Source organism: Clarias gariepinus, chromosome 7 (assembly GCF_024256425.1).
Source record: "Clarias gariepinus isolate MV-2021 ecotype Netherlands chromosome 7, CGAR_prim_01v2, whole genome shotgun sequence".
NCBI classification, from domain to species: domain Eukaryota; kingdom Metazoa; phylum Chordata; class Actinopteri; order Siluriformes; family Clariidae; genus Clarias; species Clarias gariepinus.
In genome coordinates this window covers 21274694-21387500 of record NC_071106.1, presented here as the reverse complement: position 1 = coordinate 21387500, position 112807 = coordinate 21274694, and the positions used below count along the sequence as shown (strand labels likewise).

General features: G+C 38.2%; 2 protein-coding genes across 7 annotated transcripts in view; both read right to left on the bottom strand.

The window, feature by feature from the left end:
* Positions 1–15646, bottom strand: part of cbfb (core-binding factor subunit beta) — a 41872-nt gene extending 26226 nt beyond the window's left edge. For 3 of the 4 annotated variants that reach the window (XM_053500436.1, XM_053500437.1, XM_053500435.1), the window contains exons 1-3: positions 15193–15646; positions 14581–14667; positions 12983–13099 (exon numbers count right to left, since the gene is read on the bottom strand). In XM_053500436.1, the coding sequence (XP_053356411.1) occupies positions 12983–13099; positions 14581–14667; positions 15193–15270 (282 nt within the window). In that variant the 5' untranslated portion in view covers positions 15271–15646. The remainder of the gene's footprint in view (positions 1–12982; positions 13100–14580; positions 14668–15192) is intronic. The other variant, XM_053500434.1, reaches the window with a different exon arrangement.
* Positions 15647–31148: 15502 nt separating this feature from the next.
* gnao1a (guanine nucleotide binding protein (G protein), alpha activating activity polypeptide O, a) lies at positions 31149–112602 on the bottom strand. Of its 3 annotated transcripts, none has more exons than XM_053499709.1 (8): positions 111150–112602; positions 110918–110960; positions 94895–95036; positions 59893–60053; positions 49160–49288; positions 44563–44692; positions 41357–41510; positions 31149–33547 (listed from the first exon to the last, which is right to left on the bottom strand). In XM_053499709.1, exons 1-8 carry the CDS (start codon positions 111265–111267, stop codon positions 33360–33362), a joined length of 1065 nt encoding a protein of 354 aa, XP_053355684.1. In that variant the 5' UTR covers positions 111268–112602; the 3' UTR covers positions 31149–33359. The 3 variants fall into 3 exon arrangements, with proteins under 3 accessions (XP_053355684.1, XP_053355683.1, XP_053355682.1); XM_053499708.1 differs by lacking the exon at positions 41357–41510 and adding an exon at positions 37135–37288 and having other exon boundaries at positions 111150–112590; XM_053499707.1 differs by lacking the exon at positions 31149–33547 and adding an exon at positions 37549–40750 and having other exon boundaries at positions 111150–112590.
* Positions 112603–112807: the final 205 nt, after the last annotated feature.

The window sequence follows — 112807 nt, the reverse complement described above, 5'->3', positions numbered from 1 at the left end:
TTAACCGTGGACTCACATTAGCACATGACTAACTCTATTGATTATCTGTATGGACATATAAGTCGAGTACGGTGAAATGAGCTGTGAGACTGGATCATCTGCGGCAGAACTGCTATTCAGTCTGCTGGGGTTTGTCACGTCATCTCACACTAATTCATTTGCAGGAAGTCGAGTGAATCTCAATTTGTGTGAATATCATGAGGCGCTGCTGCTGCTTGCTCATGTGAGCGTAACATTAGTGTGACTCCAGTGTGTGACACACACATCTCCTGCTGACGCACACTCAAAGACCAGAACAAGGAGCTCACACTACACTGACGCTAAAACCACTGAAGCATTGTTAGACTAGCCCAAGCACACCAACTACGATTTATATTAATATTAAAGTATTATATTCAGTACACACACACACACACACACACACACACACACAAATATATATATATGTGTGTGTGTACTGAATATAATACTTTATATATGTGTGTGTGCGTGTGTGTCTTTTTTTATTTGATATGCCTCACTTTTGCTTTAGTTCTGTAAAGTTTGCACACAAGGACCCACTGTGACCCCTGAGTGGGAATCATTTTTAATAGCTGATTACACTTAATTGTACAGGTTTTTTTTTTTTTTAACAAGGTGTGGCAACAATGGTTAAATGCATCAAAATACAGAATAATGGTTCCAAACTATTGGAATCACAAGTAAACAACCTTCCAGCCTAGTGTTTGATTACTGAGTTGTGAATGAATGTCACCAACACCACTCATGACCAGGAGCAAAAAGCCTGTTAGAGGGATGGCATACTGCGTTCCCTGACTTTTACAGACACACTAGCTGATCTAGCTGACCAACTATGAGCTCGAATAAACAGACAAGTACAGATAGTGCTGTGTGTGCTACAAGTGTATACGTTGTCTTTATGTTTTGTTGTCTTACATCCTCTCTGGTGGGTGGGAAGTGTCAGGCAAACAAATTGGTGAGAAAGGAAAGAATAATGAAGCACAAACTGTCATGTAGCTCACAATGTAATTTAACATTAACACTTGCTAAAGAAAATGAGTGAATAATTAAATCTGTGACAAGGGAGTAACTCCAGGCACCTATAGGCCTTATCCTCTCTTAAAAACGGCTCTGAGGGAGCGTGTCATATTTCTACCTTATACAAAATCACAGCATGGCTAACATTTCAGCTATGAGCATTGTGTGTCCTCCTCAAATCCACGTAAAAGACGTTTCTCCATTCAAGCTTATTGACATGTAGTATTTGACTGTGAGATGACTGAGATGATTGTTGTATGGACAAAAAAACCTCTGCAACTTCCTGAACTAAGCAATCGACCAGGCAACTATGAATAAAAACCACATAGCACAGACATGTAATCTGCCTGCTCGGGCCGTTGGAGGTGCGGTATCTGATTTGTCCACCTCTGTAAAAAGTGACCTATATTCGTTCCCTTGCTACAGCACGGAAGAGCATGTCATCAGATCCTACGGCAATTTAGCAGAAAATAAAACAAGCGCACAAAGAGGCAGAAACATGGCTGACCAGTAGCTAATCCAGGTGACTGCAGTGGTCTGTTTCCTGGAAGCAGGAATGTAAGCCACACTGAGATGCCGTATTTCTCACCTGCAATCTGACACTAAGAGAATAATCCCCAAAATAAACCCAAAGCCCAAACATGCAGCACTATCACCAAGACTTTCGCATCGATTCATAGTTTAAACTGTTTTTTAGACTTCACATGATGACTCTTTTAATTTACTTAAACAGAAAGTTGTAAGAATTTCCGTCCTCAAACATTTCCACAGTCAGTTTGGATTGCGTTTAAATGAAACATTTTCAAAATGTTTTCATTACAAAAGATGAAACTAGTGTAGGAAATTGATTGGGGTGGGGTTACTGCTACTGAGTATCAGCGCTTTTACTACAACATGTGTCTTTAGTTACAGCTCTCTCTGTACTCTGCACAGCCCTCATACAACCATTACACACTGGTTTCTGGTCAATTGGAGGAAAATCTGGCTTTCCAGTTAGCCTCTGTATCAATGTAATCTCCTTTAAAAGCTATAAATATAGATTCTACCACAGGCCAACAGCAACAACACAAACAACAACAACAAAAACAGCAACACAAACAACAAAAACAAAAACAACAACACAAACAACAACAAGAACAACACTTCACACTTTCATTGGGCCCCAAAAGTCTGAAGTCTGTTATTTCTTTATAAATAAACATATATTTTTGGGAATTTAAAAAAAATTGGAAATATTTAAAATAAAGAAAGTTAGTGTTCAATATCTTCCATATCTTAATATTCAGCTCTTTTTCTAGGGCTCTATTTAAATCTAAGCAAATGTGTGATATTGAGCATGTAAATTCCTTTGAACAAAAGCTCAGATTTTCCTCGTGTCTAATCTCTTTTACTGAAGCATGTGTTCGGACAACACTTCAGATTTTATCTGAAGATGGATCATGAGCTTTTGCACAAAGGTGTGGAGTCTGTACCAGTTCGAGTACACACTGTCATTAAAGTCAAACAGGGACGTACCAAATACTGAGAAACTCGTGTAAATATTTTAAAGGTTCCATTTGTCTCTCAAGTTGTTGTCAAAAGTATAATTAGTAACAAATATTGTTTTAATCAATTAGAAAAAATTTTTGTCTAAGGTTACAGACTTTTCGTCATGACCATCACAAAATAGACCTAAATGTGCAATTATTTAATCACAAAAGGCTGCAACTGTCGCAAAAGGATTTTTATTTTTTTTTATTATTAGGGTGATAAATACATTTTGGCAAACATCCTCTTTTAATGAAATAATGTGTGTCATTATTTGCTATTAAATAAGTTTGTTTGAATACAATATGTTACATTTAATAGTTACATATAGCAGTTTCACAATCAAAATAGGTGTCAAAATAACCATAATGTCATTAATGATCAAATCGTACAGGTGTACTATAACTTTAACTTGTCCTTTCTACCCATTTATTTTTTGCAGCAATACAGAGCCAATAAATTGGGTTTCCCTTTGTTGCTCCAAGCTCAGGGCACAATTACATTTGTACCGCAGCAAGCCAGGCGCAGTCAGAGAAAAGGAAAGCTTTTAAATGGCAAGAGACACACAGTAAAGCAAAACACATCAGTCTGCAGCATCATCAAGAAAAGAGCACACTTGGCGATTTAGCCAAAAAGAGAGAAAACTCTCTCTCCATTTTTCTGGTCCAAGCATAACAGCAGCGCTGTGCTCCTGAATAGAACTCCAAGTTCTGCAGCGAGAGAAGATGAAGAGTGCTCTAACAATAACAGAGCAGAAGCTTCATAGTGCGCTGCTCCCTACCACATTCCAATAACAATAATGTGTCTGTATGACTATGTATGAGGGCCGCAAGAAAACTGAGGCATAGAGAAATAACACTTATATAATAAGTAAACTTTGCAAACACAAAAGCACACAAAAAGCTTTGGTTCAAAAATGGAATTGTACTTATTTCCTATAAAAAATAATACTTTAAACATAATTTTCACTTCTTAGAAACCTGTCGGCAGAAGTCAAAGCATCATAGCCACCGTTATAATAACAATTACGAGGCAGGGTATACTAACCTATATGACAAAATAGCACAGAACAATATTTAATGACTTTAATACCACACATGAAACATAGCACAATATAAAATATAAAGATGATAAATGATAAGAAATTTCTTTTATCAACATTATTTGATTATAATTAGATTACTTTTTAACCTATTTAAAATGTTAAAAAAAAAATCCTTATAGCTCAGAAAAGTGTATTGTGATATATCCATGGGTAAAAGTAGGCCGGTACGGTGCTGCGTAACACTGAAAGATTCAGTAGTGTTCCACAGTACTGAAAAGAAGGGAGAGCAGCTGCCTGCCAAACCCACATTCACAACCAGTTATGGAAGCACTTTCTGCAGAAAAACACATCTGATCTTAAACCATTACTTAACTTAGTAACTGCTTTCTAGTTTTTCCGAATTGCCTCTGAACCCTCCGGGTTGACGTGTTTTTGTGGTTCATGTGAACAATTAATTATTAGCTGATTAGGGGCACTACTTGTTGTTTATCCTTTTAACAACAGTAAGAATTTAAACCTTTAATCACCACATGTTTAACTGTATTGTGTTACAAAAATATTATTACCAAAATAAACAACAAAAGCAAAGAAAAGAGCAGCTCTGTAATTAAGTTATTCCTAAAAAGTGACCATTTGGAATAAATAAATAAGGAGCTGAGAATGGGTCGGAGTGATGTGGTTTATTTCTGCATTTCAGTTGGTGCATGGGAGAGGTCATTGATCGGAGTGGTGTGACTGGAAGGCTGACAGACAGGATGGGGAAACTTGAGCAGCACACTATAATTGAAACCCAATGGGAAAAGGCACGAAAACAACAGACCCAATGTCGTCCTCTCTCTCTCTCTCTCTCTCTCGCTTTATCTTTGTCTTTATTTCCACATCTCAGAGTTGTCTAAACAATGCAGAAGCAAATCTAATTGTGAACACAAACATACTACACAAAGAAATAATTTCCCCAGAACATCCCAAAAAAGCATGATGGTGGTGTGGGGGAGTGGAGTGCTGTAGTTCAGTGCAACATCACTGAGATGGAAGCAGCAGGAATCAATTAGCTGGCTCGCTTTGATGATGTCACTGACAAGTTGTCTAAGGGGAGTGTGGCTTCCGTTTGCGTGAGCCGGAAATGCGCCACCACGCAGTGTTTCTATGGAAACTGTCATCCATCACTTTGTTGAGCCTCACGAGCAAATCTACTCCGCACGGTCGAATCTTAAAACGCCTGTTTCACCACAACTGTCTAACCTGTTGTTACAGTTTACAGTGTTAAAATGATGCTGTTTTAACTAAATACATGCATAACAGAATTGTTGTGGTTTTACAAAGGTTCAAAGACTGTAAATAAATGAATCCATTAAATAGAAACTTTACTGATCAAATTAATAAGCTATATGGGAGTATTTATACTTATATTTATATACTTAAATTAATATTATTAGTACATTCCAAAGACTTCCCCCAAAACTTATCAATATTGTCAGAATATAAATTATGTCTATAGTATTCTATATAGTATACTATTCCACCTAATTACCTCATCTACCTCTTTTTTGTAATAATATCATTCTTAAAAATGTTCAATAGTGAAATTCTTAGCCAGGTTTGACAATTTTTGGTATTTATGTTTATAACCTCATAAATAACATAAAATATTAAAACAGACCAGGTATTATCAAACCAGCCTTCTTACTACAACAGACAATAATAGAAAATGTCTACTAGGAGACCTGTTGAGCTTGAGGAGTACAGATAAGATAAGAAGACTTTAGCTTCTTATTTGATTTCCTATTTGATTTTTCACTAAATGGCCTCCTACTCCCTTCCATGTGCTCTGTTCTTAACTGTCAAACTGGCGCCACAAGGCTCCTCAATATGTTCTGTGGCAGTCATGAATATGGAGATATGCTTAGTAAGTGGAGGGGGGAAAGTGGCAGGGATGCATGCAAAAGTACGATAAGGTATGGAAAGCAGACACAAGCACGCACAGTCAAATGCGCCAACACAAACCCATGCACAAAACAAATGCTGACAGACGCAGACACGCACGGCTTGGGAATGAGCTTTAACACAAAACTATTAAAACTCCAATTCCTGTGGTGAGCCTCAGACTACAGCCCCTTTCATAATGGAGTCATTTAGGCGGACTCGTCCCGGCACTATCTGCCCCCGAGCGAACATTCTTACGCACACAGCCATGGCAAAGATTTATAGAGTATAAGAGAGAAAAATGCCACGCCCCAATGTGGCTCCAAAATATGGCCCGCACAATCTCTCTCTCTCTCTCTCTCTCTCTCACACACACACACACACAATACATTTGAATTTTAAACACCATTTACTGTCTCAGTGTTTTACGCGCTCACAAGCGCCATCAAGTCCTCCATGTAAAAGTCTTGCTTAAACTGATCTCACTAAGTACTCAAAGGAAATGCAATTTATACCAGTATCAAATATCACTCAAAAGAAATTGTAAGAGCAGTCTGAATAGCTTACACTACCTTAAACCTACCAGTTTCCAACACCTCGTTTAAATAGGCTTGTGAACACAAAATTGCAGTCATGATGAAAGATGACTAGATACAGTGTGAAAGGTCTCTAGATGCAGCTATAAACGTTAACAGTCAGAGCATATGATTTTATGGCCTAAATGCTCCTTTTCCGCCTACAAAACCCCAGCCTGTTGGCATGGCCTGAGCAGACAGACCCAATTTCTGCTTTGCATAAGAGAAAAAAAAAAAAAAAAACACAAACCACACACCAATGCAAAGAGAAAGATGAGGAGATGAGAAGAGGGGGCCAAGCATCAGAACGCTCAAAGCCTCCCAGCTGAAGCAAAGATCCGGCATCTCCAAGGAGATCACATTTCAATGAGATTGGGTTTAAGTGCCTATATGAAAGAGTCGCTCACAAATCTAGCTCTTACTGTGTCATCTTCTTTATCTCTGTGTTTTGAGCATGTCTGTAGCAGGAAAAGGCGAGCTGCAATATTGGCTAAGTGAAGAGCAAAAACTGGTGAGCAACGGATGCTGAAATCGTTATCAGACAGGTGATCCATCCCATAACATCTCTATTTACATCTTTTTATTTATTACAAACAAACACCTATTTTTTTATTTTATTTTAAAACTGGATTTTAATTGATTTAAATGTCTTACATACTATTTGTTATATGTATTTGTTATTAAAATGTACGTGCATGCAAAATGACTATAAATGTATTTTCCTTTCATGCATACAATTTAGAATTATTATTTAAGCTTATTTGTATTCAATGACTTTTACAGTTTGTTTGTAATTCTGAAAACAGGACCAAATTAAACACAGATGTGAGTCTTCCATAGAAGACATGTGTTGCCTGCCCACTGAACGTGCTACATTTTTTAATGCTGTGCAGAAAAAAGGTAGTGCATATTTATGTTTCTTAATAAAGGTTCTGTGTTGGTTTGATCAAATTTCCATGAATTGTTTTACAGGAACTGCGGATAGATGAAAAGTGTGACGACAACGATGATGACGGACAATGAGCCCTATGGGTCTTATATTTTATGGGCAAGCAAAAACTACAAAGATTTCAGGGAGAAATGTGATTTTTCACATGTACAGAACAGGAACACTAAAGTACCACACCAAAATTTTCCCCATCTGTAATAAATACTGAATTTACTGTATTTTTAAAGAAAAAGACAGTACATTAATAAAAGAGATTAATATCCAATATTAAGCCTAAGGGCATTTGTATTGTCCATTAGGTCAGCTTACAAATTACACAAATTTATAAAGTACAGAAAAACGTCTGTCTGTCACTTCTGCCTGCATTATACTAGAAAGTATTAATTAGTGTTAATCACAGTTAAGATTTGCGATTACTAATCCACTACATTTTTTCCCATTTAAAAGTTCGCAATGTTCCCCTGCCTCGCTTCCCATCCCTCATTAAGCACTGTGTGCGGGAATAAGGAGCTAACTGTTGGGTAGTACAGAGCTTTGAGTGCAAAGGCTTTTGGCTGGGACAGGGTTAACATCTCCTCCCAAGGTTGTGCTAGCTACCGCTAAAATTAACCTCCCCCACAGCTGGTTCCCATTAGCGTGCAGTGACACTGGGAGCCTGTACTTAAGCTGTGCTGCGGGGGCTCTCGGGTAATACTACTGTCCCCCCGCCACAAGCCAAGTTTAAACTGGCCCCGGTCTGCTTCTGCTGGCAACGCCTGTGTTGCAGAAGACGGAGGAGAGGAACAGCGGTAAGGAGAGAGGGGCTTACAGATGAAGGCCATTATAGCTTACCCAGCTTACTACCTCCTGAAAAGCTCAACAGTTATGAGGAAAAGATAGGACGTCTGTAAATCTATGTGAACTCAGATATTAAACGCATTGTGCTGATCTTAATATATACCCTACTATTCCAAAGTAAACTGCTTTGTGTAATTATATGTGTCACTAACTCATCTGGCAAAAGCAACACACCCTGTCAGGTTCATTGAAAACAACAAAGCACACAGAGACAGCAAATAATGTTAAGTGTGAGGAAAAAATTTACCTGAACACTTAAGTGAACAAAAAAGACAACACAATTTTAAGGTTTTTGACACACCTCTCTGAGCAAAAAAGTATACATTAGTTTGTTTGCTATTTGGCTTAGTTTCACACTGCACATAATTAAATGAACCAAAACGATGGTGAGAGACCTGGAGAGCTGACTATGTATTTTCATAAAACCTTTCACTCACTGGTCATAAATATAGTGACAGAAAAAAGTAAACAGAACTTTGCCGAGTGTGTGTAGAAATCACAAACATCACCCAAGAATGAAAAACACAGAGTCAGTGCTAAATAAATTGCTATATAATTATAGCATCAGCTAGCTTAAAACATTTGTGTGTTGAGTCCATCTTTTCTTTTCTTTTTTTTTGTTGTTGGCCCAAATACCCTACCACATTGCGTTTCTGCAGAGCTACAACTATTTCCTTTGGTTTAGTTTGTTCCTCGTGGGTCAGATTAGCAGCTTGCATCTACAAAAACTGCTACTGAACCCATAACGCTCGGCCTGTTTGGCTGACTTTCATTCAGTTATGTTGAATTCAGGGTTGACTTGCTTTACCACTGCAATCAGACACTTGAAAACACACCTGAGGAGTGACCGCTGTGTTCCTTACCTGCCTAAACATCATTCAAACAGATTAAAAGGTAAATGTGTAAAAGATCACTAGGAATTGTTTTCAATAAGTGGCGAACAGGGCATCCACCAAAAGCAACAAATACAACATGATGCTGAATGGTTTATGATTTAAAGCAGTATACACTGTAGACTTGCTGGTATTATAATCTCAATGTTTACTTTGTGTCAGAGACTTTAATGTGTTTTGATTGCCTGTAAGTTTCTGTACTTTCCAGCGAAGGTGCTGTTTATTTGGGGCTTTTTTTTACTGTAGTCTATTAAAACTTTAGTGCAGAGGGAGGGATGTGTTTGCACAAAAGGTTAACAATCAGTTTAATTAGGAGCAGAGGTTGGAAAGTACGCATGAACTGCCCTGGTCTGACAGCAGGGCTCTACTGGGAATTTAGTGTGTCAAATACACTGTGTGAGCGTATGTATGTATGGTAAGAGAAAGCAGATGAGCAGAAAGTGTGAGAACGAGAGAAACAGAACAAAACTAGGGGGGGGAAAGGAGAAGGCTTATCAGCACAGGGTCTCTTGTTGAGTTTTCTTTTAAACAAAGGGGAAAGGAAATACAGGCTCTAAAACTTGATTCTGGGTAATAAACCTGTCAATCCCCATAATAATGGACATTATCTTCAAGGCTTCTGCTTTAACCTACATCTTTATAATAGGCAACACAACACTGCATTATCTTTGTTTCTTGGTTCCAATGTGCAGATAAATAACTTGGCTTTTCCAAGGCTCATTTTGAATATCTCATTTTTTTTCTGAAAATTACAAATATTTATTACATCCTTTCAATAAAACGGTAAAAAAAAATTCCTCGCAACAAACTTTAAAAAAAGAGATAGAAAAACATGCTTTGTTGTGTTCACATGACACAACAACTTTTTTAGCATGTGTTTAATCCGAGACTTAACAGTTTAATGCTAATTTAATTGTGAGCTCCATGTGGGAGTTGTAGAAACAGCCGGCATGAGCTTCATTAAAGTCATCCTAGCTTTGTGTGCTGCTGGAGGTGACGGGCAAAGGGATTGGGTTACCATCAGGCTTGACCTCGCAGGCGCACTCGAGTGCACTTACACCCACACATCCTCAGCTACTCGCCAGTACAGGACTACATACACATATGTGCAACCTGTCATGCCTTTTTAAATAATTAACAACCAAAGATTAGTCCGTCAGCCTTAGGGCCGAGAGGTCCATCGATTTCTCAGAGATGCATTTTTAATGAGCACATCTCGGCAAGCCACTGTCCGTGAAGAGAGGTTTCAACAAAGCCAACCCCGCCACAAACTGGCCGTGCGTGAAGTAGAGAAACACAAACAAAAGCCAATAAGTGTGCTGCTAGCATGTCTTGGACAAGCACAATTGCATTCCAGAGCCAGAGGAGAAAGCATAAAAAGGTTAACAGTAACAATGGTTCTCTCTATGTATTAAATGCACCGATTACTTCAAACCGATCTCTGTAAAAAAACACTGCTTTCTGCATGAAATTCTGCTCTAGAAACATATGTAACAGGCAGTGTGAAAAGGGCATTTATTAATATTGCTGATCTTGCACCAAAAACAAGCTCAGTGAGTTTGCGTGAGTTTTTACACAAGAAAAGCTTTAAACATATTCATATCAGAGAAAAAGCAGAGCTCATATGACACTGATATGACTCACTAATCTCACAATGACTCAAGCCTTTGTACTGATGGGAACAATGTGGAGGAGATCACTGTCTACTTTAACACATTCACAGGACATTCAGTATGCAGGAAATATCTCAACTTGCTCATCTTTTCATCAGCTAATTCAACATATGGTAATGTGCTGTATGACTATACATGCAATTCTACTGTAGTTCAATTACAGCAGGATTTCAAAGTGTGACAAAGTGCCAAAAAAAAAAAATTAGCAATATTCCACAATAACAATTATGTAATGATGATTTGGAAAAAAAAAAAGAAAGCAACTGCTTCATTAATTAAGAAAACAAATAATTTTCTTTTCATGCTAAAACCATTTTGTGGCTTCGTTTGCAATGTACTTGTAACTCTCTATTAAAATTAAAATAAAGTGGACACGTATTAAAGGCAGGTCAAACATCTACGCTATAACAGTTCATTCTTTCAAAATTATATTTGGTTAAAAACAAGGTAGAGGTGGTGGGGTGCGGCTCTGCTTTTATAAATGAACCAGAGATTATAGATGTGTTCATATAATGACATAACACATGAACGACATGTCTGTCGTTACCAAACAAACTGTTAACGAACAGTCAGCTAGCTGTGACAGGCAGGATATGAGCTACCTTTGTGCATTACTTATTTAATACCAACAACCCGTTCCAAATATGTGTGTAAGGGTGTGTGTCTGTGTGTGTTTGTGTTAAATATTGAAAGTTGGAGAGTGCCCAAACATGGCAATGTAGGTTTGGCGAAGCTTCCCTTAAGCTCATGAACAGTTATTTGTTTAATTCTGCTCGGTCTAATTAGACTTTGTATAAGTGGATGAATGGAAGTGGATGAATGGATGAATAGATGTATGAATGGATTAATGGATAATAACAACAACGGATGTAGTAAATATTTTTGTAAATACACAGGTGTGCAAGAACTAAAAATAGGCACCAATAGGTTTATAATACCAAAATAAATAAAAAAAAAATGTTGCCATTCTTATTACTTTGATTTGCGTCCCTTTTTCCAGAATAAAATAAGCCCATTTTAATTCCTGCCTAGAGTGTAAATTAAAAAGAAGTTACTTGTTTTTAAAGATTCCGGCTTGTTGGTCACTTTGAGGGTGGGCTGTCCCAGGGACAAATACCAAGGAATCTTGAAGTAGCCCTCTCTACTCTTAGCACAATTCATAAAATTTATAAGAAAAGTTAAAACATTAACAGAATTAGGAGCTGTTCCACCTGAGTCCATCTGAAAGATATCTTCATGCTGTTCACGCAAGATCTTTTGAGAACAGCCCCTTTCATTGTTTTTCATGAGTTGCTGTTCTAAAAGCCACTAAAAAATGTATTTTAACAAAGTAGTTATAATGCATTTATAGATAATCCTTACTTGGTGCTTACATTTCTTCCTATAAAACTATGGCTGTTCAGTTACTTTTTGCATGCCTGTGTAAGTAAATAAATAGGTATCTATGTAGACAGGTAGATTCTGTAAGCAGAAAAAAAAAAATCACCAGTCTTCGCAGGTCACCATGCACACACGTTCACATGCTTTTTTACTCTTGTAACTCAGTTTACAAAATGAAGTAACATTCACTTCATTTTAATATAAGTGAGGCCTAATATTAAAAGCAACGGCTTGATGTGGCAGTTTCATGTCTCATAATAAATGGTTTTAATAAAAGTAATTCAGTGGACAAGAGCATTATAGTATGTGTTTATTTTACATTCTTATGGGTTTTGGGGAGTTTGCACTAGACTACACACCCTCTGAATATATAAACGAAATGGGGATGGTGGGAGCAGTTTAGAAATTTCTATCTACTAGCCACAGTGTAAAATGGAAACTGTTAAAATGCTTCAATCAGCTGTATTTTTCCAGGGACGTAAAAGACAATACTGTGAGTTTTCATCCTAAAAATGTATAAAAAGAATCATTATAGACCATTACAGACAGACAGCGTTCCAGCATTTAAACTCAGAGCTCTAATACAACCAGAATAAACAAACTCTGCAGTCATTTAATATGGGTTGTGTAAGTGTTGTACAATGAATTGCAGAGCTTTTATAAAATGTCACATAAGCGTATGAGACTAAGTAAACTATACAAAGATCAAAGCATTACAGGATGTGAAAATGGGAGAAAAAGGGAAGCAAAAAACAGAAATGGTTTTATGTAACAAAAGTATCAGCATTATCAGAACAAGAGATTTGTTGAAATATAGTTTACTGGCATAATCAACCAGAGATAAAGAACCAGAGAAGGACAAATTGTACAATGCCACAGCTTGATAGAAGTGGATCATAAACAAAGATTAAAGGACCAGTCACTGATGAGTCTGTGAAGCCCTTGTGTGTGTTCTATTCTGTTTATGCACAGTGTATGTATAGTTGAATATATTTAGATAAATGTCAAAACATAATATAAATATATCAATATATGGCCTGTTAAAAATGCTTTGGGTTTACTGTATCATGGTATAGTATTGCCAATAACGACAGTCAGAACAAAAGTGAATTGAGAGACAGAATGATAAAGAGAGGGATTACCTTTCCCGTCTCTCTCTCGAAGTCCACATACTCTCGGCTGGGCATCTGCCTTTGCTCACCATGCAGGTTGGCGGGGAAGAACTGCAGCGAGAGATTGGTGCCGGTTGCCACAAAAGCCTTTTAGAGGGAAATCAATACAAACAGGATCAGAAAAGCTCAGCCTAGGCATTAATTATGCAGCCCGCCATTTCTTTTGCACATCAGAAAAAAAGGGAGGAGGAGGAGGAGGAGGAGAAGAACAGCCTGGAGCCAGGGCCCGGGGAAGAAGGGAAACGAGAGAGGGCAAAAGAAAAAGAGAAAAACACAAGTCATCATTTTCCCTATTTGAAGTATTGAGTTACGCACATCTGATTCTATTTTACCAACTCTCGCTGCTGGCGAGCTGGGCTGCGGCTCGCTGGGTTTCAAGACAGACTATGAGACAGAAAGGCAGAAGGAATAAAAGAGCAAATGTCTGTTGTACATTGAGAGACAGCAGATGAACAAAGACAGAGAGCGGTTTAGAAAAATCAATAAATTGTTTTATATGCAGCCCTTCGCTTACATTAATAGGAGCAGGACTAATACACTGGTTTAAAATTATGGCACAGTAATTTAATAATCTTGTGAGTGTACGGACAACTCAAAGAGAACAGCCTGTACTTAATGTCGCAGGATGCCGGTTTCTCTACATCTTGAATTGTCCTGCAAACGTTCGCAAAATATAGAATTAAAATATAATGGGCTAATTGTTTAAATTTACTTTGCTTCAATCAGTTAAAAAATCACTCTTAGATGTATACATAAATATTATACACAATCTACCTTGTGTATAATATTTATATATTTATTATTTATTTTAAGGATACACATGCATGTACCATAAGTGTAGTCTATGTGCTGTATAGGAATTATGAATGTGAATGCCATGCTTGATACACATGAGTACATGTATGAATACAGTAAATGAATGCAGGTTTAAAATGTTGCTATATTTAGTGATTGGGTTTATGCACTAACACATCACAAGAACTTTTCTGAAAAGAAAAGTAACCTATGTACATGTACTTCGTAGTAATCTTTGTTTTAACTAAATTATTCATATGAACTGCTGAAACTACAGCTATAATATATATCTTTCAGGTTTATTAAAAACCAGCATTCCCAGCTCACAGGCAGAGACTGGAGGTGTTTATAAGCGCCTTCCCGAGACAGGCTTTTGATAATGAGTCAAATATAAAGTGCAGACAGATTCTAGTGGCTGTCGGGCAAATCCTTTCCATAACCTATTCACAACATCTGTTTACACCCGAAACCACTAAACTTACCTTTTAATGTGTAACTAAATTGCTTTTCTTTCTCTCTTTTTTCCCTTTTTCTTTTCTTTTCCCCCCAGACGCTGTAAAGAGCTGATGTGTAATTGCTTTTTACTCTTCTGACAGAAAATGAGGAAGTGTTTGGAGTTCCGGGTGTTTATTAGCCTCGTGTTTATGAGTTTATGAAAGATGCTAAGAGTACACCAAAACACATCGATTTGACTCAGCCGCTGGTAAAAAAAAAAAATCTTACATGGCTGTTTGTCAAAGCAAATAAACGGGAGAGGGAAGAGATATACTCACTATCTCCGAGCGGCCGTCCCGGCAGGCGTTCTGAAAGCGGGCTTGTCTCTCCTCGTGGGGTCGGTCTCGGAAACCCGTGTATTTAATCTGCCATTAGACAAGCAAAAACAACAGTGTCTTCACAAAGCTCTCATTCTTCGCCAGTCTCAAAAACCTGCACTGCTTTGAGATTCCCGACCTCCCCAATAATAAAACACTTTGTGCAGGTTCAGCTTCATGAACTATTTAAACTTGTTTTAACTTTCGGCTTTTAAAATGAGACAGCGTTGCCTAAACATGCAGAGAGTCGGCAGTGTTTGATTAAAAGGTGATGCGCTTTAGCGAGGTGACAGGAGCTGAGGTGAGCTAGCCGAGTGTTCATGCTCACGCGAAAAAAGCAGGACCGTTTAGAACCAAATACAGACCATTCACACTAGGTCAGGTAACAATAAAGTGACAGAAATGATGAACACGGTGTAAAGTACATCCAGGTTTAAAGAAAGATTTGTTTTCAAGATAATACATAAGATAAATGCGACACGGTTCGCTTTCATGCACTTCTTTTTGGGCGAGAAGTGTGTGAACTTTGTTTCCGCCACTCTGAGCAAAATCTTTAAGCCGAATGAAGTTTACCTCGCACTCGCGGCTCAGCTTCCTGAAGAACTCCTCGTTCTCAAACTTGCTCCTCTGATCCGGGACCACCCGAGGCATCTTGAACGTTATGTGCTCTATTTTGCCGATTTTTTGGTCGTATACAGTGCAAGAGAAACAGTCGCTTCGAAACTCCCCGCTAAAATCCCGCTCTTGTTTCCTTCCGTCTTTCTCTTCTTCAGAGGATGAAGCGTGCGGCGATGCGCGGCTTTAATATTCGCGTTATTTTGCGACAGGAATTTCTATCGTTCCCGAGCTCCTGTGCGGTCAGTGTCCGTCACTACGATACATTTGGCACGACTTCGTACTCGGCTAGTATTCTCCCTCCCCGTGTGTGTGTGCGCGCGCGCGCGCGTGTGTGAGATCACTGGCTGCTGACGACGAGGCGCGCGCTCGCTTTTACTTTATCCGTGGCGCGGCATGGCTCACAGTTACTTCCTGGCTCCTCCGAGTCCGACTTATGACTGTACACCCGAAATACTCCCCCCACCCCATTCACAAGTCTCTCCACTACCGAGCTTTTGCGCGCATGCGTTAAATCCGAGGGGAAAAAACTTTATGAAGCCAGTTAGGCCACGAGCCTGTGCAATTACATTGCCTCATGTGCCGCCTTCACACTAGAGGCAAAAGTGGCCCAATGTTTTATTTATCTTTTTTTTTTTTTGCTTGTGCATATATGTGACTCAGATCAGATTTATTTATCTCAAAACAGTGTGAACAGGACAAATCACATGAAATCCGATGTTCTCAATCCTGATTTGGGCCACTTCCATATTCGGTTCTAAAGGAGATACAAGGCCATTTTTAAAATTGAATGAATTTGACTTTTGATCAGTCGAACATAACATTCATCATAATTTCATGCAAAAAAAAAATGGGGCACTTTTGCCTGCAGGGTGAACACAGCTAGTCGAATGTGTACTGCAAAACATCTCTGCAAACATCTATCAATAATGAAGACTGTAGTACTCTCATAGCAAGAGGAATCACAGGCCCATACTCCAGGCATCATGCTTAGATCAGAGAGATCACTTGAATTTAAATAGGAACCTTTGTGTTGTTTAAATTGCAATTTGGCAATTGCTATAATTTAGTTCACACTGTTCGTAAAATCACATACATTTCACAAATATCTACATAAATTAAAAAAAGGCTTTGTCTGTCCCTGGTCAAAACATGCTCTTTTAATGATATCTTTACGTTTCATACATTGGAGCACCCGAAAGCAGTGTCAGAATTTTTTTTGTCTGTCTTTCTGTCCAGCCACATTTTGTCACAGTATGGAATCGCCATAAATTAAATATGTTGTATATATATGATTGTAGAGGTGAAGATATGTGCCAGATTAAAAACCACAAGTTTTGACAGCATACTGCACCTGCTTCTAACTGTGAGCGGGTCTCCGACCACTGGACAGAATTTATTGAAACTTTTCGAGTACTTTATATCTACCTGAAGTTTAACCTGTACAAAAAGTAAAATCAAAATGTTGAGTAAAAGCAACAGTTATGAATAGTTATTTGCCTAATAATTTACTTTAAAACAAACTATTAATAAGCTACGTGCTCAATGCAAACAACAATGTAAACTGAAATAAGAGCACTGATGTGGTATAAGTAAATTTTAACATGCTGGAGTTTGTTTTAAGACAAAACTTAATCTTTATCCAATCCACAGTTTCGATTTCCCATGTGTGATTCACTCTCCGATTACTGAACAGGGAGTGTATTTGGCTGATGCCAAAAGAAGTACAACTTAAGCCCTATTCGCACAGGATTAGTGTTACTTGGGGACCTCTAGTCATTTGTAATAATTGCAAAGGTTATTTGTGATCTTAATCCCACGCGAATCAGCCATGTCTGTAATTTGTAAAGTAAAAATTCCCTCTTAACTGACGTACCATATTTCGCGGAACTCATACTTCCTATAATTAGAGTTGTGCAAATCAGCATGTCTGTGATTTTGCCAGGATTCGGCAGGGTCATTTTATATAATTTTTTCAAGGTTTCGTTTCCTCTGCGCCTTTTTATCCATCTTCCAGAGGCTTCTTCCGTAAGAATGGAGGCTGTGTTGGAGTGCTTTGAAAGCATTTTGGGTGCTGGGTCATATGCCTACACACCATACAATAATACAATGATGAAATGTGGGATGAAAAAGCTGAAAATTCACTGGAGATGGATGACATGTACCATACAGTATAAGATGCATGTAGTAAGAAGCACTCTTCTGTTTACTTCATACAGCCAGCCCTATTATGACAAGACATTTTTAAACCTTGACATCATATCCAGGAATAAAATAAGTCAATAAATTTGAGTAAAATCGCAGGCGTCGCTTATCCCGTGCGAGTGCGCCACACAAAGTTTAGGTCTAAAAATAATACTAATCCCATGCGAATAGGGCTGTAGTGTAAACAAGGTGTAAGATACTCAACCTTACAAAACTTTGTATTAATAAGTTGGGCAGGAAGTTTTGCCGTACAGAAAGACAGGCTGACATGTATGTGGGCTTCAACCTCAAATAATAATATCACTCCTTACATTAATTTTATCTTTAAGCTTTTACCTATTTTCCTATTATTTACTATTTAAACTCTCTTCCTATCAAAGATGGGTACTTATGCTAGTGAACATATATTAAACCACACTTTAAATACTGTAGAAACAAGCCTAAAACAAGTAAAGATCACCTCATGTGAACATGTTCACACATAAAAATAAATGAATAATATGAGATGATAACAGCTACATGTGAAAAATAACATTATATGACCTACATGTAAAAAAATCTTAGAATTAAGTTGCGTGGGAAAAAATACATGTGAAAACAAAACCACATGCACATGTGGCACATGTGTGAAACAGAACAAGTCAAGTGTCTACAAAGTCATGTGACTTTTCTCTGCAGGTATTGACAGCAGTTCACATTGATATGGACTTGAAGTTCGACTTGAGAGTTCTACATGACTATATTGTCCTTTAGCAAAGACAGGGTGCCTGTTAGGTATCAAAATCTGTTTTTTTTTTTCTCCTTTTTTGTGTGTCCGTTTTGTAGTTTTGTCTTCCCCACAAATGGGGGGGTTGGTGTCCGTGGTTGAGATAGACTGAAAAACAGAAGAAGAAAAAAACATACCAGAAACAGCTGAAGGCCTCAAGGTCTTGCCAAATCAACAGCTTGCATCACTTTCTTGTGGCTAGCCTTATTTATAACAGTTCTACCTTTTACACAGTTTTTCAGCACTATGATAAATTTATGCTGCGAGCTGGGTAAAAGGTTTAGTTACAGTGTTAGGTTAACTTACTGGTCGCATTTTAGACTAAATGAAAAGCTTACTTGACAGCATATACCTAACGAGAGATTTAGCCTTGTAATAAAAATAAATGACACAGCTTGATTTGTAACAGTGCTCTGCCTTTAATAATTAAAGATTAATGATATTATTATACGTACCTACAGTTTGCAATGCTTATAAGTGTTACATACATGTAACTCATTTATTCACTATACTGAGGCCTGAAACCTATCCCTCGGGACCTGGGACACAAGGCGAAGGCAATCTATCACAGGACACACACACACACACATACACACACACACACACACACACACACACTAGGGAATTTGGTAACGCATGGCAATTTGTGGGATGAAAGCGGAGTACCCTGAGGGAACCCACCAAGCACCAAGCCTACAGGCCTGAGGTGAGAATCAAACTATCAACCCTGGAGGTGCGAGGTAACAGTTCTACCACCCCTACATGCAACCTAATTTATTTTACTGTTACAAATGTACAAAAAATCTTTTCTTTTTTTTATGGTAGAAATGTTTGATTTTCACAAACAGTGCTCAAAGACCAATATGTTCTTACTGAAGATTTGACCCCATCCTGCATGCACTTAAATTTTAGTGTGTTCTTCTTCCCTCCCCATCTCCCTCCATCACTTCTCAGCCTGAGATCTGGAGTGAGTAAATGTGTTAAAAGGGTGAGCTTACTGCCAGATGGGGCGTGCAAGTGCTTTAATAGCACCACAAAACGCTCATTAATTAATGAAATATTCTGCGGTTACTGTCAGAGACCCGTTCTGACAGAGCGCTCGCAGTCAACAGCCTAGACGTCTGCTTGAATATACTTCAGCTGAGAGTACCTCGCCTTTGAGCACTTGCAAAAATATTATTGCTGTTTTGTATACTCCAGCAGTTTTAGAATAGTTGGAATTGTCAAACATGTCTGAGCTGGTGTGTATGTCTCAAAGATCAGAAAGTTTCACATATTTTGATCTTTTCTGAGCTAGATTTGTCATTTGTCTGTGTGACAATTTTGGAACAAAGCATATTTTTTCAGATTTATTAAATATTAAATCATGCCATGCAAGTAAGCTGGCAGCATCTTGTTGCTCTGCTGACTAAACATGTTTTTGCTTTCCTGGTTTGTGCCTGAGCCAATTCAGTGAAGAGTCTAAACATAGCTCTGCAAGTCAAAGCACAGGTTCTCTGCTCAGTCAAAATATGCAGACAATTAATGGAAACATGTCACCTACGACATAAACCATGCAAAATTTCAAAATCTTGATCCCCTCTAGCCTACATCATATCACTTTAGAAACAGCCTAAGATTTCACTGCAGTCTGGAATGCATGATATGAAGCTCTTTTGAAAGAGCTGCTGATTAAGGTTTCTTATCAAACAGGATGTGAACCTGAAGACAAAAGAAACGTAACCGATTTACTATCTAATGGATAAAGAGGGTGAGGAGGTAGTGTCTGCTCCTAACATACACTAGTTATTAAGTTAAGCTCACAAAGCGAGGTCACTGGCTGAGAATATTGTTTGGAATGATTAATGCTGTATTTGAGACTTTTTGCAAAATCTGCTGCATTTGTAAGAGGTAACTCGGTAGAGCTAGGAAATCTCACAATAATATTAACAGTTTTGCAATTATTATACATAAATGACCCTTTATAGTAGTTTTGTTAAACAACACAGATTTATTTATTTATTGCTAGTCTCAGATTATGACCACCTACAACATCTACTGTGCAGGGCCGTGTGAATGAGGCATCTGTTACTAGAGAAAGACAATGCAGTACTGATAGGGACAATCTAATCATTTTGATTTATACACATTTTTCACATTTCAAACACATTTTCATAATTTTCTTTTGATTGTGTAAACCAGCTTTAAGACAAAGACCATTGTTCAAAGTGCTATACAAAAAAAATGAATTGAATATAATACTAGAATGATCTCTTACAGTAAACTAATCATCATCTGATCAATTTAGATTCTGCTTGTCAGCAGACAAGGCAACTTCTTGGGGCCCCTGGCCAGTTGGGGTGCTGTGAGGGCTACAAATCTAAAGATTTTAAGATAACGGTGATAAATGGTGGTTGGAGAGGCCCCTGCAGGTTTTGTCTAGGGGCCCAATAGACTGTAGAATTTGCTGTGGTATAAATATATATTCCATCCATTTAGGAAGTCCAACTAAAGACTGTGGAGGCCAATGGTTTACCATTGTACTTATTCCCTTTTTACAATCGTGGTGGGACCTTCAGTCAACATTTACACACTACGGGTAATTTAGGAATGCCAATTAGCCTAAACCACCAAGCGTGGGGAGAACATGCAAACGCAAAGCACACAGAATCGAATCGAACCCCGACCCCGGAGGTGCAAGGCGACAGTGCTAACCACCAAGCTACCATGCCGCCATAAATATATATTAGTGGTATATAATAATATGTTTTTTGTAAGACTTCCAGGGCACATGACCTGATCTCCCCCTGCTAGCTTTCTCAACAGGGGCATGTCCGCTGTAGTGGTTTTAGACGTCTGGATCCATGTGCATTACACAGGAATACAACTTATTGAACTAATTTTATTTTATTTTTTTCATATAATTTTTTGATTGCAGTGGATTTAATTTAAGAGTGCTGCACCTACTCTTCGCGCGCGCTGCTATGCTACTGCAGCTGGACAGTGGCACGCGCTCAGCCGAGGAGAGTATCACTTTTTAGATATTATGTCACGTCTGGTCTTCCACGCAAGCGCCCTGCACTCTCTCTCTCTCTCACACACACACACACAGAAGACTGAATGAGATCAGATGGCGAGACTTGACCCGTTTTTGGCCTCGGTGTCCGTCAGTCTGCCTTGGACGAAGCGAAATAACAGCACGGCCAGACTCTCGCGTTTCAGGCGGGAAATCTCTGCGCGCGCCACGCCAAGGTCACGAGGCCACGGCGTGACGGCTTATTTATTTCGGGATGGAAATAAAATGATATTTATACTTCCTCATGCTCAGCGGCCAGTAGGCATAATGGTTATGTCACCAGCCTTGGAAAGAAAGGGGGGCTCCAGTCGTCTATGTCGTCTTCCCTTTATAGGCTGCTTTAATTGGGAGCAATTTGTGAGGGAACATATTAGATACCCGCTATTTGATATTTAGACACATTTTCGTGCTTTTAGTTGTGGGTCACGCGGTTAAAGAACAAGCGACTGTAATATGTGGGATACAGACCTTGCAGTCATAACATTAAAATATATTAAACGAAAATAAAGTAATATATATTGCCTCCATGTCATGCCATATTGATGCAGTAATTCATGCTATTTCAGCTCAAAGTACTGAGTGCCCATGTACAGAAACCATGAATAACCTAACTTATCTCATTACTGCAGCAAAAAAGTATATTACATAATAATAAGAATAAATCACAGATAATATTTTGTTTAACCACCTTCAGTTTAATTGCACAATTAGATGACTTCATTCCTCATGCTCTCTCTCACAATTTGCATCAGATCAGTAAAGAAAGAATTTAGTGACGGTCATTCAAGTCATCAGTTGACTTCATTTTATTGCCTCATAATGTTACTGAGCCTAGACCAGACTAGCTAGAGCAACCCCAGGTCATAACACTGGCTCCAGAGGCTTGTACAGTGAGCACTATGCATGATGGGTTCATCGCTTCATGTGCTCCCCTTCTCACCCTCACACACCCATCATGCTGGAATAAGGTCAGTCTGGAACCAGTTCAATCTTTTTGTTCCCTAGCAAATTAAAGCTTTTTTTTTTTTTTTTGATTATCCTCACTAACAAGTGCCCATGCAGCTGTTTAGTCACAATTCTTTGAGTTCTCCCCACACAGTGTGTGGAAATGCTGTTATGTTCACTAGTAAACATAGCTGTGTTCACCTGTCAATTTTTTATGATGCAACTTCATGAATCGTTTGAGTGATCATTTATGCTTTTTTCCCCACACTTTTTTGGTGAAGTTCACGGTATGCTTTCTGATTCTAGCAATGTGACAATTCTCACCCAAAATCACACTAATTTCCCATTAATTTCATTTTTATTTTATTATGTAGTATACAACTTCAACCCCTCCAAAACTGGGCTTTTTTTGGCCAGGTTGTGCAAAATAGGCAACGAATAAATATTCAGTTCTTGAAGTTGCAAGACTGAAAAATGGGAAAGTGTAAGATCTGAGCAACTTTGTCTAAGGGCTAAATTTATGATGAGGCAAAGTATTTCCAAAATTGCAGGTGTTGTGTGGTTTTCCTGCTATGCAGTGATTATTACCTACTGAAAGTCTTAAAAAACATGACAACTGATAACCTGGCAAGAGGGTCATGAGCACCCAAAGTGCATATGGAATGCATATGCAAAGGAAAAGGGTACCCCATCTTTTTTAACACAATAGAAGAACTACTGCAGCACATATTGCTAAAAAATCTATGCTAGCTATGATAGAAGGGTGTCAGAACATATAGTGCTTTACCTTGCTGAGTATGGAGCTGCATTGCCATAGATTGGTCGGAGTACCCATGGTGTCCCCTGTCCACCACCATCAGAGTTCTTTAGCATCAAAACTAAAGGACCATATGGCAATAGAAGAAGATGTCCTGGTCTGAAGAATCATGTTTCCATGTTTGTCATGGAATAACTGTATGTGTGTTGCTTACCTGGGTAGAGATGGCAGCGGGATGCCATTTGAGAAGAAGGCAAGCTGGCAGATGCAGTGTGATGCTCTGTGCAATGTTCTGCTGAGAAACCTTGCGTCCTGGCATTCATGTGAATGCTACTTTGTCACTTCCCACCTACTTAATCCTAATTGCAGTCCAAGTACACCCCTTCATAGCAACAGTGTTTTATGATGACTTTAAGCGGGATAACGCACCCTAATACACCGCAAACTGCTTAGGAATGGTATGAAGAACATGGCAAAAGGTTTATGATGTTGACTTGTGATCCAAGTTCCCTAGATCTTAATCTGTGAAACAAATAATTTTAGTCAGAGTTGTTTTGGTTGGACAAGGGTCAAGGGACATATACTACAACAGCCAACATATATATATATATATATACATATATATACAGAGTCAGTCAAGAAAAATAGAGGGAGCAAATCAGTGATGTTGGCTGTTGTAGTTGTGAATTATTCCACCAGAGGGCGATCATGATCGTATTTTCTTCCTGTACATCGACGCGAATCCTTTAATTCTCCTTTCAGTGAATCGAACCATTTGGTTCAGCAACCTAAAACACAAACCGGACTTCTAATTTTCTTCTAATTTTATTTTTATAAAATCTTACTTTATCTTCTAGTAAAAATATTTTACAGCCAAAAATTCATAAAACGTGCACTGCCGAACAACGCACAGTTTAATTGTTATTGCGCTGTGCTTTATTAAAAACATTGCGTTTATCTCGATTACTTACTGTATCGCTCTTAAACCACAACAGCCGAGTCGACTCTCAACTCTCACGTAAAAGATCTGACTCAAAGAGTCGATTCACTTGCAAACGACACCTTAGAATAAAAGAGATTGAAAAGATTTGATTTGCTATTTGTACACACCAACAGTATGGGCTGTGGACTGAAGCTCTCTGAGTCAGTGATTTAAAAAAATACTTTGCTAATTGAATGGTAAAAAGAAAAGTATAAATTTGTTACAATGTTAAAATTATAGATATATACTATAATATACTTCGAAACACTGTTTTCAGTTTTTGTTTTGTTTTTTGGGAATGGAAAAACACAAATTAAACAAATGATGCCCCATACCAGAAGTAATCCTTACTCAGTCTTGAAAATATTCACAGTACGTGTCATTAGTAACTCTTGAAAATAACCAATTATTGTTTATTATTATTATTATTATTATTATTATCATCATATATTATTATTAATCATGAACAATTAGGTGGTAAGTGAAAATGGGATGGTTATATTCAGTTTATACTTCACCCAGTCCCATGACTAATACATTTATAACAATGGCAGTCCCTATGCTCTGATTATATTCTAGTGTGACTATTAAACATATCCAAAATCATTATACAACACCGTTATGAATTCTGAAAGCAAACACACACAAAAAAAAATCTATGTCTTTCAACATTGTTTATAGTCACGCACAAAATGTTGCAATATTGGTGCCTTTTTTATTTTACACCTATCCCCATGGTTTGTCTTGTAGCACTCCAAGTGACACTTTGCATTTCGCACATGCATACAGTATGTTGTGCGTTTGTCACAGTGGTGGAACTGGTACACTGTGATGATTGGCCAGTGAAATGCTTTGTCATTTCTTGCCAGATCTTCACCTGCAGCCACCACTAGAGGTCTCCTTCCATGGCTCAGTAGATTTATGCCAAGTCTGTGCCACTATCAGCAGGACAGTGGTGCCTAACATAACATCTCTGCAAATGAAAAGCTTAGTTAACAGTGTTTTAACTGTTAAACAGTTTAACTGTTGAGAGACCATACAAAAATGTGTCATCACCAGGTCCTAGACCTGGTCACGACATCATGACACCTGTAGGTTTTTAAGGTCAGCACCTGTCATGTGATCACTAAGTCAGTTAAAGCATTTTGGTTGTGGGACTTGTTTAAAGCACATCATTCATTCTTCCATTTTTTGATGGAGAATTGCATTTCTCTTTCTTGTTTGTTGGCACTGTGCAATATTACTCTTACCAACACACTTCAGCATGTGCCCTATTGTCTCAATGCTTCTGTATTCTCCTTTTGTTATTTCATCAAAAAGTTTTGAAAGAGCTTGCAACTTTGAAGCACCTGATAGCTCTGCAAAACCAAACATGACGCTGGAATCATTACTGGAATCATTGTTCCTGTCATGATCTATTTGTTCATCATATGCATTCAACAGCCTGGGTGGCATCTGCAACAATGCATGCCTAACTGAGGTATCACATTTATTTAACATATACAGAACTTGTCTGAAAATTTACAAAAACTGACTGAAACTAAAGGAAAGAACACAGTTAGGTAAAGCAAAAGTGATGTGCATAAGCATGCATACGCTTTGTGTTATCGTGCTTTACTCATTCTATGACTACACTGACCAAAGTTGCATAAATGCAAATGCATATATTAATACCAGACAATTCTACTGTAGATATGATGTGTCCAAAAACCTTTATGTTCACATACTTTACTGACCTTTTATTTGTGACACAACCAGCCTTTTCCCATCGTGCAACCAGGAAATAAACAGCTCTGGTCATGTTTCACTTGAGCTAAAAATTTTGATACTGCACATATTTCAGATCCTTACTTTATTATTGGCTGACAATATAGTAATATATCAAGGAATAATCATATACTATTTATATACACAGCTGAGCAAGAGGACAAGGACACCAGAGTCTCTAGGTTGAGAAACAGACACCTCACAAGTACTCAGCTGACAGCTTCATTAAATGCTACCTGCAAAGCACCAGCTTTACTGTCAACAGTCACGAGGTGACTCCAGGATGCTGGCCTTCTAGGCTGAATTGCAATCTGAAACTGGCCAATAAAAGTGATTAAGATGAATTAAAGAACATGGCCATTGGCCAAAAGAAGATTAAATCGAATTCAATTTTTATTTGTCACATACACAGTCATACACAGTACGATATGCAGTGAAATGCTTAGACAACTGCTCGTGACCTAAAAATAAAAGAATATGAATGGGAAAAGGAAATAAATATGAAAATTAAAATAAAGGGTATATTTATCTATGAAAGAATAAAATAAAATATACAAATTAAAGTTAAAAATAAAATAACTGTACAGATAACACAGTACAGGATTAGATAGCAATGGTTATGTTGAGGCAAAGGTTTGAGGTGACTAAACTGTTAAACAGTCAGATTGCGTTCTATCTGTAATATACTGCTTCAGATCTAGATCTTGAGAAGTTGTAAAACTGATCATATGGGTCATAAAAAGTGCCTATGGAGGGAAGGAGCCCCAAGAAGCATGAAATTTCACCCCAACAAACTTGACAGCTAGAATAACAAAAGTATAAGTATGAAATTCTGTAATTATTGCAAAAGCTAATTTAAAAGGACAAAATTCTTATTTCAAACAAACATAATTTTGTACCGTGTCAATGTCTTGACTAAATTTTATGATCATTTACACTTGTTTAATCATCCATCTATTCATCCTATACATTCAGAGGAGGCATTTTAAGGATAAGCTAGATCATTTTTGTTGCTTGAAATAGCTTTAATATTCTACTACTACTACTACTACTACTACTAATAATAATAATAATAATAACAACAATGCCAATGTAGTCACATTTTTTTATATGCTCTCATAATCAGTATTAATTTAAGAATAAGTTTTAGAATAAGGCATACAACCTGCAAAAATAAAAAATATTCTGAAAGGATAGAAAAGCAGGCAAAAACAAGTGTTCATCTTCTGGTTGTCCTAAAAGTGAAATGGCGGAGAAAAGACATAAATATGACACTAAGGGTACTTTGGAGAAACTGCAATTGGAATTACACTGAACACAAATGTAGATCACTAAGAAGACATTTCAGTGACTTTAGGTAGACTATAAACATGAAAATAATAAATATTCTACACCACGCAGAGCTTCTGAATGTCCATAAAAAATAGAAGGATATGCAAATTGATAATATCTTCTAAATCACACTTGAGTGGTGGCCATAATTGAACAGTATGAGTCTAAAGTGATAAAAGGAAGGAAAGCATGTGTGGTGCATCATCCCATCACTGCAGAGTAAAGGAGCAATTGAAACGTTATACCCTCAGCTGACTCAGAAGATGACCTCTGGGATAAAATGACTAATATACAGACATCATATTCTACTTACTAGATTTCTTACTTGAGTACTATATATATATATATATATATATATATATATAGACATGATGTTTTTTTGATATAGCACTGTATCTGATTACAAATTGAAAGGCGTTAAATTATATAATACTAGGCAAAACAATTTGTGAAAAAAATCACAGTTAACTTTGCTAATTGCAAATACAACATATGAATCTCATACTTGATCGCTTATACAGGTACATGCATACACTGGATGGTGGCTTGGTTTCAGATCTTAAATCCACCCTTTCATGAAGGTGACAAATTCATGAAACTGTGTGTGTGATGTAAGTGATGGGGATTGCTTGGCCAAGAAATCTGCACCCGTCTGTCTCCTAGCAACAAGCAGATGGTGGTGCTGCACTATAAATAACTGTGTGTGTGTATGTGTATAAAACAAAGTAGCTTACAGGGGGACAAGGGCCGTCCATAAACATTACATAAGCAAATGTATTGAGTTTTGGTGGTAATGTGTAGATTTGTTTTATAATTAAGAATCTGTAGGTCATACCACCCATTGGACAGTGAAATTGTATAAACTGTATAGATAAGCTGAAGGCTACAGATGCACAGATCTACATGGATGCGGTCATACGCAAAAAAGAAATCTCATGACGAAATGATATGTTGAGAAGAAATATTATGGATAAAGAAATTGTGCACTGGAACAACACACCTTCGTTTTGGCATCTTGCCTTATTTCCATCATTGCAACACAGAAAAGAGTTGTTAGACTTTATGACCAGAAGAGGGAGAACGAAGATCTTATACACCCTCTCTTCTGGAACTTTAGATTTTCTCACCCGCCCTTCCTTGCTGTACTGTTAAGCATCTCTTCACACTCTCCATGTTGCAGTGTGAAATATGGCTCTTTAATGCTGAAGCATGTTTCTCTCTTTTAAAGCCTGTTCAAAGGTGGAAATGGTAGAAAGTAAAAATTCCTTAGGGAGAGATACAGAAAATGCCTGCACATTGTTTCCATGATTACAGAGCAATTTATTTCAACCCAGTTTGACAATCATTAGGTTGACTAGATTAGCCACGAAGGAGAAAAAGCTATTCCAAATCCACCCAGATGCAGCATTTTAACAGTTAGTCATAAATGTGCAGTTTGTGAAATGTACATAGCACTGCTGCCCTTTCTGTGATCTTATCAATTATATTGTGACTACATATTAAAGTTTTAATAAAAAGCATCTTTTGTCTTTATAATTTGTTTACTACATAACAAGACAAGTACAATTTAAAACTGCTGCTGAAGTAAATAAAGTTATTTTAGGAACAGTCAGGTTCAACAGTTTTCCATAATTGCTGGGATTTTCCCCCTGCACAAATCACCACATCATATTTATGCTAAAAGTTACTTTCCGGAATAAATTACCGGCATATACCATATAGCAAATAACTTGAGAAAATCCCCTTAACCAGCAGGCAAAGTTTACAGTCTTCCAGGGTTTCTTATGTACTGACATGACACTGACGTTTACTTCATCGAGCTCTTCACTGACCTCTGATCAGCCACTTGTCTTCTGCAACATGATCCGAGGAAGCCTTTTGTGATCTGATCCAGCTTCAGCACTGTTTTGTCCACTTCTGCTACTGAAGGCTTATTACTTAATAAGTTTATAAATAGTCAAAACTATGAGTTTCCCATCAATGATTAAACAAATAGATTGCATGTGGGCCCAGACAGTCAGACAATACTGTGTATAGATATTAAACAGTATTCAAACTTTAATTTCTTACACCCTTCATCTAAAGTGGAGTCTATTTTTTCATAGCAATCTGCAAGCAATATCCCATAATAAATAAGTATAATAAAGAAGTTTGCATTTAAAAATGTATTTTAAAAACAGCCATACAGTATATATGATGATGTAGCCATAAATCCACCATTTTAAAACCTTTGTTAATTACTACAGTATCTGCAAAACGTCTCAACTTCAGTCAGGTAAGATGAAGAGCATTTCTGTACTGTTAATATCCATTCTTTTTTTTAAATGTTCCATTGGGATGAGTCTCCATATGGGTTAGGCAATTAACATTTATGGTCCCAATTGGCAGTTCTTCTGCATAAGGAGAAGCTCGTCTTAACTGAGTTATTATGACTGAATTATGACCATTCAGAGACCCCGAAACCTGCTCAATTTCCTCTTGAGCAGGTTTCTAAAAATTTTCTCACAGAAAAGATGCAATAAAAACCTTAATGGAAAACTGCCGCAAACAAACAAACAAAAAAATCACAGCTTGATGCTGCCACCAGTATGTTTCAGTGTTGGTGATTAGCAGGTGATCTCCACTTCTATACCTTGGCATTCATGTCAGTGAGCCCAACCATATATGCTTGCTTTCCATGGTGTGCTGTTTGAATGCCATGATGTGATATAAGGAGTGACATTCATTCAGGCATACCCTAAAGGCCTAATGGTAAAGGGCTGGATGTCTTTCTCGTGCAATTTGCCCATTTCTAAAAAAACATCCTGGTAATTTTGGTTCTTTGTCACCATTTGGACCAAAGATATTCTCCATTTTTTCTAAATTTCTATGGATAGCCAAACAAGAGGGTGTTTCAATTTAGGAAGTGTCTGTGTTTTTTGGGACCTTGAAAGCTGTAGATTTTGGGAATCTTCCCCAAATCTGTGCCTTGACTCCAGTTTGCCACAGAGGTTTTTGGACCATTCCTATTAAGCTCTGGCATGTAACATCCACAAGCAGCTGTGCGCTTTTCCAGATCATGTCCAGGCAACTTTTTTCTACACAAACTTTATTTAAAAATATCTCAAGAATGACGAATTTAAACAAACTTATGCTTTTTCCATTAAGCAGTATTTTTTTGCAGATTGATAAGGCAAAAAAAAAAAAAGTCTATTCATGAATAATGCTATAAAATAAGTAAATGAGAAAAAGCAGTGGATCTGAATACTGAATGCTTTGAATCTTGGCGCAGCTTCACCATCAGATCACTACAGGGATACAGCAAGTCTTTCATAAATCAGGCGACCATTTTGTATTCTGGTCAGTTTGGTATATGTAACCCATGATACAGGATGTTTTAATAAGGACTGCTTCACTGTTGCATTTGTGCTCTCTGGCTACATTCACATTACCAGCCTGAGGTGACTCAAACCCTAATATGACACATATCAGATTTTGATCTGACATGTATCAGATCTGTCTGAATGCACAAATTAGATTTTTTTTTCATATTTAATCAAAGTCACCATAATATGTGGTCAGAGACTGAATACAGTATATAGGATAGGCGGTCAGGCTACTCAAATGAAAATGGTAAGATCAGAATGCATAGTGCATGATGTCATCATTTAGCACCGACAGCGTGGGGATTTCATAGCAGTTCTTCTTCTGGACCTCAACAAATATAGTCAACTAACTGCTTGCCACCCTGCATAATTAAAGCGCAAGTATAACTTGTTGGTAAAATTGCATCTGTTGTTTGAAATGAATAAGTGATTGCACAAACATTACGATTTTTAACCCAGATGGCACAACAAAGATGTCTCAACATGTTTATGCATGCTGTTTAGGGGACTGGTGCGTCAAATAAAAAGTCACTGTGAACCGTCATGAAAAAATCTGAATTGAGCGATGTGGCTTGTAATGTGAACGCAACCTCTGTCACATAAAAAATGTGAACGAACATTGTAATGCTAAGTTGAACACGGACTTCTTCCACATTGTTAAGTGTAATGCACATGGTACAAGCAACCATTCATGAGCAATAAGGAGAGATAGACAATAATCAAAACCTGACAGCTAGAGGTTTGTAGTCATGAAAACTGTGGCTTTTAATGTAAACACTACATTCGATTGGTTTTCCAGCACGAACATCCCACATGAAAGAACAACCATTCACTAAAGTAGAGGGAGAAATAAGCAGCACAGAAAGCATTCACTGGAAGAGGGTAAAAAGAAAGATGAAAGGAAAACTGGGAGAAGGGGCAGGTGGAGAAAAGAATATCCCAAAGCATAACTGGTATATGTTATTATACACAGGGTTTGAGTGTTGTTTTTTTCATCATCTTTTTCCATTAGTCAAACTAAGGCGGCAGGTAGAGAGAGGTGATATACATCATTCCAAATCTACGTGTGTCAAGTGAGAGCTGTGCTTTTCTATGCAGACCTGGAAAGAGTTTTTTTCTCTTTTTTTTTTTTTTTAAATCCCCCCAAAAAGAAATAATGCATAAGGAAGAGAAAGCGCATGAAGTCTGTACAGCCTAGTGCATCCACCCCTTTGGGCCTGCACACCACAAAGTGGTTCTTCAAAAAAATATATATATAAAAAAAAAAGTAATAAATAAAAAGATACATATACTGTTTTCTTTTTCTGGCTAAGTACTGCAATGCAGGACAAACAGGCAGAAGGGAATTGGTACAGTTCAACATCAACGTTGGTCAGTAAGGGTGCTTCAAGAGTGAATTGCAAGAACTCTTGAAAATCGTTTTCTCTTTTAAAAAAAAGGGGGGGGGGTGAAAAAGAGGAAAAATGTCTTGTAGCTACAAAGCACAAGTAATATATTTTTGATATTACAGAATTGTCATATTTTATTTCATCTTCATTTTCACTGTTTATTACTGTCAATTATTATTTTGGACTTAGTCTACATGAAAAGAATCTAGAATGACAGGATCCACTGCCTTCTATAAAGACACGCAGCCCAACGTCCATCATCCATTCGGCACCATATTGTCGGTTATGAGGGTATTTGTCCCAAACCCCCCCTCCCCCCCTAATCCCAGCTTACACAATGCTCTCACGTTGTTGCTGTTGTTTCATTTTTTTCTTCTTTTTTTCATTTTTATCAACTTTTTGCTATTTTTTGTCTTTTATAGATTTTTGTTATCATTTATTTCTTTGATTTTATCTAAGTGAAGCAGGTAGCTGTTTCTTTATACAAAGGTCAAAGGGTCATGCTATTTGTGTCGGGACCTGTCAGAGGGGACTGACTCCGTTACCCAGCCTGGAGACAAACTAAAACTGGAATTCTAGGAAAAGAGAGTAAGGAGGGAAGGCGGATAATCAATAAATAAATTAATAAATTAATAAAACAATAAAAAAGTAGAAGTTCCTTATATGAAAGTGTTAATATGTTTGTCATTATAATTTACTAGTGTTGCTAGTTTCCCAGACCTATCGTTCTCACAAGGTTGGCACTGATATGACATTTTTAAAAACCAGGAACTAGACAAGAGGCTCAAAGCCACACTTGCCATGGCCCCACACATCAACAAAAAAATTCAGCTGGCACATGCCAGTAACATAACACAGAGTGAACAATATTCAACAAAATGAGAAAGGAAGCATGTAGGGTGCAGTCCTGGGGTTCACCTTTTCTGTAATATTGACCAGCTAACAGAACAAATTTTGCCATTAAAACCCGATCTAATTAAAACCCAACGTACAGGATCACGCTACAACTGCAGTTTGGCTTTGACTGACTTTTATACCTGGTGCTCATGACTTACTGTCCAAGCCACTGATACAGATTTTTTTTAATGTTTTCCCCGTTACATCATCATTAGCATACATAATAATTACATCATTAGCATAACATTGTATACTCAGGCAAAATGCGTATCATTCAGCCCTCTGATTGATACACACATAATAAATATACAGACAATAAACAAAAAATAAAAATATAGTAAAAGAAAAATATTTTTGAGAACAAAAGGGTTTAGTTCAAACCAAAAAAAGACACAGTGGAAAATAAGGGGAAAAAACAAAACATTAAACAGCAAAGAAGAAAACAAAAAAGAAGGTCCCAACTTTGTTCTAAAACCATAAAGGCTGGGTTTCTATAAGAAATCAGTTCTGTTGGCAGCTCTTTGACAAACTAAAAATTTTTATGTATAGTATTTATATATATATATATATGCCTATTTTAAAATTATCATCATTATTATTTACCAACTTGCATTTTTTGATAATAATCGTTTCCAAAGGAATTGGCTCGAGAAAGTGAGAGTGGCCTCAGTACAAGCCGCAGCCTCGCAGGTTGTTGGCGATGATGATATCAGTGACTGCATCGAACACCACCTGGATGTTCCCTGTGTCCGTGGCACAGGTCATGTGACAGTAGATCTCTTTATTAGGCGAGCGGTTCTTGCTCTCAAACTGTGCTTGGATGTAAGCAGCTGCGTCATCGTAAGTGTTAGGGCCTGCGGAGGAACCAGTGAGGAATGTGGGAGAAAAAAGACAGTGAAGTAGTCAGAGAACAAGAAAAAGAAAAGAAGGGCGAGAGAAACAGGAACAGAATTTTATTTTACCTAAATTAAAATAATATTGTGGCCTGCACATGTCATTAAAGTGCCTGTTGAGTAAAAGAAGAATATGAGTAAACTCATATGGTAAACACTGAAGTTCTTCCAGAAATTGACTTAGGCTAGTCCCTGGATGCCTTCAGGATCTTCAAAAGCTTTCTTCATAGAGAACTTTCGGTGCTTTCACTTTAACTTACCAGTGACAAGTACATTTATAAACTCTACCTCTCCTTTAAATGCAATTATTTCTTGCCTTAAAACATTTTCATATCTGAACACTATTCTGCAATAAGAGAAGAACTCTGCATAATTAAGCAATATCATGCTCAAGGTAATGCCGTTGTGATGAATATCAGCACAGCTTTTCGATTTCAATTTTATTTCAATTCTATTTTATTACTTGTACATAACTTTACAGCTAAAAGTTTTCTATGTATTCTATATTTGTATAATTTTTACCATATTATTATTTTATATTTTATATTCTTTATTTTAATCTTAAAATAAAATATTAAATAAATTTTATTTTTAGTATTATATTCATAATTTATATTCCTTATTTAAATACTCTAAGTAATTTATCTCAAGTATTTAAATACATGCATTTTACTGCATATTATACTATGTATGTGACAAACTAAATTTAAATTTGGCTGTGATGTAGTCGTAGGTACAAGGCCACAGCCCCTGTACAAATGATGTCACAACTGTACTGAAATTCAGTACAATAATTTGACTGCAAATGTGATGTTGCTTTTATACAACAGTTACACAAACACCATTTATTAACAACAGATGATTTGTGATTTGTGAGTTCTTTTGCTATAACAACACATATGCTTCCATGACTGGCAGAACTAACTAACAACGTTTGGCTGAGCTATCACCTGAAGGTTAGTGTAATTAATACGGGTGAAAGTTGTAAATTCTTACCAGTACTATGTAGTCAAAAGGAGAAAAATAAACTTTGGAGGTCGTAGACATTCCTGAGAAGTGCACATTATTATTTTATGTTTCCACTTAAGAATATTAGCTAACTTCCAGGAAAACTAGTGAACAAAGTGTAAAATGCACACACCAAGTACTGCCCTTGATCAGGGTTTGAGTGGGATTTGGTATTTAGACTTGTGTTAGAAGCTAGCCATATCACATTAGCCATAAACAGAACCAAATGGTGGTTAAGAGGCAATTCAAACAACTTCAAAGCTGCTAAGCAGACAAAGGTTTAAAATGACAACATTATCATATGTGTTTTCCAGTGCTTCCATGACTAGTTCTAAATGTGGGTTTTGGCTGGCAGCTGCTCTCCCCTTTCCTGCACTGTGGACTGTACACTTTCACCCATGCTGGTGACTGGCAGTTAGCGTTATTAATGATTGTTCCAACACATTCGATATGGCGTGAAACATGTCTTGTATTCTCCAATGATGGACACACAAAATTTTTTTGCTCCACATTCACGGAAGACCAAAATGAAACTAATGAGCTTATCTGGCATTGGAGCCCATCCTTCAGCAGAAATGAGGAGCACACATAAAACATGACACACCTTGCGCTATGTTATGTTTGAAGAACTTTCTCCCCTCCTCAATGAAAGAAGGAAAGAGGACCAGTTCGGGGGTCAGGAGAAATAAGTAAAGAGTTGGCTGGAAATGACATGCTGCGAGAGCCATGGTGTGTGCCCTTTCAAACCATAACGTTGAGAACTGTTCTTTGCTGCTAAGCAGCTTGCAGAGAGCGATCTGCTAACGGACTGTGTTCGCTGCACTGGTGCTTCAACCTTCAGTTAGGACCAGTTTCTGAGATTCAGCCACGGTAAAGATATCGGCTGCCACCTCAACTTCAAGGCCTTCACAGTTCTGGTCGGCCGTCACAGCTGCAGAAATCGGACTGCTACATCTGCTTCTACACTACAGGATCCGAGACGTGATGCGTCCGAAGATGACTGGCTGCAACTACCGGACTGTGACAGCTATGTTTGCTCATTCGCTTCCAACTCTGGCCTGTTGCTGCTACCAAATCAACTATGACTGGCATTCTGGGCTGCTGCTGATGAGCTTGTGAGTGTCACCTCCATTACATGCCCATCTCGCTTACTTGCCAGGGCTTTGCTCTCAATGACTTCAGCTCTGGCCAGCCGGTGCAGACGCAGAATTCTGATAGTCATGTCCGCTTCCTCCCTACGGATTCCAGACATGCTGCAGATGATGGGCTATTTTACCTTAAATACTGGCCTCCCGCCCTGCTATCGGACTGTGATGGCTACGTTGGCTCTTTAGCTTTGAACTCTAAACTGCCAACGCTACCATAGAACTGTGCCCAAATTTCTGCCTTTCAACATGGACATAATGCTGGTAAGCTTGCAGCCTCCATTTTATGCCCACTTCGCCAGCTTGCGCGGCCACAGGATTGCAATAGCCACATCAGCTTCTTTGCTTTAGATTCCGAAAATGCCACTGCCAAGGATTATTCCTTATCAGGCTGCGTCTCACTTCCAACTTTGGCCTGCAAACAAAAGGTGATCGGCCCCTCAAGCAATCAATTTAGACACACTGCTGACAAGCTAACAATTGCCTCCACCGCTACATGCCCTCCTTCCCAACCTGCCATTGCCACAGCCGAACAGCTTCATGCAATCTTACCTGCTCGACACTGCTTCTGACTAATACTTGCACACTTTGACGTTCACTCCAGCATTTCTTACTTACCCATTCCCTTGCAAAATTTTCCTTTATCTAATATATATATATATATATATTTTTTTTTTTTTAAGGTAAATGTCCCAGTGCTCTGTATCACCACTCATTAAATGCCACTCTTGCATCCCATACTTACAGTACTTAGTATCTGTTAGTCTTGTAACTCATATAAAAGCCTTTTTCTTTTGCATGAGAGATAAGACTGGTGCTGGAGTTGCAAATCTAAATCCCTGAAATCTAAAAAAATGTTCCAGCCTGATATTTCCTATCCATCACAGCTACACTAGCCAATCATGGACATCTGTGTCTTCAGGTTTGTGGATAAAGGTGGATTGGGCTTTTGTCTGAAAGTGTTTAGCTGCCCTGAATCACTGCCTAAGAAATTAGTTCAAAAAGATGTACTTGGTTGGTTCCATATCTTTTAGAGGAAGGATGAGTTAGCCATTAACCTCTCCAGCTGATGCAGGTAGTGATTTAATATTGGATTTTTAGGCACTAATTGTCCAACTGGTCCTTTCAAGGTTAAAGTTTCGGAAGCATCACCACCTTTATAACCTGCAGATTAATATGGCTATATAGAAACAAACCAAGGAGAAAAGCAAGCCAAGCTAAATTCTAATCTCTAATGAAGACATATTTAATATTATCCATTATCTAATCCCAGACAACTTCATTAAAAGACTACTTAGCTAAGTTTTCCAGTCAGCTTTGGTGGATGTTACACCAACTGATCAGCAAATACCCTAACAAAACAATAATAATCTGTGCATCTGTGAGCTTTCTTACCCGTGTATTCTGGGAAACAGATACTCAAGGGCGATTTCTTGATTTTTTCAGCAAACAGGTCTTTCTTGTTGAGGAAGAGAATGATGGAAGTGTCAATGAAGAATTTGTTGTTGCAGATGGAGTCAAACAGCATAAGAGACTCGTGCATGCGATTCTGCAGGGAAAGAACGAAATAAAGAGAGAAAGAATGCAGAAAAGGTTAGCGAGAGGAAAATAGGAAAAGGAAAGGTGATTAAGGCCAAGGTAGGTGAGCTTTGGCCCACAATGGTAGCAAGTAGAACAAGAAAAGCTGAGGTCATATTTTCCAGTCATATTCTTCAAATATTGTTTTAATTGGGAGTATTTGAGTGTGAAAGTATAAGGGTGTGACCTGGATGTGGATGTGTGGTTGTAATATAAGCCAAACAGACACAATGCAAAGAATGGCACACAGTTTAATTCAAGTAGCACTTTATTCATTTCATATAAATACATACACACAAATACACATCCATTGTTGAATAAATAATCCGGAGCAGTGAATGATACAACTACAGCAGATAGACATGAAACTGACAGACACAGTGATCCTGTGAACAGATATCAAGGAATACAGAGAGTCTGCATTTAGGTCTTTGCAATAAACCTGTGAACAGATGGCACTATAATACAACACATGGCACTTGGCACTTGTACCTATAATAAAATCACTTCTCCATACCAGATTCTTCCCATCATGGACGGCATTATTTAAAATCGCCATCCCACTGCAATGCAAGTGTCCTGTTTTGGACCTATTTATGAAATAGTGCAAGTGTCCTATTTTGGAACTATTGATATGTTGGCTTAAATCCAATAATGGTAGTGTTAATGTAACTTGGAGTAAATTAATCAAGAAAAATGACTGTTTTATGAAAGATATTTAAACATCCTATGCAAGCATTAAGACAGGACACGTACTTTCTTTTGCAGTTCCCTTTCAATATTCTGCACCAGCATTTTTCATTGGCTATAAAACTTATTCCAGCAGGTAACATGATGTCAAATGGATTATTTCTAACCAAGCATACATCAGAGCCCATGCTGACAGCAGTCCGGCCACAGTACCAGCTGTTGTAGCCCATATAAAACCACAGGAACAATCAGCCGTTAGTCACTCAATGTGTACTGATTGAATTACCCACAAATCTCTTTACATGCCCAAAAAACTTCCTTTCCCATAAGTCTCTGCACCAGTAGAACAATTTCTTTTTCACTATGGCTGCACAAGCCGATCATTTACCTGATCAGCAGCACAAAGCTTATGGACCATTACTCTGGTGGAAAGGCTAGGTTTAAGGCCATACTCATAAAGCATTTTTGGAAGAGCAACAGAAAAAAAAGAAAACAGATAGCTGAGAAGGTCTGTGTCAATTTGAAAAAGTGTTCACATTTGGATGGATAAGAGGGTGTGTTGCAGTATTTCTGTTGGCAACAAAATACATAGTAACCTTCCAGCTGAGATGCTAAGAGCTTAGATTCAGATTTCAGTGCTGATCTGTCACTAAGCCAGTGTTTATACACACACACTTAAACAGCAGGAGAAGCTTGCATCATGCCAGTAGAATGTCATACCATGAAACTTCATCTAAAGACTCTTCCCTTCATCAGTGGAAAAAGTGCTGTCTCTAGGTCATAGCATTGTCAGGTAATTATAATAATAATAATAATAATAATAATAATACTTGCACCAAATGTAATTTATGAGTATCACTGCAGTGCAACTACCCTGATGTGCTGCCGTTTTGGTTTCAGAATTTTCAGCATATGGAACAAATGGCTACTAAAGATTTACTAAATGCTACAGTTAAGTTCCATAAGGTGACCCAGTGATGATACTCCCAGTGGTGCTGTACAATAAAGGAGTAAAGGGAAAATTAGGACACGAAACATTTATGGCAAATATAGCTCTTGGGCCATCCATTAGTGAAACAGCTACCTAGCTTGACATACATTCATGCAGATAATAGGTACAGAAGTCTCTGTATGTGCTGAGTGTCTTTTGATCCAGTATTCCACTTTCTTAAACAGTCCTAATTAAGTGAATGTCAAAAAGAGTAGTGCAATCTGTCTGTAGCTACAACAGCACTTCTCTTTCTAATTATATTGTGATTCTCAGTGACACCCTCCTTTAACTACAAATGACCATGTGCTGTTCCTGGTAGCCAGTCTGAGCAATGTTAAAAATACTTGCTGATTCTCAGTGAAGCTGTATTTCTCTTGGACATGTGGGAAAGGATATCAGATTTGTGGGAAGGAAGAGAGAAAAAAAAAGAGTTTGATTGGAGGTTATCAGGAAGCTAAATTACAGAGCGGGGCCAAAAAAAACAGCTAACAACTTGAGGCGTACTAGCTGAGCCATTCCGACACTATGATTAAACTGTACACAGACGGCCAATGCACATTGACTGCTCTGGATGCGTAAGCTGAAAGCACAACAATGAAAAGCCAGACAGTTCATTCAAAAAAGATGACAGAAGTGGTTTGATCATTCCTAATTAATTAATCTTAAGTGTCTGAAATATCTCTGATCTGCTGAATAAATCAAATTAACATTACAGTTTGACTATATACTACATGAACAATTTAAGGTAATGTAAAACTGTTTTTTTTTTAAATACAGTACATACCCATTGTACCTTCATTACCACAATCGAAATAAGACCTTGTACTTTTAGCGTTTCTTGTTTCATAAGAATAATACATACAAACCAGCAACGAGGTTAAAGACTGGTACAGTGTACAATCTGACTGCATACTCTGAGATTGTAACTCTAAAAGCAGATAGGGTGCTATTTCTGCAGTGAAGCTGCTTAAGGCCTCATTTCTTGTGAGGAACTTTTAATGGCATTTAGTTAATGAGTTTTCTTAAATTTCAAGTCTTGATAATATATAAAATTCTTATCTATGGCACTGTAAATATGAGATGGTCTCATAAGAATGGAATATACACATGGTACAGCAATAATGCCCATTTAAGGCACCCAATGCTATAACATGCTTTGTGTTTTTAAGGGTTGAAGAAAAATACTTCAAGACAGCAAATGATTTTACCACAATTGACTTCATTAATTTGGCCTTTAAATAATAATGAATATAATTTAAAGATTGGAATTCTTATGGGGACAGAGTGGGTTACATTTACTGAATAACGGTAGCTGGATATTTAAATTAATTCAACTGCTATATCTTCCCTGTACCAGCTCGTTTAAACAATTAATAAACACAATTTAATGTGAGAATGTGATGTGATAATTCACTTCCACCTGTGTTTACAGCAATAGCTGGGATTTTAAATCCTCTTGTTCATGCCTGAAGAGGAAGCTCTTTGGTCAGCTTTCATTCTGTAGTCCACCAATGGAGAGCTAGACAAAGAGAGCAATACAAGGGTGTATATAACAGATCTTGGCTCAATAAAGACCACAGAAACGCAAATTGTTTGCGATGATGACATCAGTGACAGCATCAAAGACGAACTGGATGTTGTTGGTGTCGGTGGCGCAGGTGGTGTGGGCGTACACCTCCTTATTGAAGGACTTATTCTTGCTTTCGTACAGTGACTGGATGTAAGCCACTGCCTCCAGGAACGTGTCTGGTCCTGAAGAGCAACATAAAGCAGAAAGGAAGAGTGGAACAGCACAGAATGAAGTGATGGAGAAGAGTGGAAGTGGTAGAAGGATCGTAGGAGGTTTCCAAATACAATAGTGGACAGCAGAGGAGGAGAAGTTTGGACAAATTAAATACGAAATTGGAGCATAAAAGCAGTGCAGGGGAAACAAAAGAATGTAATAAAATTACAGTCTGTTAAATTCAGTTCCCACAGTGTTCATGTAATAGACTGAAGGCCTGACATTGTTGGCTGTCTGATGAAATATAGTAGTACACTAATGCTGTGGCGAGATAAGTGAGTAGGAGCTTGTGTACGGTGTAAATGGATAAGCAGAACGGGCACTGGACTCGGCTGCATAAACTGAGCTGAAAAAATGAAGATTACAGCTAAAAGTTAACTGCATCCAGCGGAACAAAAAAATGCTAAAATTTTAGTCATAGTTATTTGCCACCACTGTCTCTCTCTCTGTTTTTTTTATTTCATTTTTTAAATTCTACTTCTCTTATACCAATTGACTCCTATGTTCTTTTCCTTCTCTAGAAATCTTGTTTGCACTTGACTGAAAACAGCACGTTGTCAGGGTGGCAATTTTACCTGTGTACTCAGGGAAGCAGATAGTTAAGGGTGATTTCTTTATTTTCTCCTCAAATATGTCCTTCTTGTTAAGGAAAAGAATGATGGAGGTGTTTGTAAACCATTTGTTGTTGCAGATGCTGTCAAACAGCTTCAAAGACTCGTGCATGCGATTCTGTGGAATAAAAAAACAAGGCGTCAGACTGTCTGCTCAGAGTCATGCATTCATACACACACACTCACGAAAAAAATCACATGAGATTATTATTAATAGAAACCATCAAAAATGGTATTATTTGTACACTCTTCGCAAGCAGTATAAGCAGAGAAAGAAAAGGAAGGAAATCAGAGAAATTAGGACCTGTTACAGTTTGCATGTGAATTAATTAAGGAGAAAGCCCCATCCCCAGGAAAAGTGATGCGTTATAATGTTAGCATAATGAAGACAGAGTGGGAGCATTTACAGTAATTATTTCTCCAGCATGTGTGTCTATGTTAAGTATATGTTCCTAAATTGTACAATTATTAGATACTGTAAATGATTGCTAGAAAATGGCCAAAATTTCAGCAGCATGGGGAAATTAGTGAGGACATAACTTATATCCAGCTAACATTTGATTTAAAGCAGCAGCAGTAATCAATCATCTATGGATAAAACATTAATCATTTCCTTTTTCCATTTTAACAGAATTCCCCAACACAAACAGGATATGCACACAAGGCAAAAAAAAAAAAAAGTGCTGCTTTCAGTCTTTACATTGCTCTTTGCCAGTGGCAGTTGGGGGTGGGGAGAATGGGGGTGGGGTTCATACCTGCACTTATGTTCTTGTGGATGGGCCATCTGAAGAGCCAGTTTTGCTTTTTAGCGTTTGACGATTGGTTAGATAGCAGAGCCGCGGTGAGAGACGGCAGAAGAGGAGCTGGGATGGTCGGAGGAAGACACGCACACGCAGAGGAGGTGGCACGAGGACACTTAGGAAGATCAGCGCAACCAGACAGGCGTCATTTCACAACAGCCCTGACCCACCCATTCACACCTACGCATACACACTCACAGCTATACACACACTCCGCATGGCTGGGTTGAAAAACAGCGTAAGCAGATCCAATCACCAAAGTGTGAGGAACAGCACAGTTCCGGAGAGAGACAGCGCAAAAGTCACACAGTCTCGTGCACTTCGTATACAGAATGGAATACAGCGTTAGTACAAGGAGCTGTGTATCTGAGTGCATACGTTTGTGTTCTAAAGCAAGAGGAAATACTGAAAAAGAACAAGATTGTGAAGGCAGCCAGGGGACACATAGATACAGAAAGTAAAATAAAACATAATAGCAAAATGTGAGCAGGTAAGTATGTGTGATGTTTGTCCACACCCTTTTTCATCTCTGCATAAATAACCATGATTTATAATGAATGCTTCCATCTCATGCAACGTCTTTGCTTCTATCCACTGCATTAATGCAGCCTGCATTAGGACTAATGGACAGATCTATGCTATGATCCATCAGGCCATAAATTCAGGTGTGTCCCCCCCCTTAAGCAGCAGAAGTCATTAAATTATTATGATGTTCTGTCAGTAAAATGTGTGCCTGAATGAGTTTAAGACTTGTGCAGCTTTGACACAATCAATCTGTTTTCTTTCTGAAATAGATGGCAATAAATATAAATTGAGTTTCCAGACTACAGAAAAACTGACTGAATTTTAAACTCCATGTATACTTAATGCCTTCACTGGAGAGAAAAAGCTCAGTGATAATGACAGATTTTTTTAAATTTTCATTTTATTATTCAATTATTAAAACCTGGGTGTTGTTCCCCCGCCCCCCCCCCCCCCGCCTTTTTGCCTATTTTAAAATCTTAAGATGATTCTGTACAGATTCAGTCAAGGCAGTATATAATTAAGTGTTTCCATATATACAGAATTTGATTAGTTAAATTTTAAACCTTAGTGCGTGACTAATATAACATTTCTAAGATCACTTGAGAGAGGTCCTGTGTACTGAAATCTTGTGTGCTACAAGCACATTGAGCACATGGTTACACTCTGATTTGACCCAACTGCAGGAAGTGACCTGAACACTGGTGTGTATTTTGATTTGTGAGACACAAACCAGGTCAAAGGACGTGCTGAAATGCTGAACAAACACGGTTTGTTTTAGATATGTGGACTAAAGAACAAAAGAATACAATAAATGCTGGATATCTCATATTTACAAAGTAAGGTTTAACCTGGTTATGTATATTCATATTTATCATTTATGTACCACTGTAGCACTGCAGTGCTATCCTCACCTACACACCACTTGTGTAATTATGTTTGCTTTTTGGTTTGTCCATTTCTCTATATGCAGTGTGAAACTAACAGAAAAAGTTTTAGTTGTGTTTGTGATTTAGAATAATATAGCAAATGTGCTTATTTCTTTAAGTGTGCTTAATTAACTTTTAATTATTCAAATATCTGCGAATGTTTGCATATTGTCAGATTCTTATCAGGCGCTATAAATAATAATTTGCAATTTGCATGTGCAAACAAATATCATAAAGGCCATATTGCTCGAGTTTTCAAAAACAAAAAATAATTTCACATAAAATCTGGGGAGAAATATTTATGTAAATGAGATTTTGCAGCACTATCAGGATATCAGAATTCACAAAGTGTGTTGTATTGTGGCTTACCAGGGCACATCTGGGTGACCTGTAAGGATCTGCACCTGGTTGGGATGGACTATGAATTTTCTGAACATACTCAAGAGATTGAGGTGGAGTGACAGAGTTTTTGTATGTGTGTTGTAAGTTTACTGCATGTTTCCATATGGTCATTTCTGACTTCTGTATTCAATTGAATGCATTGGAATGGCACCATGGCATGTAATAGCAAGGAATTTTAAACTTTAGAATGTTCACATCACAAGGTAAGTAGTATTTTTTTTATATACATCTGTGATATCCTATTCATGTTGAAACTAGTAGGATCTGTAAGTATCATCCATCATATTCCTGTACTTGTGTATATTCTTAATCTGTTAGCTGAATGTAATTGTAGCTGATTCATGCTTTTCTTTGTGTTTTGTATGTATTTTATTGCAAATTTTATGGTGTGTGTGTGTGTGTGTGTTTGTTTATTGTGTAGTCTTTTTTGTAAAACAGGTACAGTAAGTAGGAAGAGCAGAATTTGTATCTGTAGCCATGTGTCTAGTGGAGTCTGTGGACAAGGAATATCTCTCACCGTGGTCTCATCTTCATGCAGCACCTGGTCATAACCACTTAAAGCCACGCAGAAGATGATGGCAGTCACATCCTCAAAGCAGTGGATCCACTTCTTCCTTTCTGATCTTTGACCTCCCACATCAAACAGCCTGTGAGGATAGGACACAACATAATTTCACATCCACTTACAACAACTACTGTACATACTGCATCTGTAAATATATCATCTTATAATAAACAATTGCAGGGATATCGCATCTGCCACATAAATGTGACTCATTTATCAAGAGTTTCATAATTATATGATGTTCATTAATCTAATTCTGTATCTAATTGGGTATCTAACTCAAGTTTCAACCAGCAGAATAAGAATGCAATTCTGAAATGTGTTTTACACTTCTAATAAGACACTGTTTAACAGACATTTATTAGAGATGTCAAATTGAGTTTTGTGTAATTAGATCGTAACAGATTTTGTTTCCAATAACAGCTTTTTATAACATTATCAATATCATACTAATAAATGTTACAAACTTATGAACTCCTGTATCTGAGTGGAGCCCATACTGTACAATAAGCAGAGCTCTGCACCAAATGCAGGGTTAAATTTCAACATTTTAGAGATGCATTGAGCCTTTTGTGACATGCAACAGCCTTTGCATAAATTTACAGATTTATTTCAGCCTAGTCCATTTTTAAAGGTTCATTAACTAGATGAGAGAGGGAAAAAGTGAGTGAGAGAGAGAGAGAGAGAGAGAGAGAGAGAGCTAAAAACAGTGTGTGTGTGTGTGTGTGTGTGTGTGTGAAGAAACAGACAAGAGCATGGAGAGCAAAGCAGATGAAGGTACACTCTAGCAAAGGTTAAGAATGTCATCTGTTGCAAATATCTTAATGCAAGTATCTATATGGATGATAATCTCAGCGACTGCACCACAAATCAAAATTAAAAAAGAATTATCATCTAATTCCATGTACTTAAGCATGGCATTAAAAAGCTTTGTGAGTGTGTTTGTGTGGACGCGCCAAATATGGGTAGTCATAAGGCAAATTTTATGTGCTCTGCAAGCTGCCACACTTCATCAGTAACTATTGGATGATTTAAATTGATTTTAGTTTTAGTGAACTTCTGCTGAACCGAGCAGTGTTGCCTCTGTTTTGGGATTACTTATAAACTATTTATAATTCACTATCCTTTACTTTATACATGTGCTGCAGCCTGAAGGAACCATATAAAGCTCTCATGAATTCCTAAAGCAAAATGTGTTGCTCTTTGGTAAAGGTATAGCATTTAAAGATTTTATTCCAACTGCACTGAAAGATGCCCAAACAGTATTAATCAAACATTATTACTCCTGAACATTAAGGAATTATCCACATCAGTCTCTTCTCTCATCAGCACTCACAACATCCTCTCATCACTCAACTGACTTGTTTTGTTTCGGTTTACTACATTTCACTAGAAATGTCTCTTTATTATTAGATCGTATACATGTTTTGAAATTTGTCTGGTGAAATCTCTACAGTGTTTACCCCGCACGCTCATATGTTTGATGATGTGATGGTGTAAAAGATTCGTAAGCATTTTGACAGTCAGTATCTGATTACAAACTAATATTGTGAATACCGTGGCTTACTGTATGCTCAGTTTGCTTTGGTACATTTTTTCAGCTGGTGGATCTAAATAAAATAATTTCCACACCATTTTAGTAAAATATTACTTAATATCTATCTAATACAAATGTTATATTAATATTTAGTAATTCTCAAATTCTACAGTTCATACAATCTACAGTTCATAGAGATGATCGCACGTGTAAAATCAGGCAGTCAAAGTTAAATACAAATCAATAAAATATATTAAGACTGCATTACTGTAATAAAAAGTACTGTAACATCTTACATGGTACAAAATAACATGATGTGGTACATTTACTTATTTTGCTGATGTAGGATACAAATGAGAATTTGAACACACAACCTACCAAACTGCAACTGAAACTTAACCACAAATTCACAACAAATAAAGCAAACTAGCTTGCATTGATTCAATACAATTGTTTAGTGGAGTTAATTTGGTGGTTTAAGTAGTTCAATCATTGTGGGTTAGTAGCGCTAGGTGTGGTGGCACAGTGGTTAAGACTTTGAGTTACAGAACAGGCATGTGTTCAACTCCAAACACCACCAAAATATCATGGTTGGGACCAACCTATAGTCTCAATTATATTTAATATGATGGCATGTTCTTATAGTATAAAATAATATAACCAAACATAATGTTCAATAGTTGCAAAAAGTATAACAAACTGACAGAGAATATTTTTGTGCATGCTTTCTTTAAAACACAAGAGTGCCTATATATTATCAAATGTCCAAACTGTTTTGGTTGGATTTTCCAAAATGTAATAACTTTATAATCCATAATCCTCCATAATTTCCTCATGGTAAAAACTGATAATTTAACCTGCAGTTGTGTATGTGGTGATATAAATGTACAATTAAGTATCAACAATATACTAGTTTCAAAAGTGGTTGCAAACTCATGCTTTGATTCAAATTAAAACTTGTTCTTTCCTTTATAAAAAAAAGTCTAGAACACCTATTAGAACAAACCACTCTAAAACTTAACCAGGCAAAAATGCTGTCAACAAAATGTTAATGTGGTCACCACTGTGGAATGGAATTCACATCTTGGAATGGGTGGCCTTCAAGGTTACAAAAAGTAACCTCCATATCCTTTTTCTGTTCATATGCAGACCAGATGGAATAACTGACCAGGCCCAAGTTTGACAGGTCTTTGTGTGGTGTTCCTGGTATGCAATGGTTAGTACCTACCAAAAGTGTTTTAATCAAGGTCAACAAGTCAATTTGTAACAGAGGCATGGACACCCAATGTGTATGAGGAGTGAAAAGTAGCACAAACTAAAAAAGGTGCTGAAAACGTTACTGCTGGCTATGATAAAAAGGTGTCAGAACACACATTGCTGTGCATGGTGCTGACATCAAAACTGGACCACTGAGCAATGGTAGAAGGTCCATTGTGAAAGTCTGGTGTGAAAAATCAATTGTTTTTACACTATGCTGATGGACAGTTGTGTGCACATCGCTTACCCGAGAAAGAGATGGCGCACTAAAGATTTCACTACATGAAGAAAGCAAACGGACTTAGGGAATGTGATGCTTTGGACAATGTTTTGCTGGAAAACCTTGGATCTTGGCATTAAAGTAGATATTACTTTGAACACCTACCTAAACACTGGTGCAGACCAAGTACATCCATTTATGACAATGGACAATGGGCCTCTTTCAAAAACACTTAAAAAATTGTTCAGGAATAGTTTGAGAAATTTTTGAAGACGTTTAGTTGCTGATTTGGCCTCCAAATTTCCCAGATCTAATTCTGATCAAGCATCTTTTGATGTGCAGGACAATTCATTCAAATCCATGCAGGTGCCACTTTGCAACTTTAATCTTTGGCAGCACAGGCAAACCTACTCTATAATGGGCAGTTGATTTTAATCTTAAGACTGATTCGTATATATAGATATGTAATTCTATATTAAACGCATACAAACCTCCAAAACAGTTATATGTGTACAATAATATATCTATTTGAGTGCTCAGGTTAATGGCCTGTTTTAAGTAAAGGGGAACAAGAGGTAATAAAGTTTAACAACACTGCTATAAGACTGAGGTCTAAATGTCAATTAACATTAGAGTGATCTGTTATACATACACACACACACACACACATATATATATATATATATATATATATATATATATATATATATATATATATATATATATATAAACTGAATAAGCACTTGCATGTCTTACAGAGAACCAACACACTCTATTTCTCTGAAAAGTAATACATATATGTAACCTGTTTTCATACATTGCTATGGACAGTGTAAGTTGAAATGATTCCTGTGTTACTATGAATGACGACTTCCTATACACTTAAACAACTGTGGAAAGCATGCTTACATACAACAGTGTTGTAATGATTTCCCTCAAAGCCAAGGCAAAACTATAGGAAACCCTTAAAGACTAAAAAAGTGTCAATCTTAATTAATAATATTTTTCTGCCATGTAGTGTTAAACATTTAAATTAACTTAATTATAATTTACATAAAAATACTCATGAGCACTCTTAACAGTGTTTTGGGGCCTTTATGCCACCGCTTTAGAAGCTTATGAATTTATCCAATTACCATACCAAAATATTTTGGACCAAATATAATTTTGTCTCAGGCCCAAGATTAAGACTTAGACATAGACAGCTGGCTTTGTAGTGATGTACCTTACTTATAGTGCTGTGTTGAGAGATTATATAATGAACTATATAAGGAAACCCAGGATTGAATCAGTTCAAGTGTAACAAGATCCTCTAAACACAAGTGTGTAGTTTCCAGATTGTTACTCTCACATGCTTTCATTATTGGTTTTCCCTCAGGAAAAACAGAAAAATGGCATTATACAAATTAGCCTGCTCACCAGAGGTTTAGGAGTGTGTAAATAGGACATTGTCAGCATTTAATAGTTTAACCGCTAAATTTTATGGTATTTTTAACAGATCTAGACTATTCAAACAGACAGACAGAGAAACACACCTGAAGTGCAGGTTCTTGAAGGTGAAGTGGGTCTCGACGATACCAGTTGTCTTCACTCGGGTTCTTAGAATGTCCTGTTCCGTGGGCTGGTAGTCTGCCGCACCAATCCTATCTAAACTATCTAGGTAACTGTGAACAGACAGACAAAGAGGAAGGTCTAAAAAAAACTGAATAAATAAATAAATAAATAAATAAATAAATAAAAATTCTCACTTCAATGCTTATAACACTCTTTTTGACTTACCCTAAAAGGCTAGACATATAGTCTTATACAAATTGCAAACTCTTATTTATAGCCAATGCATCCTTGTTGCACACAAAACACAAAAACATGAATGAGAAAACAATAAAAAAAATATTATTTTACAAATTAAGAAAGAGGCACTGCTTTTGGAAGTAATTGCAAAAAAAAAAAGTAATTGACAAATTTTACTGTATAAAAAGCATGCTAATATCAATTTACATAGTTCAAGAATGATTGTCAAGAAAGTGTTGTACCTGTGAAGCACCAGGTTTGTATATAATAATATTATTATCCCTACATGATATTACCCTGACATGAATACAAGTGACATTCATGCCAATTATATTATATTACCAGACCTGCCAACCTCGGAGTACACGAATACAGGTTATCACTCAAAAACACACCAAAGAGCTTCTTCTCCTTGATAAAACAGGATATGAGTCACACACATAACCCTGGAATGATTTGTGCAGGTGTTTTAAACTCTCTGATATTAGCCAACACTTGCTGGAAGCTTGCACCCCTTCCCACATTCACATTTGCTTTTGACTCAAATGAATTTTCAACTTTATACTTAACAGATGTAAAATAAATTTTTTTGGAGATGCCACCAAATAGTGTGTGCTGAGAAGGGATCTTTTGAGTTTTGTTCAAAACCAGAAAAAAGGCTGAAAATTTTGACCCTAGAATATTAAATAGGCTTAAAAAGTGTCAAATCTATTACAAAGTGATACAAAGAGAATATTTACAAAGTGATAAAATGAACATGTTTTTAAACATTCATGAAAATTTAAACAATTTTACACAACTTATTATTGGTTTAAATTTTTTGTTTATTTAATAAAATTAACAGCAACCTTATTTCCCCTCTGATCTGTTCCAACCACTCAGCATTCAGCATTACCAGTAACCTAATCACCCGACTAATCATCTGTCTTAATCTGCACCAGTTTCTCACTGGATCATGCCTTCAGTTAGGTGTGTTTATGGATGAATGATTAGTTACTGTGAGGCTTAAACCAAACAAACCAAACAAAATGGACGGTATTAAACACCAAGTAATGTACACCAAGCACTACAGACACATTAATTCTTTTCCTTTACCGTGTTGGTGTCGTTCTCTGTCTAAAAGCCATGCACACTTGAGGAGATGAAGAATTTGGCAGGCCTGTGCTAACATTCCACCAGCACGGTTGACTTAAAATGACACTTTATCCACCTGCACCCCACCCTAAAAATGCCCTGCAAATGTGTAGCACATCTTAACATCAACTAATGCTGCTTCTAGGACTGTTTGTTTGTATCACTCATTAATAAATGAGTGATCACTGTTTAATAACACCGTTATGGAAATATGACATGGGACTGTGCCCAAGCTGCCACAGTTGCAGCTGCACTGTGCAACCGTAACCCCACTGCAGCTCATTAGTTTCAGCCCCTGAAGACTTGGCCTGCCTACATAGAAAAAAGTGGACAAGTAGATTGATGGAAATGTGGGAGGGAATAAGCAGCAGGAAAAGAGTGAAATGGCTGACAGAGCTTTTTTCATGCCCTAGGCCTTGAGTAGAAAAAAATGTTCTGGTAAATGGAATTTCCCAAACAAGTGCCTTCCATTAAGCAACAGACATAAGCGCTGCTATGCATTTCAACAACCACAGAGGTCACTGTACATGAGACTGGGCGAAACTAAAATCATTAATGTTTAATCTGAAAGCTTGTGTCCTATAGAGCTGCATAAGGGCACAGGCTCTTTCATGTATACCTGAGAACTGCTGCATGAAGTTTGCTCATATGACAGAAGCTGGATGCCCACAACACATGGCATTTCACACTATGAAGATCACCTGTCAGATCACATATAGTACAGTGCAAAAGTCTTATACATATGTAGGAAGATTCCATAATGCAATTAAGTTCAATTTTCTTTTTTTTTCTTTTTACATAAAAAGGTTGCTATAAAGAGCAGAAAACACAGTATGGCTGCAAAAAAATTCCTCCTATCCGTTATTACCCAAATGAGGATGCGTTCCCTGCTGGGTTTGGTTCCTCTCAAAGTTTCTTCCTCTGCCCTTGGCTTGCAGATCAAGGACTATCTAAGCATTTAGATTCATACATATTTTTCCCATTTCATACAAATTTCCATAATTTTCTTTTAATTGTAAAAAGCTGCTTTGCGACAATGAAAATTGGTAAAAGATCTGTACAAATAAAATTGAATTAATAAACCAAACATTTTGGACAGCATTTAGGGCAACTCTGTAATTTCTTCTGAAGGCTGTGATTTGCTTCTATGTTTGCACGTAATCCATCTATAACTTTATGCTACATGTCAACATTTTTCTGCATTAGTTTATTAACAGTTCTGCTCATTTCTTTAAAATGTAGTTCAAAAACTTGATAATTTAGAAGTCAAAAAAATTGCAGGGTTAACACTTTTGCACTGTATGTTTTACTTAGTTATCCTGTTTCTACTTTCTTTGTTCTTTTCACTGTTCCATTTTCCTTATCACTGTGATTACTGATCCTTTTCACTTTGCATTCTTGTTACTTTATTAATAACAAGGCTTCTTGAAGTTGATGTTATTTAGCAATGTTGGTTTTAACAAATAAGGCATCCAAAGGAAAATTCACCCTACCGTTCAAAAGTTTGAGGTCACTTTCTAACTCCATGATCGTTCTTGATTTTTATTTCTTTCTACATTGTAAAGGAATGCTGAAGGTGCCCAAAAAATGCATTAATCTCCTTTGAACAGTTAATAGTCAGATGTGTCTGCTACTTATGCTCTGTATAGACTTCATAACGCCTTTAATCTGGGGTGCTGTTAATTGGTAATTTTTCAGGCTGATAACTCTAAATGAACTTCTCTCATCTGCGGTAGAGGTAGGTTTTGGTCTCGCCCTCCTGGGATGGTCTTCATGAGAGCCAGTTTCATTATGGTGCTTGACAGATTTTGCAAATGCTTGACAATACTGTTCTTGCAAGAACTATTACAGAAAGGCTGACCTCTGTGTCTTAAAATAACAACTAACTGTTGTTTTTCTTGTTGTTACGTAATTACCTAATCCCATATGTGTTATTTCATGAAATCCCCAGTATTGTTTTAGAATGTAGAAAATAAATCAGTAAACTAAACCAAAGAAATTTGCAAGTGACCCCAAGCTTTTAAACAGTAGTGTACACACTATAGAAAATCCTTTGTTCTGATTCTGCTATTTTTGATCTTATTTGGTCATGGATATTACCCCTTTAACTAGTACAGAATTTTCATGAATAGAGTTATTTTCAGAGTGCCACTGATTCTGTGAAAAAAGGGGTTTATATATACATTCAGTGGCCACTTTAACTAAAACATGTTTACAGTACCTGGTTGTGTGCAGCTATCCAATGAGCAGTGGTGATGGAACCACACAAAACCTTTACTTAAGTGAAAGTAGAGCTACCCTGTGTAAAATATTTCTCCAGTAGAAATAAAATCATAAATTTAAATTCTATATTTTTTCTTTTTGCTCTAGTGCCTGTCTTCAAATAAAGTTAAGCATGAACAACAATGAGCTTGTATTAGCTTACTATATCCTAAAGTCATTGTAAAGTCTGTATATCTCTCTCTCTCTCTCTCTCTCTCTCTCTCGGTGTGCTTCTGGAACATTCAGGTCGCATAAGCATATAGAGGAGGAATAAATTTCTGAATCCGGTGATTTTTTTTGCCATTCCTGAATCAGGAGATTCAAATAAGGCCATGGTGTGATGTCTGAGACATTAACCATGGCTTGCTTATTAGTATGAGATGGGCTGGGTGGTTTATTTCAGATATTGCTGATCTTCGGGTGTGGTAAAAAATGTAAGCCGAGAGTCTGCAGGAAGAAACACCTTACGGATGAGAGAGAACAGACAAAAATGTCCACACTAGACTTGGCTAACAAAAAGTCTATCACTCTTTACAACCATGGTGAACAGAAAAGAATCTCCAAAAATCAACCCATCAAACCTTGAAGTGGATGGACTACAAAAGCAGAAGACCACATCCAGTTTCACTCATGTCAGTCATGAACAAAACTCTGAGGCCATGAAAAAAGGGCCAGGTGATTGCTTTCTGCTTCAACTGTCCAGTTTCTACAAATCTTTATTTCAGTTACTATAACCTTTCTGACCTTGAACATTTAGCAATTTTCCTCTGACCTCTTTTGGACATTTAAACAAAAGCATTGTTTTTGTTTTTCCTCACCATCCTCTGTGAACATTAGATAGAAGGTGTGTGCATGAAAAATCCAAGAGCTCAGCAGTTTATGAAAATCAGCCCTGGCACCAACAACCATGCCCCAGTTAAAGCCATAGCAATCACATTTCCCTCACTCTGTCGGTTGATGGGAACATTATAACTATAGCTCTTGACCTGTATCCGCATGATTTCATACATTGTGTTGCTGCCACATGACACATAAATGTGTTCCAATTAAAGTGGACAGCCATTGTTTATAAGACATGGTCATATTCAGCTTACTTTTCACTATAGACGTTAAGCTGTTTTTTATGTAAAATGTTTTATAGGCTTTAGTGCAAATTCTCACTTTTTTTGTGAGACTTTGCTGACCAGGAAGGGAGTTAAATACAGTGAGGGTCAGATGTACATATTTTCACACAGCATTTGACAAGCATATATAAAACCCATGTGTGTTTAACTGAGGTGTAGGTGAGGCATAAAAAATTTAATCAGACATTATTATTAAATACTGTCATCATATCTTTATAATAATCTTAATCATAATCTGGCAGGCAAAAACCATCATTGTCAGATATGTGCACATGTATGTATTTTGTGATGAACTTTTTGTTCTTTTGTGATGTTTTTCAACTATTTTCAGTGAAACACACAGTTGGTGGTGTTCAGGTCAAGTGATTTAGAATTTTATTTGGTCTCGAAAAACTTAACAGTATGTTTCAGGTCAGTGACCAGAAGCAAGGTGAAATGATGAAGCTCATAGTAATTTAGATGCTTCTGTAAATACTGTACTGTTGCTAGTGTTTCTATCTGGATAACAAGTTAAAACTAATGGACCAGTTACAATGACACCCACACATGCATCAAAGACCTGTTTCTAGCACCATGTCTTTCAGTGTTGACGGTTTTGTATACATCTATGTCATTTGTGTATTTTTTTGTGGACCTGCTTTACAACTGTTCTCTTAAAAAAAAAAAAAAAAAAAGTAAAAGGAACGATTATTACTGTGGTTTAACTAATGATGCAGCAATAGAGAAAGGCTGGCTTGGGGTCGTAGATGCTTATATTTTTTACCCATGTCAAGTCAACAACAGGCAGTTAATCTCTTACTGTGTTTACACACACACACACACACACACACACACACACACACACACACACACACACACATATATATTACACGACCCTGAAATGATTATTATTATTATTACTTCTATTATAATTACTTCCCAAGAACCTTTAACAGTTTAAAGAAAAAAACATTCAAGAAGCTTTACCCGTTGACAGACCCAGTTGAGAGACAGACTTTTTTGTTGATTCAAGACAGGAATGTACTTTATACTGACATACACTACAGTTAATCATTATAACCAATAATATATTTGTATTTAACTTTCCAACATGTCATCTTTTTGGGGGGCTCTCAAGACATCACTTACCAATAGCCTTCTATGCATGACCTCTTCCAAACTAATAGGTTCTTCAGCAATAAACACCCATTAAAGATTACTGTATCATGATTTTAGTCTTCTTTATCTGGCTGTGAGAAACCCTGGGTAGAGTATAAAGCTGCTGGACGAATCTGAGGTGTAAACAGTAGGATTTGAAAGGATGTAGAAGGGATGTGGATTAGAGAAGGGGCTGGGTGCAGTGCTTATTATGTGACCCCTCTCTTTTTAATATGGGAAGCTTGTATGGCTCTCTAGTCAGGCTGCCTGCCAGCTCTCCCCCTCCCCCTCGTACAAACCGCACATACACACTTCTCTTCCTCTCAGTCTCTCTCTGTTCTACCTCCTCCCTCCCTCTATTGCCTCTTGAGTGCTCTGCCTGGCAACACCTCTCAGCAGCCAGCCTGCTGTCTGCTGCATCCCATCAGCACAGAGAGAGAGAGAGAGAGCAAGATAGAGAGGAAGAGAAAAAAGAAGAGAGAGAAAGAGAGAGAGAGCACTCCCTGAGATTGGAGAAATAACAGATTATTGAATCAGAGAGTAAGAGATTAGGAACAGATGAGAGTTGGATAGATGCTGAAATAAAACAGGGCAAAACAAAAACATTGACAAATTAATTATAAAATAAATATTACCAGAAAGTGTTAGAATTGAAAGGGTTAATATTTAAGCAAATTGGCTGCACAAATTAGCAAGCAAGATGTGGCACTGTTTTAGTCTATTTCAGGTTCCATGTTTAATACATAATCATCCTAGGACTTAACAGTACTGTAAGGAAAAAAATCTGAAAATTGATTGGGGAAAAAAGGAAATTTTTGTACTGACTCAATAATGCAGAAGTCAAAAAATAAACATGTAGAACAAATTGTATATAAATTATAGGGTGCATAAGACTTCTGCACAGTGCTGAATGTACACGTTAAACATCAGATATTGTCATTAGTCCAGATTTACCGTATCAATGTTTCCCTGTGATGAACAGATAATGGATCACAGCCATGAAAGGAAAAAAAAATTAGAAAAGCATGGGACAAAAAGAGAAAGCAGAGCCACAAGGTGCAAATGGAAAGTGAAGTACTGAGCTGGAGATGAGCTCCTGCCGATAACAATGGAAAGTTACTGTGGAGGATAAACGATAATAGGGCATCAAGCCAGAGACATCTTGTTATAACTCTCTAGTACATCCTGTGGGAAGCGGGAAAACCAGCTGCATGCCCAGGTCATCTACTGATTATATTAAACTGCATTTCAAAATTCCTGATGTCAGAGCAGAGGCGTAGGGCCTCACCATTGAGCGAGGAGGCACACCTTTATACAGAGACCCACAGACTGGGGTCAGACAAAGGTCATTGATGTACAATGGTTGTCACAATCACACTGGCCATCCCGTGGATGTAATAAAGATTCAGCCGACCGTGTCCTAAAAACCACCCCACACATGCAAACATGCACGAAAGTGAAACCTTACCACTGTGACGAAATGGACCATCAGGAGGAATATGTTATGCTCTCTTCACTTAAGAAAAATTTTTGTGTACACATTTCTCTATAATGTACACATTATCCATTCGTTAATCTTCCGTTTGTAGCTTTTTTTTTTTAGCACCTATAGATGTGCTGCTTAACACAAAGGCTCAGTAATAATTTTTCAGCGAGTGAAATGTAAATGTAATTAATTTCAGTGAAATTCCCCCTAATCAGCAAGTTTGCACTGCAAATTTATCTGTGCATGAATACGTTTTATGAGCCAAAATCTAGCTGTAGATTGTGTTTATGATATAGCTGCTGTCTCTTCTATTGCCACACTTAAAAGTCAAATGGATGAAGCATTAATTTTAATATTGTGCAAGCATAAGCATTTTATATAATACTTCATGACCTGACTAGGTATTATTTTATTAAAAAGGACAGAATGAGGCTTTTATGCTTTTATTTCTTTTATTTTATTTTTATGTTCGGTGTCTTAGCTACAAATACATGCAGCGGATGAGCATAAAACTCTGAATATGCAAAACTTTGCATAACCTTGTTCTAGTGCCTATAAATCAGTTGAATGAATATGGGTTTCCTCTGGGTTTCCTGCCCACTCCAAAAAAACAGATAGATGGATTGGCTATGATAAACAGTTTTAGGAATGAATACAATGTGTGAATGCTGCCCAGTGATAGGGTGCATTTCTACCACTCAGTGTTCCCAGGACAGGCTTTTTTCCCCTACACAGTGTTCCCAGCACAGGCTTTTTTTTCTACGCAGTGTTCCCAGGACAGACTATGAGTTCACCCTTGCCATGACTTGGGTTAAGCATCTACTTAAAAGTGATGAATTAAATAATTAGTTTTAGAAAGCTGGCAACACCAGTCACAGGTTATATACAAACCCACAACAGAATTGTTAATATTGAACTAAACAGGTATGCCTTTTTTTCAGGCTTACACTTATTATGACTGTTCATTATGGATCAAATGATCAAATTTAAAAGCACAAACAATGTGTTTATGATATAGCTGTTGGCAATGATAAAGATCTGAGATTGTGCCATAACAGCTGTTTCCGACCCACTATTTCCTACACTTAACATTTCAGGAGCACTTAGCAATACATGATCATGGGAACCAGATTTGGTGAGTGATTTAAACAATTTTGGACAGATCACCTCAGGTTTGCTCAGGAGTCTGTAACAGTAATGATGTTTCTCATAATTACACATAAGAACAATCACTAGAATAGTCACTAAAGTAACTATAGGCGGAGTGTGAGCTACCATAAAAATCAAAAAACAGTTTGGCATTTGTCAAGCCTGTCTTACGTCCAAATTGAGGTGCATATAAGAACATTACAGAGGTCTGGGTCATTGTAAGTTTTCCTGCTGTGTACACCAACCGTGAAATTTATCACCCAAAACGAGTACAATGGAAGCATTCGAGGTCAAATTTTCCAACCGTCATTCCATAAAAAAATGCATTTCAATAGTCTTTTCTTTCCCCATATGGCTAGATTCAGTTAGACATACAGCTATTTCTGTGGAAAAAAACAAGTTAAATTTGTACTACATACATCATGGAATTCAACCCCTGTCAACTTACATATGATTCTCATTTTAGGTGACGCCTACACGGTCAGTGTGAAGAGCAGCAAGATTTATAGTAACCAAGACCTAGGGTACCTTATATGCACCTCAAATTTGTTGGAGAATCACTCCTTTAAAATGAGTTGCCATATTTGCTCTACTTTATCCATCAGTTAAGGCTTATGTGAAAATTATGAGTGGCTATCTATTGTGGTGCACCATAGGATTAAAAAAAAAAAAAAAAAAACAACACAATTCTCTACTACAGTATGTTTTTAAACACTACAAAATAGTAGACCATACAATCTTGTGCTCTATACTGAATAGAGCATACCTTCTAATGCATTTTAACCTGAACTCAGAAATCATCAGAGAGTGATAATGATTTAATGATTAGTGATTAAAAAGCAACTAGAAACTAACTTTTTTAAAGATCCTGCAGATCCTAAAAGAACTGAGCATGCTTAGGGTGTGTCTTGACAGTGATATGATCCTTAAAACCTTATTATTTAAATATGTCCTCTCTCTGTTACGACAGCATTAATGCTCTGCTACCTCTAAGAAGCAAGTCCCTGTTCAATGACTAGAATGAAAAGAATTCCAACTGTAATGGAAGCAATCGATGGGATAGCTGTTACCTCTAAAATGGGCTGCATTAAAAAAAATGTACTGCCCTATTATGTTCTTGTCATTGATTTCACAGAGCTCTATTTTCCACCTAATCAAAAAAGCAAACGGGAAGTAGGTAAGTGTCAGGTCACTTGTCCAAATCAAAAACCTGGTTGCAATCTGCAAGTTCAGTGAATATATATTGCCAGACTGTGAAATTCCACCTTTATAAAGTAATGAAGATCTTTCTAATTTACAACCTTGCCTAAAGTGAATAAAAACTTGACTTTGGAATAAAAATCATTGGATAAATTAACCGTAACCAGATAAATTAACCGTAACCTTCTGACACATTTCCTTGTGCAAATGTGTAAGAAATTTGCTGAATTGGGAGATATTAGTGTTCCTAATTTAGACAGGAACATTTTCAGATTTTTTTGCTGCTAATTCCCACTGCACCACTACAGATCTGTCAAGGGCACACAAGCTGCTGTTTTGTACATAATTATAGTGTAATACCATATAGTTTATGATCAACTAAAAGTGCACACTGATCATCAATTAAACAACATTTCCAGCTATTTCCAGCTTATCGGCACATTTTCATCTTTTAAAGAAGTAATTTGTCAACTTCTAAATATTGCATTCCATAAGCACTAGTTTCCCATGCCATTAAAGCAAACCATAGCGCTTAATCAAAAATGACTGCTGACTCACATATTTCGGTATTATTCCATTCAATTGCTTTGCCCCAAACAAGTCCACATGCACACCAAGTCATGTTTCTTCAGCACAGCCTGTAATTGTATCTGTTGTTTTGACATTAAAATGCAAAAAATCTCTCTCTGTGGAGCTGTTTAATGCCAGGCGATGGCAAAGATCACAATTAGCCCATGTGAAATTCTCCATTCACTGTGCATGGATCCAATAACCAATAGTGACTCAGGAACTGACTGTGGGAGCATCCTGAATAGAGTTTTAATACAGAAACGGACTTGTAATGTGATATGCATGTATGACATGCTCTGAGAAATCTGAACTCCATAAAACATTCAAAGCATTTTATATTGCTCATTTTCATCGGAGATGATGTATTATTAGCATATTAATCTTTAATTAGAAGATCGTAAGGGGAAATACTCACTATTGGGCTGAGTCGTTGAGCTGGTACTCACGGGCACGGCTGAAGCACTCCTGAATGCCCGAATCAGCCCACAGGCGCATCATGGCGGTCAGGAGCTCAGGAGAATAGGGCTCGGTGTCCTCCATGCGACTCACAACATCACAAACCATCTTCGCATCAGCCTGCAAAGAACACATAAGCACACACATTTAACATTTAATCTTGTGATCACTGTAATGGACCAACCTAGTTAAAATCGGATTAATAACCCCATTATACAGTATCTAGGAAAAGGAAATGATTAATGTCTTACACGCACACACACAAAGAAATTGATTGGATTAAACAAACAAGACATTACATGGCCTATTTTGCACATCAAGCACACGAGCCAAAACAGTGATTACTTCAAACAAAGACCCCTATCACTGGAAGAAGTAGTACAACATTTCCATTCCTGTTTGGATGTCACACTGATCTTATCAGGCAGCACTGACTGAGTTACAATGAACAGCAGTCTCAGCACTGGGCACCACGTCACACATCTTGTTCTATTTCAGACAGTAAAGAGGGCAAGGTTTTAACACTGTACAGCACATAGTGATCCACTGACGCTGGATCTGGTGTGGCCTTTTGCTCATCAAGATTACTGCAGTAGAAGAACAGGGACAGCTGAGCTTAGAACAGATTTTTAGCAAACATCATTACACATTTGCCCTTTTAGCACGGCTGCTGGGAACGGTAATGCTCTGTGTCGAGTCCCACTAGAAGGAAGAGGTAGCACCAGGAATTAAGGCAATTAAAGCCAAGAACGTGCTGTGCATGTGTAGAGAGAGAGAGAGAGAGAGAGAGAGAGAGAGAGAGATCCCTGGCACTACTTTTCTAGTGCACTAATTTCACATGCTTCCTGTCAGCCCATACTGTGCTATAAACCCAACACATAAATGAACATACATTTACAAAAAGGTCTTAAACTATTTCTGGTCTGATATGTATTATAAAGTCCACAGAAAGGAAACAAACAGGAATTCGGTTCCTTTTTTTTTTTTTTTTTTGCTAAATTATGTTATTTATTTTATTTACACGCTTTGCTAGATTTAATGCTGGATATCTCTGCCAACCAAATCCCAGGTTCCAAGTTACTGCAGTACACAGCTCGAAGGGCTTGGACAGGAGAAGAATAAAATCCACACATGTTCTTAGCTCATATAGTCAATGCTAACTGTGTGTGTATACACCATTTAAGGAAAATAATAATAATATATTTTTCCTAATCACCTCTTAAACCTTTGCCTAACTTCCTTCTTCCAGTAACTACCACTCACATTTCCGGGGTCTCAGTCAATAACACTTTCAGCTTTATAGCAACGCTTTCTTTTGTTTCTGCTGTTCCACTTTAGTACAGCCCTAAACCTTCTTTCTATGAAGGAAGCATTTAGCTTTTAGCTTCTCTGTGATGCAAAGATGAGAACAGCCCTCAAGGGGTTGCTATCAAGGGGTTGAGCCTCCCTACACAAATCCAACTATGAATTCAGAGACCAATGCAAGGAGTGTGAGAAACACACCAAAGAAAAGAGAGAGTGGAAAAGGGATTGGGTTGAGTGCCTCACAATACAAGGCAAGAAAAGAGAGAGGATGGGGAGTCGGGAGACTCTGCTTCATCCATTGTTCCGTGTGAGAAAAACTGGACCATCAAAACACTAAAAGAAAGGACTGGATGACAGGAAGGGCGTGGAATCATACAATTCTTACTGAATAAATGATCATTAATCTTGACGTGATCGATACATCGTTCTAATATGACAATTCCATTGCTCTAATCTCTTTTATAGGGACCAAAATGGAGTCCATCGTTTGACTCGTCAGCAGCTTCTGATAAAGCAGCCATCTCCACAGCAAGGCCACAGGCGGTGAGCATGGTCAGCAGGAGCCCGCGTGATTGGCTGAGGTGAGGCTCCCTTTCCTCCTCCCCTGGTGAGAGTGACCTTTGGGAGGAGGTCCTCTGAACTCAGCAGGACTAAACCTTCTAGAACTCCTATCTCTCTCTCTCTCTCTCTCTCTCTCTCTCTTACACACACACACACACACACACACACACATTACTAGCATGTTCTATGAACTACAGTAACGGTAACAGCTGCAACTGTAAAGGTGTAATTACTGTAATACACTCACAGGGTCAGCAAACATAATTTAACAAAAACACGAAGGTGCGATAAAGGTGCTTTTAACATCTATAAATAGTAACCGTGTAGGCTGTAACTGAGTGATTAAAACTTAACAGTGTTGTTACTGTGAAATTCTGGCCAACAACATGGAATAATTTAGGTTATTTGTCCTCCTAACCAGTGTAGAACAAATAACTACTTTTCCATTTCACTAAGGAGTGATCTTAACAGATTTGTTTTTTGTTTGTCTATGAAACCTTGTGACTACTATGCCTTTTTTCAAGGAAATGGAATGTCCTGGTTTGCAGGAAGGTTGTCACGACACTTGCTGCACCTCTTTCTTCAGCATGCCATTGAAGGAACAGAAGAATCAGGCATGTGATTGTCTGCTGAATTTGTGATCAGGCCCTAATGAAACATGTAGCAGCTCTTTAAGAGCCAAGCGTAGGCCAAACAGAATGGGGCCTGTCCTACATCAGCATTCATTTATTCAAGGCGTGAGAGGTTTCAGGCCTCAGGCGTGAGAGCTTTTACAACAACCTATCCCATGATCTTTGATATACTCCCTATTTAGATTCTGTTATGTGCTGAAAAACTCAATATTGTCACAAAATCAGTTGCTACTTTTACTGCTGCACTATGGAACTGATATTACTCTCAGTTTCCTGGAAGCACATGTCTCCAATGAAAACCAATCTGAGGCTGACTGCACTTACAGGCCAGCAGAGATTTCAGTTCAGTCTTCATGGCTATCATTTTCCTTCTGTATTCATATGTATCGGTTCTAAGCTAGGACAGAAATTTAGTTCCACAGAGACATCAGTAAAGTCTGTAACACCAGATCAGCATCAGAGGTCATACTGGTCATTACAGAATTGTGCATTCATAATAAAATGAAATCCAGGTTCTCATACTGGATCTCAATGCGTGGATGCAGTGTCACTTCACTAAAGTAAGTCTAACAACTACATATCAGAATGTTCATAGTTCGCATGACAATCGAGCATGATGATGTCCTCAACTAATTGATAATTTAATTCGTTGACAGTTTTTGATGCTCTGAGAGGCTGAGAGAGCAGTTTTGATTATTGATTTTTGTCACCAATGTATATTATCTGCTGAGCCCTAGTTCATAGTGATTTGTTTCTAACAAAACCTTAAAATCCTCCACTTAAAAAGATGCTTAAGTCCATGAACAATGTAATCACTGCACCAAAACTCTTCAGTCAATGATTACAGAATCTATTCAGTGTTACACCACTAATCCTCATCAACAAGTCTGCTCTGTCACAGTTGATGCTGCCCTCTCAATAAAGCTACAGAGGATCCTAAGATCTAGTCCCACATGAGGGACAAGCTAATTAAGGGTGCTGATACAGGTCAAGCACTTAGAAAATGAATAAGGCAGTATAGTATGCCCATTCTCTACAGAAACATGTTCTGATGTAGTTTTAAAGGAACTGGAAATCAAAAAGAAAATGGCTGGCTTGGGAGGGTAGAGAACAAAAGCACTAGAGGTGACTTTACTCATATGTTAGCCAGAATGAATTTGCAGTGATTATAGTTAGAGAGCTTGATGAGAGAGAGAGACTTTTGAAAGTCGCTCTGGATAAGAGCATCTGCCAAATGCCTAAATGTAAATGATGGCCCCTAACTGACCGCCTCACCACAAATCATATAATTAGCTACTGGACCATAAACATGTGTGAGAGTATCACAAATGTCAGTATTGTACACGGTGGACCTGCTCAGGCTTAGTTCTGACATCTACCTTGGGCAAGCACAAATAGTCAATCAAGACACATTCATGTATCTAAAGCATTACCACAGACCACATTTCGTCAGCACCATGGTTGCCAGGTCTGGCCATAACAGCTCGAGTCATTTCAAATCCAACCTTATTGACAAGAGCAAGTTTCATACCATCATCTGTGTATGTGGCATTCTCTGCAGCATTTACCCATCTATGTACAATTCATATACTTTCAATTAATACAATACACAAATGAAAAAAACTATTATAGTGAGTGACTGCATGTACAGGGCTATAAACTTAAATATACTGTCAATTACACAACACATTGCTGCTTAATTATTCAAAACTGATCGGACAGAAGAGGAAACAATGAGGCTAGTGAGGGAATGTGTGTTAATAACTGTACATGATAACAGTAATCAACTTTTTTAGCAAACCTTTCACAAAATAAACAATAGTGCAAAATAATAAAATATAGGACATTTTCTTAAACTTCAGCTCTGCAGAGGCCCAAATTATACCACCTTGTTGCTGATGCCTTTTCTATAACTGCATACCCCATCATCCTTTTTTAGAAAGATAACAGTACCTACAGTATATTGTTAGCTGTACAATTTGTATTTCCATAGCATGTCTAATTGACAGAAGTTCCTTAAGTGTGGAGATTTATTTGCGTGCTTTCTGACTGTAAACATGGCAAATACTATCCAACCATGTTTTTCTTAAACACGGTTATCTGACTAAATTTATTTTGCCAAATTTAAAATCCAAACTTAAAAAATAGCAAACCATAGTACATGTCACATACCGAATGGCAAATATGATGATACATTTTGAAATAGACTAATTTTACAGTCAGAATATTTTTAAACAACCTTGAGTACCAGCAGAATGTTATTGACCAAGATCCTTCTGAAAGATGATCATTTAGAATTTTCAACAATACCAATGTCAGCATGAATAGAAACCAACTAGTTACAGTTTTAGACATATACTACATTGTTGGACATCTTTTAAATCCAGTTATGTGAAGAACATATTCTACAGATTTTACCATCTACATATTTTGGTGCAATGATTTTTATTACTCTACTAGGACATTCTTTTAGGCATGGGTTTTATTGGGAGGTGGGAGCCTTAGCTCTTTTTTAGGATCAATAATTTGGAAAAAAATACAGATCAATTCCAACAAATTTTGGACACATCCGTATCTGTTCTACAACATCAAATTAGCTTAAACGTCCAGTGTTTCCAGGCATTTAAATAACACTGGTCTCTATATTCAAAGCACCTGTAAACCTGCTCATTTGTGCAATTATTAAATCAGACAATCAGCTTCAGTTAAAGATTACATCAAATATTAGAATGGAAAAAGGTTAGCTGCAGAAGACAGGAGGACTGGCGGCAGAGTTGGACGTTGAGGTTCTCTTTGGGAGTGACATGTTCAGAGGAGAGATTGGGAATATATCAGTAGAAGGATGCTGAGGTTTGAACTTCCAGGCAGGAGGTCTAGAGGAAGACCAAATAGGGGATTTATGGATGCAGTAAGAGAGGACATGAAGTTAGTATGTGTGAGAGAAGAGGATGCAGAGGATAGGGTTAGATGGAGGCAGATGATTCGCTGTGGTGACCCCTGAAAGGGAACAGCCAAAAGACAAAGAAGATTAGAATGGAAAAAGAATTTTACAGCAGTAATTTTAACTGTGAAATGGTTGTTTGTGTTAAATAGGTTTCTTGAATATTTCGAAAACTGAGATATTCAGCAAAAGTCTATAGTTCAAATTTAAAAAGCAAAAAAATATCTATTTAGCAGCAGTTCTTAATTATGTAATTATAGAGATTAAAGAATGGAAAAAAATGGTTCTAACTGACAGGAGGTCTACAGTAACAAATAAGCAAATTTGGCAAGTTGGACAGCATCACTGAATAAAGAACAAGGTGAGCCTTGAGGTAGAATATGTTCTAAAAGCAGATGATGTCGGGTTTTCCTTACTTTCAACATACATGACACCGTAGACCCAACCTTGTTTTAACAGTTTAGTCAAGTATGGGTAGTGATGGTTAAATGGCACATGAAATACTCTCTTGGCACACATTGGGCCTCCTTAATCCAGTATTGATTAAATGCCACAGCCTGACTGAGTATTGTTGCTGACCACGTGCATCACTTTACAGCCACAATTTACCCATCCTATAATGGCAACTTCCAGCAAGTTAATGAACACGACAATGGGATCAAATTACTTAATCAGCAGATCTAAATTTAGTACCTTGGGGAAAAATGCAAGAGATTAAAGGCATGGAATAGAATTTCAGAGGAATGCTTCCATTACTTAAGTAGAGTGCATACTGTACTATAAAAAACCAAAGCTGTTTTAGAAAGCAAAGGCGGTCCTATGTAGTACTACAAAGGTGTTCCTAATAAAGTGTCTAGTGAGTGCATTTCAGATTAAACAGTTTCTATTGCCTTTGTAAACACTCAGCAATATGATTTGATTCAAGGAATACATATTACAATTCTAAAATGAAAGAGATTCATCTTCATTATGCCATGGGGTATGATTTACATTTCCATTAAATTAAGTACTGGAGCTTATCTCTGCCTGCTGCTTATATAAACTAAATGTGGCATCATTCTTTTGTGCTTTCCCCAAGTTTACCACTGCTTCCATGTTAAACATGACCTCAGATTACATCAAAAGTATATAAATTTTAACTCAGGGTTACATCAATGGTAGATAACTATTTATTTCTATTATTATGGTTGATAATTGTTATAGGTTGTGCATTTTTGCTGCTTTTTAAATCCTTTATTTCCAATTCCCTATTTCTATCTTTTCCAAAAAAAAAAGAACCTGCATCAGAAAAATTCACAAATAAAAAGAAAAAAAACTTATAGCAAAATTTGAATGGAACAAACCCAGTGTTGCTTTTTATATAAAAGGATGCAAAGTAATATGATGCAGTACATCATATTCCAAAGGGATGGCAGAAGATCGATTCAGTGATCTAAATACAATAGAATAGATTGTTGTACACTATAGACATTATTAATATTTCTTGAAACAAGAGATGGTTTTGTGTTGGCTAGTGTACACAGTCAATACTGCACATGTTCAGAGGAAAAGGCCAGACCTCTGTTTCCACAAAATCTCATTACAGCAGATCTCCTACTCATGTTTAACCAGGTCCTCGTTTCCCCCCATGTCACACACTGGACACGTTTTTTTCATGTCACACACTGGAATCAGATGTGACAATTGATAGAAAGGCTTCACATATCCTTTCAAGGGAAACCGGATTAAAGAAACCAAAGTCTTGTCTTTGCCTATCTGGATGATCATCCCTCTTTTGCTCTCTTTCGCTTTGTCACTCGCTCTCGCACAACTAGCCTCCCTCCCCCGCTAGCTCACCACTCCTCCGCATCATGTGACAGTCAGCTCCAGTTCCTATGGTTACCGTGACTTTCCTGGGAAATGCGATTGCGGGTTTGATGCTCTCCCTTCTCAATATCTTTCATTTCATTCCTTCCTCATTTTGTCTTATCTTTTACCTCTCTGTCACATTCTCTTTTCATCTTCCAGCCTTCTTTTTTACATTATCTCATTCTCTCATCTTACACTTCTTTCACTTTACCCCAGTTTCCTCAACTCTCTTTTGTCGTTCCATCTCTGTACATCTCTCTCTCTTTCACTCTAACCATCATCTTCTCCACTCGTTTGCTCTTTGCCTCCCATGGCAGCTGCTGAATTATTGATTTGATGAAATATTTAGCTGTTATTCTGCTAGACCGCTGAGCACTCCGGTTGTGGTCTAATGGCAGGCCCTGAAACCCAGAGGGTACACCAGGCGTCTGTGCTACCTCAATCACCCCCTCCAAAGTGCCGATCATCAGGGGACCACGCCCACCATGAGCAACCAACATAATATTCCTGTGACACATGGTGCAGTGCTGATATTAAGACCTCTGCTTATACTAACGTATTTATTGCAGTGTGCGGCACAATGCTTTTAACTTTCACTTCCCTCCATGCTTCTGGAGGCATAGCATAGCCTTTCCCTGCATTGTATACACGTTAATAGGACGACATTAAAAATGGACTTGGCCTAATCAAGATGCAGATTTTAAGGTCACCAATGTCTGTAAGGCTATTAAAAAACCTACTCGAAAGCTCACAGAGACAAAACGGTTGTTGTAATGTTTAATAGAGAACAAATGTTATATCCTGACAAGACATTTCTTAAGAAAGAAGAAAACCAAAAAGGGCTTCACTTCATGGTTGCTGTTTTTTCATGTTAAACATAATCAGGGAACAGAAAAAGGTGCTTTTTTTTCTTGCTTTCTTTTCCCCCTGCATGATGAATTAAATAGACAATTTATAAGCTGAGAGAGCAGATGCGTCTGTCCATATCAGCAACACTCCACTGTGGTATGCGAGTTCTGTTGCGTATGCTGAGGCCTGCCATTTATTTTCATGTGCAGTGCTGTGCTTGCTTTTCTGGTGAGATTAAGGCCATCCTGCATCTCTCCAACTAGGAGTATATGTTTATGTGCTGCCTGTATAAGTATTGGCAATATTTCCATAAAACAATATCAGATTTTTAGTTCAACATTTACTACATTAATTAGACCATGGTTAAACTTGATGTACCTGACATATGGAAGCTGAAGTTCATTACCAAAGCAAACTGTCTTATTTATATAACAATGGACCAGATGTTGTATATTTAACTATTCATCATCCTGCTCATAAAAACCAAACCAAACCCCCTCAGCCAAACTGAATAAAATTTTTTTGTGCCTGTCAGTACTATTGTTCTATCGTGTCTACGCTCCCTCACACATTTTTTTCCTCATACAGTATACTTCCAACTACCAAAAAGTACTGGTGTTAAATGTTGCAATAAATGTAATATATCTAACAGTGCTGTTAGTCATTTATTCATCTTTAGATAAACACTAGATAAATGCTTTATCCTGGTATGGGTCACAGGGGCTCCTACCAGCCATGCACCCGAATTTAACATCACCAGCTAAGCTTCAGCCAATGTTATGCTTTAGCCACTGGAGGGTAGGATAAAACCAGGGAACCCTGAGAAAACCTAGAGCTATTATTCAGAGAAACTGAATGTGTCACTTCCGTGTCATATGGGAAAGAACCATGAAAGCAAATGCTTTAAGCTGGCGGTACACTACAAAAGAAGATATTTCACAGAAAGTGTCTATTTATTTGCTCTCGCAATAATTAAAAAAAAAACTATAATGTAACCACTAAAGAAAAAACTTAAATGTGGCAAGAAAACATTGTTGTAAAAATATTTTACAGTTAATTGAGCTAGAACTCCCATGATTCACTTCATTGGGGAAACCTTTAATAAAACTGCATTCTTCTCTATGTGAAGATTCCATTCCAAACCTATAGCATGTATAATAGAAACTATACATTTAGTATACATTTGAAGGACAAGGGAAGGAATGAAGGGATAGAAGCAGAGATGCAGGAAAGAGAAAGAGAGAAGTAAGTGAGCAAGCAGAAGCAAGAAAAAAAAGAAAGAGTTTCTCAAGTATGTAATAAGCTCAATTTAACTCAAGCACAGTAATTGGTAGTATGAAGTCATCTCTATCTCCTGAAGAACAATGTGCACTTGTGGGGAAAAGTGCAGGAGATGAGTGTGTAAGGACACTGGAGGTGAAGGGGGACAGGGTGATGCAGCTTAATGCAGACCTTAATATCGCAAAAGTTATTTTATGTGGAAGCCAGCACAACCTCATCAACTGCTCGATTTCTGATGTATTTCAACATAGGACGAAGTTAATAAACATAAAAACACTAAACTTATTTAGAGAAGGTGTCTCTATAAAGGCCAGGAAGACACTCTATAGACTTTCGCAGTAAGATCACACTCATCCCATCAAGTGCCAGTTCACTTCATGTCACCTAGACTACAAGATCTGCATTGTACACAAGACCTCAACTGAACAGAAATTGTAATAGTGCTAGTAAACTTTGCAGTGAACTGATGCAGTGGGCGCTTGACGTGCTGATGATGTCAGAGATACCAATGTGGATTTTAATTTAATGGACTTTTTTATTTAATGCGTTTTGCCAAAAAAAGAAGAAGAAAAAGAAGAAGTAAATCTTGTAATCTAAAATAAAAAGTGTTTTTATTATCAAGGTCAATGACATGATGATGAGATGTGAAGAAGCCTGATAGAATTTTTTTTTTTTTGGAAAAACTGAGTTGCATCAAATCACATCTCATATGTAAACGTGCAAATGACCACAGGGGACCTTTGTGCACTGTTTAAACAGATTAAATAATTCATTATTATTATTACTGTATTATTACTACTACTATTTACTTATTTATTTTTATTATTTAAACAAAAAGGATTCAAACCTTGATCAGAAAAAAAGGTTCTGAAAATAAAGATGTTTTAAAATTGAGAAACATTTAAATGAAAACCCAGTTAGAGATGGATTGGAGAACTGAAACAAATGAGCAAAAGAATGACAGACTTTTTGCCAAGGAGGATACAGACTACATTTAGAGACTAATGGAGTACAGATGAGCCTGCAACACACATATGGACGCACACACACAGTCTGAAAAAAAGAAAAAGAAAAGAATAATAGAAAATTATTGGACACAATCATGTCAATTATTTCTCACACACACCCGCTCACACACCCGCTCACACACCCGCTCACACACACACACTTCATGTAAACTTGGGAGAAGCAGCCTTTTCCACAGATACACTTAATACAAAACCAACTCTAAACAGTTGTTTGTCTTGGACCATTGAATTCCAATATAAGATCATTGAATTTTACATTTGAATTGAGAAAAAAAGTATAAAAAGCCCAGCTAATCACAATAAAGAAAAATACAGTATAATGAACTGACACAACAAATTATGGTCAAAATATGTCTAATATGTTTTTTAGGATCCATAAGTACAGCTTGCCTATATACAAATGTAGTTTTCCACCCTGTGTGTATTTGTGTTTAGCAGTGCAGCAGCAGAAAGTACATGTGCTCAACCACTTGGTAAATGAGTACTGTAGACACACACACGGACATGGACACACGCACACTTCATTTTTCCATTAAAACAAACGTGCAAACCTACGAGTCAGTGAAGCGACACCTCTATGCACTCAGTACACATGCTGAGCTTGCACTGCTAAGTTTAAACTGGAAAATCTAACTCAATAAATTATAAGCTATTATACAAAATCAGTGTAGGTCCAGATGAAGTAGCACTGCTGCACTCACCCATGGAATCAATAGGATTCTGGAATGCAGGATTAGAGCATTTTCCCGCTTTACAAACTGATTTAGCTGCTGTGGGAGGATCTTTGGTTGCTGTGATACCAACCAGGACTGCTTCACTTATTTTCCCCTGATGTCTGCATGTAATTGTTCTTCTGGGAATGATGAGGATTTGATCGTTTAGAATAATGACATCAACAAATGATACAGCTCCATAAATACAATGCTGTTTATAGACATACCATTGTGAGATGAGGTGGATTTTAAATGTTTGTATTAAGAGGGAAAAAAAGATGTAGAGTGGGTATACTCTGAACAACAGCTGCAGACTTCACTCTCTGTGCTGTAAGCAGATCGAAAGCAGTGATGTACTAGTTGCTGGATAAAGGCACTTTCCAACCACATCTTCCTACTTCATCTTTTTATCCTTCTCCACTATCCCCTACTTCACACATCCCCACCCCTGAACCATTAACAGTATTTAGGTCCACTCTATTCAATCCTATACAGTGCACGGTAGACAAAGAAGAAAAAAATGCACCAACTTACAGCCACTAGCAAGGGTCCTATACATACTGTATGCAATGTAGCTCAGACACCCCCTGTGGTGATTGAGTCTCAGACGTGCATACACACAATAGCGCCTTGCATGGGAGGAAATAAGACCCACACACAACGCAAACGGACCAATGTGTTGTAAGTGCAATATTCAGCAATAAACAGCATTTTATATAAAAAGTTTTGGCAACCATATAGTTTTAATTATAATTATATGTACTATTCCCCAATTACAGAAGAACACTTTTGTTTTTGCAACTAAATGCAACTGTGGTACTTTTCTTGTCCATTTATGTCTAAGGATGCTTTCAAACTACAGGCCGTGTACGGGTTCCGAAAGTTCGGTATGTTTCCATACATGTAAACACCCTATGTCATGACTGGGTATGGATCAGCATGAAAAGGTGAACACCGCTCGAATTAAATACGTAAGCGGAACACAGAAATGGATCACTGTTAGGAATGTGATGTCATCGATGCATCTTTCTCCCCTGAAATCTTTGTGTGCACGCAACATGTGACAGTCTTACTATAAATGGTTGAATCACATTGCTTTTTGGTCTTCATTCTCGGCCACGCTTGCGCATTTACTCGCTCCCATACAGCAGGTGGCAGTATGCACCTACTTGGTCTGTAAGCCGCAGTAAAACACAAAAGAAGAAGAGAACAAAGAAGTTAACTTTCCCACTATGCTCATTATTAATTTTGAAAAGGTGTTAAGCTATCATTTGCCTTCTACTTAATCGGCTATGGATTTGTAGGTAGGAGGATGAGATTGTTGCATTCTATGCACACATGAAGATTTCGGAAAATGTTGGTATTGATGACGTCACGTCTAAACAGTGATAAACGTCTGTTCTCAGGTGCAGTTGCTTCCACACTGAATTCGAGTCACGCCCGAGTATGCTATATCATTCTCGAGACTCGGGAGCGGTTCCCAACCGCAGAACAATTGTATTTTCACTGATCAAAATGAATCGGACTTTGGGCTCAAATGTTCCTGGAAAAGATCTCGGGGCCCTAATGTGAACGGGACCCTATATTTCAAACTACACAGCCAAAGCTGATAAATTAGAAAGTCATGATGCAGTCCTTTTACATTTCTTTTAAAATATTAGTAAGATTAGGCATAGCACAAAGGTTGACTTCCTTCTTCTATGTGTGTTTATTGGCAGCTCACTAGGTGCATGCTGCAACCTACTGTACTGGAGAGTCAATATGTACACACTGGTACAAAGCAATATTTCCAATATATAGGCTGGTTAGTGGGGCAGTGGGCATGGTACGAATTAATTCATACAAGTCATCCCTCAGACCTTGAGTTTTTTCTTTTATATGCATGATGCTGTGGTCATGCTTTAATCAAATAGGAAAGACTGTTAAAAACAGATAATCTGAGAAAAGAGAGTAACATCAAACTAAAAGCAAACCAAATATTCCAGTGTAAAAAACAGAGAGAGAGAGAGAGAGAGAGAGAGAGAGAGAGAGATAAACCACAAGATGTGTGTATGAGAGAAGTTTCGAAAGGGTTGAGATACCTAAAGCGCAAGAAAGCAAATGAGAGCATGAGAGAATGAGAGGGAGATTATGGAGCAGTCCATTAAGAGTCCAGACACATTGGGGCCGTCTACTTATGTCATCTCATGCTACCCCTCCCTTCTCACGCTCTGTCTTTCTAATCAATAGAGAAGCACTTAAGGGGGGGGTGAGCAAAGGCCTGCTCATTAGGGCCTGTAATGGGCCTAGCGAAGGGAGCACTCTGCATCTCGCCCAGCATGCTGCTGCTGCATTCACACACTGCTCCAAATCCAACACAGAAAACACACACATTTAAAATTAAAACACAGAAGGACGTGAATGTAGACAGTAATCATGTGACCATGCTTACCCACTGTTGGTTGGAACATATGTCTACACAGGAGATATAATTGCAAAACAATTGTGTGCACAGTTCCCAGAGTGAATTTCCTGAACACTAAGAGGGGAAACGCATTTCACAGCTTTTGCATGTTGACAAGCCTAACATCTTAGATGCATTTGGGGTCGGTCCCAGTGGAACAGAGAATGCTTCATTTGTTCCCCTCTTCTCCTTGGAAGAGACGTATTTTAAGGTTAAATAATTCATTTGCATGCAGATGCAGCTTTTTATTAAGTAAATAATTGAAAGCAGGATCTGGGTTTGTTAGAGCAACGAGGTCACCTTACTAAGAAATACATGAGAGAAACCAAAGGTTATTGACCTTCCCTAGGGCTCTTATGAGCTCCACCTTGTCGAGTGAAGCAAATCAGCTTTCGCAGAGGATAAATACTGATTCCTGATTAAAACTGAGAGATTTCTACATTGTGAAACTGCACAACATTTCATGCGCAAAGTGTTTCCTTGTCAAACTCTGCTGATTCAAGCAAGTAAGCTTGAGGGCTTTGTGTTGTGAGTCACTATGATGAGTGTACATACAAGTGTGTATGAGCATGCAAATGTGTGTGTAGAAACAAAACTGTGCACTCAAGAGCGATACACCCACACTCAAATAATTCAGTCTCTCTCTATCTCTCTCTTTCGCCCACGCCTATCACAAACACAGAAACATGCATAAACAGCAGTTTCTACAAACTCACTTCGTCACTGACAAAAGACCGCATTTCCCATGATGCTCAGAGAGACCACACACATCTTAGCATCATAAATTTCATCTTCGCCTCCAGTGTTTGTCTTACAGGCACTGGAAGCCAAAATGGTATGCATACTATTAACACTGGCATTTTTCATAAAACTGCACTTGTTAGCAGACATTTATAGAAAGAGAAAAGAGCAGAGTTTTCTTCAGGGCCGGAGTCAAAGTAACACAGCACAGCGTTACAAGTATGCACATCTTGTGCTTTTCCCCAGATGAAGAGAATATTAATAGGGTGTACTGTATGAGTGGCAGCCTGATCTAGTTCATCAAATTGCAGTTGATTGTCTTTTGCTTCAGGACTGGTTTTATTTACTTTGTATTAACTACCCCTGACCTGGAATTCAAATTACAGCTTGATTCCGGAATGGATATGGAACGCAAAAGAATGTACTTAAAATATTAATTTTATGAAGAAGACGAAATAAAATGGGATAAAGTCCATGAAGGTCACGCATCTCTTTTCTGTCTCTCTCGCTTTCTCTCCCCTATCTATATACTCTCATTTGCTGTACACATAATATGAGACCGCCTATTAAATATATCACAGCAACCATTTTAAATGAAGCGGCTTCAATTACATGCCTACGATTAAATAATAAAAAAAGCTAAAAAAAAAAAAATAGATGAATGATCTTTTATACATACTGGGAACTGTCTTACCAATCCATAATAACCAGCAATGAGCAGACTTGTCTTATAGCAAGTGTTTTTTTCTTTTTTAAGACCACAGGGTTGCAGCATTGAACTCTATAACTGTAACTGTAAAACTGTATATGGAAATCCATTTATTCCTACACTGGGTGTGCAGGTTTTGCATAATACTAATAGCTACCTTTCTAGGTAGTTTCTAGTTTATGAGGTGCTAATTCCATGATAATGTTTCATGGAGTAGTACGACATCTCTATGGTGCTGGTGTATGATTAATGTTTTTATTAGACACTGCTAGTTGAACTTCAGTTCCTCAAGCAGTGATGTTGGTAGATGTCTGTTTAGTGTTGGGTGGGTATTGATTTCAGACGAGGATTACAGAGCAGGCGGTGAGGGAAGAGGCATGGCCCGCTGCTCTGTCAGTGCTGCCGTTTGCCCGTAACCTTCAATTAGTGGCCACTGTCAGCGCTGGGCACTGATTAAACGCTAAATGCCAACACTGCACACGGCATATGCACACACACACACATACACACAGGCACACTATGCTACCTCATCGTCAGGTCATGCATTATTGAAGCGAGCCAGGCTAATTACAGTGAGAGGAGCTCACAGACAGCAGGGAAGGAACACCCACACACATCTGGAAAAGGCACACACGCGGCACCCAAAAATAAATAAATAAATGAATAAACTTATATACACACACATACACACACATAATGTATGTGTGTGTGTGTATATATATATATATATATATATATATATATATATATATATATATATATATATATAGTGAGGTCAATAAGTATTTGATCACCCTGTGATTTTGCAAGTTCTCTTACTTAGAAATCATGGAGGGTCTACAATTTTCAGCATAGGTGCATTTCCACTGTGAGAGACAGAAGAAAGAAAAATCAGGAAATCACATTGTATGATATTTTAACAATTTATTTGTGAATTACTGTGTCAAATACATATTTGATCACTTGCTTATTAGCCAGATTTCTGACCCTCAAAGACCAGTTATTTTGCTTTTAAATAGTCCAGCTACACTCTGCTCATGATTAAAATGTCTGGAGCCCCACGAAAGATCTCTCCTCATGGGGTATCAATGATGCTAAGAATGGTGAAGAATCAGCCCAGAACTACACGGGAGGAGCTGGTCAATGCCGTGAAGAGAGCTAGGACCATTGTTTCCAAGGCTACTATCAGTAATACACTAAGACGTCATGGTTTAAAATCTTGCATCGCACTGAAGGTTCCCCTGCTTAAGTCAGCCCATGTCCATGCCCATCTGAAGTTTGCCAGGGACCATCTGATCCAGAGGAGTCATGGGAGAAAGTCCTGTGGTCAGATGAGAGTAGAACTTTTTGGTCCTAACTCCATTCGCCGTGTTTGGAGGAAGAAGAATGATGAGTATCATCCCAATAATACCATACTTACAGTGAAGCATGGGGCTGGAAGCATCATGCTCCGGGGGTGTTTTTCTGCACAGGGGACAGGACGACTGCACTGTATTAAGGAGAGGTTAAAAGGGTATTGTGACATATTGGGCAAAAACCTCCTTCCCTCAGTCAGAGCATTAAAGATAGGTTGTGGCTGGGTTTCCAACATGACAATGACCCAAAGCACATAGGCAGGAAAACCAAGGAGTTGCTCCGTAAGAAGCATATCAAGGTTATAGAGTGGCCTAGCCAGTCTCCAGACCTAAATCCAATAAAAAACTCTTTGGAGGGAGCTGAAACACCGTGTTGCTCAGCAGCAGCCCTGAACCCTGACAGATCTAGAGAAAATCTGTATGTAAAAATCCCTCCTGCAGTGTGTGCAAACCTGGTAAAGAACTACAGGAACCGTTTGACCTCTGTAATTGTTAACTAAGGCTTCTGTACCAAATATTAATTTTTTTTTCCTCAAGTGATCAAATACTTATTTTACACAGTAATTCACAAATAAATTGTTAAAAAAATCATACAACGCCATTTGCGGGTTATTCTTTTTATGTTCTCTCTCACAGTGGAAATGCACCTATGCTGAGAATTGTGGACCCCTCCATGATTTCTAAGTAAAAGTACTTGCAAAATCACAGGGTGATCAAATACTTATTGAGCTCACTGTATACACACACACACACACACACACACACACACATCCAAATCATTAATTTCAGGTTTTCCAAATCACTTCCATGGTTACAGGTGTATAAAATCAAGCACATAGGCATGCAGACCGCATCTGCAAACATTTGTGAAAGAATGGGTCGCTCTCAGGACCTCAGTGATAAGATCCCACCAATGCAATAAGTCCAGTCATGAAATTTCCTGGTTACACAGTCAACTGTTAGTGGGATTATAACAAAGTAAAAGCAATTGGGAACGACAGAAGTGCTGGGCCACAAAAAAAATCACAAAGTGGATCAGTGGGTACTGAGACACACAGTGCACAGAGGTCACCGACATTCTGCAGAGTCAATAACTATAGACCTCCAAACTTTATATGGCCTTCAGATTAGCTCAGGAACAGTGCATGGGTTTCCATGGCCAAGCAGCTGCTTCCAAACTGTACATCAAGTCCAATGCAAAGCATAAGGTCCAGTGGTGTAAAGCACGCCACCACTAGACGCTAGAGTGACGAGTCACGCTTCTCTGTCTGGCAATACGATTCGGTCGCCAGGAGAATGGTACTTGTCTTACTGCATTGTGCCAAGTGTAAAGTTTAGTGGAGGGACTATTATGATGAGATTCTGATTGTTTTTCAGGATCTGGGCTCAGCCCCTTAGATCCAGTAAAAGAAACTCCTAATGCTTCAGCATACCAAGACATTTTGGACATTTTCATGCTCTCAATTTTGTTGGAACAGTTTGGAGACGGCCCCTTCCTGTTTCAACATGACGGCAAACAGTGCACAAAGCAAGGTCCATAAAGACAAGGATGAGTGAGTTTGGTCTGAAAGAGCTTCAGACCTCAACCAGATAGAGCAACTTTGGGATAAAGAGCGGAGACCGCGAGCCAGGCCTTCTTGTCCAACACCAGTGTCTGACGTCACAAATGCGCTTCTGGAAGAATGGTCAAAAAACTTCCATAAATACACCCCTAAACCTTGTGGAAAGCAAGGTGACGCTGTTATAGTTGCAATGGGTGGACCAACATTAAATTCAACTCTATGGATTAAGAATTGGATGTTACTTAAGTTCATATGACTGCAAATACTTTTGCCAATATGGTGTGTGTGTGTGTGTGTGTGTATTTTATATATATATATATAAATAAACCTAATGAAGTTGTTGGGATTAGCCAAGATTAGAGTGCAATGTGTTGCTCAAATGCAGAATCTCAGATAAGCTATCTAGAGTCTGCTATGCTCTCACTCTGGTCCTGGAGCTTTCTCTTTGCTTGCAGACAAGGCTGGAAAATTTAAGATGTCCTGGACTATATCTCACCACATACCAAAGATGGAGAAAGAAAAGAGCACGAGCTTGTCCCTACAAAGACTGTGTTGGATTTTTTTTTTTATTATTAATGGCAGCGACTATGGTCCACTAAACCTCACCAAATGAATCTTACTGACTGACACACACACATATGCATGTAGGCACACATGCACATACTTATGCACATGGACATCTGAAATGAAAGTCGATCCTTCCACTTCCTTACTTCTTTTTATATATACTGCTAACACATCTGTCTTACACACTGTCACACAAGGCATAAATTAATGAAGTTCAGAGTTGTGTCTTAATAAATAATTCTTTTATCTTATTTTTTCTGCATTATGTCAAATATCTTGCTTCTGACAGCAGTCAAGGCTAAATTTAGCTCAGAGAAGTTTAAAGGCTACAGCTCAAGGGACTTGAATAGAGGGAGGAGAGAGGAAGTGGAGAGAGAGAAAGAGAGAGAGAGAGAGAGAGAGAGAGAGAGAGAGAAAGAGAGAGAGAGAGAGAGAAAGAGAGAGAGAGAGAGAGAAAGAGAGAGAGAGAAAGAGAGAGAGAGAGATGGGTTTTTGGCATTTACAGCATACAAGGGACATTATTCTAAATGTTGGTGGGGTATTCATTGATTCTGTGCCAACCTGCCAACACTCATAATCCTGCTGGAAAATCATTTGTAGATTGTGGATTATCTTATAATGCATAAAGTTTGGTGTGTAGCTACAGCCAGGAGAAAGACCTCACCTCCTGCTCAGAACCGGCCCTACACATAAGTGGACTAAATGACTTCTTGGATCTCTACATCCAGAAGTGGACTCATCATGGCACTCAACATACTGTACTTTATTTGATAAATTATTGCACTTGTATGACCAATTTAAAATAACAGACCTTATAAGATTAATTTTTTATATCTTACTAGCCCAAAGACAGCTGCAATCTCAACAGCTACTGTACGGTAAAATCTCAACATGCCATCTAATCATCTAGTCAATCAGTTTCCTCTTTAGGCCTGCTAATAAGTGATCTGTAAAGTCATTTCTGCGTGACAAATATCACATCGATACTGTGCAAGTGTTGCTGAGTTGTTGTGTCCTGCTGTGAACTAAAGAGAGCCTCAGAGGAAGAAAGGATGTATAGTTCACCACAACCCAGTGATTTAGGATTTAAAAAATTATAATTAATATACAACCCCTGTCGCCCCATTTAAAAAGCACAGACACTGCCTATGTGAAAAGATCGGATAGGACTATGGCTGGGTGGCATGTATTTAGTTTTTTTTACACTTACATTTGGCAGATGCTCTTATCCAGAGCGTTTATCAAAAGTGCCTTGACGTTTCCGTCATTGGATAGACATTTACACTGGGTTACTAGGTTACTAACCAAGTGCCATCAGTCAAGCACAATTGGAAAAGGGGATTTTTAGTTTTTTAATAACCACAACAGAAACTAGAGAATTTCCTCTAAACTGATTTTTCTGGGAAACATGTTCTGACTCAAAATCTACTGACCCCAACAATTAATCTGATTATCAGGGCAAAGGGATGAGCGTAATGGCTCTAACTGGCATATCAATATTTAACAAAATACTAAAAGGTACCATTTTAAAAGGTACTGGGAAAGCTTAAACCACCATGATGTTAAAATAATTAAGGTTATGCTGTGACATATTAAAATCATGTTAAGTTTCTCCTTGCGAAGAACTAAAGATTTAGTTAGACTAAAGAAAATATCGTTGTTTAAATAAGAACCAGTGTTTTAACAAGCAGCATCCTATCAGAAGTCATCTCAGAGGTCCAACTTTGGTTAACATGAATGCTATTCGAGCTATGCTCATCATTCCACTCCCATCATGGTTTTACTATTTTTGTCAAATATTTTAATTTGTTTGTCTACTACTGTAGTTACATCTTCTCTATATGGAAATCTTAGTTTTTCACATACTTTTTAATTAGATTTTTTTATTCACATGAAGTGAAAATGTCCCCTAGTGCCACAACTGTCATTTATTGCTTAGTTAAGGACACGGTGGGCTGAAATGTGCGCACAAACATACAAGCCTGTAGAATGTTAAGTCAAAATGCGCACTATATGAATTTACTCCTATTTGTCTGATAATTAAAAATCATAAGGCCACTGAACCTGCTAAAATTCATCAAATCAAAATCCCTTAAGCTGATCCCTTATCATCCCTCCGAACCTACCAACCCTGTCTGTCCCCTCCCCGCACCCTTCTCTCAGCCCCTCCCAAAGTTTTAGCCACATCCTGCAGTGTCGCATCAATTATAAATGGAATCTCTTTGTATTATTCAGAGCTACACTCAAAATGCTCTTCCTCTGACAGTTGGTTAAGGAAACAAACATTGGAGAGAAGGCAGAAATGACACGGAAAGTAGGGCAGCCCACAGAAGCTGTATGAAAAAGTTTCCCGCCGCTTCCTTCTGGTCCGTTCTGGCCGTACGAAACACTCACCGAGGAAGAGATGGAGGAGGGAGAGAGGGATGCCACTCCCTCATTTCTCCTCTATGCTGGGCCTGGAGCAAGATAAGCACAGCACTTTCTAAAGCTTTTATACTTTTATGTGTCCAGCATGGCATGTTATCTCTACACTCCAAATGCGTGCAGAGAGAGAGAGAGAGAGAGAGAGAGAGAGAGGAGAGGGAGAGATAGAGAGGGAGGTAAAGAGACCCTGAGAGTTATCATTAGGGCTTGTAAATAAAGACATGCCACTTTTTATATTTAGAACATGCAACTTAGCTAGGGGCGGATATATTCTTCCACGCAGCACACACTCAGCTTTTATGATCTGTGACAGTTTTCACTCATTCACCGCTTTGGCAGGAAGAGTGGAAGCAGTAAAAAACCTAGTATGCATACAGGAATGTTACATGTCTTGACAAAAGTACAGCAAACACACATGTGCGCACGCGCACACACACACACACACACACACACACACACACACACACACACACACACACAGGAATACCATGATCCACATGAGCATGTCCAGTCAGTGCTTCTTTCCTTCAGCAGGAGTATAGTATACTCACAGCCACGTCACCCATGTTCTCTTTACTTCTTTTCTTCCACCTCTCTTTCCTTCCTCTTTATGAGCTTTACTTACTCTCTGTTCCTCTTTCATGTCCCGTATCTTTGTCCCTTAACTCTCTTTATCCTTTGGTTCCCATTTTACTCCCATAATCAGAAGCAGAGTCTTTGCTGCAGTCTCAGTGTGTGTGCGTGGCATGTCCATTAAGAGAGCACTGTGGCTCCCTTGTCCTGTCGGCTCTGGTGAAGAAGCACGGCTGAGCCTCAGCTGTTTTCTTGAGGGATTAGTCTAGTTCACCACACACACTGCTCTTCCACTGACCTGCCAATTTTGGCTCCAATTGAGACATAGGAAAAAAGAAACGCACTGATAGACAGAGGAGAGAGAGAGGGGGGGGAGTGAGACAGCGAGAGAGAGAGAGAGAGAGAGAGAGAGAGATGGACCATGCTTTTAATCAAAGTATTAAACCAGGATATTTTGTCTGCTACAAACATGAGTGTTTTATAAGATGGAAAGAAAAGTACAAAATTTTCTGTAACCCCCAATGAGGTGGAAAGTACATATTTTCTTGCAAATAGTTCTTACCTTTGTACAAATACAGACTCAATTAAGCACACACATTCATACACTCACTGTCACTATTAGTTACCCATAACGTCCTACTTGGTGGTTGTGGGGTTTGAACCTGTGACCTTCCAAACCATAGTTCAACAGCTTACCCACTTAGCGACCCCTGGCTAAATTTTATGCAGTTGCCAGACACCCTTATCCAGACCGACTTACATTTCTATCTTATTATACATCTGAGCAGTTGAGGGTTAAGGGCCTTGCTCAAGGGCCCAACAGTGGTAACTTTGGGAACTTAGGTTTGAGCCTGGGAGCTTCCGAACTGTAGTCCAATGCCTTAACCACTGAGCTCGCTGCCCCCATTCCTACCCGTCTTTGTAAAGGTAGAAATAGTTGGTGAATGATCAAGCACCAAAGTAAAGATAGTGAAGGCTGCCGCCAGAGCCTTTGATCTTGGGAAAGAAGAAAGGAGAGGCACTGTCTAAACTAATAAAATCACACATCTTAAAAAAAAAATTTAAACCAAGATGCCTCACTGAGGAAAAAATGCAAATACAAGGATCACCCATGACACTGGTTTAATAAAAGTCACATTTATAAAAGATATTTCCTCAGATATTGGAGGTGGAAGTACAGAAAGCACATGTCATTATTAGACCCTATTAAAGCACATTCATCAGCATTCACACAACAAACACCGCTATTCAGATAGGTTGCTGAACAGCAGATCTGATAGTTATCTGTTAGGCGTCATGAGCATACTGTAGCCTCCCTTCGGTCATCTCTATGGCTCCAGCCTCTGCTCCTCTGATGTCAGAGCAGTGCCAACGAGACAGAAACACAGCAAGATGACAGAAATGCAAAGGAGGTTTCCAAGTGCATCTCAGCATCTGCCATCTGGCACAAATACACCGGACAAGTCATTATTACGTTTTTTTGAACAATTTCATATACAAACAAGAACAGTCCATTCAACATTTAACAGCAAACAAAATACCAATAGAACAAAATAAAATACAACAAAGAATCTAAATCCACCCAGCTTATGTAATGGCCCTTCTTCATTATGTCAGATAAAATGGAATTATTTTTCAATGGTCTACAGTTTAGATATCTCTTTTAGCAAAAATTACACTTCAAGAGAGTGGCAAACCTGTCCAAGAAATCATTTACACTTTTCCAAATAACAGCACATTTTTTTCATGACCACAGTGAATTACACGTCCACCTATTCTACTTATTAATGACCCTGCAGCTATTCGCATTTATGCAATATGTCAATTTTTGTTAGGAAACCCCTCCCGTCACACACACACACACACACACACACACACACACTACTTTTAAACCCTGCCACTGGAGACAGGCTCTGACAAACAAGATGAGACAAGAACAGGGTGTGATGAACCTGTTTTTAGCCAGAACGTCCATTTCGGACAGTAGCTCTGACTTTCACACAATGGATCATATGACGCCAAGGGGCAGTCAAGACAAAGACAGCTTGGAGGGAGCAGTTAAGAAGGAACTTTCAAAAACAAGTCAAACCTTATTTAAATAAAAAAAAGCTGTCCCCAAAACATTTTATATTTAAGGATTAAAAGTGAGGACAGAGCCAACCATTGCAGCACGAGTTTGAATCTGGACAAACAGAACACAGAGCCTTTTCTTGCATTGTGCTTCCCAATCAGTAAGCTACTACTGAGAAGGAACACACACTTCACACTTTACACTACACACTTCGTGATGACTGTGTTGTCACACAATCACCATACACAAAAGTGTTCAAATTTTAATCATAGTCCAAATATTCAAATATTCAAATCAAATCTATTTAGTTCAGAACAAGGTTTTTCACAACAATGACACCGCACAGATGTTGCCCTCATCTTATGCACACAAATATGCCTAATAACACTTATTAATACATGAGTGCTGTGAGCTTAAACAGGGGAACAAATTTTTTTATGTTTATTTTGTAATTCACTGACTGATTGGAGAAACCACCTGGCTTAGGAGTGGAACGATAAAAATAATTTCTTCTTTGATTGAAAACCTGTGAATGATATAGCTTTTGCAGCTAAAGGCCCAACACAATCACAATGCAAAAAGAAACACATAACCTTCTGATTGGCTCTAAGTCAAGTCACTACAGGTGTACTACAAGTTGCTGGTTTTTCAACTGCTCCCATCGAGGGGTGGCCAGAGCGGACCATCTGATCCGCAAAAGACTTGCACAGGTTTTACGCCAGATGCCTTTTCTGACGCAACCCCTCCCAACTTCACCAGGCTTGGGACAGTAGCTGGGGTTTGAGCGTTGGGTCGGAATTGAACCTGGGCCTTCCACATTGCAAGCGGGAAACCTACCACTGAGCCACCAATGACCCCACTGGTTTATGTAAGATTTTATTATGGAGCACAAACACTAAGAATTATGCACAAAATGGGTTACAGCTTTTAAATGATTTGAATTAAACATCTAGAACATGCTAGACACAGGGCAATTTGAATAGCTGCATGTTATACAGTATATAAAGGGCAGGATACAGATACAAGTCTAAGAATACGAAAAACCTTAAAATGTTCTGAATAGTGGGTCCCTATACAAATGTTGCCAGCCACAAAACCTCAAATACATCCTTTGACCTCTAATTTTGCACTGATTTTAGTTAATTATTGTTTGCCTTATATTTGCTGCACTGCATTCCAGACCACTGCCTCGACCTGACCAGTGGAAACATCTGACAAGCTTTAGTCCAACGTTTATATGGGGGAAATCGGTCACTTTCCTTAGTCCTGCATGCTTTCTCCTGCTTTTACAGTATCAAACACCTGTCAGCTGGATGATGGCACTTCACACTGCCCTTCCATGTCAACCTCTCTCTCTCTCTCACCACACACACACAGACACACAGATAATGACATTCCTGGTGTAACAAGTCTGAGTTGGGAATGAAGGGAACAGTCGAATAACAGGGTACCATCTGGCTGAGGTGCTGTTTGTTAGTCTGATCGCTTTATTTTTGGCCGTTTAATTAATAGCACGTGACACTTGGATCTAAGGGAGAGTGAAAGCAGCAGTGGTGCAGTTTTGTCCAGATCTGACTCATTACACAATGCATCACTGATCATTCGTATGACCTAGCTTTCTCCTTCTCTTCTGACAAACAAGGAATCATGTAGGTGGCACAGTACCCTCAATGAATAGAAAAAAATATAAACAGAATTAAAACTCAGTAAAAAAAAAAAATACCCGCAGCAATGCACAAAATCTAAATGCACTGGCAGAATCCCAAATGTATTAAAAATAAAGTGTATTTGATTTGCATTAACATAATGTTTGATTATGAGCTAGCAAGAATAATTATCTGTGTAGGGATGATTGAAAATGGTTGTGATTATACAAAGAGGCCCCAATTGTCATTTTGCTGAGCCAGATTGTTAGAGATATTAATTTACAGAAGCCTTTTAATACTCCTGTAGGATTTTCTTTCTCCATTGATATTAATTTAGAAAAGTGATAAAGCCCTAGGTGCTCACATTTTAGGGAATAGTACAATCCAGTGACAAAAAAGGTGTTCACTACTAAGAATAGATTTCATATATATTCCTAATAAATAATAAAGGCAGGTTAAGCAAGGTTATTCGAGCACAATGTTTTTTAGGCCTCGTTCATGTAAGCTACACTGGCGTTAAATTACCACATCTGTGAGTGTAAAATGAGAACACACAAGTTCTCATTGAGTTCCTCCAATCAATTGTTGGCAATTGATTCTGTACAATCAAATCTTTAAGTATTTTAAGTAACTTATTACAAATTTTATTTTCAGTTTTATTGGATCAGAACCGTTGTACAGACATTTACCAGGGCACTTATCTTGCATTAAGGCTTACCGAATTAATATACTGTAAAGTGCAGTAAGAAACGTGCAGGCAAGCTGTTGTTTTTTTTATTTGTTCCCTAAATGGCCGAAATGCCTAGACAATCTAAACATTTCTGATTATTTCTACAAATGTTTTCATTAATGCAAACGCTGTTTTGTTTGTGACTTGTCACTCATGATATGAGATGAGATTATTCCACATTCTATGTAAAGTCTAAAATCCCTCGTGGTCACATCTCCAAACAACTATTCTCATCATAAAGAATCAGAATGTTGTCACCTAAGATGAGCTACAGTTATAGTTCACCTAGTCCATTTAATTAGACCACCGTCCTTGTCCCATTATACTAGCACAAAAAAGGAAATCAATATATTGACTGAATAATGTACGACTTTATGATAGGTGTCATTAAGCCACTTTTAGTTTTTTAGTTTTGGCCTTTTTCCTGGTTGACCAATTACATTACAGCAAATAATTGCCAAATAAGGTAGCTAGAAGTGAGCAGCATGTTGAGTGGAAAATGTGTCAAATTTACAGCTCTGCACATCTCAAACTTTACGTTTTCTACACTATCCCTTGTTTTTATGGTGTTATCCGAGGGCGGATAACACCGCTGTATTGTTACCCATTTTGCTAGACTTCTGGGTTAAAGCCCGGGGTGGGAACTGTGGAGCGCCTAGGACGATTTCTGAGCCTCATTGAGTCACACATAAGAGTAGCTCGACTTCTAACCGCATTATGTGGGGGAGCTAGCCCAACTTTGAGAAGTTCAATTAAGTATAATTTTAGTTAGACTAGCAAGTTTACATTTATTTTAAAAGTCACAGTTTAATCTGATTAACCCATCATTTAAACGAATAAATTTCTCAAATGTGGTGAAAAGAAGTCATGTGAATGAGACACTAGATTAAATTTTAAAAATCACAAATACACAATCAATTTTGTGAATCTCTGACATTAGTGCATCATCATTTTTACATCTTCACATCTTATTAAACAAAAAGTGTTGCCATTTTGAGCATCATCTCAATCAGGTATTTTAATGTTTTGATCGGGTCCTCACTTGCAAGTCATTTTGAAGTTTCCTCTTACATGCATATGAAGGCCATTACAGGTGGAAAAAACACCCGCTTCAAAGCATTGTGTGCTCTCATCAATAGGTTTCAGACATGTGGGCACATGCCCTACATGAGGTGTTCATTTTACATGTGGGGAATTTACCACACACCCAGATGTATACCTAGATAAGACAGTGACAGGCAATTGAGAAAGAAAATAAGAAAAAAAAAACGGTTTCCTGCAAGAACCTACAACCTCTTTTCAATACATTAAGAACGGACTTTTTCTCATCAGGGATTGCATTTAAAAATAGCAAAAGGAGTTTGTTTGTTTCTTATGCAAAGAAGAGACGAACAGCTTGGGAAGAAGTGGAAGCTCCTTGTTCTGATAAGCAGGAGTGTGTACAGAAGGGGGTGTTGCCAGGACTGCAGAAATATTCTGGCACCAATACACTTTAATCAATACACTGACTGCTCTCACTCCACTACTTAAGCCAACGTATCATGCAGAAAGCAACAGGCAGACACACATGAACACACAGACACAAACATACAGCAGCAAATCAAAAATCACACCAAACACACATATACTGTGTGCTGCCGCTCAGGGGACAAGTGACACATATGCACATAATCACTCATACACAAACCAGTGATGCACAATGGTGGCTTTCATGCCTCTCCAAAAAAAGCACATGTGGTAACAGGGCAAAAAAAAAAAACTATATATATACATTTATACTGTATATATCTGTGACAGTATTATTTCTAATTCCATCACTACCACATGCCTCAGTAACAAAACTAAAAAGCCCACTCTCCAGAAGGGAGGCCATTGCTATTTGATTAAACCATGTTGCTTAAGCATGTTGGAGTACATGCTAGGCAGCCTGTGCTAATTGCATGAGTACATGCACAAGTACTTCATTTAACCACCAACAGAATGATAAAAAAAAAAAAATCTTATTGACTTTGGCAAAAGTAAACTTTATCTACACTCTCGCTTAGGATCACATTGTAACTCCATGATCGCTCATGATTTTTATTTCTTCCTACATTGCAAAGCAATGCTGAAGGCATTCAAAATATGCAATAATCTCATTTGATCAGTGAATGTTGAGATGTACAGTGTCTGCCACTCATGATCTGTAAATCCTTCATAACGGCTCTAATCTGAGGTGCTGTTAATTGGTGATTTCTGAGGCTGGTGACTCTAAATGAACATCTCTGCAGCAGAAGTAAGTTTTGGCCTCGCCTTCCTGGGATGGCCTTCATAAGAGCCAGTTTCATCATGGTGCTTAATGTGTTTTGCACCTTGACAATACTGTTTTTACAAGAACTTTTCCAGAAAGGCTGACCTCCATGTCTTAAAACAACTGACTGTTGTTTTTGTTGTTACATAATTCCATATGTGTTATTTCACAGTTTTGAAATCTCCAGTACTGTCATAGAATATAGAAAATAAATCACTAAACCAAGGCAAAGAAATTTGTATATTTGTAGAATGTAACATGCCCATAATTGTTTCGTATATTTCACAGTGCTATAAAGCACCTTGATGGTGTAGTATGTGTGAAACAGAATTAAAAACTGCACTTTATCATTTCCCACCTTGGTTGCTGCGAGATGCAAATTGGCACACACAGAATCAAGCTTTGGAGTTTATCACACACCTGCCTTCTTCTTGATCCTTTTTTTTTTATTTCACACACACACGCACACACACGCAGACGCACACGCACGCACACTAATTAAAAATCTCCACACAGAAACATTTCTTCCTTATCATTTCTCCCTTCTATTTTAGGAAATGTTTGTATCACAATTGCACTGAGCTAATAAGCACCGCAGTTATTCCCAGATGGGACACTGAGGAGGATTTGGAGTCGTCCGCTGGCACCGTGCTTTAGTAGGACTTGAGGGCTTGTGTGGCGAAACCCATCTGGAGTGATCTGCTTGCCAGGCGCTGGGCACTGAGCCCTCCACCTACGGCAGCCTGGTACGTCCACTTACAGCCACTTGAGTATGAAAGCGTTGTATATCTACATAAAATGCACTATTTGCCATGACATAGTATGTGTAGTGCTCGTGTACATAATATAGAAATTCATATTTAAATAAATCAGTTCGACCAAGCCTCTAACTCACTGCCCTTTCCTTCTTTACACAGATTGCACAGATTGCTTACTGGAGAAATCATTTTCTTGCACATATTTACATACAGCTTCCACAATGAAGAGGTTCAATTAGGTCTTGGCCTCACATGTGGTAAAAGCAGGGCAAAACAAGTAATTACCATGGCAAGAGGCTAGAGCGGATATAGATGGGGAAAAAAATAATAAGTGAAAAATTTGCAAGAGAGAGGGATGGTAGGTGTAAGGTTAATTTTGCTATACAACATCAACTTCCATATGGAAGAAAATGTGTCAAAAGGTATAACTCAACATGAAACTAGACAGAAATAAGCATAAAAGAGGAAATGGAATGGGAGAGAGGGGGGGGGGTGAATACAGGAATGTTGAAAGCCAGTGAAAGTTTCACACCTGATTAAAGAGGTGTAAGCCAGCTGGCCACCACAGCCAGAGGACATTAGCCCCGAAAGCTGTGTGCATGAGCATGTTTTATGCCAACAGACACTGCTACCTCACAGTTAAGGCCGCAGCTTTCTCAAGCATTGTACATTTGAGTAGGACATCAAACTTGGAACACTAGTGAAGAGTCACTTGATGCATCCAACAAGCTACTTCATTTTTTCACCCTGCATTAACCTTAACCACAATGACTCTTTAGTAAATTGGGAGAAATCTACTTAAATTGTAGAGTAATGAGGGCAGAAGGTTAGACGTTTCACCATCATCATCACAAATATTGCGACTGCCCCATGATGTTGAAAGATTTTGAATAATGGCTACTGCTTAAACGCAAATAGAGTAAAACTCTTCTTCAGCACAATTACTCCCACTGTCAGGTGATACAGAGTTAAATGCATGGCGTGAAATGAACACAGCAGTTCACCAGCCACTGTGGATAGTCAACATTCTTAATCACAAGCGTTATTGAAGGTGAATGAACAAGTTATTCTTCAACAGCAATCACAGCTGTGCATGCGGGTAGGTCCGGGGTTTGGATCGGTTTTGATCCTGAGCTCAGATAGAGTCTGTGCAGAATTTTAACTGTTCTTTCCGTGTCCATTTGTGTTTGTTCTCTTTAGTCTGGACGGCTAAATTTGTCTGAATTAACAATGCACACAAACCAGCAATCTTCTGCTGATAGAAATGTAATGTTCACTTTTGTTTTAATAAGCCAGGATTAGGCAGTGTCTCACAAGAGGAACTATGTGGCTACAATTCTATGACATTCGTTCTACTTCGGTAACAATGGTGCGAAGAGATTTTCAGTTGCTCATGGCTGTGCATTCTGCTACCTGACCTGATGATAACACAAACGCACACAAAACTATAATGACACTGCTAGCAGAGTCCTTCATAGCTTTACTGTAACATGGTAAAATAATCCGGAATAAAGGAACCTCTACTTTTAGTCTTTCCTGAGAGAAAATATCTCTGATCAATAACCGCAAGAAATTTTAGATACGTCTTTCGATTAAAATAAATTACTGCTTCCTGCACAGGTCAGACAAGGGCTTTGCCACTACACTCAAATAGCAGCATACTTCTCCAAAAATGGAATTATGGGATTAAGTGTCCTGCCAGTGACCGGTTTAATCAATGTTGGAGACAATGTGCCACAGCCTGGCTCAGGACCTTCGAACTTTCTAATGGGCACTAGGCATTAAGTCAGCAGACAGTGCCTATAGGGTGTGATTGCTTTACCTCAGCATTCAGCTAGATAATCATGGAGTGTCATCCTGTTTGTCATTTTGTCTACCAGTTATACACTTCCCACCATATGACAACAAGAAAAAGAGATCTGACTTTTATCTGAATTAGCCACCATGATGCTGTTCATCATATTATACATTAACAGAGAACTAGTTTTTTAAAATTGTACAAATTAGTACAGGAGTTTGCTGACCAACAGGCAGACTTGAGACTTTTATAGTCATGATTTCCTAAAGGTCACCAAATTTACTTTCTGAAAATTAACATGGATCTCTAGGGTGTTCCCAAAAAAATAAATAAATTAAATAAAAAGTCAAATGTGCATATCTTTTCTTTATAACATTTATTAGATTGGTTGGTTATAATGTTTTTATTATTTGTGACGGGAAACGTGGTAAACTGTTAAAGAATCTCCTCACTCAGAAGTCACTATTTTGTGTTAAAAACAAGCGCATTACAGAGGTACTGTATGGCAGAGCCAAAAGCGTGGTCCGTTGTTGCCTATAAACAAGAGCACTACACTCTCTTTTCACTCCCATCTTCTAATGGAGTTAAGAAACTGTGGTTATTATGTATTTACAGTTGAAATGTTCCAACAGTTATCAGTTATCAAAAATGTATGTGTGCGTGTTATATGATTTATGAGCGCAAAAAAGAATGTAAAAGTATTTGTGACTGTTATAACACAAAGCTGTTGAACTCTTGAATCTGATTTTTGTAATAGCATGGCTTTGATAATATTTTATAACAAATCTTTATCTTAATTTGCTCCATGGGCATCTGCAATTTTTTTTTTTAGAGAGAGAGAGACAGAGAGAGTAAGAAAAAGAGATGATCATGAAGAGAAGAAAGCTGGCCTGCTAGAAATTATGAGAAAACTCTGAGATTTTCCTGAATAAAACTGTCAATGTGTCTTAAATGACATGCTCATTGGTAAACATCATACATTTTCATATTATATGAATAACTTACTTGCTTTAATGTGTGAGAGTTGACTAAAAATTATTTACTTTCAGCTGAATTTAGTCAGTAAAAAAGCAACTGTCAAGATGAATTTTAAATATAATTAATAAAATTAATACAATAGAATAAATAAATTCTCACTACAAGACGGTCGAAAGTTGAGAGAGCATGCAGGCACACTGCCAGCGCGGTACTGTAGCATATTATAGGCCAGTGTAGGCTAGCTTTGTCCTCATTTAATCTATATTTAGGTTGAATCCCAAACGGCACAATACCGCTTGTATAAGTGCAATACAATGCATCAAATCATGTAATATTCCCTGAGCAGTGCGCTACATGTTAACTAAGCAGGTCTTCTGTGATTCATTCCTTCTGGGAGAGACAGGATATGTCTGAACATTGTCATTCCTAGCACTTCTCATTTTAAAGATAAAAATATAGACATTGAACTGACTTAAGAAGTACGGTAAATATATTAACAGAAGACAGAGGTGTTATCTTTTGGAAGGCGTTAAGAGTTGGGTAGGTGTGGAAGGAGTGTGCATGACTTGGTGACAGCATGGTTTGAAGTGTCTTCAGTCCACAAATGGATTCTTCTTCTTTCTCTATTATCTAAACGTTACAATGCAATCAAACATTCATTGATTCTACTGAAAAGCTTCCGAGTAACTGCTAAGAACAGTGAAAAATAAGGAAGTTAATAAATAAAGGAATACAAAGAACTGATTTGACAAATAAAAGGTACATTACCTCGGTTGCAACAAGATTATTTGAGTTGGTGTTGCCCTTCATTTCCATAAACATATATTCATAAACATTATATATATATATATATATATATATATATATATATATATATACACACACACACACACACACACACCTTTTACTTTTTCAATTTAGTTTTGTTTTAGCCTGATGCAACAGTTGTTTAAATCATTTTTCCCATTAGTATACACTCAGCACTTTGCTGAAGCGCCTTTGGCAGCAGTTTTGACAGTCTTTTTGCGTACATTGCGTCAAGCTTTGCACATCTGGATTGGGACATTTTCTGCCAAATCCTCTCAAGCTCCGTTGGTAAATAGCCATTTTCAGCTCTCATCAGAGTTGTTCAATGGAATTCAAGTCAGGTCTCTAGCTAGACCTCTAGGAAATTCACAGAGTTGTCTCCAAGCTGCTCCTGTGTGCTTAAAATCATTGTTCTCGTTGTAGAGTTGGAGATTCTGAGCGCTGTGGAACAGGGTTTCCTTGAGTATATATCTGATCCCTGACCAACCACTTAGTCCCTCTTGTGAAAAAAACACCTCCCACAGAATGATGCTGCCACCACCATGGTTCACTGCTGGAATGGAATTAGATTTGGCAGGGGATGAGCGGAGCCAGGTTTCCTCCAGATAAAACACTTAACAGTTTAATCTTGGTTTGGTTAGACCAGAGTTCCACACAGTCTGAGAGTCTTTCTGGTGCTTTTTTGCAAACTTCAAGAAGGCTTTGTGTGTTTTGCACTAAAGACAGGTCTCCGTCTATCCACTTTACCATAGATCCCAGATTAGTGGAGTAGTGGAGGGCTGCAGTGATGGTTGTCCTTCTACAACTTTGTTCAAAACCAGGATCTCTGTGCAGCTCAGTCAGAGTGACCATAGGATTCTTGATCACCTCCTTTACTATGGCTGTTCTCCCCGATTGTGTCAGTTTGGTCAGGAGACCAGTCCTGGTTGTGCCAAAATTCTTCCATTTAGAAATCATGGAGGCCACTGTGCTCTTGGAAACTGCACAACTTTTTGTAGCCTTCCTCAGAACTGGGCCTTGCAATAATCCTGTATCTAAGGTCTGCAGGCAGTTCCCTTGACCTTTTGCTATGTCACAGTATGCATTGTTAGCTGTAAGGTCTTCTATACATAGGTGTGTGCCTTTCCAAATCATGTTATTGAATCTACCATAGGACTCTAATCAAGGTGTAGAAACATCTCAGGAATAATCAAGGAAAATGGCAGGCACCTGATCTAAATTTCAAGTGTTGTTGCAAATGGTCTTAATGCATAAGTACATAAGTATATTTATTTTATTAATCAATTTACAGGCATTTCTAAAATCCTGTTTTTACTTTGTTAATTGGAAGTACTGAGTGTAGATTAAAAAGAAATTAAATTAAACGACTGTAGTATCAGGTTGCAACATAAAATTGCAAAAAAGTGAACGGGGGATAAAAACTTTTTGAATAGACTGTGTATATATAGATCATAAGTTTGGACACACCGTATTATTACATGGTCTTTCTCGAGTTTTTTTCTACATTGTAAACAATGCTGAATGAATCCACAAACTGTAATAATTTTTATACAATTGACATTGAAATGTGTCTGATGCTTATGCTCTGTAAATACTTCATGAATGCTATAAACTGAGGTGCTGTTATTTGGTGATTTCTGACTTCATGAGAGCCAGTTTCATCATGGTGCTTCATGGTTTTCGCAAATTCACTTGACAATACTGTTCTTGCAAAAACTATTAGAGAACAACTGATCTTTGCGTCTTAAAATACCAACTGTTTATGTTGTTAACTTAATTACCTAATTCCATAGGTGGTATTTCCAAATTTAAAAAAATGCAGTATTGTTCTATAATGTAGAAAATAAATACACTTGTATCCAAACTTTTGACTGGTACTACTCTCACGCGCACTCTCACGCGCACTCTCAAAATGCCTGGCCAGGAAAACAGTTCTGAATGGTCGAATTACTGGGCTGCATCAAGTAAAGAAAAAAACTAAGAAGATTCCAAATGGCTGCACCTGGAATAAGAACCCTTCATCACATTAGCAAAACCAGGAAGGATAGTGCAAAGAAGGGAGACATTTGAAGCGATGCACCCATCATGTATAGTACAAACTGTTCACACTGTACAAACCTCTGGAGACAGTGTTATGATCTGATGTCAGGTCTAGGCTCAGCAATGTTATTTAGTGCATGAGGAAATATTTTCACTGTGTGCTGTAATCAAAGGTAAAGGTGAGTGGTTGAAATCTTATTATGTGCAACTTTTTTTTTTTTTGGCCAGGCATTATACACATGCGCATGTGTGTGTGTGTGTGTGTGTGTGTGTGTGTGTGTGTGTGTAAGCATTAACTTCAGGACACTTACTTTGCGCTCCTTGTCCCCATACTCCAGTCCGAGGGTGTCCATGGCACGGACAATGGCAGCCAAGGACTGGATGGTGTTGCTATACACCACAGGCTTATACTGCTTCACATCATCTCCAGAGAATCCATCCTCATGAATAATCCTGCACAAACACATACACACAAACACATTAGAGAAAGTAGACATTTTAAAAGCACGACCCACACAGAAATGCTCAATATTGCTAGGTTGCCATGTCATGCAAAATCTGAGACATCTGAAAGTCTTGTACTCCAAGTACAAATATATGAAAATGAGGATCAAAATATAAAATAAAAACTTTTTTGCAGTAAAATTAGGCTTGGTGTGCATGAACAAACCCATCACAATTTATACATAATCCATTTATGAAGCATTTTTGAAAAGATAATGCTCTTAAATCTACTCCACCAACACATTTTATAGCATGACTGGCGATGACTGACAACACGGATCTGGCATGTGAACCCAGGACACAAATGATCTTAATGAAGGTCTGATTTCTCCTGTATAATGACAGAATCTTGCAGAGATCCATCTCGATTGCTAAGTATCATCAGATACTGAGATTTTTGGAAACGTAAGACCAGTGCATCACTACGTTTATACAACACTGTAGCTTGAATAGCTTCTGCTTAATGTGCACAGACATGTCATGTTAGTTCACTTTTAGCTTTCACTGAATGAAAGAAGTCACCACAATTACACTCCCACTCTCAGCTGTTCAAAGTGGAGCTTATTTGTGTTGGCACTCCATCTCTCTGTAGTGCTAATGGGATTCTTATATTCCTCCTGAATATTAAAGCTAGTTTTACCTTTTATCTGAGCGTGTTGCTCAATGACGAAATGAAAATATGATACGTTTTATTAAAATGACACCACGAGAAGACAGGCATGCATTACATTTATATGCCAGAATTTCACTTAATAATGAAAAACTGGAATTCCAGACCAAAGACAAGGTAGAGCGTTGGTTTGTGCTAATGGGGCAAAATTGGTGTTCACTAAAAAAAGAAACCTAATGCATTAACCTTTTACAAGTCCAAAAATTCTTCCTGAGTCAGATATTGTGTGTGTTCATGCATGTGTGTACTGTGAAGCAATCCGATGATCCAAGGGAAGGTTCAGAGGTCTCAAACACCAAATCCTTTTTGCTGTTTAGACAATATCCAAAAAACATTGTCAATAATACAAAAGAAAAGCTATTATGAGGTTCAGAGGATGTCACTCTCTTGTGCGACCTCTGGCAAGCACCAAGTCACCAAGCGTGTTTGTTTAGAAAGCTGCTTACATTTACAGCATTCAGGAAACATCACTCTGGAGACCTAACATGAATACGGCTGAAGTGTGTTCTCCCTCATGCTCTTCTTCTATTGCTTCCTGTCTGATTTAAATATTGTTCTATTATCCAATAATAATTTAAGCTGTCTATAATGAAGAGGATTTCCTACTGTACCTCTCATCTAAACCAACTGGGGTATGCAGAAAAGTGTACCAGAGGCTTTGTTACTAGGAAGGGTGGGTTTCCACTCTTCCCTAACCTTCTTCCTTTACATATAGAAAGTAGGCAGTAAGTATAGGATGTATCGCTCGAGGGGAATCGTTGAGTTAAGGATGATTTTTGATTCTCTCAGTAAAGGATGGCCTTAAACAGCTGCAAGATCATTACTTCATCTCATTTAACTGTGTAAAAATCATTTGAAATGATTTTTAAAGATCGTCTGGCACAATAATTGGCATTCCCTGCTTTAAGCTCTGACGTGTTGTAAATGGCAAGATTCTATGTCCACTTTACTGATCACTGTGGAAAAATGCACAAAAGCCCGTAATGCCACACTTTCATGACACACTGGCTAACTTTCATGGAAAAGACAAAAGCAAGTTCCAAAGAGCGAACCAGATCCACGGTGAACACATCGATGTGGCTGTACACAGCAGCTGTATATTTGGTTGTTAAACATTTCCCGGACTTCACACACATGCGAATGTGTTAGAGCAGTAGACAATAATACCATTACTAAAAAAAAAAAAAAAAATCACACTATTAAGAACATTACAATAAGTCTCCAGTAGGTTTGAGCCTGATCATATTAGTAAGAGTCTTCCATCTACTAGGATGAACAAGTGTATGTAGTACTTTTAGTCAAAATCAGTCAAAATCTTCTAGTTCCCATGCTGTACTATACGATGCTAAGTTTGACATTCAGATCACAAAATGTAGCTTTCCATGTTTCAGAGCATGTTTCAGGGAAAAAATAAGTTTAAATAGTTTTGACCTTTTGGACAAAATCATCGTGTGAAGCCTTTTGATTTTAGAAAAAAAAAAAAAAAATGAACATGAAATTGATGATGGCTTGCGTTCTGATCTAGGTATTTCCAAAAGTGCTGATTTGGTGGGATTTTCACAGATCTCTAGCGTCTGAAAAAAAAAAAAGAAAAAACAGCCAGTAAACACGGCAGTTCTCGGGGCGAAAATGCCTCGTTAATGCCAAAGGTCAGAGCAGAATGGCCAGAATGATTCAAGCTAATAGAACCCGATGAACCTTGAAGCAGAGGAGCTGTGACAGAAGAGAGCTACACCAGGTACTACTTCTGTCAGCTAATAACAGAAAACTCAGCTACAATTCACATAGACTCACCATACTTGAAAAACAGAGAATTGGAAAAACTTAAAAAAAAAAAAAAAAAAAGGATTCAGATCGAATTCCAGAATTTGGTTTAAAAAACATGAAGGCATGGATTCATCTTGCCTTGTATCAACAATTCACATTGGTGGAGGTGGTGTAATCATGCGAGGGATATTTTCTTGCTTTACTTTGGGACCTTTAGTACCATTAAATGCAGCACCCTGTTGAATCAATGCCATGAAGAATTAAGGCAGTTCTGAAGGTAACAGGGGGTCAATGGTGCACCTAATGAAGTGGCTTGTGAGTGTATACAGTTACATTCCCAATCGGACATTGTAATTTAATCACCCAAACATAATATATTCAGGCCAAGCTATCAATCAAAGCAGCAGAGAAAAGCTCAGAGCCAAGATGGCGGCATGAGTTTCAGCTGCCAGCGTCTCCATTTCTCTGATGTGAACTCACTGAGCATGGCAGTGCTAGCTTTCTCAGGTAACTCTTCTATTATTCAGGAGATAAAAATAATGCATATTAAAGACTTTTTGAAAGTCACAATATAAATAAAGCCACTGGTCTCATTTCAGTCCTATGAGAAGAGTGGAGAAAAATCGATCTGTTTTGAATATGAGACTGAAAGAAAAGCTTCACCAACAGGTTTGTTTTTGAGCCTGTCCTCTCACATATTTAGTCACTCAGCTACTGCTGGAGGACACACCATGCACGTTTTAATGACTAGGCAATTGTGTGTGGGAGCTCCCCATGAGGGCCACAACACACTCCTCTATATTTACAGCCCTACTTCCTGAGAACACGATCATTTGTTTACAGTTGACATTCAGGCCCTTATTCTCTCTACATGAGCCCGAGTCTGGAGAAATGCTCTGCTTAGAGAGTCGTGGAGAGGGACGAAGGACACTAATACGTCCATTATAGTTAATGTCATGTGATTTTAGGATATTTAGCCTGTTACTGTCTTTTATCGAAGAAGTATTCAAATCAGAAAGTCACTATTCCAGTGGACATCATTAAAACAGACATCTGGTCAAGTGTCCCATTTTTCAGCTGGCTGCGACAAAAAATGCTCTTTCTTTTTTAAGAGAAATAAATCCTAAAGCTATTCCCATTTCTAGTAGTAGGCACAAACACAACAAGCAAACTTTTACTACATAAACTGAAGAAGACTGAGCCTAAAGTCATGCTCACCCTTGAAATGTACTTCTTGCTAAATTGACATGACCAAAGTGGTATAAAAGGACTGGTGACAAAGAAATGTCTGTGGCTGCTTTCGGCTCCTTCTTCCCTAAATTAATCTTGGGGCACTCAATCAAGCCTGTACATGTTTTCTGTAGGCTGGGACTTCTTTTCTCCGCACCATTTACCTTCTACACAGACAAAGCTGGGTGCTAACTAAATATCTAAATCACCATCCATAAGGAAGTAAGGAAAAACAAAAAACAACAAAGACAAAAAAATTATAATAAAGTTAGACCACATAATGTAATCAAGCATGATTATATTATACTGCTTTTTTAAAATTATAATGGATTGGAGATATATTATATGAAATCCCATTCATGCTAATAATGTAGTACAGCACGTAAAAATAAAAGCACAAAGAACTGAAATTTATACTACAGCAACACCCATCAGGTCAGGTGCATTCTTGTCTCACTATCCTGTGATTCACAAACTCATTCGCTCAGTTAGCATTAAACAACATTCAAAGATTGTTTATTCATATATATGCTGTGCTATGATCATTCAGACGTATTCTCCATTACCAGAGAACAAATATCATGAATATGATTCACAGAAAATTAATTGTGCAAATGCAGATAGGCAACTGAGCTAGGCTCATTCATCGGCCCACAAGTTTCACACCCAAGGCCCAAAGGAGCTCTTATGGGACCATAGGGATTTGGTGAAAGGCAAGCACTTATCTTCTTTCTATCACTCTTGTTGTCTCTCTCTCCCTCTCTTTAAAGAGAGAGCAGAGGAAGTGCCACCTCAATACGGTGACATGTGGGTGGATGAGAGACATCATTAGCGCTACCTCCAGTTCAAAGGAGCTTATTACAGAGCAGATCTTTAAAAAAGGAGAGAGAGAGAGAGAGAGAGAGAGAGAGATTGAAAGGGTGCAAGATAAATCTTATTTCTCTCTGATAATTTAAAGAGCCTCTCCTGTTCAATCCTGAAGACTTTCATATTCTTCTTCCCTAACCTTTCTATAACCCACGCGGAAAAGAAGCTGACCCGAAAGATGTCCTGCTGACAGTTATTATAGAAACACATATATGGTTATTTCTGTGACACACAGTGCTATGTGACCTGCTGTCTGTGCCAGCACATGCAGATATACACTCTTGAAGTCACACATACTGTATACTCTCATTCCCACACACCACTGAGAGACAAAGGGCGTGAACCTCAAACCAAGTGATCTACATATCCCAGCCTATCTGTGTGGACACCTAGCAACAACAACGGCAACAGAAGTAGATTTTTTTTAAATAGTTACAAAAATAGTTTCACATAAGAGGGGGAAATTTTACATGAACCATTTCCAAATAGAAACACTTTATTAAGCATGTACACGAGGTAATTCGAAAAGTGATGCTTGACAGATATGTAGTCTATGGAAGAAACATATCACCCTCTCTCTCAAACACTCTCTCTCGCCTCTGTCTCTCTCTCTCTCTCCTATTGGTATGTGCCATTGGTAAGAACCCCCTTTGTCCTGAGTGGCTGTTTGAGCAGCACTCCTGTCATCACTCCCACAAAACACAGCTACTTATCTTGTCTTCTGCTCCACCCGAACATAAGGGCAGTGCTTCTATTTATAAGTATGTCTCAATCTCTGAGAAAATATTCCCATTGTGCACTTCATCAGCCCAGTGTCCACAACTGTATTGATATCAAATCAAAATACACTGCCTTGATTAACAGCACATCTACTGTTAACAGAGAACATCAATTGAGTTAAGAGACAGTTCTTATATGAAATAGAAAAAGGACATTGATGTGTCTGCACCTCTTGGTACAGAGGTTAGGTAACTGGTTGATCAATAATTTAAGAATATCAACAAATCCTGTCTGGTTTACTTTGTGAATTCCTTATGATGGACTTTATTTATATTTACAACATGAGCTGAAACATCAAAAGCTGTGTTAATAGAGCAGCCACTAAGTATGGATACGCACATTAAGTCTTGATGAAAGATTTACACCAGTGTACTTTTCACTCATCCCCCCCCCCCCCCACATCCCCTCATCCTGTGTGAGAGGAAAAAATGATGTTAAACAGACCACTGAGTGTTAACACCATGAGGCAGGAGAGTGGGCAAGCTAGTTATACAGCCCTTATGGGGAAACGCTATAAATCTGTCCACAGTGTGGGTATGTATAACCATTTCAATTTAAACACTGTACAAACACAGTATCCTTACTCATATGTGTAAATTATATTGTATATAAATAGTACACTGTGTGGAAAATATATCATTTTTATGCTGCAATGCTGGAACGTGTGCAATTTGCTGGATATACTGCCCCATCAGCACACTGCAGTATTTCATCTCCCCTTCTCCTATAATCCTGTGTTAGACTGGGTGTGGTGTTTAACAGACCCTAAAATGGACAGTGTGTATTGCCCTTGTCTAAAAAAGCTCATTTTAATCTACATATTGACTGTAGGACTGTGTGATCAACTTGCTAATAAGGGAATCACTGTGCTAATCCCATCATGTCCCTCACACCCACAAACACAAATTTAGAATATACTGTATTAAGCTATGTAGAAATCAGTTGATTAAACAGATCCATGTGCTAACTTAGCTACAGACAGTTTTTTCTTTGTTAAAGAGAAAGATGAGGTCTGCACTGATGGAATGGGTACCAGTTATGTAATGGTGAAATACTGCAAGCCTATATGCTGCTGCCAGTTCTGTGAATTATTCCTCACTGTACTTTCTGCCCCCTCCCTACCCCACTCTCAATCCAAAAATGGGATTTTTCCTTTCCTTTTACGACTTTCCTTACGGTCTACTTTTATTCATCTACTGTCCGCCATTTCCTGTAAAGTGCACACCCTTTTCTTCTGCTGGTGCAATTCTGATTACTTTTACTGGTGTTTTTAGATATACATATTTTTTAAATGAACCAAACTCAGTGCGGATAAAGTAGACCAACAAAAAAGGTACTATGTCCTTTTTCCAATCACCTACAGTGCTGTCACTAAGAATACCAAGACTGGTAACCTGTAACAAAAGCATGAAATTACTTTTCAATCAGGAGCTGACCTTCACTCCTTTATTGGTCTTACCACATTGCTGTGTATTGTTTGCTTAATAATCTTCCAAATTCCTTAGAAAGAAAGTGCTGCCCAATGTGCCAGATATCACATACTGGATAGTAAACAAACCTGAGTGGCAGTATGTGTCATGTTCAGCTTGTGGCACATTAAAACCGCCAAGTCCACTTTAAACGCTTAACCCTGGTTATGCTCTGGTATTGGATAATTACCCAAAATAAGCTCTTAATAACCTGGAACGTTCTTATTGTTTTTACACAGTAGTCTGTGTAGGATAAGATATTAGCTATTTGTAGGCTGTCTATCAAAACAAGTTTCCTGTTCACATAGTCCCCATTGGTATGTTGGTAGTATTTCATATGACAATGATGAATAATCATACATTTTACTACCTGCAATGCAACTTTGACAGCAAAGGTTGCATCTAGGGCTAAAATGATTCCTCGAGAAACTCAAGTAATTCAATTACAAAAATGATCGAGGCAAAATCTTCTGCCTCGAAGCTTCTTTTAATTAGTTTTAAAAGCTTGCTTTATGTGTTTGCGCAATTATTTGTTGACAGCGCGCTTTTGACACTGCGCTTCCGGATGCAAGCCGCCTGTACACACCGAAGAAGAAGAAGCGATTACGTCACCCACAAAGCGGAAGGAGACGCAAACAGTTAGCTGTGTATTGATTTAAGGGAGCGCTCTGTTGCGGGATGCAAAATGGAAGGGAGTTATAAAAATTTCAGCGAGCCAAGAGAAAAAGAAACCAGCAAGAGAAAACGATAGAAATTGTCAGTAAAGGCTTATGTTATGCATGAGCTGTAAATTTAGAAACTTTTAGCTCTGAAAGTTAAGTTGCACAACCTAGTGTTTTTGTATAATTATTTATTTTAATGTGTGCCTTAGTTTTTTTGATACTTAAAGTCATTTAAAATACCTCTTTTTAATCTTTTAACCTCTTTTTAATTTTTTGCATCTGAGAAAAGGCTTTAAAATAAAGAATGTTTGGCACTGTAATGCACTTAATTATTCTCAGTCAACTTTAAGCCTTTCCTTGTATTGCGAATAATGACAATGTTTATTTTTGATAAAATGCTGTATGCATTTAAAAAAATAAAAGTAGATTTTTCTAAAAAGAAAAACAATTTATCTTTGTTTCTCTTATATATTTCTGTTTAAGTATGTGACAAATAAAATTTGAATTTGAATTTGAATTAAGCAAAAGTACATTTTATCTGATTACTTGGTTAAATTTTTGGTTGAATACTCCATTACGGTTGTTACAGCTATACAAAGTATAAACAAGAATTAAAAAGCAGTTCTCTCACAATATTTTTATTACTTAACGTGCAAATAAATTTTCACAAGTTGCCCCTAAACCAAAGAGGAACTATTCCACTGTGTTGAAAAGTTCCTCCAAATAACTGGCAGTTACAATCAGAATACAATGGAGAGTATAAGTTTAAAAAATAATTAAAAAGAGTCAAACTAACACCTCTCTTTGGTAATGTAGTTTATTGAATATCTTTACTAGCTAACTCACAGCTGGCCAGCCACATCCCCTACAACCCACAAACTGCATTTCCCACCTACTAAATGCTTTACTAGCTTTTTCAGAAGGAGGTATAAATCATCCATTATTGACATTAGACCACCTCTACTGCTCCCCCATACACATTTTGCATGCATGTCATCCCCCAGCTATACAGCAGCCATTCTCATTTCCATGACAACAGATAAGAGCCTGGGGGTAGTAAAGCTGGAAGCAGAGATTGGATATACAGTGCAAGTAGGAAAAAAGATAAATAGGCTGAGATGGCACACCCTCAGCACTATCCCAAAGCCTGAGCAAGCTGCTTGAGCAGCAGGTACTGTCTACTTTTATTCATCTACTGTCCGCCATTTTCTGTAAAGTGCACACCTTTTTCTTCTGCTGGGGCAATTCTGATTACTTTTACTGGTGTTTTTAGATATAAATATTTTCAAAATAACCCAAACTCAGTGCGGATAAAATAGTAGACCAACAAAAAAGGTACTATGTCCTTTTTCCGTTCATACTCTTCACACACACCTTTACTCATTTGCATTATGGGCCAGAGGCCAAGGTTCTGTGTATTTGCTTATAGTGGCTGAAGCACATGTTAAGCAAACCACAACACAGACTTTTAGTCTTTTAGTGAGACCTTCCAAAGTGGTCTCAGTTTGGATGATTTCTGAGGGGACGGAGTTTATCTGGAGTGTTCACATGTCCAAAAAATGCTGACTTATCACTCCGTGTTCACTTTGAGGGCTGAATGCAATCAAATGTGAAAACACCCTTTGTGGAGCGGACTGGTTTTTAACATGCAAAAATAAAGAAGTGAAGAGGCAGAAAGCAGAAATGCTCCATCTTGGCCATCTTTGTGGTTTTCAAACAGAACAATGGCTTAGAGTAGGCATTAGTTATACATACTTATACACACATAGTTTTTAGTCAAGTAATTAGGCTTCAATTAGTCTTAGTTTATGTCAGTCTAAAACCCAGGATGCGTGCATATCCATTTTAATATAATGTTAAGTAGCCTGAGTAAATTTAACTTAATTATGCGTAATTTACTCTGTGTGTGTGTGTGTGTGTGTGTGTGTGTGTGTGTGTGTACTGTATGTGTACACAGGCAAGCTTCCCTGGGGTTAAGAGCCACTGGGAGCCAGCTGACACAAGGTCTAAATTACCACCACACACACGCTCTCCAGGTAAATGTAACCGACACACACGTAACAAAACACAATCACAACTGGCTGCAATTAACGCCCTTCAAACACCCCCATGCAGCACATCTACAGCAGCGCACATATAACACCAGCTAACAGGTGCCGTCAACACCCACATGCAAACCTGTTATTTACACTTCACTGTGTGGCACACGAGCACTACAAAGGGTGTACTTACATTATCTTGGGCTATTTTGACACTCTCAAAAAGCCTTATAACCCAAAAATTACCTAATATAAAGATAAATTTCCACAGCTCTCAAAAAAAAAAAGATTTATTTGTCTCGAGGTTGATCAGACACCACACAAGTCACATATCGCAGATGTAAATCTGAGCAGGAGCGATGGACAGACGGCCTCCTCAATAAAGAAAGCACTTTGTGTGGGATTGGTTTGAGATCTGCTTATGCCGCCCAACACAAACACTTCAATAAAACAAAGGAGCCTTGTATTGCCAAAAGAATGTGGACCAACAGAGAGAAAGCACATGGTAAACGGACCCTTCATCTAAAAGAGTGAGAAGGCCAGGAACATTTTCCTCGCAAATAAACTTACAGCCCATGATTGACAAGTAGTCTAATTTGATTTGAGGAACGAGTATATAAGGATAAATTTATATACTAATTGTAATCATTGGTGATTACTAGAGCTGTGAATCATAGCTAGGTTGTCGAATCAATTTGATTTCATGTTGGGTATTGTAATTTCTGATTCGAATCAGTTCGCTAGCACTAATATTTATTGTTGGCTCGAGCAGCTATATTTCTTTCAGGTTTTAAAATATTAAAATTCTGTGTAACGTGTGCTGTCGATTGTTTAAATGTCATGCCTCATACATACAATGCGATAATCCTTTTTCGCAACCATCTTCCGCTCTAAAATCAAAACACAAGAATTTATGAAAGATGAAAGCAGGTTGTATTTTCTTTAAAAGCTGTAGTATATTTTTAGGAAACTTGTTTAGACAGTTTAACATTTGCAAGATTACCTAAATAATTTTAAAAATGTGAATCAATTCATTGAATTTACCACCAAAAGACTGAATATATTTTACAATTAATTTTATTGCACAGCTATAGCGATCAATAAATAACGTACAACAAGACATTAATAGCTACGATTCTACAAAGCAGCAGCAAAAAAATTCTCACCAAAAGCTTTAATAATCTGCTAGAATAAAAAAAAATTTTATTCAAATATTTTTACAGATCATGGAAGCTATTTTTACTGCTGGCACAGCTACGTAAATATCCACGTTTATCTATATTAATCACACATCACTCTGCTGTTGAGGAAGCACCGTAACTGTACATGTTTTGCATCCCTGGGTAAAACTGTTCTTCATGCAAAGTAAATGCAAAAGACCAGGTAGATCTGACAATACATACACGCACACGTGTACACGCACATAAACACACACCTCTTTGTAGTTATATTAGTGAATGAGAATCCCTCCCAACATGCTGTACTGTACATAACAGACAAACAAATGCAAACCATCAGGAGTATGTGTTTTTAAAAGTTCAATCAGCAGTGAGTTACTGGTGTTAATCCGCATTCCAGAGTGAGGGCAAAGAGAAAGAAAGAGGGAATGAATGTCATGCGAAAAAAGGTCTCGCAAGTTTAAGGATATCGCAACAAGGCTCTGGGAACCAAACACATCAGAGGCATTTGTTCTTCTTTAGATTAATTTATTCCAATTATGTCAACTGGGGTGTACATGAAACCCCCTGATTTAGAGGTTGGGTGGAAAAAGGAGTGAAACAAAGACATAACATGCTAAAGTTCACCAAGGCTTTTTTGGACAGCACTCCAGTCTTTCACAACAACTGGATGTTTTATGAGGCAACTGCTTCCTTCTCTGTTTCTGCACAATGACTCACAATTTCTTCTCCTCTTACACACCCATGATCAGACACAGAAACCAGTCACTGAAGTGCACTTACTGCAGCAACATGCTACTGTGCTACTTTCTCCGTTATCATGGCTGCGGTTACTGACATGCTGACTTCTGGGAAAAAAACACTTCCTTATAGAGGAGAAACAGAAAGAGTAATGGTAACCATCTACGATGACCATCTGCGTAAATATAAACAGCCTTTACATGTGCAGGCATTTTCTGTTTGTTCACCGTTCACAGATTTCCCTGAAGAAACTGAGATAGGGGAAATGAGAAATTACTATGTCTTAGACAAATCACCATTTCCCCACATGACTCTAGACATTCTTTAGTCATTCCTTAATCCCACAGTTATAATCATCCTTCTGACAGAAAATAGTGTGGAGTCTATAATCTTATCAATTGAAAACACGTTGTGTAATCAAAAACATAAAATAAGAAAGGAGAACAGAAACTAGACAACAGTACGTCATTACAATGTGCTATTGAGATCTACTAGCTAATTAGGTTACCTGCAGTTAGCATATGAGTTAGTCAGTCAACAGAGTCACCTAAACCAAGGACAGGGAAGAGAAATAAATATTAAGCCATAACTTTTTTTTTTTAATATTAAGATATTCATTTCAATACATAACCAAGGTAGTGTTACATTTATTAACCAGCACTCTGTATGCAAATAAAAGTATTGCAATACATGCTCGCATGTATGTTAAAACTGTACAGAGCTCTTCATGACATGAACCATCAAAAAAAAAAAAAAACAATGACCAATAAAGATTGTTATAAATACTTGTGTGCTCTAGTATGTGAGCAGATAAACTTAAAAGTTCATTCCAGTACAAACATTACCCAGACTAATTTTAGCCTTAAAGACAGAGCCATAACCTAACCTATATCTTGCTGACAATATACAGTACCAGGCATTTGGACAAATTTTACCACCCAAAATCATTAGCATCCAGGGCCATGGCTGTTGCCAGATAACCGGGTTACAATACTTAGCCCATTTTATTATAGAGGAACACCAAAGCTTTTCAATGCAGGCTTTCTGTCCTCAATGCCTTTTATTTAAGAATAGGCTTCAAGTAGAAGTGCTTTCACATAACATATCCCCAAGACTGTCATGCTATTGACCTCCAAAGCCAATTTAATTATCCCAAAAGCCTCAGTCTGCCCAGCTGTCATTCAAGTGGCAGGCATCTGCATTTAAGCTAACAATGCCTTGTGACACTGCACAAGCAAGTACAAACACTGTGTTTAGATTTTGAATTGTGTAATGTTTGACAGTGGTTTCTTTAAGATTAATAGAAGCTTTCCTACTGAAGAAATGGACAAGAATCCAAGATTAATAAAATTTTTTACACAGACTTATTATGGTTTTATACATTATATTCATGGACTCTACCTACAGTAACTTAGTTTTGTGTTCACTATACTTTACCATTTTTGCCCCCCCCCCATTTCACTCCAACATTTTATGTGCATGTTTTTTTAGATTTATGTTTTTTATATTTTGTTTATTATATTATATTTTATTATATTATATTTCTAGCACATGACCCATGACGTCCACTCCACTTATATCCAATGGCGTGCAAATGAATGCTAGACGAACACCTGGGTCCTCCTCAGAGCCTGAGCTGCTTCAATTAACCCAAAGCACAACAGGCCGGGTGTTTAAAACACACACACATAATGTACAAGCTGCTTTATGAAAATAAACACTTGAAATTCTAGTCCACTCTTGTGAATGGGCAACACAGTTCAGCTTTCAAAAGGCAGAACATCTATAAGGTCTACCTTACCAGCAAAGGAGACATAGATGACAAAGCAGAAAAAGCCTTAATTGCATATTAGATAGCGTTCGATTCTGGAATATGATGATTTGACATTTGATTTTCCCATGGAGGCAGTGGTAATAATACAAGGAATATACTGTGTATAATAATGAGTTTTAAACCCCCAAGGATTGATGTATGGAATGTGGAAATAATAATTATGTAGAAACGTACAGACAGCGAAAAGTGTGTGTGTGTGTGTCTAAGTATGTGATTTTGTGTGTGTGTGTGTGTGTGTGTGTGAGAGAGAGAGAGAGAGAGAGAGAGAGAGAGAGAGAGAGAGAGAAACACCAAGTTACAAGTTAAACACCCATGACCCATGCTGGGCTAATAAAGCAAATGGATGCCATGCTGCCTGAAGAAATGCACCATAATCACAGGGTTTTAAAAACATGACTGCCTCGCTGTGGCATACGCGCACGCACGTCACATGAACAATGGTCCTCCCTACTGAAACAACCAGGTTGCACATCACCACATCTCTTTTCTCGACTTGTCACTTACATCCAAACTAGTATGCAAAAATTGACTGCATGTTCAATCACATGCCCTAGACAGCATATCCTCAGAGATATTACATTACAATTCTCATTCCACATCACTGTCATTTTCACATCAGCCAGACTCACGAGCCTCCTTTGGATTTATAATGCATTTCACCTAATTATTGAAACATTTATAAGAAAAGTATATATAGCATTTAATTTTCTGGTGCTTTTATGAAAAAGTCAGAAATTTCTTATAGCATTTAAAATAGAGAAATAATTTCCCCAGTAACAACAGACTTACCAAAGCACTGACACTGCACTGACATACTCACAATATTTACACTATAATGATTTTCTCTTATATTGCAGTAACCATACAGTATTGTACAACCATTTTGTCTATTATTTTACTGTTAAAACACAGTCACCCACATGAAAAATCATGAATTCAATCTTAACATGACGGGGTATTTTTTTTTTTCACTTAATCTCTCTCTCTTTTATCCATGTTGGTTTTGATCAGTGATGTTTAAAGAATGAGTTCCAAATATGTTTTTCAAAAAAATTTTCTTTTGAAAAAAAAAAAAAAAAACATTATTGCTCATTATTTGCAACGAATGCGAGGATCTTATGCTGCATGTTAGACGCCTTATTATTTTTTAAAAGACATCATTTTTTATTAGAATCTTGTTAAAAATCTCAGTCTCGGAGTGAAACCCCTCCCTGACGCCATGACCGTGCTCGACACGCAGCGATGAGGACATTTACTCTCCTCTCGTTCTTTCCCACAATTCCGAACACGGAAAGACCCGACAAGCCGAACACAGCCGAAGAGAGTCGAAGGAGCACGAAAACGACGAGGCGCTACTGGGCGCTGTCCACCAGCCAAAGCGCCTGAAATTCGCCTATTCACTAAAGCCGCCCTTTTTCACACGCCAACAAAAATGATCATGTGAACTCCCCTAAATGACCCTCCACTAAATACAGTCGTGTCGTGAAAGCACAATCATGTAAAAAGAGTAGGCAAAGCCCACAGGCTATTTCCCCCGGTGTAGGCTATCACTGGGAAATGGCAGCTTCGCGCGAACCTTGACAATCCAGATTAAAAAAGGGAACACTATAGTTGCCTTATTCCTTGTATTTCAACAATAGCCTACTAAAAACGCTTTACTCTGGCCCATAAACATGGACAATGATACATTTTGCGAGCCCATAATCAGTTTATTGCAGCAGTCTACTAAAACGTGTTGACAGCGTTGAGGTGGGGAGGGTGATGGAGACAGGAGAGATGGACATAGTGAGATGGAGACGAGAGAAATAGAGGGATGGAGACGGACTGGGGGAAAATGCGATAACATAACCTCAAAGTCTCCGCAGCGTTTATAATTTAACGGTCGGCTTGTTTATTTAACCGTTTCTCCTTTTTTAAATGTCCGCTCGAAAACAGAAACGGTTAAAGAAACAAATTCGGGTGTTGCCACCACCCCAGCCCCCCACACCCAAAACATGCTCATTCTACCCCGCTGAGACAGGGCCTGAGCCTGCAGCATTATGTCGAGGACTGATGCGCCATGATAGACCGAATAAAAATCACAGGGGGTCACTGGGACCTGTAACTGCCAGATGTTACACCTATATCCAGCTTTATTAGGGAAAATAAAATCAAGAAACGCGACATGCATCTATAATGCCGCACTGAAAGTCGCAGCGCTACAAGGCGCCGCTTACTGGCTCCATTTCACCAAGCCCGAGAACAGGGCGAGCGGATAGGTAAGGAAAATTAATTGCCATCGAGATTCATTAGCATAGAGAAAGAATACATTCTGGCCAAACCGCCATCAAGATGGCTGCACGATCACTCTCAATGAACCGGGCTTTCAGCACCATATCCGTGAACAGCACGTCCACGGTCATTAAAACCGCAACGCTCGGGCGTTCGAGTTAAAATGGATCATGGCACAGCTACCCTGTAGCATCATCCCCTTAGCTACATGAAAAAAAAAAATGGCGGAGCTGAGGATTCGCCATCGGGCACCAAGTGTGAGCGCGAGTGTTCACTAAACATTAACCAAGAAACCGTCGCGTTTAGAAACCGAGGCACTTACTTCATCTGTTTGACGATGGTGCTTTTCCCGGACTCGCCAGCCCCTGCAGACACAAAAGACACAAGGGAATGAGATCGTCTGCTGTCATGGAAATCCAGCACGATTTTTTGCTTTAGAAATTTAAAACAAGACATCAACATTTTCTAGGCTGCTTGTCTATTATCTACCCATCTCCTATCTATCTGGTGGTTAGTGATAATGTCCACTCCCTGGGAAGCGGTGCTTTCATTACCTAGCAGGAGCAGTTTCACATCCTTGGCCGCAGTGATTCCGTCCTCCTTCAGGTTCTTCTCGATCGCTTTGCTCCTGTCCAAAGCCGCTCTCTCCTCGGCGCTCAGTGTACATCCCATGACTAGACCAACCTCGGCTCTTCGTCTGCTCCAAAACAGTGAAAAGGTGCGGCGGAAATAGCGAGCAAGCCGTGTTCCCCCCTTCGAAAGGCTACCTCTTCTTCCCTGTCCCTCTCCTAGGCTGTCTCTCTCTCTTTCTCTTTCTCTCTCACTCACTCTTTCTCTCTCTCTCTCTCTCTCTCTCGGCGACTACAGCTAGAGCATTAAATCCCACTAGCAACGGTGTAAGATAACGAATCGGAAATGAGAGCTTGTGTCCGTCTCTCTGAGGTTTGTCTTCGAAATTTCGGTACGTTCCTGGGTTTGTCAGATAAACGGGGAACTCTCTGGATTCTTAGCGTTTTTCGTTACTGGGCGGCGGCAACAGGAACGAGAGCTCGCATCGTTCGGCTTGCTCACAAATGGAGGTTCGGCGTCGGAGAGAGCGCGCGCGTCGCCGGGCTCTCCACTCTCGCGCGAGCGCGCTGACGTCATGCGCCGGAGGGCGCGAGCGAGCGAGCGTGCTGGCTGGTGTAGTCGCGCGCGCGGCGTTAAGCCGCCTACAAAATGGATTTATGACACGGAGGACATGCAAACGGAATCCTGTTTTCCTAATGCAAATGAGTAAGCCGCTGTATTATGGTGGACTTGCAAACGCCATAGAGCAAAAATAACAAGTGTGGTCAGTGAAGGCCGCTGGTTCACAGAAAAAGAGTTAGGTGTGGTCGCTAGCCTGGCGTGTATCACCGCTCTTTGCACAACATCAATGTGCAAAGAGCTGAAATGACAAAATCGTCAGCCTAAATTCGACAGCTGGCCATCTTCCTCAAGTCATCTCGTATGGACAAAATCAAGTATGGTGTGTTTCTAAGATGTCGACAACGTTTGTTTCATCACTAGGAGGCTGTAGAATGTAACACATTTCACGTGATGCAGACACGCATTTAGCACCTCAAAGCACTGGAGGAAGGGACTTCCTGTTGCACAGTCTATTAGTGCAATTACTGAGAATGCAAGGAAATTACATCTTCACCGCCAAACTGGACCTTCAACAGTATCCTGACCCTAAAACCCAAATGAAAACACTTAATTGTCTTACTAGATTTTCATGTTTTCTCAAGCGAGACACTTAATGTCTGTATGACACGGTTAATCAAAACACAGACTATTTAAATTCTAGATTTTGTAGGAGTATGTAAACAAAATAAATAAGGGCTGAGTAATATGAGCACAGGAAGGAACACTGAGAGGCATGTAAAATAATCCCTTGAAAAGCAATCACGAAGTGGTGGTCATATTTTTATGTTAATATGTAAACTAAAATAACCTTGTGACTATGCATGATAAACAATTGAAATACTCCATAATTATATTAAAAGAAATGCTAACCGGAAGGTTTTGTTTACTCTGAGAAAAAAGCTATTTTGCTAGGCCGTAGGGTCAGGTCTTGACTGTCTAAAAGCAGATGTCATGAAAAACGATAGTTCTAGCATAAAGTTAAGCAGCTTAAAAGACCCATCTCACAATCCTGGTGGGAGTGTTAGATATGGAAAAGCCAGAG

What these genes read in the sequence shown, in the direction of transcription:
- gnao1a (XM_053499709.1), bottom strand. Translation starts at nt 111,267, where the DNA reads ATGGGATGTACACTGAGCGCCGAGGAGAGAGCGGCTTTGGACAGGAGC. An exon ending in CTCAACGACTCAGCCCAATA is followed by an intron (nt 49,289 to 59,892) that starts GTGAGTATTTCC and finishes GTCTGTTCACAG; the next exon opens with TTACCTAGATAGTTTAGATA. An exon ending in TTCAAGAACCTGCACTTCAG is followed by an intron (nt 44,693 to 49,159) that starts GTGTGTTTCTCT and finishes CTATCCTCACAG; the next exon opens with GCTGTTTGATGTGGGAGGTC.